This window comes from Carettochelys insculpta, chromosome 3, assembly GCF_033958435.1.
Source record: "Carettochelys insculpta isolate YL-2023 chromosome 3, ASM3395843v1, whole genome shotgun sequence".
Classification (NCBI taxonomy): domain Eukaryota; kingdom Metazoa; phylum Chordata; order Testudines; family Carettochelyidae; genus Carettochelys; species Carettochelys insculpta.
This window is the reverse complement of record NC_134139.1, coordinates 148,305,840-148,450,018: the sequence shown is the minus strand read 5'-3', so window position 1 is coordinate 148,450,018 and position 144,179 is coordinate 148,305,840. Positions and strand designations below refer to the sequence as shown.

Below are 144,179 nucleotides of genomic sequence, written 5' to 3'. Positions count from 1 at the left end.
TCAGTGAGTGCTCTACACACTGAGCTGTGAGATATTCTGATGTGCATCTCCCTCACTGTGTACCACTGAAGTTGTTCCATTGAAATAAGTACATATTAACTGGGCCAAGCAGCAGGCCTGACAGCCACCGAGGCCCCAGGGAAGGCGAGGGGGAAGCCTGGCTCTGAGCCCCCTGAAAGGTGTGGGGCCAAGGGCAGAAGGGATGGGACCTATGACAGTCAGCCCTCAGCCCTGCTCAGCCTGTGGCACTGCCCCCACTCCTGTCACAACCATTTGGGGAGGCGGAGCAGTGCTGTTGCGGCACTTCAAAAGGGGCCCAGAGCTCCAGCCGCAGCCCAAAATACCAGGCCCTGAGGCAACTGCCCCCTTGCCCCCGACCGGTGTCAGCAGGCCTGGGGGTATGAGAATTAAATTCTCTCTACAGCGTACCACATACTGTAGAGTTGGCAGATCCCCATCCAAATCCGTTCTCCTCACCACACAAAGGTGGGGATTTGAACAAAGAATACCCTCATGTCCTAGATGAGTACCCTATGCGCTGGCTAAATGTAATGAGGGGAAGGGCTTTCTCTCCCACCCTCATGTGTTTTGTGTGGAATTATGGCACCTCTGAGCCTGCCATATAAGTTTCCATCTTTCCCTGGTTTGTGCATTATTCTGGGACTAAGGTGGCAGGGAAGCACCCAGGCAGCTAGAGTGAGGCAACAGTACACATTCTCAGAGGCAGGAATGTAGACGCGTACAGAACTTTGACTACAAAAACTTGTGTGTCATGTAAGTTTGGGCACCTATGGGTTTAGGTGGCAGCCAAGCAGAGGTTTTGTGGTGTCAAAAACAAGACTTGGGCACCAAAGTATCTTTGTGGAACCAGGCCTAAGGGATTCTTGTTCTTTAACTGGCATGTGAGTTAGTCACACTGATGGAAACACAGAATAAGCAAAAAAAAAAAACAAAAAAAAAAAACCCTCAACCCTCCACTGACTCAGTGTTTCCCAAAGCCAAACTAGATAACATTTTGGGCTATAAGAATCTATAAGCATATTGGGCTGTTACTTTGTACACATCAGATCAACTGTCTAAAAATCTTTGTTTTAACATTGGTAGCCAAAACAGAAAATCAAGTACACAGTCCCATGCAGTTTCAGAAGACAGCTTCCAGTGCGAGGGAATCATTGCCTACTGTTCCCTGGAGATTCAGGGGGAGGGGACTGAGGACCAAAAAAATATCACACCAAAAACTTCAAAACTCTGCTCTTGATTACATTACTGAAAACCCACTGACTTCTATTTACAGATATGTCAGAAAGCAAAATTCAGCTCAATCTTTGCTCTCTGTTCAAGTTATCACCTGACTTTCACAGGTGCAACCATGTTGACTTCAGATGAAAGTCAGGTTGGTTAAACTTGATATTTACTGCATAATACAATGTAGTTAGACCTCCCTCATCATAACAAATTATTTCAGCTGAGTAAAGTGAGAGAATGGTTTTTACATAAATTCTAAACCTCTGACTGCCAGATATTGGGACTGAGAGACAGCAGATGGATCACTGGAAACTGTCCAGTTTTGTTCACTCATTCTGAAGCATGGCCACTGTCAGAAGACAAGATACAAAATCTGACTCAGTATGGCTGTTCTTATATGGGGCACATTTTTCCATTCTTAAAATATAACAGTTTATTAAAATATTTGCTGCCATCCAAGGCATTTATTAATTACTAAGAGACTAAATTACTTCCTAAAAGCTATTACAGATTCCACTTATTACTGGGGAATTCCATCTGGGTGATATATTGTTTTATTATGAAAAGGTAAGCACTTACTTATAGTGAATGGAAGACATAGAATAAGATTGCTGGCAAATGACACCAAAATGAACAGACTTAAATATACAGGTTTGAACTTGAAATGGTTTCTAAAAGGTGTATTAGGGAAAAACCTAATTTTGCTTTTGCAATTTCAGCAGATGGCAATTTTTGGGAAGAAATAAGCTCCTTATCATAGAGGACAGGATTTTTTTTTCCTGTGTAACTGTATTTCATTTTTCCTAAAATGTGCCATAAAATTGATTAGTGACATGGAAGGACTTATATGTGATAAGATGCTAATAAAATTAGGGACTGTTTAGTTTATAAAGGAGACAAATAAAGGGGACATGCTAGAGCTATATAGAACTTAGAGAAAGCCAGCTCAGCAGAGGGACCTGCTCCACGCATGATACAACAGCAAGATGACTGTTAAAAATGAAAGATAATATGTTTAAAATGGAAAAAAAGTGTATTTCCCAACACCCACGTGCACAAGATACTTTCAGTAGTATGCAGTGAAAACTAAAATATATTAATAGCCATCTCCTAAAAGATTCAAGTCAGTCTGAATTTGGTAGCATCCCTGTGTGTTATATCTCTGTTGACTGTTTATATCTAGAGTTACAATATTTGAATGTTCAAAAAGAGGACATCCCTGAGAGGTAGTATATCTGTATCAGTATTTGCCAACTCACATTGTATTAGTGTACTATATATACTATAATACATTAATACAACATGAGTTGGTAGATATTGATATACACTCCTTTTCAGGGGTGTCCTCTTTTTTGCAAGTTCAGATATGGTGGCCCTATTTATATCTCACATTTGAATGTATCCTCTTGGATATATCATGCAACAACTCTAAAGAACTCTCACTAATTAACTAACTCACAGGAAACTAGCTCATTTGACTCTCTATATTACATTTGAATATATCCCATTGGATACTTCATGCAACATCTCTGAAGAACTCCCACTAATTAACTCATAGAAAACTGGCTGATCTTCATACATTGAGAATCAAGGGATCATTTTTGTGGAGTGTGGGGCATATACCAGGAGAAGTTCTGGTTTATGGCAGGCATGCAGGTCAAGGTTCTTGGGAGAAAAGTTTCACATCTGTTCTCTCTAGCAGCACGGTACTGATTACTGTTCTCTCCATCAGATTAGGAATGAGGAGATATCCCATCAGCAGGCCAGGAAAGAACAAGTGTAAAGAGAGCATGTCAATGGGCAGGCTTCATTTAATTACCTGAAAAGACTCTTCAGTCCACCCATCCCCTTCACGCCATTCTGTTGTACTAAGACCACGCTCAGGTTCTTATCTTTGAATCTGAGGCACCAGAGTTTTTAGCAGGCCCAGCCCTTCACCAGTTTGCAGGGTCACCCCATTACTTCACCCCATGACCTCTTCTTGAAACTGACTGCCAGGAAACAACTCTATAATATACCAGACAAGGAACGTCTGGTGATACACCACTACTAAAACCCCTGCTCATAAGGCAGAGCAGGGGGACTTTAACTTGGTCTCCCACGTCCCAGGAGCATACCCTCATAACAGAGATTAGCTATAACTAGAGCTGGCAGAATTCTTTTCTTCCTCTTCCTTCTTTTTTAGATTTTCACAATATACACTCATCCCTCATTAAACGAGGACTTTATTTACGAGTCCTCACTTAAAGGAGAGACACGTATACTTACCTTTTGTTCACTGGATGAGTGAATGCCCCCCCACTAATACGAGACTTACTGCCTTCCCACAGCTCCAACCCGCTGGAGTCTGACCCCGCCCCCACTGGCCCCACTGCCCCAACCTGCCACAGCCTGACTGCCTGCCAGCCCCACAGACTCCAAACTGCCGCAATTTAAACCCCGTCCCCACTGGCCCTGTGCACCCAAACTGCTGCAACTTAAACCCCCCTGCTGCCCCCGCACACCAAAGCCACTGCTACTAAAGTTCCCCCACCAGCCCCCACACACCCAAACTGTGGCAACTTAACCCCCCCGTCCCCTGCACACCCAAACCGTAGCAACTTAAACACCCCTGCCAGCCCCGCACACCTAAATTACTGCAACTTAACCCCCCACACCTGCCCCACACACCTAAATTGCCCCAATTTAAACCCCCCAGCTGGCCCTGTGCAACCAAACCGCCACAGCCTTAACCCCCCTGCCAGCCCCACACATCTAAACTGCTGCATCCTAACTGCTCTGGCCCTGCAGACCAAAACCATCGCAGCCTTAACACCACCCCCCCCAGCCTGCCCTACAGACCTAACCTGCAGCAGCTTGAACCCTGCTCCCCCACCCAACCCATGTTTTAACCCTCCCTTCCACTCATGTGCCCAAACAGCTCCCAGCCTTTAACCCCCGCCACAATCCTAGGTTCACTTACCTTTCCAAAGCAGTGCCACCTGCTGCCACTCCAAGCACTTGGAACCAACCAGAGACCTTTACACATATTTTAGTAGGAATTTAGTATCCCTCTTACGAGTTTTCGCCTATGAGCAAAAGGTTAGGAACCAATTATGCTCGTATAGCGAGGGATGAGTGTATCGATTTTTAGCGGGAAGATTATTTACTACGTTATTTTTATTTTTACAGTTGTGTGAAATTAAGGAGGGGATAAGGTTGGGATTAGAGTTAGAGCAGTACTGACAGGGAGCTGCATGCAGCTAACAGCATGATCCCAATCTTAGCTCTGGGCCTGATCTTATGGCTTGGCTCTTGGACCTTGACCCCTTCCTCACTCTTGGGCTGATTCCTGGGCTTATGCTTATCAGTGATCCAAGCTGCCACCACAATCACCTAGGCACTCATGCCCTGGAAATTTACACAATCTATTGCACAGGATCCAAGATTATTCTGGACCTAACCTAATAAGACCAAGCACTATATCATGCAGTGTAAAATCAACAAGCACCATACAATGTAGGGTAAAATCTTGCAAGAAAGTGTTTTGGTAGAGAAAACTAGTTGACTAAAAAGATAATGGGAAACTGAAGTAACAGGATAGAGCAGATTTAATGAAGTGATATTGCTTTCCCTTTCGCTGCAAGAACACAAGAATAGAGAGTTTTTGTAATATTCTTAAGCACACATCAGAGAGTGAGATTATAAAATATAATAATAAAAAAACCCAGTGGTTTTCTAGGAAGACATCATTATATTTGCCATTTAATTATACCTCATGCAGGCACTACAACTAAGGATACCAACTGCATTTTAATATCTGACGATTAATGTTACCCACTCTTCTATTTAACAAAGATGCATCAATCTCCTTATTTACTGTATGACAATATCTGCTTGTGGCAGATATCTCTTCTTCATAGCACCAGTGCTGACATCTTGCAGCATCAGAGAAAGATATCATAATTTGAAAGAAAATCTCCATCAGGCCATTTAGCTCCTCTGTCACCTGCCAAATTAATGGAGCACCGTTAGGAAAAGACAATTACCTCCACATCGGATTTAGTGAAACCCATTAATTCTGCATCTCAGTTAAGATTAGAATAAGGTCTCCCCTCACACAGACTCCCTCTTTTCTTGTCATGCCAGAACACTTATTAGTACAAATTAAAGTCTTCCATGTCTTATTAGTATTTGTGTGCCCATTGGTTCATGCATCCTTTATAACATACAAAAGCTTTGCATGAAGGGAAGCCTTGATGTTGCTGCTAATAGTATTAAAAGTAAGAACTTGTCCAGTATTATAACACAAGTAGCAATTTTCCCCCACAAGCTTAAACTTCTGTTCATATCGAAGGCAAAAGTGGTATTTTAACTTCAAAATACATTGACAGTGTATTTACTTAAATCCTGTGCTCTGGATCTTGCATGTACAGGGCTACATAAAAGTAAGGTTTAGTCTGTAAAAACAGGCAATAGCACAAACTTTTGCCATTTATATCTAAGCACCTGTAGTTAAATAAAAGTAATAGGTTAGTTAGTTAAAGCCTGTTAAGCCCGCTGGTATGTAGGGTAACAATGAAGGTCCTCCACTTCATCTGTCTTCGGCCATTTTCTCCAGTGTGTCCCAGCTGTAGTTCATTCCCTTCATCTCTGCCTCAACAGTATGCCACCATGTTGTCTTGGGGCTCCCATGTTTCCATCATCTTTCAGGCGCCCAGTGAAGTGCTAACTTTACAATGGCATCTTCCTCCCTTCTCATCATGTGTCCTTTCCATCTCCAGTGTCTTCTCATGATGATAGTAGTCATGTCCTCCTGGTGGCATCATAGGAGCAGGTCGTGGTTGGAGATTGTCTTCTGCCAAAAGATGCAAAGTATCTTGTGAAGGCTGGTTGTGTGAAAGGATGAGAGCTTGGCAAGGTCACACTGTCATCCTCCAACACTCTGAGCCGTATAGTAGTGTTGATATGACAAATCTCTGGTATAGCTTATGCTTGGTTTGTACACTGTACTGCGTAGATCTCCATGCACTGTTCATACTTCTCAGAACATTTCTGGCTTTGCTTAGTTTGATTTGGATGTCATTCTTGGTGCCTCCATCATGGCAGATGCTGCCGCCTAAGTACGTAAAGCTGTGCTGGGTAAGTCTGCATCATCTGTCTTGATTGGTGCTGGTGAATCTATGTTGAGAGTCATAATCTCTGGCTTCTTTGGCTAATTCTTAGTTCAACCTGACGTCCAAAGGTGCGTAAGCATTGTGTCTTTTCCTGCATGTGTTGATGGGTGTGCGAAAGCAACGCCAGGTTGTCCACAAAGTCAAGGTCTTCCAACGTGGGAAAAAACGGTGTCCATCTGATACCCCTTGACACATCTGCTGTTGTTCTCCACATCACCCAGTTGAGAGCAATGAGCATGTTGGACGGAACATTTCAGAGAAGTTCTAAAAGGACCACCACCTGAACAAGAAGAAGACATCCAGGAAGCTGAGGAAGACCTTGATATTAACATTGATCCATCACTGAAAGAAGAAATCAGTGCAGCCATCAAATCCCTGAAAAACAACAAAGCTCCAGGATTTGACAACCTGAACACAGAGTTGTTTAAAGCAGACCCAGAACTTACAGCCACCATTCTCCAAACACTGTTTACAGCAATTTGGGAAAGACAACACATACCTAAGGACTGGACCAAAGGAGTCATAGTCAAAATTTCCAAGAAAGGAGCACTCAGAGACTGAAACAATTGTTGCGGGATCACCCTTCTATCCATACCCAGCAATATCCTAGCCAAGGTCATCCTTCAGCAGATCTCAGATGCTGTCGACAAGTCTCTGAGCCATGAACAAGCTGGATTTTGCAAGGGAAGGGGATGTATACATCAGATTTTCACCCTGAGAAACATCATAGAGCATTGCACAGAGTGGCAGAGACAGTTGTACATAAACTTTGTTGACTTTTGAGGAGGCTTTTGACAGAGTACACAGAGAAAGCCTTCGGCGCATTCTGAAAGCCTACAGAATCCCTCTACAAGTGGCCTAGTTCATCAAGAACTTTTACACCAACTTCACATGCAGCGTGGGACACTGCGATCTGTCCTTCAAAGTCAAGACTGGGGTCAGACACAGATATGTCATGTTTGCACTACTCTTCAAAAGTGATAGAGTCACTCTAATTTTTTAAAAATCATTAACCCTGATACCATTACAATCTTGTGTTCTCCCTTTGTTCTGAGAATTGCTGAGCTGGTTATTGTAGGTGGGGCTGGCAATGGCAATAAATATTAGCTGAGGAAATGCCAAATAGCTAATATTTTACACCTGTTGAAGTATCTCAATCTTTCATAGTTTTAATTGTTACTAGGCAACATTTATGCCAATATGTATAACAGACAAATTAATTGACTGGCCTTTTGTTTTAACTAATATCTATGCCTTTTGTGTCTAAATAACTTGTCGCTCTCCTGTTAGCTCATCCCACTTCTGCAGGAATAGTCCTGAACAAAGAATACCTTTTTGCCTTTATCAATCTGTTAAATTGTGCTACAAATTCCACTGAATAATAATAAATACTAACCAGTATCTGGAAATTGCTGAACACAGTTATTTCATTTAGAACTTTGTTGTACCTCCATTCTTCCATGGATTCTCCACAGTTACCCAGTTTCTAATGTTTATCTCATCTTGTGGTTCCAGTGTTGACTCTATAATCCACACATCCCACAGCTGTTCTGGTTGGTATTCCTCCTATTTTGTAACTCATACATTCAAAGCATGGCCTATGCTGTCAATTTAACTCCTCAAATTGTTTGTCTTGCAAACATCAACTTGTATTACACATTCTGATTTAACCTCTGAAGACTATCAGAATTTAGAAAAAAACAAAAATGTTTTCCACATTTAAACCTTCGACAACATTTTACACCTGAGCATCTTTTAAAAAAATCTGTTCCCAGTTTTGTAAAACTTAAATTGCTTGTGTACTCCCTACTTTATTAAGACTTTTTCCACTTAAACCAGGTGGGGCCAATTTTACCTGTGATGTGACTGCACTAGTAAAAACAAAACGTTATTTTCTAAACCAAGCTCAGCAAATCTTGCTAGACAGCTGAATAATTACCAGGTTCCCTCACTCGCCTCAGTTCAGACCTTAATTGGGTTACCTAACAAATCAGCAGCTGCGATCAGATTAACTGTGTATTTAGCAACCATTCCTAGCCATTTGAAGAAATATTATCCCCTTCTACGTGGGAGGGGAAAAGTTAATTCAAATATAAGCGAAGCTGATGCTTCAGAAAATCTCAACCATTGTCACAGTAGTGGAGAGTAGTAATGAAAGGAGTGAGGGCTACTAAGCATATAGAGGGCACTCACGAGGGGGACTTAGGTGCTGCTTTGCTGAGCCCAGCTTTTTAACACTCTATACACTAGCGGCATCCAGAATCCCTACACAACATATGTGGTTAGTTAGACGGCTGCAAGTGTGACTTACGGAAGCCAGAAAAATGAGTGGGGAGCCCCTGGCCTAGTCAGTGTGAAATGTCAAGGAGAGCTGCGTGCCCTGAGTCCCACCTCTCAAAGGGAGCTAGGTGCCAATTACTATGAGGGATTCACAGCTATGGTCTCTCTCAGGAGTCAGGCACATTAAACAAAATTTGTCATTTTTCAAGAAAAAAAGGAGGCAGTTCCCCATTATAACTTTAGCCTAGAGTAAAGCACTTGACCAGAATGTGTGACACTCAGGTCATTTTCCCCAGGCTGATTGATATAGGGCAGATATTTGAATTTGGGTCCCACCAGCCAGGAGAGTGGCCCAATGACTGGTTTACGGGGTCTTCTAGTCCAGCTTTTGCTCAATTTCTCCTGCTGAAGTTGTTTAACTGTGTAGAAATGATTAAATATTTGTTGGAGGACAGAGACTGGAACCTGGGTTATCCCTATCTGAGGTATCCTAACTACTGGGCTATATAGAATCATTCTTTCTCCAGCCCAATTCCATTTATAACAGAACAGTTCTAAGAGATGGAGATCCCTTGAAAAGTGCCATCGTGGCTTACCACATTCCTCACACCAAAGCTCCATGGTTTTCTAGTGCCTCTCTGTATCTCTAGAGATTATACCCCCTTTTTCCACTACTTTCAGGCTCAAAGCATGAAAATAGCATATTATGCCCCTCTCTGTATCCCAGAGTGTGTGGCACCACTGAGCCCATAATATTTCATCTCAGGAGATTTTACTTATTGTTAGACAGAAACAAAGGATCTCAGGGTGTTTATCTCAGACATTTAACAGTGCTCCCAAGCTCACCTTTCTTAGGGTGAATCTAGGGTCCTTAAGTATGACCATACTTCCCCAAGCATTCTTATTTTCTAACACCACCTGGGAAACCTTTCTAGAATTCCTTCTTGCATTGCATCAGTTCCTGTGAAAATGGTTATTCATTTTCATGGCTCTAGCATTTTTCATTGGGACTATTACTCAACCTCTGCTAAGATATTCATAAATCTGTACACTCTCCACATGAAAGTCTCCAAAAGACCAGTGGCTATGTATTCTGGACAAGAACCTGGACTACACCATCCTCTTTTCTTACACCAGCTGGGCATTTCAGCCCTTTCCAAATCAAGTTTTCCTTTTACTTTTCAGAGTTCCCTATGGACTCTCTGACCACCTCCATCCTGCTTTATGCTGCTTCCAATGTTTTCCTCATCTTTGTCTCCTCCAATGATCCGTTTATGCTACTGTAGATAGCTGGAAGATGTTCCCACTATCTGAGGCACTGGATTGTCTTAAATTGTCCTTTTCACATTAGCGTTATGTCCAGCTCCACAAAGGAATTTAGACATTTTCACATTTGGCATCAGAATGTCTACTTTTTAGATCCCTGGAAGAAACCATAAGGAACAACACTGTGCTCCATAAAGCCTGAATTAGACAATAAGGTGCCTGATACAATGACTGTGGAAGAAATAGGTGACTGAGAATGTGATCCATGAACCTACTAGCATACTTTGCCGGGAGCCAGCTAAGCTAGCGAAGGGGGGATGATATATAAAGTGATGTGTGCTCAGGCCTGCACCCTCACAAGATGGATGCAAACGTAAAAATGTGACTATCTCTGCTAGCCACCCACAAGCTGAAGGTAGACATATGTGCCTCCCTCCACATCAAGTGCAAGGCATAAGCGCATGCTTAAAAGCACTCTAACTCTAAGGTGGCCCAGGGAAGCATATAGGAGAAAGACCTCCCCCATAACCTTTAGCCTAGGGGTTATGGTATTCACCTGACATATGCAAGACCACCAATTAAATGCCACCATCTGTCCAATAGGAAGGGATTTGTATAGGGAAGCTGCCACTTCTCAGGTGAGTGCTCTAATCACTGACAATATAGTGATTCCCAAGCTCTGAACCAATTAATATTTAACTATTCAATTTAATAGGGACAATTTCAAGAGGAGAGATGTGGGAGAACCAGCTCAGAATATTCCATAGCCCCTGCAGCTTTCGCTTGAGAGGTGGCGGATTTCTAATGCAATCCCTTCCCATTAAGTGGAGGGGGATGTGAATTGGGAGACTCACACATTCCACATGAATACCCTAACTACTGGACTCAAGGACATTAGCTGGCATAAATCAATTTTTGCAATTTAATTATATCAATTTTAAGTTTGAAGATTTGTTTATTTTATAGTCGGAGGAAATTAGGGATGGGAAAAGGTGAGGTTTAGGACAGTGCTCCAGAGAGGACCATCAGGAGATGGTGAGGGAGCCATCTGCAGCCCTGCATGGAAGAGAGGAGCGGAGATGCGACAGTGCAGAGGGCTCCCTACAGTGCTACAGGGCTGCTTACCCCCAGTCCCTGGGTGGGCAAGGAGTGGAGGTTGCGGTTACCAACCACTATTTTTTGTCTTTGATTACAGTGTGTCAGCCAAAATCAATCTTTAGTGACAGTCACTGATTTCAGTTGAATCCTGCCAAGCCTAGATATTAGTGGAATGTCCTTGTCCTCCTTGTTCTATCCACCGCCCCAGAAGTTTTGGGTGAAGTGAGGCAGATTCTGAGTATTCCTATCTAGTCAGATTGCACATCAAGGCTACGTCTACACGTGAAGCCTACATCGAAGTAGCCTATTTCGATGTGGCGACATCGAAATAGGCTATTTCGATGAATAGTGTCTACACATCCTCCAGGGCCGGCAACGTCGATGTTCAACTTCGACGTTGCGCAGCCCAACATCGAAATAGGCGCAGCGAGGGAACATCTACACGCCCAAGTAGCACACATCGAAATAGGGATGCCAGGCACAGCTGCAGACAGGGTCACAGGGTGGACTAGCGCTTCCGGGGCAACAGCTAGCCGCTCCCTTAAAGGGCCCCTCCCAGACACACTCAGCCTGCACAGCACGCAGTCTGAGGAGCCATAGGCACACAGAACCCGGGCGCCGCAGTCATGGACCCCCAGCAGCAGCAGCAGCAGCAGCTAGAGGTCCACCCAGCCCTCCCGGCAGGAGCAGGGCTTGCCCTGCTCTGTGCCATGTGGGAGGCAGCTGAGCACCTCCTTGCCCCAGGGGAGGAGATGCCCCCAGGGCAGCAGGGCTCAACCCCTACCCCTGCAGCACCCCGCCCCACACCCCGCCTCACACTCCAGCGGCTGTGGAGCTACCCCACCAGCACTGACTGGTGGGAGCGGCTGGTGCTTGGGGAGTGGGACGACGACCGCTGGCTCAGGAACTTCAGGATGAGCCGGCAGACATTCCTGGAGCTGTGCCAGTGGCTCACCCCCGCACTCAGGCACCAGGACACCGCCATGCGGCGTGCCCTCACAGTGCAGAAACGGGTCAGCATCGCTATCTGGAAGCTGGCCACTCCAGACAGCTACCGATCCGTGGGCCAGCAGTTTGGTGTCAGCAAGGCCACCGTCGGGGCTGTCTTCATGGAGGTAAGCGAACCCACCTGGGGAGGGCAGGGGAGGGGAGGCCAGGGCAGGGCAGGGCAGGGGGGCCAGGGCAGGGCAGGGGGGACAGAGCAGGGCAGGGCAGGGCAGGGCAGGGCCACGCACACCCTGCTCACCCCTCAGTGGGGCTGTCCCATGTGCTTTCTCTGCAGGTTGTGCGTGCCATCAACGCCATGCTCCTGCACAGGTTCGTGAGGCTGGGGGACCCAGATGCCACCATCGCCGCCTTTGCCACCCTGGGCTTCCCCAACTGCTTCGGGGCTCTGGATGGGACTCACATCCCCATCCACGCCCCGCATCACAGTGGAGGACGATACCTCAATCGAAAGGGCTACCATTCTGTCATCCTCCAGGCCTTGGTGGACAGCCGGGGACGTTTCCAGGACATTTACGTGGGCTGGCCTGGCAGCACCCACGACGCCCGGGTTTTCCGGAACTCGGGCCTGTGCCGCCGGCTGGAGGCGGGGACCTACATCCCCCAGCGGGAGATCCCTCTGGGGGACACCACCATGCCCTTCTGCGTCATCGCAGATGCGGCCTACCCCCTCCGGCCGTGGCTCATGCACCCCTACACGGGCCATCTCTCCGCTAGCCAGGAGCGCTTCAACGACCGCCTGAACCACGCGCGCCAGGTGGTGGAGCGCTCATTTGGCTGCCTGAAGGGACGCTGGAGATGTCTCCTGACCCGCCTGGATGCGGGCCCCAACAACATCCCCCAGATTGTGGGTGCCTGCTGCGCCCTGCACAATTTGGTCGAGAGCAAGGGGGACACCTTTTTCCAGGGCTGGGCTGCGGAGGCCGGCAGGGCAGATGTCCAGCCACCTGCTGCCCCCAGTCGGCAGGTGGACCCTGAGGGGACCTGGGTCCGGGAGGCCCTGCGGGCCCACTTCGATGAACAGGCTGCGGGGTGAACTCTGCCCAGGCCCCCTACTGCCCGCCCCTTCCTCCCCCACACTCCTGCCCCAACGCCCACACCATGGAGCACCCCACCTCCCCCACCTCCCACTTGTCCTGGACAAATGACAGCATGCACTTGTGGCTGAACGTAAACTTTTTTTTTTTCTTTCCGAAACTTTTTTTTTTTTTACGTAAATAAATATGTGAACCACAAACAGAAAACTCACAAACGTTCAACAAACGTTCAACAAAAGCAATATGTACAAAAATAAAACAATACAAAGAAACAACGGTCTCCCATCATAAAAAGAAAACCAGGGACGATAAAGGGGAGAACTATTTACATGGGGGGGACGGGGCAAACGGGGGGCCGAAAAAAAAAGGGTCCAACTATATACAAGGGGGGGGGCCACGTCCTGGGCCCCTCGCCCCTACAGCCCGGCACTGGGCGTGGCCGGCTGGGAGCCCCGCCGCGCTCGCAGCCTGGTCCGTGGCTGGGTGGGAGCGGGCTGGACCGGAAGGTATGGTGGCCGGCGAGTGTCAGGTGGCTCCAGGGGTCCCTCGGCGCGCCAGCCCTCGCCGGTGGGTGGCGGGGCGACGGCGGACGGGACGGCGACGGGCGGAGCAGCTGGTGGTGGGGCTGCAGGAGCAGGCAGGGCGGGCGATGTTTCGGCTGGTGCGGCATGGGGGGCCAGGTAGTCCACCAGGCGATTAAATGTGTCCATGTAGGCCCCCCATGCCTCCTGGCGCCAGGCCAGCACCCGCTCCTGCAGCTGGAGGTGCTGCTCCGTGACCTCCAGCTGCTGACGGTGGATGGCCAGCAGCTGGGGGTCCGTCGCCGTTGGCGGTTGGAGGCACAGGGTCCGCCGTCTAGCCTGCCATGGGGCTGGTCGGTCCTCGGCCAAGGGGCTGTCCTGGAGCGATGGTCCCGGAGGGCTCTCCGGGACGACTGACGCCTCGCCGGCGCTCTCTTCCGGTCCTTCTGATGGTGCGGGTGCAGGACACAGGAGAGGAGGGGGGGAAGAAGAATGGAGACAGGCGTTAGTGTGGGCCCCGAGCCGTGGCCTTTGTCCCCCCCAGCCCTGTGCTGCAGGTTCCCCATCCCCGTCCCCGGGAGATGCTGCTGTGATGGATGGGGTTCAGGGGTCCCCCTGCCCTGCACCCCGTCCCCTGGTGGGAGCGACTCTCACTTCACCCCGCAGGGTCTGAGAGCAGGAGAGGTTTCTTAGGCCACAGATGCCCAGTTTCTGCCAGGAGTGACAGCACCAGCTGTCGGAAGACACAGTCCTTCCAACCCGTCGCGGGGAGAAGACCCCAAGGGGTGCCCCTCGGGGATGCAGCTTTCCCCCTCCTCAGGCTGGCTGCCTTCCAGCTCTCCCTTCCCCTAGCCTCTACCTGTGGCCCCCGCCCTCGCCCCCCAATTCCAAGCCAGCTTGGCTCCTCCCTCCTGTTTGTTCAGGGCAGAGGTGTCACCTGCCAGCTGTAGCCCCAGGATCCTCCTTTGACCCTGGGAGCTATTCCGCTCTTGTGGCTCATATGTATCCTGAGTCTCCCTTTGGCACTCCCCGCACTCCATCACATGCTGCTGCTGCGGGGTGTCCCACCCCCTCCTCCCGGGGGCCCCTCGAGGTTCCGCTCCCCCCGGCCCGGGGATGGGGCATGGCACTGTCATGCGGGGTGGGGGGTGGCAGGGGCTGATGGATGCAGTGCTGTGAGGGCCATGGCCCTGATGTCCTTGGGGCCATGGCCATGTGAGCATGTGGGGGGCCCTGGACACATATCTCTTACCCCCACCCCTCAAGCCCAGGGGTGTCCACCAGAGGGGGGGACCTACCTGTCGGTCCGCTCCCACGGTCCGGAGATCCCCGGGGGGGCGGAGGCCCTGCTGCTGCTCCAGGATGGCAGGAGGAGGATCTGCAGGCTGGATTCTGCGGAGGAGGAGCCCCCCTCCTCCTCCTCCTCCTCCTGCCGCGATGTCCCGGGGGTGGCCTCCGGGGGGGGCCTCCGGGGTGCGGGGCTTGCCTCCGGGGCAGACTCCGTCTGCAGGGCCTGCTGGGGCTCGTCAGCCGAGGTGTCAAGAGTGGCCGGAGGGGAGGAGGTGTGCCAGGAGCTCAGGATGTCCCTGACCTCCCTGTAAAAGGGGCAAGTGACAGGGGCGGCCCCAGATCGTCTGGCCGCATCCCGGGCCGGGGAGTAACCCTGCCGCAGCTCCTTGACCTTACTCCTGACGTGGTCAGGAGTGCGGGCAGGGTGACCCCGGGCAGCCAGGCCGTCGGCCAGCCGAGCAAACGCATCCGCGTTCCGCCTCTTGCTCCCCATTACCTGGAGCACCTCCTCCTCGCTCCAGAGCCCCGGCAGGTCCCGCAGCTCGGCCTCCATCCAGGAGGGGCCCCGCTGCCGCTTCCCAGCCTGGCTGCCCTTCTGGCTGGGCTGGCTGCCCTGGCTCCCCTTGGGGGGGGGGTCCCCTGGGGGCGCTGGGGGGGGCTGCTGGGCAGCCATCGCAGGTCTGTGGGGCTGAGGGTGGTGCAGGCTGGCCACGTGTGCAGGCTGCAGCCTGCACGTTCCCTCAGCTTCCTGCAGAGGAAGGGAGGGGGAGGGGACCTTTAAGGGGCCGCTCCACGCGGCCACCAGTGATCTGAGGGGCTGGAGAGAGCGTCTCTCAACCCCCCAGCTGATGGCCGCCATGGAGGACCCGGCAATTTCGACGTTGCGGTACGCGGATCGTCTACACGGTCCCTACTTCGACGTTGAACGTCGAAGTAGGGCGCTATTCCGATCCCCTCATGAGGTTAGGGACTTCGACGTCTCGCCTCCTAACGTTGAAGTTAACTTCGAAATAGCGCCCGACGCGTGTAGCCGCGACGGGCGCTATTTCGAAGTTAGTGCCGCTACTTCGAAGTAGCGTGCACGTGTAGACACAGCTCAAGTTAGGTAAACAAGTACCTAGTTTAGGAATTGCTCTGGGGCTCGAAATAGGCTTCCAGGCACCTAGAATTTGGCAGCAACATAGTTGGCAAATGTACTTTTACTGTAGAAATGTTATGTTCTGAGGGAGTTTAGGTACCTACAGGCTTAGGCACAAGCTCAGCCAGTTTCAAATATTTGCATTTTTGCAGCTTTCAAACTTCACTCTTTTGTCCTTTTAATCTGCATTTCCATGTACTGGTTTGACTTTTCTGCTGATATAAGACTAGTTCACAACTCTGTGATGCATCAGTTCTGAGCTGCATCAGCTCCCTAATGTACCTCTCCCTGTATTGTATTCTGTATGAAGGACACTACATAAAAATAGATGGAATTACACTGTAGCATCTTTTATTATGGACAGGAAACATAGTTTGTTTCTGTGACTCATTATTGTGTTATTATCCCATTTACTTCCGCTCATTCTTTTATCTTCATTGGCCTTCTTGAAAAGGATAATGGAGGATAGTAAATCCAACTGCCATTTGTGACTTGATTGATGTATAAATCACCACATGAGAAGAATTGACATAACTCATAAATCAAAGCTGTATGAATTATCTGTACCTGTGGAGTATCAATGAACAGCTACAATGTCCCACGACAAGTTGAACTGTGTTTCTCTACATCGGCATTCAATTTAGAGAGAAATACACACTGTTCCTCCTTTATTGAGCTGTTAATTAAACTTCTAGTGTATGTTATTTGGGTATGCATAACAGTACTGCAAAATGAATTTCAATTTATTTCACAACCATGAGACAAGCCTTAGTCCAGTACTCCTTGATTCATTCCAAGAGGCCTTCAGTGGAACTTTGGGTATGTAGTACAACATAAATGCAAGATCAGGTCTTCTATGGCACAGACAGTTCTATATGTAGTAACTTGTTGATGAAGTCTGAATATTAAAATAATCTGGAGAGTCTGTGTGTGTTTTCTGTGGTATTTTCCTCCAATGGGCACAGCATGTTTATACAGTAGGGTCGCAATATTCGCAAGGGTTTGGTGTTGAGAACCCTCACAAATGTTGAATTTCGTGCATATGGAGAAGTGGAAGCTGCTGGAGGCCCCTGCCTGGAGCCCAGGGTGCTGGCGCTCCTGCACCAGAGCTCCAGCAAAGCGGCAGCCACCGGTGCTCCCTGACCCGTAGCCCCGGGAAGCAGCCGCTCACAAATAATTGAATTAGCGAACATTAAGTTCTCAAATGTGCGGACCTTGCTCTAATCAAATCTCAGAGTATTCGTTTCCACATTGAGTAAAATTTCTCTTATGAAATGACAGTTTATTATGACACAGAATAATAAATATGCATCATTTATACAATTATTTACTCTTATGCTAATACCAGTGGAATAAATTTAGAGAAAATGTTTTCACCAGGAAATTAACTTTTAAAATAATTCTAAATTTGGCAGGAAACCTATTCCATTTTTGAAATTGGAACACACCTGTATTCTTAAAGAGCATATAGATTTTAGCAACAGCTGTATTTGTTTGGTAGAACCCTCTTTCGCAGGTGAAGCTGTGGCCCTGAGGATGTTCTTGGGGCTGTTAACACCTTCACAAAAGACAAACCTATGACAGAAATGAACATCAGGATCCACAGTGGTGTTCAGATGTCTTAAATAAGAGATCAGCTTCATGCCATGAATATAACTGACATTGGTCAAATCAATGAGGAAACCCATGTTCTGAACAGTAACTTGCTTAAAGCCAGATCAATAATGAAAATCAGAACTTTGGAATTGAGAACAATGTAAGAAACTACAAAAACTGTACCAATAATTCAAGAGTTGTACAGATACCATCCTGATGTCCTTTGAATCAGTGACTATAGCTCAATGGGTTCAAACACACGGCAGTTTAGGGCAGGGGTCGGCAACCAAAATAGCAAGAACTATTTTTCTCCAGTTCAGTTACAAACCTCAATAATTCAAGAGCTGCAATGCATGTGAATCCAAGACGGTACTTAAATAATGTCAGATCATACTTGTTGTGACACCTGTTTTAAGAACAGTGCATACAAAATGGTTTGTAATATGACATTTACTGCAGGATGTTTCACAAACTTTTTATACATTCTATTTCCTCACACTTCATGTGTGTGTTTGTACCACTTTCTTCAAGACTTTCACTCCCAAACCTTCTCTCTCTGAAGGGTTCTCATCACATATCGTTTGCTATTTAGATACGTGGCCAGGGCCCCTCTTATCCAGGCCACTGCTTTGTTCAGTCTCTCACCTCTTTCCCCCAGGGTCTGGGGTTTGCAACAGGTCCTTGTGTTAGGGAGCCCAGATGCTCCTCCTGGGACTCCCTCCTTCACTGTTCCTGACCTGCAGATCGTATACCTTGCCCTCAACTTTTGTTCTCTGTCTCTCCTGCACCTCTCCAACTTCCTCTTCCGCTCTCTCCTCCCCACACTTTCCAACTGTGGAGCCTTTTAAAGGCCTTCATCAAGCTAGCTGTAGAGTTGGCTGCTCCCAATATGCCTGAGTCAGCTTTCTCCCAGCTGCTACTGATTGCCCTGCTATCTTCTGCTTCTATCTAGCAGGTCTTTTCCTCCTCTTTGGGCTGCCTTTAGCTCACCCTGAATGGGCCCTCTGACCTGACACTGCAACAGATATGAGTTGTTCATTTTTGGGCTTTTCGATGTTACTTGTTTATCAAAAATAATCAGGAGGATTTTTTTTTCTTTTTTAAACTTTGCAATTATAGCATCATGAGCCACAAAGAAGTCCTTAAAGAAATGCATGCAGGTCTGGAGCCGGAGGTTGCAGATCCCTTGTTTAGGGAAACAAATAAGATCATCGTCTACTCCAGGAATGTGGATAAAAAACATTGCATTCATGTGGCAATTTTAATATTTAATTAAGCCAATTACACAAAGACTATGAATCAGTCAATGAAAGGTTTACGAGAGATTGCTTTCAAATGACATTTGTCAAACTAACACTCAGTACGCCTATCCAACAAACAACAAAAAGTCAGCTGAGGAATAAAATGTTTTTTGTTTATTTATGACACAATGTGATAATGGAAGCAAAATGTTACATCATAATGACTACTGGGAGATTTTAATCTAAAAATTGGAAGTAACAGTGATGGCTTGGATAACGTTACGGGCAAGTGTGGCATGAGTCTAGACATGAATCAAAATAGTGAATGATTAACAGAAGTCTGTAGTTTCAACCACCTACTGATAGTTGGAACAATATTCCCTTTTAAAGAAATCCATTTCCCTACGTGACATAGAGCTCCAAAAATTATACAGGTTGGGCCTCCCAGATCCAGCACCCTTAGGACCTGACTGGTAGCAAATGAGGGGATTTGGCAAGCCGGGGAAGGCCCCTTGCCACTGGCGCCCATCCTGCCTGTGCCCTAGTTTGAGACCTCGCCTGGATGCTACCCACTGCAACCCCCTGCTGCCAGCCCTAACTCAGCCCCAACGCTGCTGGCTCCAGCCCCAGATGGTGCTCAGCAGCTGAGGGCCCTGGCTCTGACCCCAGCTGCGGCTCTAGTGCCACTGCCAAGGCTTCCGGCTCTGGCCGTGGCCCTGCTGTCAACACCAAGGGCTCCAGCCACCAACCTGCTGCCAGACTCCAGTCCAGGGTTCTCTGGTCTGGGAACATCCACGGGATGTTGCCAGCTTGGAAAATCATGGGTTTTGGATGTGCAATCTATACTACAAAGAACCAGACTGATCGCCTCTCCACAACTTGGAAGTGCTACAGTTGGCAGATGTATGTTTAGACAGGGGAGCAGACATGGGCAAAGACCGTTTTACTTGAAAATCAAGTAGAAGAAGATAAAGAAGGTTGAAAGACAATGCATCAGTGTGTCATTCAAAGTCAGTCAGCAAGAGTACTTTTCAGCTTGAAGTGAAGAACAAGTTCAGTGTTCTAATGACGTCACCTGAAGAAAACAAAGATATTAATATTCTGTGGTAAACCATGAGGCTGTGTCTACACTACAGCTCCCTTTCAAAAGTGCAGCTTTCGAAACGGAACGTTAAAAGACAGCCTTTCGAAGCGGAGTGTCCACACATGCAAATGGGGACCGAAGGTTCCACCCATCCTTTCAAATGGCCCCTACCGCACTTTCGAAAGACAGCGTCTACACATCTCAGGGCACTTTTTCGAAAGTACACAGGCAGGAATAGCTGCAGGCAGGGTCACATGGGAGATGAGCCCTTCTGGGACCGCTACCTGCTGTCCCTTTAAAGGGCCCCTCACCCCAAGCCTCAGCCTGCACATGCTGAGGGCCAGCTAACTGTCCCCTGGCACGCAGACTGACAGAGAGCAGAGGAGGCACCCCAGGCCCCTATGGACTTCGAGCAGCTCCCCCTTCCTCTTGAGGCTGTGGATGGCGCACTGTCTGCAGTCCTGGCTGCCATGCACCAGCGGCTCCGGGTGGCCACTCTACTAGCCACCCTCCACAAGGCCATCCTCAGGGTGTGATGTCCCCACCTGGTCCCCTGGACCACCTGCCACTTGTGGGGCTTCCCCACAAGGAGCAACTGGTGGGACCAGCAGATGCTGAAGGATGGGGGTGATGACCAGTGGCTACAGAAATTTAGGATGACCAAGGGGACATTCCTGGAGCTGTGCAACTGGCTCACCATCAGCACCATTACAGCTGCCTGAGGCTGGAGCTCCTGCTCCAGAAAAGGGTGGCCATCGCCCTCGGGAAACTGGCCACCCTGGACAGTCACCATCCCTCAGCCACCAGTTCGGGGTGGGCAGGGCCACTATTGGGGCCATCCTTAATGACGTAAGCTATGCCCATGTCATGCCCCTCTACCCACATGCAGGGGCCAGGGGGCACCCACGCAGGTGGTACCGTCGTGGACTGGTGGGACAGCCCCCAATGGGGACGGGATGGGGGCCCCAGGGTGGCCTGCCCTGCAGGGGGCAGGTGTGGGGACAGGGACAGGGACGGGTGGGCACACTGCACCCTGCCCCACACTCATAATCGCATTCCCCCTTCCCCACCATACCCTGCAGGTTGTCCGGGCTATCAACAGGGTACTCCTGCAGCAGATGATCTGCATCAGGGACATGGACGATGCCATCCAAGGGTTCAATGAGTTGGGCTTTGCAAACTGCTTCGGGGCCCTGGACAGCAGGCACATCGCCATCTGGGCCTTGGAGCACAGCAGCGGGGCCTATGTAAACAGCATGGGCTACCACTCCATGGTCCTGCAGGTGCTCGTCGACGCCAACCGTCACTTCACGGACATCTGCATGGGCTGGTCCGGAGGCACCTACAATGCCAGGGTGTTCCAGAACTCGGGGCAGGGCCACCGCATAGCTGAGGGGACCTTCATCCCCCAGCGGGAGCACCATGTCAGCAACACCACAACGCCACCCTGCATCATGGCGGACATGGCCTACCCCTGCAGACCTGGCTCATGAGGCTGTACATGGGACACATGCAGCCTAGACAGGACGTTTTTAACAAGCAGCTGACCTGGGTTCGCAATACTGTCGAGTGGTCATTCAGCCACTTGAAGGGGCACTTCTGATGCCTCCTCCCCAGGCTGGAAGTGGGCCTCTGCCACATCCTGGCAGTGGTCGGGGCCTCCTTCACCCTGCGCAACTTGGTGGAGGGAAAGCAGGAGTCATTTGTGCAGGGATAGGCCGTTGAGGTGGGGTGCAGGTACGAGCAGCTCCCTGCCCTGCTGTGCCACCAGCCCCAGCAAGACGGGACGCGGGTATGGGAGGCCCTGTGCCAGGCCTTCGAGCAGGGACTGCAGTAACACCCCCCTGTACATATACCCCACCACCAATCCCATATATGCACAGGGGGACTCAGGTTAAATCAAACAATAAACTCTTTAATTTCACCTGACAGTGGTCTGTGCCTGTGTCAACTGCAGGAAACTGTATAAGGGGGAGGGGACTATATACAGGTGGGGAACTGCAAAGGGCGGGGCAGGGGGAACTATATACAGGGGTGTTGAGGCCTGTGCAGGTGCCCTCCAACCCCTGGGAGGGCCGAGGGTTGGTGTGGGGGGCTCTACCCATCAACAGGGGTTGAGGGCTGGGATCCCCGTCACCCATGCCTGCCCCTTCCTCCCTGTGTCCGGGGGCCCTGTCGTGGCCGGGCCAGGGTTGGTGGCATGGGGAGGTAGAGGTGCCGCTAGGGCCGGGCCCCTGTGGGCTCCCTGGGGTCATCACGGGGGGGGGAGTGGGGTATGTGTGTGGCCACCTCCTGGCCAGCCCTGGCCAGCAACATGCGGGCCAGCTGTACAAGGCTGTCCAGGGGCAGGTGGGTCAGGGCCAGGGCTGTGGCAGCAAGGTCAGACTCTCCCAGTCACATGTCTCTTTATGCACTAGGACACTGGAGCCCCACACTTACCTGCTCTTCCTCCACCTTCCCTCTGAGCATTTCCTCATAGCCACAAATCACCTGATTCCCAATTCATCCCAACTCCCTCACGCCTCCTACCTCCCTTCCAAGCTGGAACACTGAACAGCTGTTTTGCAGAATTCTAGCTCTGGGAGGGAGGAAGGGAGGAAGAGGAACAAGGAAAGAGTGCAAATCAGGCAATTCGCAGTTCCAAAAGCTCTGGTAGGGAGTGGGAGATATACGAAGCATGGAGCTCCAGTGCACCAGTGTATAAGAAGCATGGGGAAGGAAGCTGGGGGGTCCACAGCAGCAGGTGGGACCCCAATGGTTCACTTGTGACCCACAAGCTGCAGGTGGCCCATCACTGCCCTACACTTTTAAAATATATAATGCCTTACGATACTTCAGGGACACCCTTTAGTTGTAGCTGTACTACATTAAAGAACTGTATGCAGTTGGGTTGCTCAAAACAGCTCAGTGTATAACACGGATGGGGCTATATTAGCATTATCCTGTTTCCCAGAACAAGTGTTCTGTTATGTGTGTGTTTACCCTGTAGGTTCCTTTGAGCTGAGACGGTGGCTGCCTTTGCATTGCATATAGCCACACGCACCATGTAGGCACATACAGCAGCATGTATTGTTTTAATTATTATGTATCTTTCCAATAGAAAATGACAAAAGTTATTCTTTTAAATATGAAAGCTTAGAACGAGGCAGCGTCTCTATGGCACAGGCTGCTGTTGAAACAGGTGCCTCATGAGCTTCTGGGGAGCATAGCAGCTATATGATTCCTTCAGAACTGCAATATGTGTTTCCAATAATTGATGGAGAAAGCATGCATAGTCATGCACACTCTTCCTTATGCCACTTTGGGTGACCAGAGCTCAGGTGAATCAGCAGAAAGCAATCCCTGATCACGACCTGAATTTACAACATAAAAAAGGTCTTTTCACTGTTCCATGTCTGTGATAAACTTGAAACATAAATATTTTTTTCTTGCTCCCACCAAAACCAGAATGTCCCATTTACTGTAAAAATGGGTGCCAGCTGTGCAAATAGTTACAAAAATTTGCAGTATTTTAGACTCCATAACGCTTGTATATTTTTGTATCAAAACAACTGAGCATGACTAAAATACAGAACATGAAGCTACTGCAAATGACTGTACACTGAATATAAAAGTAGAAGATCAAAGTATTTATTAAAACTAAAGTGCAAATTGTGCTTTCGCATTTGTACTAAGATCTCCTTGCATGGATAATTTAATGAAAATCTAATTTAATTGCACTGCCTTTTTGCACCCTCAGCTATATTGTATATGATACTTGGAATCATCTGTCTGAGGAACACCACTACAGCATTTTGGTTCAAGCTTGGTATCATGTCCAGTCAACTACTCAGATTTACTCTCCTTTGTCCCTGTGGCAACTCAAGATAAATGTGAGTTTAGTTCTCTTTTTAAGAAGAGTTTACTCACCCTGTAGAGTTACTGCAGTTCTTCAAGAGGTATGTCCTATGGGTTCATTACTTAGGTGATGCTCTTCTTGAACTCTGGATTAGGGACTTTTCCACTAGCTATGTGTATTTGGCCAGCAAATTTGCCCTGTGCCTTCTTGTGCTGGGAATTGAGGCTATACAGATTGCATGAGTCAACAGCCCTCAGTTCCTTCATGACCTGAATGTCCCACTGAAAGCACTCTGGAGCAGAGGGGAAAGAAATGCAGGGAGCAGAGCACTCAAAGCAGTGTTACTGCACAACATGGCTAACTTCTTCTTTCAGTAATGTCTCTCTGGTTGCTTGAATTCAGGTGACTACCAAGCAGTGTTCCAAGTGTGATGAGGCTGCTTCAGAACTGAGTCAAGAACTAAAGATAGTACTGCAGAATGCAGGGCTGTATTTGATCTGATATCATGGATGAAAACATCTCAAAGTCCCTACATATATCATGCACTGGCATGTTGTTAAGCAATGCTGTGCATGCTGTTGAAAGCACTTGGCCCTGTAGAAGTAGAAGGTCAGAGCACTTCTTCATCTGGGGATATGCAAACAGGACTCCTGCAGAGAGTTGTGTGGCTTTGGGAAAAACACTGGTAGGTGAGTAATTGGTTTCAGTGGAACTCCAAGAGAATCCAAGATAAGCATTTGGAATATAGACATAAAGAAACTTTACTGCTGAAGAGTATTGACAAGGGTGATCTGCCATCCAGGCATGGGTCTCCCCAACTTTACAAAATGATGTGATGGCTACTAAAAAGGCCATATTCCTAGGGGAAGAGCTGGAGTCATGTTGCCCTGTGCATGCCTCTAACAGTGGAGACTGACCAGGGAGCAGTGTCAGCAGCATTCAGGGGTACTTGAAGAGCTATTCTGGCCAATAACTGGTCCTCTAAACTGAAGGAGTTGAACTGCTCCCTATACTCCAGTGGCAGACATACCATAAAGACCATAAACCATTATAGTTTGTGAAATTTTATTTGTCCATGACCATCTGATTGTGATACTAAACAGAAGTGTTCCTGGAAAACAGGCCTTCCATCCAGTCTTTTTTGGAGCTTGTTATGTGCAGAACTATTGTCTGCCCCACTCATATATCATATCCACTTACAGGAGAGTTATGTGGAGGGTGGGAGAACAAGAAATGAGGTGACTGTAATACTTTCCATCCACCCTTTTACATGTTGGAATAGTAGCAAGTATTTGCCACAATCTTAGCTGGTTCAATCAAAGAGAATCTTGTTGATGGGAAATGCCTGGGGGGCAGTATTGGTTGCAGAATATTCAATAACTTGCACTGTAAATCCTTCACCTCTTTAGTGAAATCTGAGAAGAGTCAGGTACCTTTCTGATGGGGTCTTGAAATTGTTGAAAACTGACAGTCATGGAAGGTGACACAGGCATAACCACCTTGTCTGGAGACAAAGAGGAAATGGGTGCTTGAGAGGTGGCACAGCTTGAAGATACTGAATTCATCAGCTCATTTCCGTAATCCTGACTCATACAAGTAGCCCTTATGCATATTAGTAAGGATTGTAGAATTTGATCCAAAATTTTCCACCATTCTTCTCAAAATCCTGATTCAGCACAGCAGTGAGGCATGAAACTAACTTATGCTTATCAGTAGTCTTCTGGAAATAAATGTAATTATCACGTTTAACAAGATGTGCTTAAAGATGCTGCTGAATCAGAACCTACACACACCTGCAAAACCTTAAATTTTCACACTCAGAAAATGGGCAGTAATTCACTATAAACCGGTCATACATGCAAATGGGCATATGGGCATAGTTTTGAAGCAGTTGACAATGTGAACAGATGAACATCATCATATCATTATATATATTAGCACTCTTAACCCATGAGAATAACAAGAAGTTCTGTGGCACCTTATAGATGAACAGATATATTGGAACATAAGCTTTTGTGGGCAAAGACCTGCTTCATCAGATGCATGAGTGGGGTCCAGAGGGTATTTAAAGAGCGGGGTCCTAAAACAAAGAAATTTCAAAACTCAAATGGAGAGAGAAATCTCTGAGCTGCAATTTATTTGCAAATTTGACTCCATCAACCAAGGATTAAACAGAGACTGGGAGTGGCTGGCCCCTTACAAAAGCAGCTTCTCTGCCCTGGGTGTTAACATCTCCACATTAAATTCTGAAAATGGGCCACATCCCCCCTTAGTGATCTGACTTGTTTTTTCCCCTCTCTTGATCTATGCTACTAATAATGGGCCATTTCCACCCTGACTGAAGAGATCTCGTCAGCTCTGGCCCTCCCCTTTACTGGGACTCCACTCTTTAAATACCCTTCTCACCCCCCAGCCCCACTCATGCATCTGATGAAGTGGGTCTTTGCCCATGAAAGCTTATGCTCCAAAATGTCTGTTAGTCTATAAGGTACCACAGGACTTCTTGTTGTTGTCAAAGATACAGACTAACACGGCTATCTCTCTGATACTCCTAAACCATGTTTTCCTCCTTATTTAAATACAATGTGATATTTCTGTAACTATTACTAAATAAACAATTAGATTTGTAATTGTTAGGAATATAATTATCAGTAGGGTTGTGAGCCTTTGCATTCTAATTTTGTAGAAGGCTACAGATACTCAAAAGGGCATTAATAAAAATTGCTTATGAATTTCATTTTCTCCTTAATTCTTGCATGCTCTGTTCTTCTGACCCCTTCCAATTCAATCAACCCTTATTTTTAATGTTCCTCCTAATATAGTTCTGAAAGAAGAAATATAATTACAAAGTATAAACTCTTATTACCTATTTTAATTGTGCCACAAGTGATCTTTGAATGCAACACGTGTTGTAGCAAACAGTGTTTTCTCTTTTGGAAATTACCAACAGACTTTGCACATGGTTGGGAACTTTCTGATGAAAGTTCTTTCCATTGGAAAATGCTGATTTATCGAAAAAGGAATTTTTTTTAAGAGGAAAGGTTCATTATGATGAAAAAATTGGCCTGAGAAAAGTTTCTTGACAAGGATGAAATTTCTGGTGCAGAGTGAGACCTCTCCAAAAAGCCTACACACTAGTGGTTAGATTACCAACCTGGGTTATGGGGGACAAAGATTAAAATCATGTTCTGCCTGACTGAAACCCAACACAAGAATGAAGGTCTCCTGTATCTCAGTCTATTTTGAGGCAGTTCTTTCTCCGATTTTGACCACCAATTCCAATCCTGGACCTGAGAATCCATCCAGAAAAAAGTGTCAAAAGCAACTGGGGTGGGGGATAGCCTTATTCAGAGCAGGGACTCAATCCTGGGTCATCTACATCCCCGTAAGTGCCCAAACCATTTGACCATAACAGGGGTCAGCAATCTTTCCAAGGTGGAGTACTGAAATTTGACCTTGTGGTCTCTATGTATGGGCCGCGTGCTGATGATACTTTTAAAATAACTAATAACCCTACTAACAACAGATTCATTAATAAATTAGGATGCTACCAACTACCCCCAAAATGGTAAGGCTCTGTATTAGCTGGTCTTTTGCTATTCCACAGGCAGAAGGCATTGAACAAGCTTCTGGCTGTATGATAGAGAAGGGGCAGGGCCAAGCTGCCACCTTGCTCGGCGATGAACATCAGCTTATGGCTGAGGATTGCTGACCCCTGGGTTACAGTCTCTGTTTCTCTCTTTTCCCTTCCTCACAATCACTGTTTTCTTTCCACTTTGCATAAATAATTAACAATCAGTTATGTGACAGAGTCTGACTGGAGATCTCACTTAATTTAACTTTTAAAACAAAAAGCAGTCAGGTAGCACTTTAAAGACTAGCAAAATGGTTTATTAGGTGGTCTGAAGAAGTGGGTCTGTCCCATGAAAGCTCACCTAATAAACCATTTTGCTAGTCTTTAAAGTGCTACCTGACTGCTTTTTGTTTTGATAGTGTATAGACTAGCACGGCTTCCTCTTTGTTACAATTTAACTTTTGTTAGGCACATTTCTCAGATCCATATAGGAATTTCTAGTCAAACCAGAGAAAACCCTCCTCTTGTATAGCCAATAGTGGGCAGTCAGATTACTGAGCTAGAAGAGAGGCTACCTAAAACTTTCTGGTGGGAAAGGGATTAGAATCTGAGTCTCTCTTCACCCAGCTGTGCACTGGACTATGGGCTATTCATGGGTACGTACATTTTCTCTCTCTCGTTTCACATCAGAATTGTAACCAAGTTAAAATCCTTAACATTTTTCATGACATGGAATAATTGTTTTCTGGCCAGCCCTATTTTTGAACAATCTTTCGTGCAGCTGCAAGAGGCAATCAGTAAATGCTTATGTAGACTTATAATTATAGCAATTTCCCTGCCCCTCATCACTTGTGCTGTACAACAGTAAACAAAGTGGCACCTTTTCTTCCCAATGGCACTGTTTTTAAATGAACACTCTTAAAGGCACATAGAAATCTTCAACAAAAAAGTAGATTAATGCTTTTAAAAATGTGGAAACTGCCCCTGCCTAATCAAGCACTAGGGTCACTGAGACACTACAATTTATTGAGGGGGAAATGGGAACCAGTGAGGCATTAGGAAAACTTGCCTGACAGAGGCTATCTTTTTAACTACCCCATCATGATTATGCTTCTGTTATAATTACTGCTTATCCCTACAAAGATTTGTATGTTAATGGGTTCCAGCTCATTACTGACTAGCATTTGTCTCAACAGAGCTTACTGTTGACATTTGTCTAAACAACTAGGAGCTGCAGTTAATGGAATCTGATATGCTGAATTAAAAATTTAATACTATTACTCCACTGAGCCATTTTCAAGCTAGGCATTTGTGAATATAAAGTACTGAAGCAATCTTGCTTTATACTAGATTGAGTGGTTGTGAGATATAAGGTATATGCAGCTACATTCAGAATGACATTGGTAGACTAGAATGCAAACAAGAGCAATGAAGGTACAAATAGGAAACAGAAGTGAGAGACAATAAATATGTTTATTTAATTAGCAAATCAAGGTCAGTAATATCTCTAAACCAACCAAAACAACATGCGTTGCTTCCTCCCACATTAGCAAGGGGGAATGGGTAACAAAAAAGAGAGATGAAACAGCACAGAAGTTAAATTTTGGTCTTGTATCAAGCTTTCCTACAGAACATACTAGGAAAATTCTCATACAGGTTGAACCTCTCTAATCGGAACTCTTTCGTCTAGCAACATCTGTAATCTGGAATGATTTTAGTTAGCTGGAACCACTTATCATGGGTATGTCCAAGTTTCCCATGGTCTCATAAAGCTTGTTTACAACCACCAGACCTGGCTCTCAGTGTTCTGTGTTGATAGAAAGCTGTAATTTACACCTAAATGTCTTCTAAAAGCCCAGTAAGCAGTGAAAGTGTTGGTAATGTGCTAGACAATACTGACCCGTGGTCAAGCAAATTCTTTAGTCTGGTACCGGTCAGGTCCTGAGGGAGCCAGATGAGAGAGGTTCAACCTGTGCAAAGAAATTTGGCATGGCTATGAACAGTTGTTTCTTCAGTTCCTGCCTCAGGATTGTTCAGCCAGCTCTACAGTTACCTTCATTCTTGCAGGATAATGTTTTCTGGGTGGAAATAACAAAACATAGCTGACAAAGAATGCATGGAGCTTCCAGAGAGAACATTGGACTAGGTCTTGAGAGACCTGTGTTCAATTCTCAGCTCTGCTACTCATCTGCAGGCTGACTTCTGACAAGTCACATCCTTTCTGTAACTCAGTGTCTTTGTCTGTAAAATGGGGATGATGCAGTTCACCTCCTTTGTGAAGCACTTTGGAGACCTACTGATGAGGAGCTAAGCATGGTTATTTGTGAATTGTGTTCTCTTCCCCCACTTTAAAAAATTTTATTCTGGGTAATATCCACTTTATCAGATTCTGGTGCAGAAATGAGCAAATAGGGTAAATATACAGCAGGGAGTGGGGAAGGAAGAAGGAGGAAAAAAGAAAAAAGAAGATAGGGAGGGAGTCCTCTGTCACTGAAAGGACATCTAGAAACAGTAAATTAAGTTATGTGCGATGGCTAACATTCCTTCAAAGAAGTGGAAATTGTCCTTGCAAATGAATTCCAATTCAGATGTCTTCTTTCGTAATCTGGTTAGCGTTTCTGTGGTATTGTGTGTGGCTGCTAGTATTTTCTTGAGGTTGGGTGGCCGTAAAGAATATTTCTGGCTCATACACCTGCACATCCACAATTGTGATATATGCCATCATGTGCCAGTAGTGCCCCTTTGCCCTGTACATTGGACAAACTGGACAGTTCCTGCCCAAAAGGTTGAATGGCCATAAAATCAGACATCCACAATCAGAATACACATAAACATGTAGGGGAACAATTTAATCTCTCAGGACATATCATTATGGACCTTAAAATAACAGTCTTATTACACAGAGATTTTAACACCAGATTACAAGGGGAGGCATCTGAATTGGAATTCATTTGCAAGTTAGACACATTTAACCAGGGGCTTAACCGAGATCTCAATTATCTTACGCATTACAAGGACAATTTGCTGCTGGTTTAGTGTAGCTTCACCATCCTCCACCCTGCTTGCCTATTTGAGCATGTAAGAAAAGTAGTTCTTAACAGTTCCCACAAACGGTGATACAAAAGGACAGGAGAACTGAATCAGAGAGTGCCTGCCAAGTCCCTCTGTGGGGCACAAAACCAGAAATCCATCAAACAGGTAAACCAAATGTTCACCCTCCTGAGGCCAATCTGATTTTCCAGGGTGGTAGAATTTCTTATTCTCCTCTTCTGAGAGGTTGTGGATACTAAAGCAAAACTGTAAGACACAGAAGAAAAATTGAAGTATCAGTTATTACTGTGTCCATGTGCAGATTTGCATCAGAACAGCCAATAATCTGAGTAAGGAATTTTGGTGCAAGTTTGTTTGTAGAACTGCACTCGAAGAGTGGTGTTTCCTGCCCCCCCCCATTGTTGCTCAGTTTATGTATAAGAGAATCCCTTAAAATAGACCTATGGATCTATGACCCCTCTGTTTTCATAGAAATTGCAAAGCTTTAACTGACTGATGTTAAAATAATTGAGACTGTGAGATCTTGCAATCTGCAGATGGTCCCCTTGACCACATAGAACCCCAGTGAAGTCAAAAGAGCTCTGTGAATCTTGTAAACCGCAGAACTGAAACTGAAGGTCATTATTTTGTAGCTGTGTGTGGTGAACCTCACACTAGCCAAAAAGGGACCCAAGGCCCCCCTCGGGGGACAATTAGCCACAGTCCAGCGCACTAGTGAGGCCTGTCAAGTCTGGGGATGGATGGGTCTTTAAAAAGCGAATCCCCATAGAACGTGGTACTTTGAAGGAACAGAGCTGGAACTCAGATCTTCCCAGCTCCAGAAAACAGGGATTTGACTAGGGAAACCACTTGAGAGCCTTGGCTGCAAACATGCCTCATGAAAGGACAGGATCCATTTCTTTCTTCTTTTTATTTTCTTCTTGGCTCTTCAAAGGGCTTTTGTGGCCTATGGAAGCATCCTAACATTTTTCACTTGGATTATTTTAATTGTCCCCAGTATAAGGAGAGCAGGTAACATGAATAGAACAGTCCTCCAGCTACTGCGAGTAGAGCATGCCTGTTCCCTCCACAACAGTGTATGAAAGATATATAACCTACCACAGTGTGCAAGGAAGGGCAGAATTCAGTATAATATTCCATGCTTGTGGTGACTCTGCAGTACTAGCAGGTTGAGAAGGCAATTAAAATAAAAGAAAAAACCCAAATACCATTTTTCTTACTACATTAAGGATTTTCACTATGCACACTGAATAGTCCAAATCTGTGTTTAAAAATGCCATTTTTAAGCTACTGCTTTTCAGATTATTCCTAATTGATTAAACTGAAATTACAGTGATTTTTCTGAACTACTGTACAAAGAATGTTTCAGTGTCTTGAAGTTTCTCTCATAATTAAAATAATTTTGGTAGATATTTTACTCGGAATGACTCACAGACATTTCAATATGTTTTGTAGTTCTTCACATAATTGCAATTTGTAATTCAATATACCTACATTCTATATATTAGAAAAGGGTCTAACCCTACATTTTGGATCTGAACAACCCCAAACCTTGTGTGTGTGGGAAAGCTGACCCGGCATACAAGTACCTCTTGCTCTCACAATGAGTTGGGCCACAACTGCACGTGAATGCCACTGAATTACTATGTATTTAAAAAAATCTAGTTATGCAATTTGTGGCTTACTCTTGCCTGGAGGATAATAGTACAGCTCTTCCATTTACCATGACAAATAATTCATTTAAAAAATATTTTGTAGATGTGAAATAAAATAGCCATGTCACAAGGCTCTGTCTCACCACAAGAGGTGCCTCCTCCTGGCTGTGTAGGGGGCTTAGCTCTATTTCAGGAGCAATGCCTCCCCTTCTGGTCTCACCACCTGTTGTCTTCTTCTTCACTCCAGGAGGGGCATCTTGCACTTATGACTTGGCCCTCTGGCCAGGTCACTATCTGGTTTCCCCATCAGCATGTACCCTTCCCTCAGGCCAGGCTCCTAAGGTCCTACTCTTCTTTGATACCATCTGCCCTCTCTAATAAGATGGTTGCAGATTTCCTCACTATCACCGTTTGTGTTTCCAGCTTCCTAGCTTTACACTAGGCCAGCCCATACTTGCTTAGATGAACTTCATCTTCCAAAGGTAGTGCATCCAGCCTATTTCCTCATGTGGGCTCAAACACACTAACTGGTCCTTTCTGAGGTTTTTTTATCTCTTTCCTGTTAAAATTCCATAAATGGGAAAACATGCCATATAAAAATTACAGGCTATGGCTATACTACAGTGCTCTGTCAACAGAAATCACTGTCGGAAGAGATTTCCTGACAAAACTTCTGTTGATAGAGTGCAGCCACACACAAAAGCCAGTCAGAAAAGCGCTCTGCTCTGTTGACAGAGTGGCCAGACTGCCCAGCTGCTCTCTAGACAAAACAGGCACCTGGAAGCACAGAAGACAGGGCCACCCATTGTTCAGGGTGCCCTGTCTGTTGAGAGAAAGACCCCCAGAGTGTCCACACAGCTTTTTTTTGTCAACAGAATACGTCAACTGCAGCCTTATGCCTCATGGCTGAGAGGCAGAACGCTGCTGGTGAAAGTGTTGAGTTTTGTCAACCAGCTGTCAACAACACACATTGATTGTGCATGCCCAATAAGTTTTGTTGACAAAACTGGGATTTTGTCGTCAAAACTCGCTAGTGTAACTGTAGCCACATAGTCTTAAAATGCTGGAAACTTCTAGTACTAACATGAGTTGCAGTGCCAACATAGTCACCAAGTGGAAACAAGCATATTCTTTACCTATGCCATTAATAACACTTCGAGTATAAGAGACACAGGACAAATAAAAAATTGATTTTACTGGTCATTACTTACTATGTTTGTTTGCCTCCCAGACTGATCTAAAAAAATCAATGAACTCACTCCACTTTACTTGCAGGCTCTCCCTGCTGCAACATTTCAACTGAAAGCTCTTCAGGAGAATGACTATTTCCAATGCAAATTAAAACCATGTCAGGTTTTATAAAAGCCTGCTCTTACAAAATTTGCTCTAAGGCCTAGTTTTAACTAAAAAGTGTCCTCCAATAAGGGCAAACCTAAAGAGTCTTATTTTTCTGAATTATTACACTTTTCCCAAGGTAACTATTTTACTTTCTTTTGTTCCTACTTACAGCAGTAGTTATTTCCTTTAGCACAGATGATGAACATCAGAGTTGATATAAAGATCAGATCTCTGCTGCTTATCAAAGATTTAAACAAGTGGCATAGATGGAACTTGAATGCATACAGATAACTTTCAGCAGGATAGCCATGTTAGTCTGTTTCAGCAACAATAAGGAATGGTCCTGGAACACCTTAAAGACAAACAAATTCACTGAGCATAAGCTTTTGTGGCCTGGAACCCACTTTGTCAGATGCATGAAAGTTTCCATAGTCTTTCAGGCATAACGCACTTCTGAGCTGCTATCTCTTCTTGATATGTGGAGTTCAGATGATCTATACAATATGAATTCCCAGTCATGCATTCGTGTAGAGTTCCCCCTCACAGAGGAGCCCTCATTTGCCACTTAACTGTTTGAGAACTATGTGAAAGCTGAAGCAAGAGATACACAGACTTTGCAAAAGAATTTCTAAATGAGACATACTCGCCTTAGACAAAGCACAAGAGATATACAGATTTATGGGAAATCAACGAAGACTTGCACACAAGACCATGCTTCACTTTCCTCACCCCTCTTGAGACACTTTTTGAGTCTTAGGCTGTGTCTAGATTGCCAAGAACTGTCAGCAAAAGATATGCAAGTTGCACACATCTTGCCAACAATTCTCTTGGAAGAGGCTTTCCCAACATACGGCCCATCCACACGGGACCAAATGCTGGGAAAACTCCTTCACTGTGGAATGAGTAAGACAGGGATGTTGGCAGAATGCTCCCAATGTTGCAGACTTCTGCTGAGACCCCTCTGGTTTCCGGACAGAAGCCTATAGTCTAGACGTAGCCTCAGTGTCTTCATGCCTCTCTCTGCGCCATCCTCTCCTTTTGCACAGTCTTCTGGTTCTGGTCCAGTTTCTCCTTGCTAGAGAGACACTCCCTTCTAATAGCAGATTCTAATTCCTTTTTCTCTTTAATTCTCCCCCACAGGTTTTTTCATTCACCAGTCCTCTGTGTTTATTACAATACACAAGAGTCATTTGCCAGTCAAAAGTTTTGGGGCCATAGGCTTCACTGCTCAACAAGGACCCTGGATCCAGCCTATGCTGAATAAGGTTATGTCCTTCTTGGACTTGAACAAAACATAAACAGCTCTACAAATGTGTGATCCCCTCAGGACCAAGGCAACTCCTTGCACCCATGTAGCAGACAGCAGGATAACCACAAAATAGGAATAAAATATAAAAATACAGCTATCTCCCACATTCTTCTCAAATACATTGGGAAGACGGGGTCAATCTCAAACAATCAATGGGAAGGAGAATCCTGGGAAGCTGTAATGCAGAGAGACCCACTGGTCTTAGTAGACAGCAAATTAGATGTGAATTTGCAACGTAACTGGACTGCAAAGCACAATTTTGGCTGCATGTGCAAAACATCGTGATGTGGAGAAAGAAGACAACAATCACTAAATAGAGTACAGTGCCAGTGTTCCCAGAGCTGGAACGTTGCACTCAGTTTCAAGCACCACTTTACCAGAAATATGTAACAAACTGGTGCATAGAAAAGCAGAAAAAGTGAAAGGGTGTCTGGCTTTCATGGAAAAAATTCATACGGCTAATAAAGTAAAAAAAATGTAAGATGTGACAATGGACATAAAATAATAATGGGCATGTATTTCTATTTATCAGGACTTCGTAACCGATTAGAATATCGTCTGTACATCTTGTACATGTAGAAGCAAAATATACAGCTGACAGCACTTACAGGGGCACATTCACTTTAGTTCATAGCTTTACTGGAGTTCTTCCAAATGCTCTGCTCTTTGTTTCTGTTATATTTACTCTTGTAGGGCCTTCAATATCCATCTTCCTCCTGAAGCCTGCATTGACTACTAAAGCAAAAATTAGAGGAGAGGCAGGAGGATCACACACAAAGGTAGCCCATGGATGATGGTTCACTTTGAACTGATCATGAGTTTTTAGTGTTTCTCTCTTGTTCTGAAATTACCAACCAGTGTACATGTGTTTATACATTAAACAGGTCCAATCAAACTCACTGCATAATCTATATGAAGGTATCTGCACAAGTAGCAGAAGAAGTTAATGGTGATAGCGATTTTGGATATGGCATTTGCATTCCACATTGTTACTGAGTTCAGCAAAACCCAAGACAGACTAGCTTTCCTTCTTGTTAAAAACTATCACAGCACTTTGAGTGACACTGGATCATTAGCTTAGTAACTGGAGTGTTCTTGGTACCTGCTATCTTTTCCAGCATTATTGGAAACTAATGAATGAGTAAACAAGAAGTGTCAAAAACATTTACTATGATTTACATGACTGGCATGTACTTCTTTACATTGCTTGATGGAATTATTGCCTTAAGTGAGTCCTATGCTATGGTATAAATTTGCATAAACAGATTTTACCTCTTAGTTTGAGGTAAAAATTGTAAATGTCAAACACAATCCCCAAGTTATATTGAAACAGTTCACTTCTTGCAGCTTAGCAAGTCAGTTTTATTTTATACAGTTATTTGGGAGAAAATGTGAAATGGAGTCCTCTGCACAAAAAATATACAGTGTATATGAAAATGTTTATAATTATACCTTAGTTTAAATGACATAAGTTACCATACACCCTATTAAGGATTTTCTTATTATTTTCATGAATGATTTACAGTAGAATCAACCATTAATGTTAACTGAGCTTATGTTCAACAACTCCCCTGTGCATGTACAGGATGAGAACAAACCTCCAGGAGTAGAGTTCAAACCACAATGAGGGTAATTTTAAATAGCACAGCTATAAAGATTGTCAAATCTTTTCATTTTTAAAACAGCCTATCACAAGCCTCTGTTTACAACAATATGAATTGAAAATACTGTCAAACTCTTACTGTTGATTCATTATTAGAACAACTTCAACCAAGATAAGATTTCCTGATATTTAATCAGTCTTCATTATTTCATCATTATCATCATCATCAACAACCATGGGCTCAGAGCCCGTTGGTGTCCGATGCCTCCCACACTATTTCCTTCTATCTTTCCCTGTCCAGTACGGAGTGGCCTAGTTTCTGTGGACTAGTTCTGCACCAATCTACTATATCATCTACTCATTTTCCATGGGGTCTGTCTCTCCTATTTGAGATATCCATTACGCTGAATACCAGTGCCTTGACTTTTTTGCTCATCATTCACTCTGAAGATATGCCCAAATAGCTGTAGCTTCCATTGTATTACCTTCTGTAGTAGGTTCTCTTTCAGCTGTATCTTCTTTATACTTCCTCACTTGTGACCTTGTGTATCCATCCTATTCTCAGTATCTTTCTATACTGCAACTCATATTGAACACCAATATTCTTCTCTTTGAATCTTTCATTATCACCCACGTCTCTCATCTGTGGAACACGCTGCTGAATACGTACATCTTCACGACATGCAACTTCATTCCTAAGCTAATCACTTTGCTTTCCCAGATCTTATTCATTGTCTTCAAACTCACTCTTGCCTTTGCTATTCTAGTCACTATTTCCTTCTTACAGTCTAGATCATCGGTCACATTGCCCCCCAGATATGTGAACTTCTTTATGTTGTCTAGTTCAATACTGTCAACACTGGTCTTCCTTCCTATTCCCTTATCTCCAAATAGCATCATTTTCATTTTCTCTATGTCCATAATCAGTCTGTACTGCTTCCCTTCCTCATTTAGCACCTGCACCATTCTCACTAGCTTCTCTTCATCTTTTCCAATGATAACTATATCATCCACGGACCTCAAGTTGTTAATTATCGTCCCATGCACCAATATCCTGTCTACCTCTTCCTTGATCTTGTTCACTGCTCTCTCTGGCTACGTCTACACGTGCAGCCAACATCGAAATAGCTTATTTCGATGTTGCGACATCGAAATAGTCTATTTCGATGAATAACGTCTACACGTCCTCCAGGGCCGGCAACGTCGATGTTCAACTTCGACGTTGCTCAGCCCAACACCGAAATAGGCGCAGCGAGGGAACGTCTACACGTCAAAGTAGCACACATCGAAATAGGGATGCCAGGCACAGCTGCAGACAGGGTCACAGGGCGGACTCAACAGCAAGCCGCTCCCTTAAAGGGCCCCTCCCAGACACAGTTGCACTAAACAACACAAGATACACAGAGCTGACAACTGGTTGCAGACCCTGTGCCTGCAGCATAGATCCCCAGCTGCCGCAGAAGCAGCCAGAAGCCCTGGGCTAAGGGCTGCTGCCCACGGTGACCATAGAGCCCTGCACGGGCTGGAGAGAGAGCATCTCTCAACCCCCCAGCTGATGGCCGCCATGGAGGACCCAGCAATTTCGACGTTGCGGGACGCGGATCGTCTACACGGTCCCTACTTCGACGTTGAACGTCGAAGTAGGGCGCTATTCCTATCTCCTCATGAGGTTAGCGACTTCGACGTCTCGCCGCCTAACGTCGAAGTTGGTGCCGCTACTTCGAAGTAGCGTGCACGTGTAGACGCAGCTTCTAGGTGCGCAAAGAAGATACTCGCGATATTGGATCTCCTTGTCTCGTACCTCTACTTGTTCTAAACCAACTTCCCAACTCTCCGTACATTTTCACTGCTACCTCCGCATTGTTGTTGATATTTTTCAACAACTGTATCAGTCTGCTATCTGCTCTGTATGACTCCAACACCACTCAGGTCACTTTCTGATCTATACCACCAAATGCCTTCTGAAAATCGACGAAGCAATGGTAGATGTTCTTGTTCTTTCATCAAGGTCTCTCCGCTATCAATCTAATTACCAATATCTGCTGTACAGTACTTCTATCTTTCCTGAATCCCGCTTGCTCATCCCTTAGATGTTCTTCTATCTGCAATCTCAGTCTCTCTATCACTATCAGCAGCAGCACCTTGCCTAGATGACTTATTAGGGCAATCATTCTGTAGGTCTTGCACTCCAACGTGCTTTCTTTCTTCTGTATTGTCACTGGCATGGATCTTGTCCATTCCTTAGGTGCCGTCCCTTCTTTCTATGCTACATTATATATTGCTCCAATCTGTACAAAACACAGTTGGACCCAAGTGTCTCAGAGAAACTGATCAAAGAACTAAAAGAGATATCACCACCAAGTTTTGAGAGTGAGACTGATATTTTGAAGGAGGAAGCATTCTGGCTGCTTTTCATACCTTGCTGCATTTCATTCTATATTGCTGTTCTGCCCTCTCAGAGACATCTCTTCTGATTTTCAACAGTCTCTTCTCTTGGACCAACCTTAGTGTCTCCTGCATAATCCATTTCATATTGATCTTCTTTTTGAGTGTTGCTCTTAATGCATTCCCTATGGCTTCCTCGCCCACTCTCATCACCCCTCTTCATTTCTTGAACTGTGTCTTAGACTTTCTCTTGAGTTTTATCTTAATATTCACAATCACTAGACTGTGGTCCAAGTCCATACCCACTTCTCGGAGAAAAGTTCAGCACTGCTGTACTGATATTGACCATGTTCTTCTTATCAAAATCACATTTACCATGTTCTTTGATTATTTACTCTACTGTAATTCTTTTCTTAGATATTTATGTCCGAAGTTAGCTGCTTCCTGAGTTCAGCATAATTGAATAAGGTCTTGAAAGAACTGATAAGATATGAATAAATAAGAATCCCAGCAATTAATTTATTTCCTTATAAGGAAGATGTCAAATTATCCAGAAGTCCAGAGTTTCCACTCCAGATAAAAGACGTTAAAAACCGTTTTTATTTATTCCTTTCTGTCTAAGGCAATACAATGCAAAAAATGAATTAGCTACTTCAGATACTGGGGCACTTTAAAACTAACACAACTATCAAACAGGACTTGGGATTAAATAATCTTTTTACAGATATGTGATATACTGAATTTGAAAACCTAGTTATTTCGGAACAATAAACAATCTTAAGTCAGTTCACAACTAAAAATTATAACAAATATCCTAGATCGCAATTGTTCACTGGTATCTTTTAAGCAAGAGATATTTTGAGGCTCTAGTATCATCATAAGAATGTAAGAGCTGACCTACTAGATCAGAACAGAGTCAATGTTGCACAGCATTCTGTATCAAGAACAGGCCAACCATGAAGTGGTCTCTCTTGGTCTTTCACTCCTGGCTTCTGGTACAGTATGAGAGCAAAGAATAAAACACTCTTTACATTTTGATAACAAGTGGTAATCCATTAGCTACTGAAAGGGAGAGAGAATGTTTACGAAGCAATTAATTGGTAAAGGAGCATTTCCCTTCTCTCGTGCCAGGATGTAAAACAGACTGGAGCATTAGCCATAACTGCAGTACAAGAAATAAAATAAATGTTTCATTTCATGTGAAAAATACAAAAATAACAAATACCAACAATGACAAGACTGTCAATGACAAGAAGCATCAATTACCACAATTGAAATTATGGCTGTGTCTACACTAGCACAAATCTTTGAAACGGCCATTTCAAAGATTACTAATGGCCTCATTAGCATGCCGCCAGCAACGGCTCTTTGAAATTGCTGCATTTTGCTGCTGCACTGCCCTGCTGATAGGAATAAGGGGACTTTGAAGTTGGCAGGGTCCTTTCAAAAAGGACCCCCATCTGGATAAGCCACATGGCAGTGAACAGCGGCAATTTTGAAGAGCTGCGGCCGGCAGCGTGTTAATGAGGCACTGAATATGCATTTCAGCACCTCATTAGTAATCTCTGAACTGGCCATTTGCATGGCCATTTCCAAGATTTGTGCTAGTGTAGACATAGCTGGATCTGAAATCAATCTACTCTTTTAACAAATGCTGTAGGCCTGCTCCAGTCTGTCTCTGTCATGACTCAGCCCTCTAGACAGCTCACTTTAAAGCCTCACCTTTATGACTTCAGTCAAAGACTTTCACAGAAAGCCCATGAATAATCTTCAAACTATCTTTTTTAATGCCCTTAACAGAACTCAGACTCTCCCTCTAAAAGCAAGCAGGGCCTGTCTATTCAAGTCTTCTGCTTCTTTAGTGGGCTTTCGCCTACCTCAATGTGTGTGCAGGCCTTTTCCCACCAGCCTCTTCCTGGGTTCACTGCATACCTGAGCTTCTCTAAGAGCCTCAGCTCACCCTTTCAGGACAAGTATCAGAGGGGTAGCCAAGTTAGTCTGTATCTTCAAAAATAACAAGAGTCCTGTGGCACCTTATAGACTAAAAGATATTTTGAAGCATAAGCTTTTGTGGGAAAAGACCCTTTCAGGGCACTGAATTTCACCTGCAGCAAATTTGCAGATGACACTAATGAAGAGGGAGAGGTAGATACACTGGAGGATAGGGATGGGGTCCAGTGACCTAGATAAATTGGAGGATTGGGCCAAAAGAAATCTGATGAAGTTCAACAAGGACAAGTGCAGAGTCCTGCATTTGGGTGAAAGAATCCCAAGCATTGTTGCAGCCTGGGGACCAACTGGTTAAGTAGCAGCACAGCAGAAAAGGACCTGGGGATTACAGTCAATGACAGGTTGGATATGAATCCATAGTGTACTCTTGTAGCCAAGAAGGCTTAAGCATATTGGGGCACATTAGGAGGAGCATTTCCACCAGATCTAGTAAGTTATGCCCCTCTATTCAACACTTGTGAGGCCACATCTGGAGTATTGCATTCAGTTCTGGGCCCCCAGTACAGAAAGGATGTGGGTACACTGGAGCAGGTCCAGTGGAGGGCAACAAAAATGATTAGGGGGCCGGAGCACATGACCTATGAGGAGAGGCTGAGGGATGTGTGCTTATTTAGTCTGCAGAAGAGAAGAGTGAGGGGTGATTTGATAGCAGCCTTCAGCTTCCTGAAGGTGGGCTCTAAATACGATGGAGAGAGGATGTTCTCAGTATTGACAGATGGCAAAACAAGGAGCAATGGTCTCAAATTATAGGGGGGAGGCGTAGGTTGGAGATTTGGAAAAACTATTTCATCAGGAGGGTGGTGAAGCACTGGAATACATTAACTTGAGAGGTGGTGGACTCTCCATCCACAGAGGTTTTAAAGTCTTGGCTTGATAAAGTCCTGGCTGGGAGGATTTAGTTAGGGTTGATCCTCCTGCAGGCAGAGGGTTGGACCTGATGACCTTCTGAGGTCCCTTCCAGCCCTAGGATTCTATGACTCACTGGATTCCCCACTGGAGTTCTCCAAGAACACCCAATAAATAGTACAAAGTTAAACCACTTCCATCTATCCCAGACTTGAACTTTAGTTTGTCACAAGGATTCCCAAATACTCCGTTCCTCAACTAAATATCAAGGCTGCCTCCCTCAAGTCTTGCTCTTAATTTCACACCCAGTACAGAAGATAACAAATCACTTTCACCAGGCCAGTCTTACAGGTTAGGAACTCCCAATCTCTTTCTTCCTAATGTGAGCTCTTTCAGTCCTTTTAAGGAAACCCGACTCCTTTCCAGTTTGAACTGCTAACTGATTTGCTTAATACCACTGCAGGAGACAGAATATAGGTTAATTGTTCTTTGAAGTTCCTGATAACTCAGCACCAATGTGGGGTTTATGCCCCATCACAAACATCCACATGTTTTTTTTTAAATAGAATAAAACTATCAGAAGTGGAAAAATACCTGCCATAGGCCACCACTAGTAACCCTAATGGTAAAGCTATAGCGGGAGGTCGGTGATGCTTTGAATAAAGGGCTCTCTAATGCATGCACGTGCACATACACGCGCACATACACACACACACACACAAAAGCAGTAAAGGTCTGTCTCAATTGATGATAAATGTGACAGTTCCTTTTCCTTACTCTCAAATGTCCATCAACTTAACACTCCTACTTCTTTTCGGTAACATGCACTAATTCCATTTTCATTCCCATTCACCAGAAAACATCAGTTCACGCTCAACCTAGTCATAAGCCATAATTTTGCCCTTCCAGGCTCTGACTTAGAAGTGGATGGTCAGGTAGACAGTACTCGTTGGGGAACAAGTCCACTTTCAGCTGAGAGGGTGGAATCTGGCTGGTAAAGTGCCCTAATAGGGTGCGGAAAGGCTGTAGTGTGGCAGGTGTGTGGGATTACTCTCTAGGGATGGGACGGAAAACATGGATCTGTGCTCCTGGCCAGTACAAACTATATAGTTGCTTGCCTGGGTAGGCAAGTGACAAAAGAGAGAACAGGTTCATGGCTACTCAGGGCAATAGCAGAAAATTGTATTCATCATGTCTATTGTGGATGCCACTGGAATGGTCAGTGAAGAAGGATGCAAGGACCTTATTACTCTCAGGGAGATAGCATCTCTTATGGCAGTTGTTTTCACTGTAGCTATACTAGGTGCAACTAGTGGCAACTGCTTTGGCTGCTGTTTCAGAGAGGAGCAAAAATGTTCACTTAAACTTTTGGCTGGCACTTAAAAACAAACAAATATGATCTTCATCCACCATGGATCAGACCATCACTGACAAAGCTCCCCTAAAGATTTGGGGAGAAGCATGCATATGTTCAAAGGAATAGTTTCTTCACGTAAATGAGCATTCTAAAGCTTTAGCAGGTAACATCACTACCCTGAAGTGATTTAGAAGACATTTACTCTCAGTGCTTTCATCCTTTATTGATCATAAACTGTGAGACGAGAATTCTTGTTTATTATCCAACCCAGCAGGCTCGCATGCATTGTGAGGATCTCCCCCCACACAATCTGGATGCTGTAAAAAACCTTATCTTTCATACTTTGTTGTACCCACTACAGAATCAGTGACCCTAGGGCTACTGCAAGTCATTTTTCCAAAGAGAAGTCACTGGATTAATATTTGACAAATATTTTCTGAATGGTTTCCCGTGAAGATAAACCCACAACAAAGTGTTTTTACAAGGAACTATGTCCCAAACTCTGAAAGTTTCATAACAATGACTTGATGATATTCTATTCTCTTGGAACTTAGGTGACAGAGTTAACTCTCTCCTGACCAGAAAGGTCCTACCCAAGATCCTTCTGTAAAAACTCTGCTATGACTCATGCATCAAGCTGGCGTGAGCTATTTTCTAAGCTTATCAAAGAAAAACACACAAATCCAGTATGTCTATTACTGGGAAGACAAAGCTTTGATCAGTGTAGGAGAAAATTTTTCCCATGCTTTCGAACATAACAGCAGCCATACTAGGTCAGACTAAAGGTCCATCTAACCCAATATTATCTGTCTTCCAACAGTGACTAATGTCAGGTGCTGGAGAGATAATGAACCAAACAAGTTATAATTAAACATCGCCCATGCCCATCTTCTGGCAAACAAAGGCTAAGAACAACAGCTCTGTCCATCCTGGCAAAGAGCCACTGATGCACCAATACTCCATGAATTTACCTAATTTTTTAAACAGGGTTAAAATTCTGGCCTTTACAACATTCTATAGCAAACAGTTCCATGGGTTGACTGTGCATTGTGTGAAAATATACTTACTTTTGTTTACATTTTATCCTTCTTGAGACAAGATGCAGCTAGTGGAATTTTTTAAAAGTGAAGTGAAAGATGGCACCTTGAAATGGTATTTGACCAACTGCTAATTCACGGTCTCTGAATGACAGCTTGAAATATTGAGATGACTTGCATGTTCACATTTTTCAATCAACTTTCTTCTACTCCTCACTGCCCTCCCCCCCAGGCTTTTTCACTGAAGCAAAAATACTTTGGAGAAAATAGTATTTCTTGAGAAAACTGATCAACTATTGTTAAAAAGTGGCATCCGATGTATCCTCCTGTCCAGGAAAGGGCTGAAGATTTTTTAAAAAAGTGTACACCAGCTCCCTTTTGCTTCATGATTTTTCTCACTTTTTTATTTTGCCTCTTTTTCCACTATCCTCTATATCAGTGGCACTTTTACTCACATAGGGGGAGGGTCTACACTAGGAACTAACTTCCAAGTTAACTTCAAAATTAAGCACTACATCCAAGTAGCCAGCAGAGAGTCTACACATATTTTCCTAACTTCAAAGTTAACTTAGAAGTAGGGAGCCCAACTTCAAAGTCCCTTCAAAGTCACTACTTCAGAGATAGAGTAGTTCCCTACTTTGAAGCTGAACTTCGAAGTAAGGTGTGTGTAGATGCTCTACTTCAAAACTGCTTACTTTGAAGTAAGAAATTGTGAAGTTATTTTTGTAGAGTAGACACAACCAGGGAGTAAGAAGAATTGATTTAAAAATAAAGCAAGAGAGAGAAAAAAACAAAAAGGAAATAAAAGTAAACCCAGTAAAAAGTAACCACACTAGTGGATGAGTGGCTGACAAGCTTAAATAGATATCTACTGAATTTTATGTAGGCAACTTGTCACTTTGAGTTGAATTATCTGATTTTCTGATGTGAATAGTCATGAATAGCAGTTCATCTGTTTCACACATTGGGTGGCTTTTGTTGAAATTTATTAATATAAAACATGAAAAATGGTGCCCCGTGGTATAACCCAAACCCAAGCTTAATAACTGGAACATAATGTGAGACAATGGTAAAACAAATTACAAGGCAATTTCTTTAGTGACCCCAGCTATGCCTATATAACAGCAGTATTGTACTGTTGCAATACAATATTAATATATTTCAGCAATATAGAAAATACAGTTTGATCATTAAGAATAGTATGTTTCCACATTTAATATTAACATCCTTCCAATGTTGCTCAAGATATGTTTCACTGGGTTTTAGTAACAGATTAAAACAGATTGACATTTATATGAATGAAACTTTGGGATGGGAAGAAACCGTACAAACATTAAAAATAGTTAATTTATAAGTGACTCTCACTAATAGAACACATAATGACAATATTATTTGACCTACTTAAAGTAATAAACTGTAATACTAGTAATTAGCAATAGTAATAGTAACTACTATCCAAATATACCCAAAACTCTGGATCGCTGAAACAACCGTTGGATCCATATTTTGAAGTTCTTCTATGTTTAAGAAGATTCCTATTAAAATATGTAAATATTAAACACTCTATAAGTAAATAAAATTTCTAAAATACAAACAAAACACCTGACTATTTAAATGGGATGTTATTTACCTTAGAATTTTTAGGTTTAAGCAATTATAAAATAAGCTAAATTAATACAAGTGCAACTTCATAACTTCAGCTGAGTTACCTCAGAGTCAGCTTATGCAGTTAATATATATACAATGTTCAGTACAAATGATTAAAGGATAAAAATATACATAAATCAAATGGTGGTTAAATCAGACATAAGACAAATAGTTTTGTAAAGTTGGAGAATACACATGGCCTAGGAAAAAATAATAGTAGTAGGCATTGTGTGCGGTATGGCTGTACTTAGCTCAATCTGTTTTCTTGAAAACGACTATATCTGATTTCCACCACAGCACAGAAATCTTCACTATACACAATTTAACCTTAACATACTGGGCAAGATTTAAGAATAGCACTAAAATAAAACCATGGATGCCAATAGTTGGCTTGTGAGTCTATATTTAAGCATGTAAATAAGTGGTGTGATTGGCAGAAGTGCTGAGTGTACAATGGCTCTCACTGGATGAGCAGCACTTTTGAAAGTCATGCTACTTACTTAAATGCTTAAATATGGACTCATGAGTCCAACTGAAGGCACACTTTTTTTAAAAAAAAATCTTGGACTTAATCTAAAAGTTCATTTTGCTTACTCATTCTACGTATCACATAAAATAGCTTTGCTGCTCAAGTTCCAAACATGTAGATAATGTAGTATACAATATTTTACATAAGAAAAGCCAACATTTATCCACAGTTATAACAAACAGTGGTATTCAAGATATCACTCTTTTCTGCAGAATGGAAAAACAACCACATTATCTTAGATGCTGTTGTGTAGTATAATAACTGAAAATAAATATCTTTCAAGAGTGGTCATATTTGTGCTCTAGTTCTCCACAGCTATAATGAATATACTGGTACAAAGTAATCTGAACTGTTTTAAACAATTTTCATTTCAGATGAGTTTAAAAGAGCACCTAATCTCCACATGTACACAGAAAACAATGGGAATTCATCGGAAAGATGGAGAATAATTTGATCCAAGTTACACAGAAATTTGCTTTTTTCTTCTCCATCATAGTCCAAGCTTGAAATGTTACCTTCTGTTTCAGTCTGAAGAAGCTGTTCCAAAACCATGCAGAGAAAGAAAATATTTTCATAGTGGGTAACATTGTACTTGGCCTCAATCTGGAAAAAAAGAAAAAGCAGTGCATAAGCACATAAAACAAAAATGCTTTTTCAGTCAACCAACTCAGAAAATACTTCAGAGAATATTGTTAAAATTCTTCGCAATGTTTATTTTGATATAATTGAGGATGACTGTAAAATGAGTAACATTTCCCTGCAAAAAATAACCTTTTCGTTATACAAGCCACACTCTAAGAAATTAACTGTATTTTAAAATCCAAAGATTCTCAGCTTCCAAAGAAAACAGTTTAAGAAAGCTTATTTTTTCCATTTAGCCCTAGAAAGACCAAATCATACTGTAATGATAAATAGATGTGCCAGTCTAAATCCATGCACTGATACCTTTATATCACCCTTGAAAACCAAATATATTATAAAGTCAACAATCTTTGCTTAAGCTCTATGATTCCAAATATCATATTATTAAGCACTCATAATTTTACATGAAAAATTAGGTAATTTAGCTGCCATAATAATGCACAATCACATTTTCAATAAAAAATTAAAATAAATGTTACAGAATGGTGAATTTCTGTTTAAAGTACTAGAGTTCTGGGTTCAGCTCCAGTTCTTCCAAATATTTTCTGTGTGATCTCATTCATGTTATATAGAATGGAATTTTCAAAAGCATATAAGTGAATACAGATACCAGTCCCACTGCTTTTAATTGGATTGGTGCTCCAAAATTCCTTTTGTAAAATAGAGACAATAGTTTCTATTGTCACAGTGTTCTGAGAATAAATTTATAAAGGGTTCTGATGCACGCAGATGCTGTGATAATGGAGTCCATGAAACCACCTAGACAGAATACTGCAGTAGGTGTTCACCAATAAAACAAATCTTCTTCAAAGGGGCATGGAAATGACACAGACCAGGAAATATCAATGAGGTGTTGCCATGCACGTGCAGTGCCTCATTAGCATAATGGTAGCCATGCAAATTTCGAAGATGCTAACTTTGAAGTGCTGACAGGCAGTCTAGATGCAGGCACTTTGAAATACATGCCCAACTTTGCAATTCCCTTACTCCCAAGTTGGGCATGTATTAAGAAGTGCCCGTGTCTAGACTGTCTGTCAGCACTTCTAAGTTAGCAGCTTCAAAATTCACAAGGCTGCCATTATGCTCATGAGGCACTGCACATGCATGGTAGTGCCTCATTGATATTCTCTGGTCTGTGTCATTTCCATGCCCCTTTGAAGAAAGGGGCTAGTGTAGACACAGCCTACTTGTTTTTGCATTTACTTTTTTAGCATACCCTTCTAGGTTGCATGTAATGCAATACACAGAGTGATAAGTCTTTACAAAATATCATTTCCTTGAATTTTACCTCTGAAAAATCTACGGTGAGAGAATGATATACATTATATATATATGAAGCTCAATATGTGAAATCTTGTGACCTTAATAACCACAGAATGCTTTCTTTCTTGAGGGACCACTCTCATAGTAAGGCTTTTTCTTCAGCATGAATAATATTTAAATTTTTTTTCCTCTGCTATGGAAAGAGATTAAGTACCTGCTATTCATATTCATCACAAGTTCTTTTAATGCTGATGGTGTTTCCCAAAACACCCATAATAGTTTACTGTAAAAATATATTCATTAGTAAATACACTAAATTCTAGAGCAGGAAACACTAATATTGTTGAGATATTTTATGTAATTTTCAAGAGTGACTAATGATTTTAGGTGGCTCAGTTTGCGTGTCCAACTTACAGGGAATCAATGTCGGTTACCGCTCTTTCAAAAGTCAGACCTTTTTTAGGTGTATCAGATTGGGCACCCAAAAATGAAGTCATCTAAATCAACTTTCACTTTTGAAAATGCAGCCCATAATATACTAGGATAATGTTTTAGTAATTGCATTGTCTATTCTTTTTCAGAACATATTACAATTTTAATGCGCTATACTGGAAATATCAGTTTTATTATATATTATTGTATCACGTTGGCAAACACATTAACATGAGGATACCACTAATTAAATACAAAGGAATAATTATAAACAGATTTATAGGCAGTTTTTCATCATATATTTGAATTCTGTTTCTGCAAGGATTATAAATCCAATCCTGTTCCTATTGCAGTCTGTAGCAAGACTGCCATTGATTAGTAGTGAAGGATAATAACCTAGAAGAGTGATACAGAATTTTTTTTGCCATTTCTCCTAAAAGAATTAGCCACCAACTTGGAAATTACATAAGATATGGCACTCCCAAGCAGAGAAATAGTTGGGTAGTCTCTATAGGGAGAGACGCTACAGACCCTCAGGAGAAGCATTCCAAATTTGTTTAGCTAACTATTACTGCTAATGGCATATAATTAAAAATATGAGCAACCCTAACGAATTAAAACATCTAACAACTCTAAAATGAGAATTCTTTACAGATTTGTAGAGACTAAGGCCAGAAGGAACTACTGTGATAATATAAATTGACCTCCTGCATACAACAAGCCATCAAGATTCTGAAAAAGAATTCCTATTCAATTAATAAATCAAAGGTTTTCCTTGTTCATTTTTATGTGGTAACTTAATCCAAATTAGTGTATTTTCCTATTATGAGAAACTAAAATTACAAAAAAGAAACATTTTCTCTCTCTTATACAGCTATAATCACCAGTCTGGATGACACTGCTTGAAAGCAAAGGCAGAGCGATAAAGTGCTTTTTGGGCAGTGGGGGAGGGCCAGGGGGAGGATACAATTAATAATCAGTACAGATAGTATTAAATGAAAAAATAAAGCCCAGTTCTCTGCCTGTTTATGTTTTGCTATTACTAAACAGAGAAGGAAGTCATCTTTGTTGAATGACATGATATGCCAAGGTGGTGATTTGGTGTTACAAGCATGACAACTTTATCTGATCTACAGTTATTGCCACATGAACATCACAGTTTAGAATTCACTGAGATCCTCCTTCAGATCATTATGTATTAAGAATCTGATATCTGTGCAAAATAACCTGGTGACCCCTAAGTGACCGGCCATGCTCGGGTATGTTAGGGTGATTGGCATGGGCACTTGAACAATGCAGTGAGGTACGTGGGATTGAGGCAGGGTACAGAGACCCTTTTAAAATACTATAAAGAAATATGCCTCAGCACAAAATGGCTACAACATTAACCCCAGGACAAGAACCGAGGAACAGAGTAAATTGGGCAAGTCTAAACCAGTTAGCACTGGGATTTACTGGACTGCATACAGCCTGCATTAACAGCAGTATGTAACTTCAGCAGCATCCACATCCTCTCGGCCTAAATTGAAAAACAGGAAAGACCATGGCCTCTGACCTATCTGTCCAGAGAAGCCAGCTGCGTACTTTAACAAGGACAAAATAAGTATGAGATACAGTTGTGTAAAATGGAAAGGGGGGCTAAGGGGGACTGCAAGCGGAGAGAAGCAGAAGCAACCAGTCTGTGATGCGCCAGGCCTCAGGTGGAGCCAGCAAACAGCAGGATTATAAAGGGGGGCTACAACATAAGGAGGAGGAGGAACTCCTGAATCCTGGAGAGACCGGACGATGTCTGCGACAAGGCCTGATCACCCTTCACCGCTCCTCCTGCCTGCTCATGAGTTAGATAGAGCAGGGTGTGAATACCTAACAGGACCACGAAAATCTGTTAGTAGTATAGCTAGCTGAAGTAACATGATGCAACGGTGCGTCTTATTCCTGTATCTGCTTAACTATGTAAGTATGTGCTCTCAGTAAATGCTCTCAATAACTCTATTTGTATTCTGTCTGTTTGTATCCTATCCTGTGGCAAGTCTGTCTGTGATGTGTTTGTGTTTTAGTTTCATGAGCCTGTAAGGGTCACGTGTAAGGCTGAGGCAAAGATGTCCCAGAAACCCCGAAAGGGCTTTGACCCAACGACCAGGAAGTTCTGAAATCAAGCTGCCTCAGCTGGGAAGCATGATCTGCTGAGCCTCCGTGCTCTACAGGACAGAGTGTTGTTTGTGTCTGTATGTCATACCCTCCTATTAACCCTTAAGTAGTCCCATCCCCTGAAACTCGAAATTCACACTTCTTGGGGATAGGTAACAGCTCTTAGAAACTGGGATAGATAACAGCTAGTGAATTCCACCAACGTGGGCTGTTTTAGATAACTACTAGGAGTTAGAAAAACCCCAGGGGGTGTTTCTCTTTCTTTTGGGTGCAATCCTATTCCTCCTGTTAGTGGTGTGGTGTAAGCCACAGCTATAACTACACCAGTTTCGTAATAGCAGAATCAATCTCAGTGGTGCGGGTCATCACCAAGAAGCAGCCCTCCTTTTCTCCCAGTTCAACACTCTGCTCACCTCCACCCTTATTTAGGACTTGGAGCACAGCTTATTCGCTCCTCAATATCCTCCAGGAGCTGTGTTTTTTACAGCAAAGTTTTAAACTCTTCTTATGGCCAGCCTGTGGAGTTGCCTTTCATTTCGTATCTGGCTGTCAGGAACAACAACAAAAATAAGAGATAACAAAGGCAGCATCCTGCCTAGCAGCAAAGCCTATTTGTAATGTCATGCCTCCATTTATAGGAAAATACAGTAAACTCTTTCCTATCCAGCATTCTATCATCGGAACTCTCAAATAACCAGCATTTTAACTATAAGTAACATTTAGTTGCATTTTCCATATTTGAGTATCCAGCAACCTCCTGTCCCAAGGCTGCCAGATGTGAATGAGTTTACTATATATTTTGGATATGAATATGCATAACTTGAATATGTTGTATGCAAACTGGGGCACCATTGGAGAGCTTTTAATCCCTTGAGTGTGTGTTCTATTTGTGTGCATGTATCATTCTTGTATGTGAAGTTAGAAATAAAAACTATGAACCAATTTACATATCTAGTGAAGGTCATTAGCAGAACTCAGGGAACTTAATGGCTCAGTACTCAAGACAATGATCTGTGAATAGTCTTGTTTCTCCTGTAAGCCTAAACCACGGTTAGTCCTATCAAAACATGGGGCCAATGACCTGATGCTGGAACCCATTTTAACTTTCTACTCATTAAACGGTGGTATTGGAGGTAGGGAGCACGGAAGCTATATACAAAAGATTCCTGCCTTGGATAAAATCCATTTATAGAGAGGGCACCAGACAATAGGAAAGCTGGCAGTTTCAAGACACTAAAGCCGCATCTACACGTGATGCTACTTCGAAGTAGCAGTGCCAACTTCGAAATAGCGCCCGTCACGGCTACACGTGTTGGGCGCTATTTCGAAGTTAACTTCGACGTTAGGCGGCGAGACATCGAAGTCGCTAACCCCATGAGGGGATGGGAATAGCGCCCTACTTCAACGTTCAATGTCAAAGTAGGGAACGTGTAGACGATCCGCGTCCTGCAACATCGAAATAGCGGGGTCCTCCATGGCGGCCATCAGCTGAGGGGTTGAGAGACGCTCTCTCTCCAGCCCCTGTGGGGCTCTATGGTCACCGTGTGCAGCAGCCCTTAGCCCAGGGCTTCTGGCTGCTGCTGCTGCAGCTGGGGATCCATGCTGCATGCACAGGGTCTGCAACTAGTTGTCGGCTCTGTGGATCTTGTGCTGTTTAGTGCAAGTGTGTCTGGGAGGGGCCCTTTAAGGGAGTGGCTTGCTGTTGAGTCCGCCCTGTGACCCTGTCTGCAGCTGTTCCTGGCACCCTTATTTCGATGTGTGCTATTTTGGCGTGTAGACGTTCCCTCGCAGCGCCTATTTCGATGTGGTGCTGCCCAACGTCGAAGTTGAACGTCGACGTTGCCAGCCCTGGAGGACGTGTAGACGCTATTCATCAAAATAGCTTATTTTGATGTCGCTACATCGAAATAAGCTGTTTCGATGTAGCGTGCACGTGTAGACGTAGCCTAAGACACTCCCTGCTTACCACCAAGATGACTGCTGGAAACATCTGAGGCTAAACAGGGGGAAGGATTGAGTCTAAGCCAGGAAGCTACCTAGCTTGTGAGAAAAGATAATTAAAACTATCGTTAGGGTAAGGAATTGTTTCTTAAGAGTACTAAGCTTAGCTGGCATGTTTTGTTTTAGCCTATTAACTTACTGTGATTTGTTTGTTATCACTTGTAACTGCTTAAAGCCTACTTTTTATACTTAATAAAATCACTTTTGTTTATTAAAGAACCCATTGTAAATAATTGTAATGGAAAGGGGATGTCAACAGTAGTGCAAGTATCGGAGGGGTAGCCGTGTTAGTCTGGATCTGTAACAGCAACGAAGGGTCCTGTGGCACCTTATAGACTAACAGAAAAGTTTTGAGCATGAGCTTTCATGAGCACAGACTCACTTCATCAGATGCTCTTGTATCTGATGAAGTGAGTCTGTGCTCACGAAAGCTCATGCTCTAAACTGTTCTGTTAGTCTATAAGGTGCCACAGGACCCTTCGTTGCTGTAACAGTAGTGCAGATATCTCTCTCAGTGAAAATGGGAGTGAACGTGTGCTTGTTCTGTATGAAACTTTTATGAAGAAAGTAAGACCAATTTATCGGGGGTTCTGAATCCATTGGAGCTGTGCACCTTGGTGTGGTGTCAATTCCCTATGAGGGAGCCTTCCCAGAGCTGAGCAACTCAGTGTCTGTATTATGCTGCTGGGGAAGGGTCTGTTACCCCAAATCTCTGCCTTTGCTGTGAGACCCTAGACCTTCTGTCTCAGCTCTACAGAGTGGTGGGGCAACCTAGAGGGGTGATAGGTGGGTTCAGGATTCTGATCAGGTCATCAGATGACAGACCCAAGGGGATCTTTGTGACCCAACCCATCACACACCATTGTTTGTCTCAGTAATATCTTTTCCTGAAGAAATAAATACAATGGTTAAATGAATAAAGTTCCCAGCTAGCTGATTTCTGTAGCTAAAACAATAGCTAGTAGAAAATCAGCTTCATACATGAGAAAATATAGACATGTATTTGGTAATGATTGAAAAATGGTTTTTATTTCTGTCTATTCATATGTTCATATGCATATTACTACAAGCAGATCTCAATCTCTAGTTTCTGAACATTTGGGACACAGCATTTAAAAAGTCAGCAATTAATTTCATTATGGCACAGACTGTATAGAAATGTTTTACTGTGAAATAATACTTCACAGTCACTCATCACTCTTAAAAAATCAGACAAGTGCCTAAATGTGATTGAAGATCTTAAGATTAAGTTCCAGTTTTATGAAAATTGTGATCTAAAGGTTTATTTTTTATATAAGGACAACTGTTTATTCAAGTTCTTTGTAGCAGACACCTATTGATGGCAGTATGCACTCTCCTATAATTAAAAGGTGGTTTATGGCCCTAACTTGCTTTGCTGCTCCCATCCAGGAACCATAATTAAAAATGCAATTTGGACATGTCCACAGAACATACCTCTCATTGGAATCACCTTCTTCCAATTCAAAATTTTTCATCTCACTCACCAACTTTTTTTAGATCTTGATGAACTGGACAAACATCCCCTTATTTTGCTCCCCCCCACAGCAAAATGGGAGAGGGAGATGTTACCACCATGGTGTAACTGAATGTTGTCTTCTACGTATGGCAGCTCAGAGGAAATTTAGTAGAACTGAAACCACAGATTTCTCTCTATGATAAATATTAGCCACAAAAAATATATGAAAAAAGACACAAAGAATGTGAATGAGAATTCAGAAACAGCAAAAGTCCATCTGAAATGCAACAAGACATTTTGAAATAAATACAGTATAACAAAAAAAAAGTTAGATGCTACTTCAAACACTTTTTTAAATATTACAAAAGCTAGAGATCACTGAAGGAGTAAATTAGAATGTTACCAAATACAAAACAAAGTCATAGAGCGTGGCAAAGTATTCAACAGCCAGAATACTGACATTAAGTAAAAATTATCTAGTACCTGTATTCAATGCAGATTAAACTTCTTGATCAGGAATCCCTAAGTAATTTTTCCCAAAATTTTCCTACAGTTCCACGTGAATATTTTCACAGATTTTGATAAGATTTGCCCCTCCCTACTCCAATTACCAGTGCTTGGGGGCTCACAGATAAGCTTTTTTCCAAAATGATACTAGAAGATCCAAAGTGCCCTGGAATGATGTACAGTAAACCCTCGAGATAGGCGCAAATTGTGCGTGTCTTGGATTAACGTGACTGCTGCCCCTGACAAGAGTGGGAAACTGCTCCTGTCAGGGGCAGCACAGACATGAGTCAGGCTGCCATTCCTGACACGAAACTACTGCTGTCGAGGCAGCAGTTGCCAGTCAGGTTGCCATCCCTGACAGGAGCAGCTTCCCCATCTCTGGAGTGGTGGGGACCTGGGAACAAGGCAGCAGCCTGGCTCCCAGCTCCCCTCCACTTGCAGAGCTGGGAAACTGAGTAGGGCAGCTACCCTGGTTAGTTTCCTGGCTCCAAGGAGCGGAAGGGAGCTGGGAGCCAGGCTGCCCCTGGTTTCTGGCTCCCGTCCACTAGCTGGAGCCAGAAAACTGAACAAGGCTGCTGCCCTGCTCAGTTTCCCCTCTCTGCAAGGGGAGGGGAGCCAGGGTGCTTCCTGATTCCCAGCTCCCCGCCACTTGTGGAACCCACAAGAAGCAAGTGTCAGGGAGATGGGAAGCAGCCTGCTCCCTGGTTCCCGGCTCCCTGCCACTCTGGGAGCCAGGAAACAAACGAGTCCTGCTGGGCTGATCAGTTTCCCAGCTCCTGAAAACCCAGGTGAGTCAGAAAACAGGCTGCAGCCGAGACTTTCGTGAAAATTTGAGTTACGTGGGGGTTGCAGAAAACTCGAGAGTTTACTGTATTTTAGCAAGACTACATTGTACGAAGTTTTGGGTAACTGGATGGTGGAGGTAGAAAAGGAGGGACCATTTACCTTTAGGATATGTTCAAACTTTAACCTGTAAATGGATACGTATGTATTCCTGTACCAGAATTTCCTGTTTCACATCTGAACCATGTTCCTGAAGGATAATCTTCAATGCAAAAGCTAGCATGCATGAGGAGTGTATGTGTGTACCTACCTCTGCTGTGGCCTGGCCTCATGCTCTTTCTACAAACCGGTGTGGATGGGGTAAGGAGTAGTTACCAAGTCACAAGTAGTAGCAAACTCTGCTTCAGCACAAGTGGTCACGGTTTGAGAGCAGCCTCCACGTCTCCAGAATGCATACTCAAGCTGTTCAGTGCTATATCTCTGAATCTGAAGTACCTTATGACCCCATTCCTAATTTATTCATGGAATAAATTGATCATGCACCATGGACCATCTCAGCCCATTGATCCACTTCCCCAGACTCATTCCAATACCCAGATTCACTGAGCAACCTCAGGCAGAGAATATTTTGAAATGTTTATCTGTTGGACATTTTGTCTTCTTCACAAATATGGAATTCCTCCCCCATGTAAAAAATTACTCTTGCAGAAACCAGAATGTGCAAGACTGCATCCTGTGCTAGCTTCTTCCATACACTAAAATATTATGACTAAACATATGTTACTTTGGGCTCCTGCAGAACTAGAAATAGGACCTGTGTGATACTGGAAAGGGGAAATTCCCAATAACTTCTAACTGCTAGCCCTGTGAGGATCTGGAATAGTGTTCACATTTTTATGTACAAAATGCTATTGTAGGTTATTTTCAGAGGTTTTATGGCCTGTCATAGTCACAGACTTATTTCAACTATGAGAGAAGAGAAACATGAGCAGAACTACACTGGCACAGAAAGGAATTCTGATAGTCTGGAACAAGAACTGTGTCAGACAAAGCTTGTCAGTATCACCACCTACTTTCAGGTCACATCTGGCAACAGTATACCAAGTGTTTATATATCATTGCAGAACTGTTTTTGTGTGAGTAGGTCCCCCTTGTCTGTATCTCTTCCTTTCCCTCCCCTTGGAGGAAAGTTATTTTCCTATAATGTATTTCAAAACATTTACACAGCTTGTTTCCGTGAGTAAGGGTGATACTTATGGCACACAGGAGACTCCCTTTTGCGGAAACTTCAGATAAGGCATTTCTGTCTGGTCCCAGGAGCAGCTGTCTGGAGCCTGCATCTCTCTGCTTACTTCATGTCTTTTTTCCTCCCTCAACCCTTCCACTTCGCACCTGGGAAAACCCGACAGCCAGGCTACTTATTAAGACCATGTAGCCTGGAAAGTTGTACGTGGACATCTGTCTACTTTTTGTGCACTGCTTTGAGTACAAAAGAAGCTCAAGGTCCAAGAGCCTGGTAAAAAAAAGATTGCTTTAACCCTCATCATTATTGGATCTTTCAGTGCAGTTACTGTCTGGAACCTTTAACTGTTTTGTTTGGCAAAACATTATTTTCTTCTAAAGGCAGTACTGGAAAGAGAACAACATGACCAGCCAAAGACTGCAAACACTTCCACACTGCTACCAGCCCCCATCACAAAGGTGCTGGTAAAACAGTAAATGTAGTTAGGATGGAAGAAAGAAAGATTATGTAACATCTATGGCTAATTAATCTACCTTGCTTTCAAATTACTGAAAAACAAATCTTGCTGTTCTAAATGGATCTTTGATCATTGCCTCTGATGGAGACTCAAAGGTGCTGGAAGGAGGGGTGGCTTGAAGTAGTTTCAATAATGTAGAAGGTTTACAGTTTGATTAAATGGCTCTTGGTATGACCACCGTAAAAATTGTTTCAGCATCCCTAATATGAATAGTTTTATTGTTTACTTATATGTCTGTCCGTTTGTATCTATATCTTGTCTTACAGTTAGATTGTAAGCTTTATGTAGAAGGGTGCATATTTTATTTATAGTGCGCCTAGCACATTGGAGTCTTTGCTTATGACTGGAGCACTAGGTGTTATGGCAATAAAAATAATTTACTTAAGCGTAAAAATATGCCAAATCTACATTTTGGACCAGGTGAATTAAATACGTGAATTAGGAGTAGTTAATGATCAGAGCGGGTCAATAGATTATTTTTCCCAAGTACACAGTGTTTGTTTTAGAAGTTTAAATTATTAAATTTGTACAAAAGTGCCAAGGGAGGTTGTGGAATCTTCATCGCTGGAGATATTTAAGAACAGGTTAGATAGATGTCTATCAGGGATGGTTTAGATAGTAGTTGGTCCTGCCATTGGGGTAGGGGGCTGGACTCAATGGCCTCTCGAGGTCCCTTCCAGTCCTAGTGTTCTATGATTCTATGAAATGGTTTAATAACAGTGATTCAAGCTTGAAAAGCTAAATTGGAGAAAACAATCAAAGCAAGTTAAACACATTGAAAATTTAAATTAAAACATAAGATTCTACAATAGGCCCATTAATAACAGGAAATATATGTCCAACTATTCAGTGAACCAAAATCAGCAAGAGCTGCTCTTAAGAGACTTCTTTTCAAGGATTACTGAAGACAGCATCAAAATCTACCCAATGAAACGAAAGCCAGACTCTATAAAAAGTTTCTGGAGCAAACAGCATCAGTGACTGCCCAGTCATACAAAAGCCGGAAGCTAAATAAAAATTGCCCAGAGCAGTGTTAAAGGGTCCTCAGCCAAGGCTTAGATAAATTTGCCAAAAGCAGCATGAAATGCAATTTGTACAAAAAGCAGATAAGAAGACCAGCAGGAGTCAATGAAAACAGCATGCCATTTCCATGTGTTCAGACATTTGACTAAATTCAGACCAAAAATCCACTTTTGATAATAGCCAATATCTCTCTGTCCTTCATTTCTGACTTATCAAAATTCTTCGTCCTAAACAAATTAGTCTGTCTAACTTTTTCTCCTTTCCTTTCCTGCTAAAAATTGCAATGATGAATTTAGTTCATCTGGAAACTACCATTAGGATAAGTTAGTCAATTTTGTTAAAAACGTGCTTAAGAAGACCTAGCATATTAGAGAACTTTAAGCTAAACTCATAATAAAGATGCCAAAACAAATATAAGGGCTGAGGACTTCTGAGAAATTATTGTGCAGTTTTAGTGCTGCAAAGAGTGGAAACCCAAAATAAGTTTTATGAAGGCAAAGAAATGTCACACTTTGAAAAAAGTCAAACTCAAAATAATCATGATTACAATAGTTGACACCAGTAGTGTATAATGTCTAGAAATGAGATATGGTTTATAAAAAAGAATATTTTAATAAATTGTATTGTCTTCACCTACTTCCATATTCATAATCAGTTCCTTTTTCGTCTAATTTTTTCTGTGACCTGATGCTACTGATAGGTCTCCCAGCCGGTATGGGCAGGCCAGAGATATAAGAATAGCCCTTGCTTTGCTTCACTTGGTCTTCAGGAGGCTCTTGTGAACTAGGGGAATCAGAGGGAGTGTGTAGAGTAAATGAATGGAAATGGGAAAGCGATGTAGAGGGATCCCAGGCTGTGTTTGTGCCACAAAGCAGAACTGACAGCATTTTATGTTCCACTTTTTCATGAACAGCTCTGCTCGGGAGATCCTCACCTTTGGCAGTTGAACCTGTTAACTGCCCAGTGAAGAGACCACTCATGCTATGAGCAGAAGGATCTGAGATGATATGCCAGTGTGTTCAGGGCTCCCATAATATGTGAAACCTTAAGTTGGATAGAGCGCTTCACACAGAAGTCCCATAGACAGATGGGGGATGGAGGATCAAGCTCCTTCCAGGTTATTGATGGAGAATATGGCTGTAGTGTTGTATATCAGTATTTGCACTACCTTTGCTGTGATCTGGGGAAGAAACACTTGGCAAGCTAAGTAGACATGCCCTGACATAATGTGCAGGGAAAACTCTGTCAGGGACCACAGACCCTGAGTCAGCCAAAATGGGCTCCCCAAACTATGTCTGAAGTGTCAGAGACTAGGGGTACTGATGGATGGGGGGAAGCAAAGGGAATATCAACCATTGCCAACTGGGAATCCTTCAATCAGCTGATGAAGACAAAGAGAGGGCTAAAAAAGTGACCATCAAATCCAAGTGGTGTCTATTGTGGGAGTACATGAAGCTAACTACATTGTCAGGCACCCGAAGTGAAGCCTTGCCTACCAGATCACATGTGTGCACACAAGCATACGTCCCAGGAATTTATGGCAAATTTGGGCCTGGGTGGGGTATCATGACCTTGGCTATTGGGTCTGACATAGACAAGAATCAGGTCTAAGGAAGGAAGTCTCTGGCCTGGGCTGATCTTAGCACTCCCCTAATAAACACTATTCTCTGCACTGGAACAATACTGACTTGTGCTGGTTTATCAACAGGCCCAGTACTTGGAAAGGGGCTTGGACCATGCTGATGCTGTTTTTTACGTGAGCCCTTCATCAGTTAATCACTGAGCTACAGGTATACATGAATGCCTTCCAGCTACCCACTGCCATACACTCGTGAAAACCCAGGGGACTTTGACCAGGCCAAAGGGGAGAATGACAAATTCTTAATGAGTTTGGTTTACAATAATTCTAAGGAATGTTCTGTGACTGCATAAGTGGGAAATGTGAAAATAAAAAGTCTTTAAATTCTAGGGCTGCCTACCCTCCTGTGGATCCAGAGAGGAGAAGACGGAGGACAGGGAGACCACGTGAAGTCTCAGTTTCTGTAAATAATTGTTGAGGAAACATAGGTCCAGGATGGGTCAAGAGCACCCATTGGCCTCTGGGATTAGGAGGTATTGGAAGTAAAACACTTTCCTTCTCAAGTGTTGAGGTACTCTCTCCACATCTGCCGTCTGTAGGAAGGATTGTACTTCCTGGGCCAGGACATGCTAATGAGAAGTGTCCCTGAAGACAGATGGGGTGGGAAAAGATGGATGGAGGTATCAAAAGTAAAGGGCATAATTTACAGCTACTGTATTTAGCATCCAGTGGTCCAATGTGATGAGGGACCATACTGGCCTGAAATGGAACAGCTGGACCAAAAGTAAGAAAGAGGTAGGCTCTGAAGTGTGAACTGGTAAAGCACCCTAGGGTACACCTTCAAATGCCTGTATGGGCCCACCAGAGTGCCTATAAGATGCAGGCTGTGAGGCTGAGTTGGATGAATATGGTTGACGGCACTTGTAACTTTCTGCCCTTTCCTTTATAGATGGAGCTGACAAATGGGGCAGTTGTTGAGGCCTGAAGTGCTTCCTTCAAGTGGACGGAGAATAAATACCCAGGAACCTGAGAATGGCCCTTGCATCCTTCAGGCTGTAGAGATTTGTGTCCATCTATTAATGGGTAGAGCCACCTTCCATGGCACTGTTGCAGCCAGAATGTCAGTGAGCCTGTGAGAAAATTTATCAGCTTTAACAAACTTTGGCCCCAGGTCAGCTGCAATCTACTTTAAATATTCCCCATGGGCCCAGGAGTCATCCTAAGGAAACAAGCTGCTTGACCTTGAGACATCCTTGTCTGGACAGGAGGAAGAAAGATCTTATACCGGAGAAGTGGGAGACAATGTCTTTAGCTTCAGTTACATCCATGGGGGCAATGTCCAGTATACTGGTACCTGGGTGTGTACCAGAGTCAGGGTCCAATGCTGAAAGGTGTGAAGGGGGGGGGCAACCTCTCAGAAGCAACTGTGTATGACAAACAAAAAGATGGACCTAGGGATGGAGGAAACCCAAAGAGATTCCAAAATGGCTGTTGCATAAGCCACTGTCACCAGGACAGGTATTGGCACCTTTATGCTTCCATTCAGTTCTGAGGATCTGGGGATCACTGATGAACGAGGGATGGCTTTGTACAGGATATCCGGGTTGGCTTGCCACCAGAAGGTACCAGAGGACCTGGTGCTGGGAAGGAACTCCGCAAAGCACCATACTCTCTTCTGCTTGCAGTTGTCAGAGCTGGTGGTTGTCCCATCTGGGATTGAAGGCACTGGGATTTCATTGGGACTGTGATGGCTTCCCACTGTTGGTGGTCCCATATCAGAATCAACATTATGAGCAGAATCAACAGCACCATCTTATGACCAGTGCTGGAGGAGTGACCCGAAGCAAATCACACTCGGCTGCCTTTCCCTTGCTTGCCTTTCTTTGGCCTACTGTCAGTGCACTGCATTTTATGTATTTCCTCAGCACTGCAGACAGAGAACAGTGCCAGGACGATTGCAGTGCTGGAGGAGTGATTAGCACCAAGGTCAAAGTGCTGTCTTCTGAATCCAAGCAGCTTGGCTTTAATCCAGTCTAAGGCAACGTCTGTACTAGCCTGGAAGATCAATCTGCTTAGGGGTTCAATCTGGAAGAGATGCATAAAATCAGCCCAGCAGGGAGCAGCATCGAACAGGAGAAACTTGGCTGACCTTCTTCAGTGAGGACAGCCAGGTAAATCGACTGCAGATAGTATATAGACTAGCATGGCCTTCCCTCTGTTACTGATTCTAGCTATGCAACTGCCATAGCTAGAATTGCGTATCTGTAACTGACTTTCTTTCCCTATTGTAGACATAGCCTAAAAGTGATTTCTATTCGGATAGCCTTCGGTCTGATCTCTCAGACTTTCTTAAAGTCTTGTCAAATCTGTCAGCAGTCTCTCATGTGAGATTCTCCCTGACACTTCAGACAAGTGATGTGCAGATAGCTCTCAGGAGCATAGGCTTGTCACAGGAGGCACACCTCCTGGAGACCGGGGAATGCTTGACCCTAAGAGCAAAGGGAGCTCCTTGATGATAAGGGAGAAGTTTTTTACTCTATAAAATACTATTATTTACAATATATATACTACAGCTATACAAAGACTAACACACTATGATACAGACAAGAAAATCATAGAGAATGCCTTGCCAAAGCAAGAGGACTTGTTAGAAGTATAATGTACACTGTATAAAAGAGTAAAGAATCTCTATTAGAACTAAGTTTTTATCTACCTTTCTAGATTTAGAATTCTGATTCAAAACATCTGATTGGTGCCAGAAATATATCTTTTTGTTTCCTTGACTTAATAAATAGAATTTTTAGCATGAGAATCAAGTGAATATTACTTTCTCGGACAGTTATTTGATTATCATCAATCCTTAGTTTTTTCCCCTTAATCTTCATATTTTCTTATTTCACCTTATAAAATGAAATATTTACAGAGATTCTCAGGCTGATAGGTAGAGCCAGGGCTTTTCTTCTGGTGGAACACTGCAGAACTGCATTCTGCCACCTTTTTTTCCCAACGCCATTTTAAAAGGTGCCGCCACCGCCGCTCCTCCTCTGGCTCCCTACCTGCAGAGTAAAGAGCAGGACTCAACTTAATTGGCTTCACGGCCAACCAGGCCATTAAACCAATTAAATTGACTCCTTCTGGTTCTAGTATTCTATTCTGTGACTCTATGAAAATTCATGTAAAATCACAAAATAAAATTAGCTATACAATGAAAACAACATAGATTTCAGGCAGCAGTAGATTATAAAGGTTAGGATATTCAAACTGGATACACAAAAAATCCCATGTGACTTTACATAGTTTGCACTTAAAGCATTGTCCTCTTTCTAGGGCTTACAACTGCAAGCCCATTTATGTTTGTTAATTAAGGTGCACTCGATGACAGCAGTATTCCAAAAATGAATGTTGTTTTTTCACAGATTCTCTGCTATCTCATTTCTGATTACCAGGTTGCAGTGCACATTTCTCTTCATATATTCTCTTGGTTTAGGTCTGATTTTGAAAGGAGCCTAAGGGAACTAAGTACCGAAATCCCATCAAAATCCACTGGGTTCCTTTGAAAATCCCAAACTTATTTCTTACCGAAATGGTTTAAAAACTTTTTCTACTGACAAGCTTATTTTAAATGTTATGTAAGGTTCCTCTTCACTGCCATTCAGTAGTAATCACAGGAACTGCTACCCTCTTTCCAATTATGAATCTTTTTTTCTTGCTTACCTTCACCCACTTAAGCTTGCTACACTCAAGTCAATCCTTTCAGACAGCAATTAAACACTAAACCATTTCTGAATTGCTTACTAACATGAAGAATATTGGCCATATGACATCTGAATAATCTGGAGTACACATTCCAAAGTACACAGTTTGATTTGTGAACCACAATGTTTGTGAAAACTTAAGAGTATCTCACATAAATGATGCCTGAATGTTGGATTTGCATTTAGGATTTTGCAAACTGACCAATGCTCCTTTATTGACTACGTGGGTACACTGAAGGCCACATTGTTTTTAATGCCTAGCAAATTTTTGTGTGTATTAGAAAAGAAACCAACAAAACATGTTATAGATTTATATAGGATACAAAGTATCCAATGCTCATGAAAAAGGGTAAAAGAAAAGCAAAGGGTAAAAGCAAATTATTTTCGTTGAAAGGAAGTTGCTAAACTGGCTTGCGTTATGGGGCTATTTACTTCACTGTACATATCCCAGCTGGGGTTGCAGCCTAGGATCCTGGCCTGAAGAACCCTGTGAGGCAGGAGGATCCCAGAGCTTGCTCTTCAACTCAAACTTGAACGTTTACACAGCAGTTAAACAGACCTGCAGCCCAAGCCCTGAGACTTGGGAGTACTCAGAAATGGCAAAGGCAGGCAGTCATGAAAGAATATAGATGTCTGCATATTTGGATGGTAAAGCCATTACTTTCAGTTAAAAGGTAATTGCCGAATAAATTAGCATGCTTCAGGATTTATTATTTACTAATTAACATTTCTTTGCAGAGCAAAGCTGCATTTTTTTATTTTATAGTTTTGTTTGTTTTTTTTCCCAGTTCAGATTTTTCTCTCTGGTCTGGCCTGATATCTTTGCCTCTAATCCTTACGAACAATACTAATATTCACCTGCCAGAAAATCTGAATGATCACTTCCACATTTCAGTGTTTAATGTCATATCCCCAAGCATCCATTTTTTTAAATGTACAAAAACCCTCTAAAACCGTTTTTTTTTTTTTAATCTCAGGTACTAAGGTCCTGATTCTGCTATCCATCCTCACTAGAAGTAGCACTATTGCCTCACAGGGACCACTTACAGGCTCAGATAATTCTTATTTAGCAGAAAGTAACACTAACAGCATACGTAATAGTATTTGACAAGCACTGGAAGCACTTTTGGAAGCAAAGGGAACAAGCATTTTTAAAACTCTATCAAGCCTAACCCATATAAGCAAAGATGCTCTTTCTACAGATATATAAAAGAGACAGACAGAGAGAGAACCATGTAAAGAAGACCACATCTGTGGATTGTATTCTCCCCAAGTCATTAAGCAGAGTAATCAATTACTAATATCCAATATGTAAAACAATGTGAGTTACCTGAAATTCTTAAACCTTCTTAATCAGTATTACTCTTATTTGTAACACAGTTTCCTTGCTATATTGTGAGACATTAAATACAGTAGCAATAATACATTAAGACTTTCACTCTAGATTAGTAATCACCTTGGAAGCATGGTGACCAGAAAACAAAAAAAGTTAACAATACAAATTTAAATCCACATTGTCCTTTTAAAAGACAGCTAAAATATGAGTCACTAAGAAATCTCATTTAGAGAGAAGCATATTTAAAGTGAATATATGAGCTCACTTTTATGTTCCTTTGATAACAGGACTAAGAATTTATAAACCAATCTCCCTTCACTTTATGATGCAAAAATCTCAACTGTCAGATCTGACATTCTATTATGCTATTTGTAAGATGTATGCCTAAAAATCAATACAATTCTTCACAGTAAGTGCTTAAAATACATTTTACAGCAGAAAAGCCAAAATAGTGTAAAACAGGCTGCTAAAATATTTTGTCTCCAAACTAGAGGGAGCCCCTGAAGAATATTCCTAATTGAATAAGCTAATTTGTTTAGGGATGGTTTATTCAATCCAAAGGCAATCTTACAGGAAGAAGCAAAAGGGCCAGGAAACTCTTAAGGTTGATTTCATGGAAATTCTCAATTACAGTACCCTCAGTATGTAGAACTGGTTTGGGCGAGGTGGGGAGAACAGCTCCCCACTCCAGGAAGCACAGAGAGGATGGAAATCCTGTAGAGAGCGAGAGCGAGAGAGAGAGAGAGAGAGAGAGAGAGGTTTGCAGCAGGCTGGACCATCAAGACATTTCTGTTGACCCCACACTCCCAGCAGCATAATTCCCTCTGGAGTGCATTAGTGCTGCTTCATAAACCCCACTGGATACACAAGAATCTGCGTCACCAAGGTGGCGGGGGGAGAAGGAGGGTCTGGGTGCGGGAGGCAGTTCCAGGTTTGGGCAGAGAGTGAGGGTGTGGGAAGGGGTGAAATCTCTGACAGTGTTGGTTGTGATGTGGGACTGGAGATGAGGGGTTTGGGATGCAGGAAAGGGCTCCAGGCTGGGGTTAAAGGGTTTAGAGTGCAGGAGCGGGCTTAGGGCTGAGCCAGAGGGTTGGGGTGCTGGGTGCTTACCTTTCACAGGTTCCATCTGGTGGTGTAGCAGGACTGAGGCAGACTCCCTACCCTGTACCACTCCCAGAAGCTGCTGGCTCATGCTACGCTGCAGCCCCAGGGGATGGGGGTGACGGCTCCATGAATGGCCATGCCTGCAGGCACTGCCCCCTCAGCTCGCTGTGGCTGCAATTTCCACTCAGTGCGAAGTGCAGGGGCACTATCTGCAGGCAAGGGCAGCACGTGACAGAGCTTCAGCCCAGGCTCCTTGTTCACACCAGATAGTGCTAGATTAATGCAGTGGCTTTAGCGTTTGTAGCCAAGGTCCCCAAACTATGACTAGATTTACACGACAGCATTATTGCAAAATAAGCTATTCTGGAAAAGATTTTCTGAAATGGCTTATTTCGAAATAATGTTGCTACACACAAAATGCATTTCAAAATAGCCCTCAGCTATTTCAAAATAGAGCATCTACACACAAATGAGCTGATTTTGAAACAGAGCCATTTTACGCACTGTGGCTTATTTCAAAGTAGGCTCTATTCCTTGTCTACACGACCCCTGTTGATTAGCTCTACCCTGGAGTCAGGGGCAGATCTCTTGACTTCTGACAACTTTTTGCCAGCAGCCTCACACAGGGTTGCAGGATGTAAAATCTGAGCATAAGGACAGAACCAAAGAGAAAAGGTCACTGTTTCTAAGCATGTTGTGCTCTGAAAAGAAGAGCCACATCCTTCACAGAACTAGAAGTATCAGCAAAAAGAAAGGAGGCAGAGGGACCTGGCTTGTCTCCCTCAAGGGCTAGAACCAAATCCAGAGACCCCAACAGGTGTGAAACCAGTCTAAGGGGTTGGAGGCGGGGAGCTGTATTCAGAAGTTGTCTTTTGCTTAACTCTGACTTTTGCACTGTCAGGGAGCTGAGTGGGGTGGGGAGAAGCGAGTATGACTGTGTCTTTGCAAAGAAAGTTGTGTTCCTTGTTTAATGTGATGTAGTTTCCAAGACATAAACTATAATCCAGAGTGCCTGTGGGGACAGACTGTATGAGTGCATAAACCACTGAATTGACTCAGGAAGTTCAGAATGGGCCTCAGGGTGGAGGGAAATTGGGATTTTCAGTTTTCATGCCAAAGATGGGTGTGACATACTAAATCTGAAGAGCTGCCCACCCCTGTCTCCTGCAACACCAGCCTCCAGTGGCTAGCAGAGAAGCTGTTGGCCTGGCCACGCTGTCTTCCCAGCCAGCCCCTGTGGCCAGCTGAGAAGCTGCCTGTTTCTCTGCTAGCCACAGCCTGGCTCCTTTTACCTGGAAAAAGACTCACCTGACTGCGTTCAGAGCTGGACGGGGAACTGCCGCCCTCACACACTGGGAAACATCTGAACTGGCTGCTGGCCAAACAGACAAAGAGCTGATTGCACCAGATGGGAAGAACTGATTGGCTGACATGCCTATAAACAACTAATGGGGATGCTCATGCAGTAGATGAGTGGCTGCCAAAAGCTGACCCATCCCTGGGTGCTGAGCACCCACTACTTTTTTCCTGTGGGTGCTCCAGCCTCAGAGCCCCCATGGAGTCACTGCCTATGTTCAGAACATAACATTGCATGTCAAGTATGTTGAATCTATTTACCTATCACACAAGCAGCACTACTATAAGTGGAAGAGTGGTCATCTCTACCATTTCACAATTTTTATTTTTGGCTTTTTCCACGACATTTCCATATTATAAATAATACCTCAAAATGTGTGTTGTTTGTTATTTGCAAATGGCAACAGTCAAATGTCTCCCACAATTGGGTATTTCTTCAACTTCATCAGAAATGCAAATCAGACAGTACAACAGCAAGACCCTGCCAGGAATCCTTCTGTTGCCTCACAGTGCAACACACCCTTTACATTCCCAGCATGCTCTTGATACAGTTCTTGTTCCTGCCCCAGCTTTGCCTGAACCTGGCTGCAGTTTGCTCAGGCCTTGTGAACGTTCAACACTAACCTTGCTCCAGCCCTACCTCCACATTCTGGCTCCTTGGACTATGACCACCTGGCTTTGATCTTTGGCCTGTATGTGGATTCTGGCTACAGTATTGATTTTGGTTTGTCCAGAGACTCCGGTCTCAGTTCTGACCTTTGGATTGTGGCTGCTGTCAGCACAGTCCCAAATCCACTTGTGGGTTTGGGTGCTACTCTAACTTCTAGGCCTGACTGTGTATGGCCATTGGGGAAGGTGGATTACCCACACTAGGGACCATATCTTCATAGGCAGTGTCCATACTAAAACACTACAGAGGAGCTGATGGAGCAGAACAGCTCTGCCACGGCAGTGTTTAAAATTTATAAACAACCTGAGATATTGTAGTTATGATTTCCACACAGTTAAAGCAGTCCAACTTGAAATCTAACATTATACATGCTTTACTTTACTAGCTAAGAAGGGAGTGCTGGGGCAAAGTTTAAATTAACTAAAAGCACTGGTGAAAGTTTTCTCCTTATTTAAATAAATTGTTTTAGACAACACCAGATGTCTGAGATAAAGACCACATTAATATTTTCATAAGGTTTGATCAGGCATGTGTGTTCACCTTTAAAATTATATAATGTATACAATACAAATAATATTCCTTAAGAGAAAAACGTATCTAAAATAATGAACGTTCTCATTAATAGTTCAGCGCAATTAACCCCACACTTCTAACACCTTTTCAACAGGACTCTCACAACTGTTTTTCCCCATCTATCTTATTACTGTGCTCAGAATGTCTGGTGATCAGCGTTCCCTGTGAGCTGGGCACTAACGTGACTACTCAGGAGAGATTCAAATGCTGCCCAGGTGATTGTCAGAGCAGCCAGAGTAAGGATTTTGTTTCTACCTGCGGTGCACATTCGCACATGCCTCCGCACACCTAACTGATTTTTTTCATTCTACATATGGATGGAAGAAATCTGCACAATAGAAAAGACTAACTGCTAGATGAAGAAAACAAGCTTGCAATGATCAGGAGTTGTAGATCATCACTGATTTCACCTGCAAATCCTTGACCTTTGCAATGTAATATGGCAATTTAACAGCTCTCCCCACGGCACACTCCATGCCCCACTGCCTTGTGGGTTGTCCTGGGAAGGAGCAAGGCTAAGGGAGTAAACCCTGACAGAAAATCCGGAGGGGTGTCCTAAGGCGGTTCTGTGCCAACATCTGGCATTGACCCGGCAACTCCTGCAGCTGAGCTGGTACCAGACGTAGAGGTTATCCTCTCCTTTGGACTAGATCAGTAAAGCCGAGAGGGGAACACTGGCATCTGGGCAGCCCAGGGTCCCAAAAATTGCTCAGGCTCATGCCTGGAGAGGTACTCCAGCATTGCTTAACAGCATTGAACCAACACGGAAGGTAACAGATACCGGTTATAAGCTCTTGACAGATGCAGCAAGGACTGTCACTCTCGTGTGGGCCTTCACAGTCACAGTCGACACTGCAAATGATGGTCCCAAATGGAACTACGAAGGGCGCGATCCATAGTCTATGTAGACTGAAGGATGCTACTACCCCAGGGCACCCAGAACCATAAGCCACTGTGTTACTTATGCACCTTAGGAAGAGAGATTTTACTTGTAATGTAATCTGTTTTGAATGGGTGTCCAATGCTTTACCAGGTCTGGATACTGTATTGTGCCTACTCCTATAGAGGCAAAGCAAAGGGTACCTCATTCTTTTGCAGGGCTTATGCATGCACCCCAGTTTTCTGCCTCAGTGTGTTTTCTCCAGATTTTGTATCTACCCATTCACGTGCTGAGATTCCTCCAGAGAATTTTCTTTCAGGGCTTTTTCTTGAATGTTCTTCCCCTCCCTCCAAAGGTTAACCTGAGCAAAGCAAACTTAACGAAACTTCACCAATGCGATGCGATTGCATTAGGAAACTGCATAGCGTAATTTGGAACATAGGGATTTATTTTTCCAGTACCTTTAAAGAAACTGATAGAACCATTTATGGGTAAAGCATTAATAGCACATTTCATATAAGATAATGCTATCTAATTATGATGTATTTGTGTTCCATTTTTTTTTAGTATTTGCCACTGAATAGGTAGAAGGTGCTAACGGCTGTCTTTCATCTAGAGGTAAATTACAGACTTCCTTAAAGCTTATAGGCATGTCACACAACTTTAATCTGGGAAAAGATAGAAGCCGTTGCCCAAGGCTCTGGATCAGAAAGGGAGACCTGAGCAAACCCTGCCACACAGAGAATAAGAGAGGTTCTCTAGGGATCAATTGTGAATGCAGGGGTTGGCCACTGAATGGTTGGAGTTGCATGTGTGCTGAGTGCAAGTGAGTCTGAGCCCACAGATAACAAAAGAAGCAGTACTGAGCTCAACAAAGCTCCTTGGCACAGACTGTCTGAAAAGGCAGGCTTGGACTCCTGAGCAGCGAAGCTGCCTGCTGTTGTTTGTTCCTGCTGCATTCAGGGAAAGAGAATGTACATTCTTGTGTACATTCTTTGTAAATAAGTGGAATTGCACAAAGGATTAAATCTATTCCTCCTCCTAAAGAAAACAACCCAGCAACCCACCACATATCGACTAACTGCTCAGGCCAAAGGGCAAACTACTTAACCAAACCACTAATGTTGCTATCATTTTTTCTCCTTAGGTTAGGAAGGATATATTTTTGTACTTCATCCACTTGTACGTGTTCTCTCCTATTTTGGCCAAATATCACATTCCATAGCAAAAAAAAAATCCTTTAAAATATGACTAAGCTTTTAATATGGAATCAACACTCTTGCAAACTGCTGGAAGTCAAGTCTCCTATTTATCCACAGAGGAGATAAAATATGAACAATATAAATAGAAGCTTCCCCAAACTGCAAAGTCAATATGCTTCAGACCTGACCCAGAGGAAGCACATTCAGGATGTAGAAAGCAGTTAATTCTCCCAGTCAATTTAGTTCTTGGTCTTTCATCTAAGATTGCAAAGAATGCCGTGGGCATTATGATGCAGACGTCCCTTCCGCCGTAAGCTGTGCACTTGTTTGGCCAATCAGGAGGGATTAAAAGGCCGCCCAGGTTATTAGCAGAGCATCCACAGGTTATTTGTTTCTACAGCTGGTGCACATCTGCATATGTCTCAGTGAACATAAATTTATTCCATGCATGTATGGGAAAAATTAAAGGGGCATTGCATTCATTAAATTTACTTCAAATAGTCCACCAAACAGCCATTAGTTTCAAATATGTTCTGACACTCATGCCAAACATTGATTTCAGTGGGAAACCTGAAGGGGCATAGTGGGAATATATAATTTCATGTAAATTAGATAAGAAAAACCAAGCTGCGCTGCTTTTCTTGTTTAGTTTATGTAAAAGTTCTGCAGGCTGTATGCCTCAAAAGAATAAAAGTTTGAATGTGTGAAGAATCAAATTCTGAATAGAATTTCAGGAATCAACAGAATTAAAATGACTTAGTGGCTTAGCTCAAATCTGTGAAAAATGAAACATTATAAAAACAGAATATTGGATTGCAAATCCTATAAAGTAGAGTATACCATAAAATGGTACATAATAATGCATCTGAAAGATTAAAACATGCCATGAAGCTTAATTTTGGATGCAGTTACTCCTTTTACTACAACATGACACTGACAGAAATATCAATAGATAGGATTCTAATGTCTTTCCTGGGCTTTCTGTAAACTAAAATGGCCTGACTGTAGCAGGGTAAGGTTTCTTCTATAACTTTACTTTGCCATTAACCATTTCAGTATAGATCTTGTACTTCTCTAAAAGAAACTTATAGTTGCTCTCACTTTTTTTCATATCAACACAGTGGTATAGAAAGACAGGACTAACTGAGCTTCATCATAGTGATTTTGAACAACAATGTGCACTAACACAAACAAGCTGCAGTACACAGTCACGCACTACCCTGCTCTTGCAATTCCATGAAGCAACCCACATTTCCTGGGGAGCACAAATTCTCTGCCACCCCTTAGGAATGAGCAAGGTGCAAACCCATACAAGGGCTGGCTACTATTGGAACGATCCTTGTACAACATCACACTAGTTCCAAAGTAAACAAAATTAACTGGAATGGGGATTAAAACTAGAACCTTTCTTCACTAGTGTGTGTGTGTGTGTGTGTGTGTCTGTGTTCTAATAAATGAAGGACCATATTCTGGAAGACATAAACAGTATTAACTCTGAAAAATGGTTATCAGTGTTGGTCAGATCTCCAGCTCTGGTGCAAATTAACTGAGAAAGTTGTGACTAAGCACCTTCAGAATTTGAGATTCTCTGATTTCTTTGACCATGCTCACATAAGTTCAAGTTTTGTATATGGTACAGAAAAGCATGCTGGTGTTGGTGATCTCAATCTAACAATGGATGAACATACAATGTGTTTTGATTGGCTTATTTCTGTTGGCTGTAACTCTTTATTTCTCCTTCCCACGTGCCCCCACTACACTGCATCTCAGAAGGCAGAAATGGATTTTTGCATCCCACCTTGGATGGTGTGCCTACGCACAAGAGCATCCAGACCAGTAATGTCTACCCTGAAACAATTGTGCACTGGGATTCTGATGACAATGAAGATCATGAATATACTAATGAACATCAGAGACCTGGTATTTAAAAGGCAATTTTCATTCAAACCAACATCATGCTCTACATCAACTGCCAGTCACACAAAAAAAGTCTGTATCTTTACAAAGCAAAAAAGCAGTCTTGTAGCATATAAAGACTAACAAAATAATTTATTAGGTGATGAACTTTCATAGGGTAGATCTGAAGTAGTGGGTCTGTCCACAAAAGCTCATCAACTAATAAATTCTCTTGGTAGTTTTAAAGTGTTACATGATTGCTTTTTTTGTTTTGTCATACAAAAAACTGGATCAGAACACAGTAGCTCCCCTACTCTGCAACACCAACTATAGAAAGTCAAACAGTTCCAGACTGTCGCACCCTACGCAATGAAAACCTAATTTACATGACAGGCATGTGCCACTTGCTATCTTCAACAGTGCAACTCATATCTGCAATAAATCAAGTTTTCTTGGCAAGTGGCTGAGAAATGTGGATGTTTCTTCCCTAATAATATCAGGATTTTAACCAGGATGTATAAACAGGATGCTTTTGAGCAGACAAAATGTGTTCAATTCAATGCCTGGAAACTGAAGATACAAAATTCAAATTCAAATCTACCACCAACCCCAAACCTGGGGATCATGGTGGCTAATCAACTGAACATGAGTTCCTAGAGCAATACTGTTGCCAAAAGGTCTTAATGGAAACTATCATCATCAATAACCGTAGGCACAGCACCCGTTGGTGTCTGATGCCTCTCTTGCTATTTCCTTCCATCTTTCCCTGTCCAGTGTGGAGTGCCTTAGTTTCTGTAGACCAGCTCTGCACCAATATATCATATATCCATTCTCTGCGGGGTCTGCCTCTCCTATTCGATTATGCTGAATATCTGGGTCTTAATTTTTCATTTGTTGTTCATTCTGCAAATATGCCCAAATAGTTGTAGCTTCCGTTTTATAACCTTCTGCAGCAGGTTCTCTTATGGCTGTATATTTCTATATATTTCCTAACTGGTAACCTTCCGCATCCATCCTATTCTCAGAATCTTTCTATAACAACTCCTTTCGAACACTAATATTCTTCTTTTTGAATCTTTTGTTATCACCCGTGTCTCACATCTGTACAACATGCTGCTGAATACACACGGTTTCAAGACGCTCAGCTTCATTCCTAAGCTAACTGTTTTGCTTTTCCAGATCTTATCCATCACCTTCAAACTCGCTCTTGCTTTCCATATTCTAGTCGCTACTTCCTTCTTACAGTCTAGATCATACGTTATGTTGCTCCCCACATATGTGAACTTCTCTAATTTTCTAGTTCAATACTATCTACTCTGATCTTCCTTCCTATTTTCTTATCTCCAAATACCATTGGTTTTGTTTTACTGATGTTCATAATCAGTCCATACCACTTTCTTTCTTCATTTAGCACCTGCACCATTTTCACTAGCTTCTCCTCATCTTCCTCAATAATAACTATATCATTCGCAAACCTCAAGTTGTTAATTCTTTTCCCGTGCACAAATATTCCTTCTACCTCTTCCTTGATCTTGTCCATCACTCTCTCCAGACGTGCGATGAAGATATTGTACCTCTACTTGTTCTAAACCGACTTCCCAACTCCCTGCATGTTTTCAACGCTGCCTCCGCATTGTCACTGATATCCTTCAACAACTGTATCAGTCTGCTATCCACTCCATATGACTCCAACACTGTTCAAGTCACTTTCTGATCTATACTGTCAAATGCCTTTTGAAAATCGATGAAACATTCTTGTTTTTTCGTTGAGCTTTCCCCGCTATCAGTCTTAGTGCCAATATCTGCTGTATGGTATGTCTATCTTTTCTGAACCCCGCTTGCTCATCTGCTATATGTTCCCCTATCTGCGATCTTAGTCTCTCCATCAGTATCATCATCAGCACCTTGCCTTAATGACTCGGTAGGGCAATCATTCTGTAGTTCTTGCACTCCAATGCACTTCCTTTCTTGTGTATTGTGTCTAGCACAGATCTTGTCCATTCCTTAGGTGCCTTTCCTTCTTTCCATGCTATATTACATAGTCGGTGTATTTCCTGAATCATGCTTTCTTCACCATATTTGATCATCTCTCCTGTGATCTTATCATTTCCAGGGTTCTTGTTGTTCTTTAGTCGTTTCAATGCTTTTTCTACTTCCTCCTTTGAAATATCAGTCTCACTCTTGATGCTTGGCGGAGATATCTCTTTCAGTTCTTCAATCAGTCTCTCTGAGACACTTGGGTCCAACTGTACTTTGTATAGATCGGTGCAATATCTCCTCCATCGCTGCACAATCTTCTCCCTGTTCATGAGCACTTCTTCATTCTCATCTTTGATCACCATCTGCTTCGGTTGCCATCTCCTATTAATATTCCTAATTGTCTTATACACCTCCCTGGTCTTACATTCGCCGTAATACCTCTCTATAGCTACGTCTACACGTGAATGCTACGTCGAAATAGCTTATTTCGATGTAGTGACATCGAAATAAGCTATTTCGATGAATAACGTCTACACGTTCTCCAGGGCTGGTGCCGTTGACGTTCAACGTCGACGTTGGGCAGCACTACATCGAAGTAGGCGCTGCAGGGGAGCGTCTACACACCAAAGCGGCCCACATCGAAATAAGGGTGCCAGGAACAGCTGCAGACAGGGTCACAGGATGGACTCAACAGCAAGCCACTCCCTTAAAGGGCCCCTCCCAGAAACACTTGCACTAAACAGCACAAGATCCACAGAGCCGACAACTGGTTGCAGACCCTGTGCATGCAACATGGATCCCCAGCTGCAGCAGCAGCAGCCAGAAGCCCTGGGCTAAGGGCTGCTGCATACGGTGACCATAGAGCCCCGCAGGGGCTGGAGAGAGCGTCTCTCAACCCCTCAGCTGATGGCCGCCATGGCGGACCCCGCTATTTCGATGGTGTGGGACACGCATTGGCTACACGTGCCCTACTTCGACGTTCAATGTCAAAATAGGGCACTATTCCCATCTCCTCATGAGGATAGCGACTTCGACGTCTCGCCGCCTTATGTCGATTTCAACTTCGAAATAGCGCTCACCACGTGTAGACGTGGCGGGCGCTACTTCGAAGTTGGCGTAGGTACTTCGAAGTAGCCGGCACGTGTAGACACGGCTTATATCTTCACATTGCTCCTCTAATCATTCCTCCTTATCCTTTCTTGCTGCTTTCCTTACCTTATTGCACTTCACCCTATATTGCTGTTCCACCATTTCGGAAACCTCTCTTCTGATCTTCAGCGCTCTCTTCTCTTGAACCAAATTCAGTGTCTCCTGAGTCATCTACTTCTTACTGATCTTTTCTTCTTCTGGAACAGTCTGCTCAATTGCCTCTTCTATAGCAGTGGCTATCCCTGCGACTCGCTTTTCTAGGTCTTTCTCTGTGGCAATATTCTTAATCTTCTCTTCGAGCTCTGCTCTGTATGTATTCCCTATTTCTCTGTCACATAGTCTCACCACGTCTCGTCTTTTCTTAAACTGCGTCTTACATTTTCTTTTGAGTTTTATCTTGATGTTTGCGATTACTAAACTGTGGTCTGAGTCTATTGCTCCGTGGAAAGTTCAGCACTGCTGTACTGATGTTATTGCATCTTCTCCTTATCAAAATCATATCTATCATATTCTTGGACTTCCTGTCGTTCGATCACCATGTCCTCTTCGTACAGTCCTTTTGTTGGAATCTCGTGTTGCAGATCATCATCTCACGCTCTGTAACAAACTCTAGAAGTTTCTCACCTCGTTCATTTCTTTCTCCATACCCAAGCCTTCCCATGACTCTCTCCCAACCTTCGTTATCTGTTCCAACCTTCACATTCCAATCACCTCCAATGATCAACACATCTTTCTTTGGTATCTCCTCTCCCGTCTTTGTCAAGTCTTTACAGAATAGCCCAATCTCTTCCTCCGTACTATCCGATGTGGGTGCATACACCTGAATGACTGAGATGTTGAACCGTTTTGCTTCAAATCTCACTACCATCATTCTTGCACTCACTGGTTTGTATCCTAATAATGCTCTTCTAGCTGTTTTGCTAAGAAGGAATCTGAATGGAAACTCTGGATGCATAAATACAGGCATCTAGAGAAGGAACAGGAAGGTTATTTTACCTCATTATTTGGTAGCAGAGCATCTACTGCTGGAACACTGTTTCTAGTCACAAACAGTGAAGGGGGGTGTTGGTGAACTGCTGAGGGTTGAGAGAAGATCCATGAGAATGACTGAAATTAGAAAATGTGCCTTACAGTCAGGGTTCCCTCTAAGCTGCGTAGCTTCATAGCTGCCTATCCAGCCTCAAGACCACTTTGCACAGAGCTGCCATGGCCTCCTCTCCACAAGCCATGGCAGCTTGCTGCTGGGGCCAGAGGAGCGCACCTCTCCCCCAACCATGGCAGCTCCTTAGCAGGTAGCTGCCATAGCCATGGGTGAGACACGCTCCCTGACAGCCCTCTCCCACATACTGAACCCATTGTTTTTGATCCCACCCCAGAGCCTAAGTGGGGGAACCACAAAATCTACTAGCCCCAGGGCCCAAAATAGTTAATTAGGCCCTAGGAGGAAGCCCTGAGCCTTGGCACCCCTCTTCCCAATAGGTGCCCAGTGTGTTTTTTTCTGCTTATCAATCACAGGCCACATTTTTCCACCCACAGACTAGCAGAAAAAGGTATAACATGATCCAGTAGATACAAGATGAACCTAGACAAATACAGACTGGAAATACAATGTACTTTTTAGTGGTGAGGGTAATTAGTATCAGAATAATTTACCAAGGTTTGTGGTGAATTCTCCATCACTGACAAAACCAAAATTGAATGTTTTTCTATAAGACATGCTCTAGGATTTACTTTGAGGAGGGAAGACTAGATGATCAGAATAGTCCCTGCCAACCTTGGAATTGATTAGACAAACTGAAAATAAGGGGATTTTAAAAACACAATCAGTGAGGATAATTGCCATTGGAAAAGCTTCCCAAGCTTGTAACAGATTTTTTTCAGTGACTTGAAGTCTTTCTATCAAGTTATGAGGTGTTACTAAAAGATATCCTGTTGTTCAATGACAAATGGTTGGGCCCAATGACATAATTACTGAGCAAAGACATAAGGTCAAGGTTACATTAGGTGGTCAGGGATGGTCATCATGATCCCTTACTCCTTTAAATCTCCAAATCCTGAACTTCAGCAAAATGAAAATGTTGTTTCTTTGGTCCAGTCTTCCCATAATACCATTATTTTAATGCACCTCAAAATAACAGATAAACAGTGAATTATCTTTATGTTGATGCTTTGTAACTCTGTGCTAATCTGTTCCACTTGAGAATGCGGACAGATACAGAAAACTGGATTTTGAAAATGGAACTGGGCATGGGTACTTATCCAAACAGTTTCAGACCTAAACAGAGTTTTGTGAAGATTAGATAAGGAAACATTACTGATACAGTAAACTCTCTCTTAACCAGCATTCTATCATCCGGAACCCTCATACAACCATCAATTTTACCATAAGTAAATTTTAGTTATGTTTTCCACAAGGACAGTATAGTGAAAGTAAATACAAATAAATACAGCACATACAATTTTTTGCAGTGTACAATACAACTGTTGTTGTAAATAAAGTATCCTGTACACATTTGTGTCTGTTTTTTTAATATCCAATCTTGTTTTTCTTTAGTGTTATGCATTGCTGGGTACACCTCTCTATTAGCCAGCATATATGAATATACACCAACCTCCTGGTCCCAGGGCTGCCAGATATGAAAAAGAGTTTACTGCATTTGGCTTTAGAGCTTCTTTATTCATCCCTACTAACTATGTTAAACTTTAAAGATTGTACAAAACTTTATGTAAATGTTGTGGTCCCTCACTCTCAATGGAACACCAAGAGTACTCTGCCTTACTAGTGTCACGTAGCAGCACTCAGCTCGGGTTTCTCTGGCAGTGCCGAAATGCAAGCAAACTACAGTAGGCATCTTCTAGAAGGGACAAACAATTGGTAACATTCTAGAGTCTGGCTCCCTTCCGTGGGATGTAACATCTCCCGGCTAGCACTGCCACCAATTAACAGTCCAGGGTTCTGACCCGACAGCACAAGCAGTTTTTTAGCCCACAGCTTCATGGCTATGGCAGACAATGCTTAACAGTCTAAAAGAGAAGCTCTAGCCCTATAGGTAGAGCAGAGCCAGAAGAAAGCTTTTGGTTATATCTCTTGTATAAGGTGGTAGTTCCCAACCTTTTCAATAACAGGACAATTTTCAATAAGACAAACAATTCCATGACACACCCTTTTTTCCCAACTGAATCCATTTTTTCATAAATGTCACATTTGCTTACATTTAGTATTGTTACAGTCATGGAAAAGAGTAGTGCACACAACAAGCTAAACAAGGACTAAATGTTTTAACGTTTTAAACCACAGAATACACTGTCTTCGACAGCAAGCACAGACACATGTTTAAAATCTGCTCAACACTAGGCCAGAGATGTTAATTTTTTGAGGAACAGCTCAAATTCAGAATTTACTCAATTACTCAGCTGGGGAGATGGGGGGCAGCTCCAGAGAGCAGCCAGTTGGAGCCAGGACGTGGTATTTAAAACACCATCCCAGCTCCAACAGGCTTCCATCCTTCCTCCCTCCCTGCTTGCCACAACAGAGAGGCAGGATGGGTTCCCTGCCAGCCCATTCTGGCTGAGAAGCAGCATTTCAGCTGCCTCCCAGCACGAACAGGATCTTGTGGGGTCGGCATTTCCCCTCACAGTGGCTCTGCAAAGAGCCTCTATTGGGGGAATCTAACCCCAACCCCGTGCCACCTGAAACCTTGCTGCTTGAGCCCCATCTAGTGCAGGGTCACAAATTCTCCTGGTCCCCCATCCCATGGCTCTGCAAAAAGCTACAGCAAGGGGATATTTCAAGGCACACTTGAACGGGGCTTAGCACACCAGCATGCAGCAGTACACCAGTTAAAAAACACTGGCCTGAGGCAGAATACAAGCAAGCACTCTGGGGGCCACTGTCTCAGGACTGGGGCAGACCAAAAGCAACTCACAGGCCTTCTAGCTGCCACGCCAAGGTTAAGGTTGATGGCAGGTGGTGGGGGACCCCAACCTCACCCTACTTACCAGAGTCCCTAAAATGGCAAAAGGTTCTGCCACCAAATCAGCAGAGATCCTTCCAAAATATGCTGACCTATAAACTGAAGTTTGGGCTCCCTATCTCCCACAGTCTGGATTGGGTGGGGGGAGTATGTTCCCATAGTCCAAGAGTCCTCTCTCTCCTTGGGGTACACAGGGGAGAGCAGCCTCAACAACGCCTCTCCAGGGTCAGTCTCCTGAAGGGGCTGGGTGCTGCACAGCACAGGCTCAGCTTTGAAATTCTGCAGCAGGCAGGAAACTTCCATCTCCTTCCGTGTCCTGAGCAACTGAGATTCAAAGCTCTCCCTTTATACTTCATGTCCCATCTCAGAACTTCTGGCCAGCAGGGTGGGCAGGGTGGGTCAAGAGCGCAGTGGTCCATCACTCTCAAGGTTGGCAGAAGGCCACTCCATCTCACTACAATAAGCTAAAATAAAAAGCCATGGCATGAGAGTAGTGGAGTTACAGGTGTTCAGTAAGAAAAATAACATCACAAAAGATTTGCTCCTTTTTGCATAACCAATAGCACAACCCTCTTCAAAACGTATTAGATTAACACACACTGAAAAGTAATAGCCTGTAATGGATTTACTGTGTGATGCAAGTGCTAATTAGATTTAGTATATACATATTGTGATTATTTTGCATTAATATGGTTAGAAAAGATCTTAAGAACTGCTGAGAATGACTAATCTTCTGATATGATATCTGAATGCCATGAAAGAGAAAGTGTTTTATTTTTGCTAAAGAGCATTCCTTACTAAAAAAAGAAATATTTGCATCCTGCCATGCAGAAACAAGGGAACAAAGATATTAAAGATGTGCTAAATTAGAAATCTATGCTACTCATTCTGCCCACATTTATTACTTGTTAGAAGGTAACACTATCTAATAATTTACACTGAAAATACAGATATCAAATACTTTGTAGATGTGTAAATAACTAGTCTTCATTTACAGAGCTTTTAAGTGCATGTGAACAGTCTTTCTGTTCATGCTTTGTTATTTCAGACAGAAATGCTAGAGCTATCAAATGTAAGACAGTTAATGTCACTGTGCTTTCTAAATTTGTTAAGCATGATTAAAACCATTTTATTATCAATAAATTAGCAAGCATGCAAAAGCTCATATTAACTCACCACCTAGGTTTTCAGAATGATTTCAGCTGAATGCTGAAAAGATGTTAAGTAAAATGGGATAGGAAGTCACCATAAATTAAGTCATTAAAAAGATAGGGCTTAAACAAAGTCAAACCCCATCAAATTAAGAAACACAAAGCTGTTTTGCTAGACTCCAGTTGATACCTAATGAATTACTGGTTTTAATAAGGTTAAACACCCATGAGGAATAATAATCAGAGTAGCTAATAAAACGAAGGGCATGGCATCAGAAGCAGTGTAAAAAGTCAAGAGTGATAATTTGTTCTCTTAGTTTACAAACTGTTTTACAAAAGGGAAATTCTGCCCCTGCATCTACAGCTGTTTAAGGTCCTCCAGCAGCAGAACCAGTGCAGTTCAAGCATACACAATGGCAGATGGAAAAATCTGGCAAGGCACAGCAGTGTGCAGACAGTGTACAAGCATGCAATGGATTCCACTGCTGCTGTTTATTCTTTGAAGCCTGTTTAGCTAGTTTAATGATGCATTTCTGGAAACCTTCGTGGAGCACCGCTGGGGGGATGCTTAAAGCTCATCCTTATTGTTTTAGAAGGACAAAATGTGAAACCAAACTAACATCCTTTGACTTGGTGGTGGCCTCCAAAGGATATAACGTTTATGGCCGACTATCCATAAGAGACAGCATAGTAAGGACATAGTATGAAGCTGCTGAATAGCCTTCCCTCCTGATTATGTGGTGATGAGGTTGTCATCCAGCGACGGAAAATCTTCACCAAAGGGGAATAAAAATGAGGGGGGAAAAAAAGCCATGACATTGAGTCAAAGATAGTGCACTAAAGCAAGGGAGGCACAGTGGGTGAGTGCCTCAGACAATGGCACTGAAGTTTCAGGGCAGATGTAAAAGCTTCAATGAAGAACAGGCTCCAAAGCCGCAGGAGTGTTACAAAACACAATACTTCCAGCACTGGTGCTAGAGAGCCAACATATGCTTCAGAAACCACAGGTGCTAATGCAGGCATCAAAGAACAAAAAGCACTCAGGCAGCAAAAGTAGCACTGCAAATAGAGGCAGTGAAGTTCCAAAAGATGTTCCTCAACTAACAAAAAGCAATGAAATGGCACCCGAATCACTGAGATAAGGCACTGAAGCATTAACAAAAACCCGACCAATGGGACTGTAGAGGAAAAACAGGCACATAAATGCTGTGTCTGAAAACTAGCCAAAGGGCCCAAGGCAAAAGACCTCACCAAAATGAAGTAAAACATACAGTACTTGCATCCAATTGGCAAGAAGAGACGTCTACCTGAAAATAACCCGACTGGATTTGAGCAATCCATAGAGGAAAGATGAAGCAGAAAAGATTAGTGACTGCAGAGGATTAATTCCTTCCCAGAGCATGTTCATTGAGTGCTATTTAGCAGAGAGTTACTGCGAAGTTCAAGAAGCAATTCTGACATCCAGCAACAAGTGCACTACTTCCAGTAAGGGAAGTGACAAGTGCACCATCCTGCTATTTTTGTGCACAGTGAGTTCTACCAATCTCACCTGACCAACCTGAAAATGAAAATCTGCCAAGTGGCATCTTCAGAAATATATATATGTCATATATATATATATATATATTTCAGACCAAAGCTGCTGCTTCTCTTTCAGTGAATAACTCCTACCTTTTATCATAAAAAAGGATTAATAGGTGTGCACAATATACTCCTTTGGTATCATTGTTTGTGTATTTACATCAATACTCATCCTATTTGTCTCCTTTTTATTTAATCAGTCCCAATGGTTTCAATCTTAGCTAATAAGGAAGAATTTTGATGCCTCAATTATTTTTTACCCACATCTGAACCCCCCCCCATCTTGCTTCTACTAATTATTTTCTGAGATGTGATAATCATAACAGTCCAAACCTTCCTAACTCAGAATTTCTTATTTTACAAGTATAGCTCATAATCTTAATGATATCTTAATACAACTGCTTTGCATTTAAATAAAGTAGCTCATGATCTGTGTTCTGTAATTGTTAAATGACAATAAATTACATTTATCTTCAGGAACAAGTTCAATCTGTTCTCAAGCGTGAAGCAAAATAATCATATACCACAATTACAGATAAAATTACAATAACTAATAACTTCCTCAGATTTAAATTTACAAGAGTTTACATAAATTTGCTACACTAATTGATGAAAAGCTAACGGCACAAAATTGTATTATGCTTACAGTGATTTTAAATTTAATACAGTTTCACTGAAGTACAATTTATTTTATCTGTTTCAGAACTGTACTTAACAACATACCAAGAAAAGCCAATATTGTATGTGAAACAAGTTTATTAATGCAGATTTATGTTATGATTCAGACAGAGAACAAATTGCAATGGTTTATCTACAAAAATGAGCTTATAATAAAGAACCACCTCATGTAAAGTAGCCTATTAAGATTCTGCACAGACTGTAATTGCTGTTATGGAGCCTGTATAATACTTATGTTTGTAAGCCGTTTTGAATCTCGGTCTTTCTGAAGGCTCCCACTGCATCTCTCTGTTACACTCCTTTGAGAAATTAATCACTAAATGACAGAGATCATGCTGCAGCAACAAAGCTCTTTCTGGTAAAATCTAAATCATACATGTACAATATATTAAGATAAAAGAAATAATAGGTCCTTCCCAAATCCTTGGAAAAGATTTAATTTATGAAAATGCTAAGATGACCACAGTCACCAAACTGAACTTGCTCTTCATATGCACTCTCAGAAATAACTACCTGAATTGTTCACAATTTAGCTTTATTCTAGAAAAATTCTTGTTGCTTAATATTAATTAGTAAATAATCATTAGTGCTGTGCCAAATTTATGACAATGAAAAACACGTCACAGACCATAAAATTTGGTCTTTCCCCATGAACTCTGGTCTTTTGTGTGCTTGTATCCTATCTTACACAAATTTCACTGGGAGATGGGGCAGATAAATCAGTGTTTATCAAATTGTGCATCTTGACCAGTGTTCCCTCTAATTTTTTTCTATCCATGGACATAATAAATTTTATTTGTGCACCAAAACATGTGCCCCACTAGTAGAAATACGTGTTGATGGCTGTGGGAGCTCTCCTAACCAGCTAGGACGCACCTGAATCTCTCCAGGATGGCTGTCCAAGCACCCAGCTTACAGAGAACCCTGGTCCTGACCCAAAAGGGAGTGGTGGGGAGGGTCACTAGGTTATATTTAAGGGGGCTGCACTATTGACACTATTCCTACTGTCTTCAGAGTTAAGTGGCTGGAAAGCAGTGGCTGTGAGCCACATGCCCAACTCTGAAGACAGTGCACTGCCAGAAGCGAAGCAGAAGAAAGGGTAACAATACCATACAATCAAAAACAACAAGTCCAAAATATCTGTTAGTCTGTAAGGTGCCACAGGACTTCTTGTTGTTTTTGAAGATACAGACTAACTTGGCTACCTCTCTGATACTTAATACCATATCATGTCATCCTTACTTCTGCACTGCTGTCTTCAGAGCTGAGAGGCCAAAGAGCAGTGGCTACTGCTGGAGAACCCAGCTCAGCCAGAAACAGCCCAGAAGTAAGGATGACAAAACTACAGCACATCATCCTTATGTCTGTGCAGATGATGGCAGCTGCTCTGCCTTCAGAGCTAGACTCCTGCATAGCAGTGTCTGCTGTTGAGCTCTGAAGACAGAACCGCTACCGTCCCCGGCATAAAAGTAATGAAAAAGCAGTCAAGTAGCACTTTAAAGACTAGCAAAATAGTTTATTAGGTGCAGGATGTGTGTGTCACGTGTGCACTGTACTGAAAACGTACTGATCGCTATACTTATCTACACCCTTCTAGTTTCCATCCTGCACACGTGACTAGATCCATTGTTTACAGTCAAGCTCTTAGGTATAATCGCATTTGGTCTGATCCAACTGACAGAGACCAAAAACTACAAGAACTTTACCAAATATTCATAAACCTGAATTACCCACCAGGAGAAGTAAAAAAACAAATCGACAGGGCCAGACGCATACCCAGAAACCAGCTATTCCAACATCAGCCCCAAAAAGCCAAGAACAGAACACCACTGGTCATCACCTACAGCCCCCAACTCAGACCACTGCAACAAATTATTAAAGACCTACAACCTATCCTTAATCAGGATGCTACACTCCAGAAGGCCCTGGGTGACATGCCTGTTCTCTCCTACAGACAACCTCCCAGCCTCGTGAGGATCCTTACTAACAGCCACAATCTATACCTCAGGAACACCAGTCCTGGAACCTTTCCCTTTAACAAAGCCCGCTGCCAGCTTTGTCCACATATCTTCTCTGGAAATACCATCACTGGACCTAACCAGGCTCCTCACAGAATCACGGGCACTTTCTCATGCTCCTCTACTAACATCATGTATGCCATCATGTGCCAACAATGCCCAGATGCTTTGTATATTGGACAGACTTCTAACTCCCTTAGACAAAGGGTCAACGGGCACAAAACAGACATCAAAACACTCCAGATCCACAAACCAGTTAGTCAACATTTTAATGGAATGGGGCATTCTGTCCATGACATAAAGGTATGTGTGTTACTGAAGAGACATTATCGCTCCGTTTTAGAAAGAGAAGTGGACGAACTGACATTTATATTCAAATTCGGAACACTAACACATGGTTTAAATCGTGATGGGAACTTTCTGAGTCACTATAGGGGCCCGTCTGCATACTTGACTCAATCTAATTCTTGATCTTCCCCCCCACCCCTCCACTCTCTGGTTTGCTCACCTTGATTATCTTTTTCTGATTTGTCCTCCTTGCTTACTGTTTTTGGTTCTCTGTGTCTTAAATATTGAGTCTGTTCTGGTCTGGATATGGTCTGAAGAAGTGGGTCTGTCCCACGAAAGCTCACCTAATAAACTATTTTGCTAGTCTTTAAAGTGCTACTTGACTGCTTTTTGTTTTGATAGTGTATAGACTAGCACGGCTTACTCTCTGTTACTATAAAAGTAAGGGTAGCAGTATCACAGCCCCCTACAAAACCTTGCTATTCCCCACCTGTGCACAACTCCTTTTTGGTCAGAACCACTACGATTACATCATCATGAAATTTCAGATTTAAAAAACTGAAATAATGAAAGTTAGGTTTTTAAAAAAATCCTGTGTGCGTAAAATTGGCCAAAATTACCTCTGAATTTGGTAAGGACCCATAGTCTATGGGGCATCTACTGACAGGAATCTAAGAACCACATATTGGGTGTGTCCACACTAGCAAGTACATTTGAAATCCAGATTGGAAGACTGAGTTCTTTCGAAAGAATCTATGGAGTGTCTACACTGACACGGAGCTCTTTCAAAATTAACTTCGAAAGAACTCCCCCTTCCTTTCAAAGTCGGTCCTCCGTTCCCAGGATGGGAAAAGCACCCTCCGTCGAAAGATTATTTCAAAAAAGAGCAAGTGTAGATGCTCCGCGGCCCACTCTTTTGAAAGAGTGGGTCCTCCATGGCCGCGATCAGGTGGCAAGCAGTGGCGCCACTCACAGCACAAGCGGAGCTCTATGGCTCCAGCATCTGGCCATGTTTCAGGACACAGGCAGCTGAGAGTGTGCAAGCAGCAGGGAGCCCACACTGCTGCCCAAGCTTCCGGCAAGGGCGATGCTCCAGCCCACCTCTTGCCGTGCTCTGCACCATGGCCAGCGCTCCTGACTCCTGCCCACCCCAGGGGCCATCCAGGGACTGGGGAGAGTCCTCCTAGAAGGGGAGCCAGCCCCCCAGGCACCATGCCCCCTCCTGGACTGAACCCGAGCTGCAGGACCTCCTCACCCTCTGAGCAGATGAGGAGGTCCTGCACCAGATGGGAGTCCAGTGCAGGAATGCAGCGGCACTTGAGCACCTTGCTAAGGGCCTCACAGGCCAGGCTCACCCCACCCGGACCCCAGACCAGGTGAGGTCCAAAGTGAAGGAGCTCCAGCAGGCTGGGCTCAGGACATGGCCAGGCAGTCAGGGGCAGTGCCCACCAGCTGCCCCTATTTTAAAGAGCTCGACTGCCTCCTTGGGCCCAAGGAGGCGGGACCCCTGACCATGTTCCTCGACACAGTGAACTCCTTGATGGAGCCGGAGCCGGAGCCGGAGCTGGAGGGCACTGGGACTGAGCGGGAGGACTGCCCCAGACCACCAGCCACCTGCAGGCACCCAGCATGGATCCCAGACACCAGCGATGATGAGGGCTCGAGCGAGGGGGCCCTCATCATTGATGTGCCCACAGGACCATCCAGCCTCGCCCCCTTGGATCGTGCCTTGCCCAAATTCCTAGAGGTACTGTGCAGGCCGGTTGCCCGGGCATGGGGCATGCAGTCCCGCGTGGGGAGGCCATAGCACAACCACAGGGACATCAGCCCCAGGACACAGGCAGGCCAGACGGTCCCACCACCCGAGCACCAGAGGGCCGACGTGTGACACCCAGCACCATGTGGGCCGGACAGCACCATGGACCACCAGGCCATGGAGGGATGGAAGGTGGCAAAGGGGATCTAGTGCTCCTGCAACCCAGAGGGGGAACCCTGGATGTGGCCCCTGCAGGGCCCTCGGGATGAGGTGGGATGGACAGAGAGATTCAAGGAGTCCCTCACTGGGACTAATGACCCATTCCTCTCCTTTTATGTCTCCACAGCTCCAGCAGCCAGCAGCCAGACCAGCCTCCCAAAGGGCCTGGGGAGCCCCACCACAGAGGGTGAGGGGCAGCGGCACAGACCTTGGTCCAGGACAGCATGGGGCTGCCGCCAGTCCCTCCTCCAGCACCACCAGGCCAGGGAGAAGGAGGCCAGGGACACGGCCCACACGGCTGCCCTCAGGGATCTGATAGGCGTCATGCGGGAGTGGCTTGCCATCGAGCAGCAGGCCTGGGGCCAGGTGGCTTCCAACCTGGACGCCCTCACCCAGGCTGTGGTTGGCCACCTGGCCCCTGCCACCACTCCATCGCGAGTCACTCCCGCACACACACACCCTGTTGCCCCCCTCACCATCCCCCACACCCGTTGCCTGTGCATCCCCTCTCCTCTCCTCCCCTCCCTCCCAGCAGTTCCCCCCACCGCCCCAATCCCCCATCCCCCTGCCTCCTCCACAATACCTCTCCCCAAGAAGGCTGACCTTGGGGGGCACTGCTCCCTCCCCAACTCCCCCCAGCCAGCCTCATCTGCCTGGCCTACACCCTGCTGGCCAGGGCTGGCCAGCTACAGGACAAGCCCCAGCCCCCTCCTCCCCCCATGCAAGCCCAGCACAGGCACGGGGACCACGCCTGAGCTGTACCCTTACCTTCCTGTGCCACTGGCCCTGGCCCGGCAGGGTCCCCCCTCACGGGGAGGTAGGGGTGGGCATGGGCAACGGTGCTCCCGGACATCGAGCCCCATGGAGGGGTGGGGACCCCACCCCTGCTGCCCATGCACCCTCCCCCCACACATGTATATAGTTCTCTCCGTTCACTCACCCCTTGTAAATAGTTCTCCCCATCCACCCTACCCCCAACATGCATATAGTTCCCCCTAAAAAATGAGGGACACAGGTTTTTTCAAAGTAAATAGTTTATTTTTATGGTTTACCATGTCCCTCGTGCATGGGTGCTAGTAAGTGTGCGTGTGTGTGCAGGTTGTGGGGTGGTGGGGGCGTACAGGATGGGGAGTCACCGTGGTCCCCACTCAAAGGCCTGGTGCAGTGCCTCCCTTACACGCACCACGGCGTGCTGGGCCTGGTGGCAGGGGGCTGGTTGTACCCACACCCCACCTCGGTGGCCCATCCCTGCATGGAGGGCTCGTGTTTCACCTCCACCAGGTTATGGAGGGTGCAGCAGACCCCAACTACCTGTGGGACGCTGGGGAGGCCCATCTCCAGCCTGGCGTACAGGCATCTAAAACACCCCCTGAGGCAGCCAAACACCCACTCCCCAGTGTTCCGAGTGTGATTCAACCGCTCATTAAAAAGGTCCTTGCTCAGCTGGGTGTGCCTGGTGTATGGCCACACCAGCCAGGCCTGCAGGGGGTAGGCCGCATCCGCCACGATGCAGGGCAGCATTGTAGTGTCCCCGATGGGGGGCTCCCAGCAGGGATGAAGGTCCCCTCAGCCATACGACATCCCAGCCCTGAGTTCCGGATGACCCTCGTGTAGTGCGCGTGGCCAGCCCAGCCCACATAGATGTCCTGCAACTGGCCGTTGGCATCGACCAGGGCCTGCAGGACCACCAAGTGGTAGCCCTTGCGATTCACATAGGCCCCGCGGCTGTGCTCTGGGGCCCTGATGGTGATGTGGGTGCCATCTAGTGCCCCGAAGCAGTTGGGGAAGTCCAGTTTCTAGAATCCCCAGATGGCATCATCCAGTTCCCTGACGCGAACCAGCTGACTCAGCTGACCTTGTTGATCGTCTGGATGACCTGCAGGGCATAGAGGGGCATGCTTGTGGGTGTGGGGTGGGGTGCGGCTTGCCCACCCATGCTCATCCTCGTTCCCATCCCCATCCCCGTCCCTGGGGTGCCCGCACTTCTCCCGATGGTGCCCATTGCCAGGCTGCCCCCTGCATGTAGTATAGGTGCCCATTGCCAGGCTGCCCCCTGCATGTAGTATAGTATGGCACAGCTTACCTCAATGAGGATGGCCCCGATGGTGGTTTTGCACACCCCAAACTGGTGGCCGATGGATCGGTAACTGTCCAGCGGGGGGGGCAGCTTCCATAGGGCAATGGCCACCCTTTTGTGCTGGGGGAGTGCTGGCCTCAGATGTGAGTCCTGGTGCTGGACGACTGGGGCGAGCCAGTGGCACAGCTCCAGGAATGTCCCTTTGGTCATCCTGACATTCTGTAGCCACCGGTTGTCGCTCCAGTCCTCCAGCACCAGCGCGTCCCACCAGTCACTGCTTGATGGAAAGCTCCACAGGCAGTGGATGACCCAGGGGACTGGCTGGGGACGTTGCGCCCTGAGGATGGCATCCAGGAGGGTGCCTATTGTGCTGGCCACCTGGAGCTGCTGCAGCACAGCGGCCAGGACCACGGCCAGGATGCTGGCCACGGCTGCAATGGAGGGGGGATGCTGCTCGGGGTCCATGGGGTATGTAGGTTAGAAATTGTAGGATTAAAGTTAGAATTGCTCAAAGCTATGCTAAATTACTTCTTGCCAAGGAAGTAAAAGTAAATAGTAAGAGAAATTTTTAGTTATATAATAGGCTAAGGAATGACATGGTTGGACCACTATAAAGTATGGATTTGAAAGAAATTAAAGATAATCTAGGTGTGGCTCATAACTAAATGAATGATTTTCCTCAGTTTTTAATACGAATAACATCATGAGACAGGCATAATGGCAGTAAGGCTGACAAAATGAGGGTGCGTCTACACTTGCATTCCTCCTTCGAAAGAGGTATGCAAATGAGGAAAATCAAAAATGCAAATGCACATTGGCACCTCATTTGCATATTCTTATTTTGAAAGAGCTTCCTCTGAGAGAAGAAAACCAGTGTAGATGCTGCTCTTTTGAAAGTAAACCTCATCTTCAAAAGAATCCTTCTTCCCTTTATTTAATGAGAGTTCAAAAAATTAAATGTTGGTAGGAACCTATGAAAACCTGTTTGAGAAAGTAGAATCAGCATTTGCTTGTTATCACTGTGAAATCAGGACCAGCTAAGTCAGTCAGTCATATCATTTAGGACTTGAACTAAAAAGCTGTAAACAAATCTCCCCCACCCAAAGAGCATTTAAAAATAAGGACAAAAACTAAAGTGAGCTGCCTTTATTTGTACTATACGAGTGCCCAAAGCTTCCAAGTAGGATCAGCCAAAAAAAAGTCTGAGTAAGATAGTGTTCTCATTCTGCAAAATCTCAGTATGTGTAACAAACAACAGAGAAGGAGGGAGGGAGTAAAAGAATAATGTTAACATGATTGCAAAGTTACACAGGCTAGTTATGCAAACAGAAATCATCTGTGTTATACACACAAAATTAAAAACTATCAAATATGCCCACTTCCACTCAACACAAAGTTTATTAGTTCGTCATTATCTTACAGCAGTGGTTCCCAAACTTCTTCCAGTTGTGGAACACTTGGACATCACATGCTGTCTCTGGAACACTTTAGATTTTTTACACCATCATACTAACTATGAGGAACACTACCAATGGAAAATGTTTCATAATAACTATTGAATTACTGAACAGTAAATGCAACTCAACCAATAACAATGAAACCAGACATTAACCAAACAAATATAGCAGGGACAACAGATGAAACATCCCAAAATTTATTTTTTCCCTGAGGATGGGGAAGGGACTGCCATTACTCAATTTCAATGGTGGATGCTTTGCCATATCTCATCGAACACCAGTGTTCCGCTGGAACGCAGTTTGGGAACTACTGTCTTAGAGGAATCACAACAGTGCTGGATGTTAAGAAGGAGCCTGAAGGGGAATAAAGCCTTGCATAGCAGTTCCAGGAGAACATTTTATGCCTAATAGCACACATGGAAGACAGCCTGAAACAGATGAACCCATGAAACACATCCAAGGCTCACATCGTTGATAGAGCAGAGGAAGCAAACAGACCATGCCAGGCAAAAACACCTGAGACTTTTCAGTAGTTTTCAGTATTTTAAACCCACAAATGATCTTGAATGATTTCTAGAGTGCAGTCAACAATAATTATGTATATATACATAGAACAGAGAAAAGACAAACTGAAGAGACAGTTCTGGCCACAAATAAATTATGTTTTTATATACAACCTGAAAAAATATAAAAATAATTGTCACTTTTAATAAATGTCACATCTTTCATCTAGAGGCAGAGCAGAAGTTTCACTACAGGCTGGAAAAGTGCACATTATTCTTGAGAGCAATGGTTACCTAATGCTTGAATATAACTGCTGAATGTAAGTATTTAATTACTAAAAGTCCTTAGCAAGGTACTTCTGAAAAGTTGATTGTCCTAAACTAAACACTGCAAGACTCAGCAGACAGCCCTTGATAGGACTGTCATTGCCAAGGGAAGTGCACCTCATACTTTTTGCAATCCTATTTGAGGGCACCCCACTTAAGGTTTCAGATCTCTAGCCATCACCTTTCTCACGGGAAAGTCCCATGATTCTCCCTCTACTCAGGGGATTTATGCTGCAATTCCTCTTGCAATTCATTGTGATCTCCTTTCAAAGTCTGAGGCTATGTATACACTAGAGCATAAAGCCAATTTTAAGGCACTTAGCTCAATTTTACAATGTGACTGTCTTTACTGCAAATACCATGAGGTCAATTGTAAGGGGTGCTAAAGTAGACTCTCTCACCTCGACTCTACAATACGTCATAACATCAAGTTCTAACTTAAAAGGTTGAATGAATGCTAATGTAGAAACAGCCTTATTTAAATAGATTTTATTGGCCACCAGGGGTATCCCACAATGCCCAAAATGTGTCTGTTCTTGCCGCTTTCACTTCTGCTTCTCTCCAGGTGTGCAGGAAGTAGGAAACAGGAAACCCACAATCTGAATTCATTTTCCTTGTGATCAGCATGGTGATCACATCTAGCCATGGAAGAGGGCTCTAGCATCGAGCCATCAAGAAAGCAATGATCTTATTTCCGCTGGTGGTCTAGCCCCTGTCTCCCCACACCTATTGGGCGTTGGCTGTGGGGAACAGAAAGCAGCACAGGATTTAGCAGGAGAGGCCAAGAAACGTATTTTCTGTGCTTCATATTTGTATGCGGCAGCCTCTCCTCCCCCACAGACACCATGCAGCTGGAGGGCTAGCTTCCACCCCACCCCACCACACCACATGGCCAGCCCCCACCCCACCCCACCACGTGCTGGCTGTGCAGAGCGGACCATGCTTCCAGGCATGTTCTGCGCTGAGTGGGGTGAAGGCTTCTGCCCTTCACATTTACTGGGGCTCACCAAGCACCAGGGCCTGGCCCCTGGCAGCAAATATTTTCAGGAGCTGGCCCCTGAGACGCACCGTGCGCCTTGTGGCTGACCTCCCCAGTGGCAAATACTTCTGGGGCTGACCCCCACCCCCAGGTACACAACTGATTGAAAAATGTCAACAGGCTACTGAGGGGCAGGCCCCTCAAAGTCAACACATGCCAGGGGGCTGGCCCTGCAGCAGCAAATATTTTGGGGGCTGCCCCCGCAGGCACACACCTGATCAAAAATGTTTATAGGTTACTTGGGGGCTGGAGTACTGGCCGCCAGGGGCAAATATTTTCAGGGCCTGGCTCCTCAATGGCAGCATGCTCCAGTACTCTCCCTTCCCAAAGCATGTGGCTTGGGGGAGCCACTGTCCCAGCACTGACCTGTTTGATGTGTTTCCACAGGGGGATTTTTTTTCCCCGATATTCTCTAATTTTCCTTATTTCCTGATTTCCTTGAGAATAATATGAAGTTTTTCCAAGTTGCATGGAGCCTGTTTTACACTTGGGAGCATTGGTACATGGTACAGTCAGCTGGGTGCTCCCATAGCTCATTTGGGTGCTTCACTTTTTGAAGCGCATATGTTTGGTGTATTTTCACAGGGGGAAGATTTGTTGAGCGACCTGCTGATATGTTACAGTCAGCTGGGTGCTTGCCATGGTTCAGTCAGCATGGTTCTCCCAGAGCACATTTCTGAAGGGAGCTTCAGCTTGAGAAGCCCACCGGTTAGGTGTTCCTTTACACGGTGAACACTAGTTGAGCAACCTGTTGAAATGGATCAGTCAGGCTGTTTTTTAAAGTCACTGTTAACGCTATTGCTGCAGTAACCCAATCCACCAGAAACCAATGCCCTCTCTGGGATTCCCTACTTTTTGTCTTTCCTTTTGAATATTAAGTCTTTCCCTAGCCCCATGGAGCCATTTTGTTCCACTGTTTTGTGTTCTTTCACTGGGGGGGAAAACCAGCTGAGCGACCTGTTGACATAGCACAGTTAGCTGGGTGCTCCCATGGCTCTTTTCCTAGTTCCATGGAGCCAGTTTGTATTGCTTGGGCATCATGGGCTTCTGCTTCTGAAGCCCACCTGTTTGGTGTGTTTTTCCCCATGGGAAAAGTAGTTGAGCAACCTGTTGACGTGGTACAGTCCTTTTTTCAAGTCACTGTTCTTGAAAAAAAGAGAGAATGAAGCACACTCCCAGCAGTGAATTCTTACAAATGGTGTGTTGTGGGGGGAACGTGTGGGGGGACATAATGCGGACAACTCATACAATTTCTCTCATTGGGGAAAGAGACTTCAGAAAAATGATCATTTGTTTGCAACAGGAGGGAATGAGGGCAATGCATTCTGGGAAGTTGACATCACACACGCACAACAACTTGTGGGGCATTTTTTCCCCTAATACACCAGCAAGAAAACCCAGCATGCCATGGGACTGAGGGAACTGTGGGATAGGTTCCCACAATCCACTGCTGCAACAGTCAAACTTTAGCAATTTAATGGGGATGCACTAGAGTCGACTTCGAGGGCAGGTGCAGAAACTCAACTTTACCCTTATAAAACCCAGTGTTACAAACTCAATTTTAATAAATTCAACTTTATTACATAGTATAGACTGAGCCTGAATGTAATGGAGTATGTGAAATCCTTTGTTTGCCAAGCTTCTCCTGACAGGTATAAGAAGTCTATCCATTTTCCCACCAAGAGATGGGGTGACTCCAGACTTGGGGAGCAGTTGCCAGCAACTGTGACCCAAGGACAGATGGGACCTATGCCAACTGCTGGCACTCGCCACCAGCATCTGTGGACTATGGGTGGACTGGAACTGGGGCCAGCAGCCAAGATCCCTACTGAGGGACTGGAAACTAGGATCCCATGTGACAACGCAACTGGGCCCTTGATGTAAAGCCTGAGAGTGCTGCATCATCCCCAGCATTCCTACGCCCTGTGCCTAATGGCCTCTTGTTTCTTTTATCTCAGTGAAAGCGAATAAAATTGTGCCCTTTTCCAACTTCTGTAACAATTTTACCTTTTGCTAGATTGATTCTGACACATGGTTACACGTACCTGTATTACTAACACTGCCTACTAGTCTCTTAGAAGAAATATCTGGGGTAAATCACAGCTAAATACAGCACAGAACTCAGAGCTAGGACTGGAAGGACGTTCTCTGACCCCAGAAAACGTGTCCCCAACCCACAGTAAGCAGACATCCGGCTAACTCTGTGGGGGGAGGGGATGCTCAAACCTCCCTTCTGCTCCAAGCCCTGCCCTCGCTCCACCCCTTACCCAAGACCCCGCCCCATTCCACCCATCCCTTCTATTCCCTAACTCCTCCCAAGTGAGCCTCCCTGCTCCTCCCACTCTCTCCCTGAACTTGAACACTGGAAATCAGTGGATTGGCGGCACTGAGGAAGCTCTGGGAAGGCAGGGGAGGAAAAGCAGATGAGTAGCGAGAGGAGTTGCTGCCAGACAAGGGATGTTGCTGGATGACAAAATTCTGGTGATGAGAAATACATCCTGCACTAGCTAACTTTTCTCTCTTTGAACAAAAAGGCACTATGCTTGGGTTAATATTATTGACTCAAGTGCCTCTGTACAATTTTATTTGCTTTGTAAGCTTCTTCATAACCTTCACTCATTTTAATTGATTCTTTTCACCCTTTTAAAACACATTTTCCGACATTTCAACTGAACAATGTCTGCCAAAGGAAAAAAATCCCTGGGTTAAACTTAAGACTTTAATATGCAAGTGATGCACAGGCAGCTTCCGAAATTACTGTCTTGCCACAAAAGAACAAATCATGTATAATTTGAAAAGGTTATTAGAGAAGGGTAACACTATATTCCTAGTGATGCAGCTAGAGTACAAAGGAAGCTTTTTGCTGAGGCCGATTCACTGGCTGCAAGAATTAGTTTGTTCTTGTTCACATTTTCAAAAGAACATTGCTCTATGTCTTATTAGGTTGTAATATTTAAGCCACTGTCAGTGTACTCCAGAGCTTTTTATACAGGAATCTTTTCTTCTATTATCTGAACTGAAAGAAAGAAAACAAATACATTTTCAGGGCTAGAGAGTCAAACATTGTGAACAGCTGTTAAGGTTGGGAGGAAAATAATCATGACCAATAGAGAGAATCAATAGATACTGTAACAAAAGGTAGCTGCGTTAGTCTGTATCTTCTAAAACAACAAGAAGTCCTGTGGCACTAACAGATAACAGACTAACAGATATTGTGGAGCATAAGCTTTCATGGGCAAAGACCGGCTTTGTTAGTTGCATCTGACGAAGAGGGTCTTTGCCCATGAAAGCTTATGCTCCAAAATGTCCATTATTCTATAAGGTGCCGCAGGACTTCTTGTTGTTTTTGAAGGTACTGTATGTATTTTGTATTTCAAATATGCTTAAAACTGTAAATACATTAACACATGATCTGAAATTATGGTGTACGCTAAAGCTACATCTACACTACAGATCTTTCGAAAGAAGCTCTTCCTGAAGATCTCTTCCAAAAAATCTTCTTTCGAAAGAGCGTGTCCACACACAAAAAAGCAGATCAAAAGAGTGATCTGCTCTTTCGAAAGAGAGAGTCCACACAGCCCCTGCTCTTTCAAAAGAATGGGCCAGGGATCGAAAATAAAGACTGTTCTTTCAAAAGAAGGGCCATGCGGAGCATCTACACAGGTTTTCTTTCTAAAGAAGCTTTCAAAATGGGGCGTTCCACCTGAAACAGGAAAGGAAGAGTGATTTAAAAAGGAGTGCCACCTTCTTTTGATTTACTTTTGAAAGAACACTTTTTGTGTGTAGATGCTTCATGGGGTCTTTTGAAAAGAGCCCCCTTCTTTGAAAAAAAATCTTTCAAAAGAACTTGCTAGTATTGATGCAGCCTAATATATTTCAAACACAGAACATACTGAAAGTAAATCTTGATTTCCTTTTCTGGTTAACTAATATGCATTTAAAATATACGTCAAAAGAAAATACGTAAAGTGAAGATTAACACTGTAATATTGTAAGGTTGACAGACCCAGATCGATGGCAGAAGGAATTGAACCTGCGAGCATAGGGGCTAAAGCCCTGTGCTCTACCACATGAGATAAAAGCCAACTGGCTCTCAGACAAGGTTGTAGAACAGACACTTCACGCTCCCTAGCATGTGGTTTCAGTGCCTCTGGGTTACATACTTCCCTAAGGCTGAGGTTGCGTGTCCCAAGCTTCCGAGACCTTCCAGAAGGTCATCTTGGATGACCTCCCAAAAATGTAACCCTTCTGCTCGTAGCAGTTGGCAGCAGCCAGAGCCGAGTTCAGTATCTAGGGGTCCTACCTCACACAGAACCGGCTTGAGACCCCACCCAGCAGCCTGGGAAATTCACACACCTCTGGGTGCCTCAGAGATGCAATTCTTCCCCACTCACAAGCACAGATTTTGAGTGTAGAAAATAAACTTTTAACGAAAGAGGCAGAAAAGTCACACAGCATTAGCTTGGGAAAATACTACACCCAGAGTTCATAACCAACCCTCAAGTAACCGTCCGAGCTCAAGTGGATTGAGCAGTGTCATTTGACTCTCAGGCTCACCAGTCTGGCACTGGAAGGGTCCAATTCATACACCCAAACTTTCTCTGCACTTCCCCTTCAAATATAGCTTTTTTCCAGTCTGTGCAGACCCTGACATGTCACCCTGTTGACTTCACTCATTGAGCCTGAGGCAATGCCATCTTTGTGCTGGTCCTGTGGTCCACTTGTTCCTACCAACTGCCCTGCTAACTGCCTACTTCTTCTCTTACCAGCTGCCTTCCAGTCGCTCCTGCTAAATGCTGCTGCTTCTCCTACCAGCCACCTGCCCATCGCTTTGTGGGCTTGGCTTGAGGCAATAATACCCTATGATTTCAGCTTTCAGTGGCTTCTGCTGCCACCCTGTAATTTCAGCTCTCAATCTCAGTATGCACCAGGGTGGATTCTCACATAAAAAGTATACACATTCCAACATCCAGCTTTTAGTTCTATCTTTAAACAGTTGGGGGTTGGACTAGTCAAACCAGGCTTATGGCTATATGGCCAAGGCTTTGTTTGGCCTAAGGCTCCTAGCAAGCTAGGTTAACTAGAAACGCTTCCCCACCCACTGCTTCACAATGCTTAGATGAGGTGAGCCCTGTGCAATCCATGTCTTACACACCAATGATGACCACCCTGTACCCCCACAGCAACTTCAAGAATTGGTGAGACTCCACAATTCTTACCCTAGGTGATAGCATAACTTTACAACATGTTTACAATAGACAAAACCCCATTTCTTTACCTGCTACCCATCAGACTTTGTTTGCAAGGTATTACATACGTACACCTTTGCATTTTCATGTAAATGATCTCTAAAGGACACACTCCTCAAATCCTTTAGCGCTATTGAGCGCCTGCTGGCACATTCCTCACACTATAAATAATAAAGAAGATCAATTTCAATACGGTAAATTTTGTGAGTGTACTGTGATCTTTTTGCTAACTTAAAATACTACTCAACTGTACTCATTTGCTATTGATATTTATAAAGATTCATATATTTACAGCCATGAACACTGTAGCAATTTTTGTATATTGAGAGCCACTACCACTGTAAATACGAGCAGAGAACTACCACATTACAATCAACACTCCACTAGGTCTCAGCTCACATTTCTGCCAGTTTTTCAGGTGTATACTTTATCACACGTTAAAATATAATGCTATTGTATGTATATTATATCTACAAAGTTATAGATATCACTAATTACATGACTACCAAGTTTATGGGAACTGTGAGTATAGGTTCAATTAGCACAGAGAAGCTACTTTAAAGCACAATGTTTACAGGACTCTAAATCATAGAAGTCCTGAAAGCTGAGAGATGTTTTGTCTGCAGCAGAATTGACATTCAGAAGCAAGGTCAGCCATTTCAGATGTTCCCCTCCAACTAATCTATTCCACAGATGAACTATGCAACTGCTTCAAAGAAAAAGGAGTTTTAGCAGGCTAATAACAATAGGCTCCACCTAAAGTTTAAAGCAGCAGATGTTTGCAAATGTACGAGATTTTTATTTCTATGATTTGGTTCAAATCATTACTGTTACTAATCCTATTAATACAATCATTGTATTACAAATTTCCACTTGTGCACTGTTGTAATCTGTTAACTTCAGAGATAAATCAAACCAATTCTGTTCCAAGTTACAGCCCTGAACATCTAGGGCGCATCTACACTTGCATTCCTCTTTTGAAAGATATATGCAAATGAGGCAAATTAAAAATGCAAACTAGGTATAAATTTGTGTATTTGACACCTCATTTGCATATTATAATTTCGAAAGAGCTTCTTTCGAAAGAAGAAAGCCAGCGTAGACGCTGCTGTTTTGAAAGTAAACCCCATCTTCAAAGAATCCTTCTTCCCATTAAATAAAGGGAAGAAGGATTCTTTCGAAGATGGGTTTACTTTCGGAAGACCAGCGTTTACACTGGCTTTCTTCTTTTGACAGAAGCTCTTCTGAAATTATAATATGCAAATGAGGTGCTGAATATGCATATTTATGTCTCATTTGCATGCCTCTTTCGAAAGAGGAATGCAATTGTAGGCACACCCTTAGTAAAATCAATAACAGTGGTATAACTCCACTAAGGACTTGAATTGGGTTAATGGTGCCGTTCTGTTGAATTTAATGGGCTTTGGATAAGATCTTTACAGCAAAACCTCCCCCAGTATCTCTACTAAGCTGTGTCTACGCGTGCACGCTACTTCGAAGTAGCGGCACCAACTTCGAAATAGCGCCCGTCATGGCTACACGTGTTGGGCGCTATTTCGAAGTTAACATCGATGTTAGGCGGTGAGACATCGAAGCCGCTAACCCCATAAGGGGATGGGAATAGCGCCCTACTTCGAAGTTCAACATCGAAGTAGGGACCGTGTAGTCGTTGCGCGTCCCGCAACATCGAAATTGCGGGGTCCTCCATGGTGGCCATCAGCTGAGGGGTTGAGAGACGCTCTCTCCAGCCCCTGAGCTCAATGGTGGCCGCGTGGAGCGGCCCCTTAAAGCTCCCCGCCCCCTCCCTTCCTGTGCAGGAAGCTGAGAGAACGTGCAGGCGGCAGCCCAGACACACGGCCAGCCTGCACGTCCCTCAGCCAGCTAGAGACACCCACCCAGCTGCGATGGCCGCCTGGCAGCCCCCCCAGTGTCCCCAGGGGACCCCCCCCAAGGGAAGCCAGGGCTCACAGCCCAGCAGCCAGGCGGGGAAGCGGCAGCGGGGCCCCTCCTGGACGGAGGCCGAGCTTCGGGACCTGCTGGGGCTCTGGAGCGAGGAGGAGGTGCTCCAGGTAATGGGGAGCAAGACACGGAACGCGGATGCATTCGCTTGGCTGGCCGAGGGCCTGGCCGCCCAGGGTCACCCTGCCCACACTCCGGATCATGTCTGGAGTAAAGTGAAGGAGCTGCGGCACGGTTACGCCCGGGTCCGGGATGCGGCCGGCCGATCTGGGGCCGCCACTGTCAGTTGCCCCTTATACAGGGAGCTCAGGGACATCCTGGGCCCCCGGCACACCTCCTCCCCTCTGGCCACTCTTGACACCTCGGCTGAGGAGCCCCAGCAGGCCCCGGAGGCGGAGTCCGCCCCGGAGGCAAGCCCCGCACCCCGGGGGCCCCCCCAGGAGCCCACCCCCGGGGCACCGGAGCAGGAGGAGAAGGAGGGGGACTCCTCCTCCAGCGACATCGGGCTCCAAATAATGATGCCGTCCCGGAGCTCCATCTGGGTGTCCGCCCCCCGGGTGTCCCCCGACCATGGGTGTGGACCGTCAGGTATGTACCCCCCGGTGCACACCCCTGGGGTTGAGGGGCAGGAGTAATAGATATGACCAGGGCCCTCCACATGCCCAGATGATCATAGCCCCAAGGACAGCAGTGGCATGTCCCTCAGAAGAGTACATCAACCCCTGCCCCCGCCAGCACGACAGTGCCATGCCCCATCCCCGGGGCTGGGGAGAGCGGAACCTCTGGGGTCCCCCGGGGGGAGGGGGTGGGACACCCAGCAGCAGCAGCAGCAGCATGTGATGGAGTGGGGGGAGTGCAAATGCGAGACTCAGGCTAGATATGAGAAACAAGCTGAATAGCTCCCAGTGGCTAAGGATGATCCTGGGGCTACAACTGGCAGGTTACACCTCTGCCCTGAACAAAGAGGAGGGAGGAGCCGAGCTGGCTTTGAATCGGGGGCGGCAGTTAGAGGCTAGGGGAAGGGAGAGCTAGAAGGCAGCCAGCCTGAGGAGGGGGAAAGCTACACCCCAGAGGGGCACCCCTCGGGGTCTTCTCCCCAGGACGGGTTGGAAGGACTGTCTCTGACTGCTGTACTGTCGCTTGTGGGAGAAACTGGGCATCTGTTGCCTAAGAAACCTCTCCTGTCATACTTGCTGAGTGAGAGTCACTCCTGCCAGTGGACGGGGTGCAGAGCAGGGGGACCCCTGAACCCCATCACATCAGCATCTCCCGGGGACGGGGATGGGGAACCTGCAGCACAGGGGTGGGGGGACAAGGGTCACGGCTCGGGGCCCACACTAATGGCTGTCTCCACTCTTTTTCCTCCCCTCCCGTGTTCCGCAGCTGCACCATTGGAAGGACCGGAGAGCGCTGGCGAGGCGTCAGTGGTCCCGGAAGCCCTCTGGGGCCATCACTCCAGGCCAGCCCCTCAGCGGAGGACCGACCGGCCCCACAGGGGGCAAGACGGTGGACCCAGCACCAGCAGCCGCTGGCGACGGACCACCAGCTGCTGGCCCTCCACCGCTGGCAGGTGGAGGTCGCCAAGCAGCGGCTGCGGGTGGAGCAACGCTGCCTCCATCTGCAGGAGCAGGCGCTGGCCTGGCGCCAGGAGGCATGGGGGGCCTACATGCAGACTGTCAACCGCATTGTGGACTACCTGGCCCCCCATGCCGCGCCGGCCGCCGCTGCGCCCACCCTGCCTGCTCCACCCGCTGCTCCAGCCGCCGTGCCGGCCGCCATCGCACTGCCACCCACCACCGAGGTCCATTCCGCCGAGGGGGACCTGGGGCCAGCTGACACTCGCCGGCCATATCTCCCGGTCCGCCCGGTCCCCATCCAGCTCTGGCCAGGGCTGCGGCCGAGGCGGGGATCCCGGCTGCCCACCCGCAGCGCTGGACTGTAGGGACATGGGGCCCAGGACGTGCCCCCCCCTTTGTATATATTCCCCCCACTTTTAAGTTATTTTTTTCTGTAAATAGTTTGTATTTGTGACCCGTTTTCCAATGCTGATCCTTACCCCCCCATGTAAATAGTTCTCCCCTTCCTTGTCTTCCCCTTTCATGTTATCCCTGTTTTTATAATACATACATATATAAGTTAGAATTTCCGTTATAATAAGAGTTCAAAAGATGTTTGATTTGACAAACAACTGTCTGCTTTTATTTTTACAAGAAAAGTGGCGGAGGGTGTGCTCTTGGGTGCTCTGTGGTGTGGGCGTAGGGGCAGGGAGTGTTGTGGAGGATGGGGGGGGCACTGGTGGGCCTGCCAGCATTCACCCCGTGGTCTCGTCGAACTGGGCCCGCAGGGCCTCCCGGACCCGGGTCCCTTCGGGGTCCACCTGGCGACTGGGGGCAGCGGGTGGCTGCACATCGGCCCTGCTGGCCTCCACAGCCTAGCCCTGAAAGAAGGCCTCCCCCTTGCTCGCTACCAGGTTGTGTAGGGCGCTGCACGCACCCACAATCTGGGGGATGTTGGTGGGGCCTGCATCCAGGCGGGTGAGGAGACACCTCCAGAGCCCTTTGAGGCGGCCAAATGAGCGCTCCACCACCTGGCGCGCGTGGTTCAGGTGCTGCTTGAAGCGCTCCTGGCTGGCAGACAGATGGCCCGTGTACGGGTGCATGAGCCAGGGCCGGAGGGGGTATGCCGCATCTGCGATGATGCAGAGGGGCATGGTGGTGTCCCCCACAGGGATCTCCTGCTGGGGGATGTAGGTCCCTGCCTCCAGCCGGCGGCACAGGCCCAAGTTCCGGAATACCCGGGTGTCGTGGGTGCTGCCAGGCCAGCCCACATAAATGTCCTGGAAACGGCCCCGGCTGTCCACCAAGGCCTGGAGGACCACTGAGTGGTAGCCCTTCCTGTTTATGTAGCGTCCTCCACTGTGCTCCGGGGCGCAGATGGGGATGTGAGTCCCATCCAGAGCCCCGAAGCAACTGGAGAAGCCCAGGGTGGCAAAGCCTGCGATGGCGGCATCCGGGTCCCCAAGCCTCACAAGCCTCTGGAGGAGCATGGCGTTGATGGCGCGGACGACCTGCAGGGGAAGCACATGGGAGAGCACCAATGAGGGGTGAGCAGGGTGTGTGTGGCCCTCCCCTGACACCCTGGCCCCCCTCCCCTCCCCTGCCAGGGCCCCCCTCCCCTCCCCTCCCCTGCCCTCCCAGAGCTGCCTCCCCCTCCCCCCATGGGTCATCTTACCTCCATGAGGACAGCCCTGACGGTGGCCTTGCCGACGCCAAACTGCTGGCCCACGGATCGGTAGCTGTCTGGAGGGACCAGCTTCCAGATAGTGATGCTGACCCGTTTCTCCACACTGAGGGCACGCCGCATGGCGGTGTCCTGGTGCCTGAGTGCGGGGGTGAGCCACTGGCATAGCTCCAGAAATGTCTGCCGGCGCATGCGAAAGTTCCTGAGCCAGCAGTCATCGTCCCACTCTCCGAGCACCAGCCGCTCCCACCAGTCGGTGCTTGTGGGGTAGCTCCACAGCCGGTGGCGTATGAGGCGGGGGGGGGTGCTGCAGGGTTGGGGGTTGCGTCCTCCTCCCCTGCGGGCAGCTCCTCCTCTCTGGCAAGGAGGTGCTCAGCTGCCTCCTGCATGGCATGGAGCAGGGCGAGCACTGCTCCTGCAGGGGCGGCTGGGTGGACCTCTGGCTGCTGCTGCTGCTGCTGGGGGTCCATCATGACTGCGTCGCTCGAGGTGTGCATGCCTATGGCTCTGCAGACCGCGTGCTGTGTGGGCTGTGTGTGTCTGGGAGGGGCCCTTTAATGGAGCGGCTAGCTGTTGCGCCGGAAGCGCTAGTCCGCCCTGTGACCCTGTCTGCAGCTATGCCTGGCACCCTTATTTCGATGTGTGCTAGTTTGGCGTGTAGATGTTCCCTCGCAGCACCTATTTCGATGTGGTGCTGCGCAACATCGACGTTGAACGTCGAAATTGCCGGCCCTGGAGGACGTGTAGACGTTACTCATCGAAATAGCCTATTTCGATGTAGTGTGTACATGTAGACGTAGCTCTAGTGATGCACACACAAGGCAACAACCGTCATCTATGCACAATGTTTAAGTATGTATAAGACAATACTATAAAACAATAAAAACTTTAGTTTGATAAGTCAACATCACTGTCTGCACATATAGGTTTTACTTCTCTCTCCCCACAACTAAGGAAGTTGACTATACGGAAAACTATGTGCAATGTTTCTGTCAGTGTTGGAGAGGGTCTGTTTCCTGTACTTATAGATATTTTTAAAAGTATCACATTGGTAAGGAGTGAATATAAAAGTTCAGAAATAAAAGCATGCAAATCACACATCACTATTTTGAAAATTGGAAACACTCTTGACATTTAGATAAGTGGAGTCTATAGATCAGGTCTAGCCAAGGTCTGAACTGAGTTTTAATGAATGACAGACAAATCTCCAGGCCATTAAACCATCACATACAGTTTTGAATATTTATTAACGTTTTCTGCATGGAAAACAGGGGAGCTTAGAAAAAAAATAATAGTGAAGTTTACTATTTACCTAGTACAGTGAACCCTTGATTTAATGGACTAATAGGGGGAAGGAGTGTCTGTTAATGCTGAAAATCTGTTATATCTGAATGGTTGCACTGTATGATAATTCACTGACCTTCCCAGCCCATCAATCACTCCTGTCCCCTGTCTCCCCTTCCTTTTCCCACCTCCAGCCCCATTCTTCCCCTCACACCTCCATTTCCCTCTCCCAATTACCAGGAGAGGAGCTGAATGCTGGCCTGACTCCTTCCGCCTCCTGCAGCTCACAGCGCTGCAGTTCCTCCAGCCCCAGCTCCGAGCAGCCCGTGCAAAGGTAGAGGGTGGCTGCCCCCAGTCTGCCAGCAAGCAGCAGCCTCTGACACCATGGCTGCCGCTCAGCACCATTGCAAGCAGAGGCAGACGGGTGCCAACATGCTCCACGCACACAGGGCTGCAGGAGGAGAGCTCCTGTGCCCTGTCACAGGCCCCCCCGGGCCCAAGTGGCTCCTCTGGCCCCAGTGACCCTTCCAGCCTCAGCAGCCCCAGCAGAGGCTCTAGTGAGCCTCTGACATTTATTTGTTGGGGGTGCACAGGCCGACAGACAACATCCATTATTTCCGAAGTCCGTTATATCAGGGTCCATTAATTTGAAGGTTTACTGTAAGTATATTATACTGACTTCAAGTGATGACCCAATGTGACAAAATATTCCAGCAAAAGTGTTAGGTTAATTTCCACACACGGTCTCCAAAAACATTACATCAATTAAGATTCTTTTCATTTTCTTCAATTTTAAATCAAGTATTTTTAAAGACGTTTCTCAGGCATTCCACTGAAAGTTAGAGTTCTTCACTGACTTCTACAATGGTATCTATCCTGGGACAGGGGAGCAAATTTTTACTGCAAGATTGCTATCACATAATAGTCTTCCCACTATCGCACAGTAAAAATACACCTTTTCCCAACTGCAGGGTGTAGCCTATTTGAATTTATACTGAAAATCAGTCAAAGAATAATCATTTTCTTAATGGAATGCTGGTGAATTAACTACATCACTTCCTCTTTCTTGTAGAAACACTTGTCAGCTCACAATCTCTAATACTCCAGATTAATTTTCTCACATTTATACAGCTTCTCTAGATACCGGTAACTAGCTGGTTTTAATCACAAATAGCCAGGTCTAAAAAGAAAGGAGTCTTTTGGACTATTTGTATAAATGCATGTAGTATAATACAGTCTTTAATTACAAGATCACATACTTACTTTTTCCACAGGGCCCCTGCCTCATTCATTGCGTAAGATATACAGTGTTCAACTGATGAAATACTAATAATGTTTTTATCTAGGTTGTTAAATGAATCCCTATGTACTGCAAGCCTGATCTGAACAAAGAATTCTTAATTTCCCCACTGGCTTTTCTAGGACACTTGTCACCACAGAACCTCAGAGCTTCACAAATATTAATTTATCCTTGCAACATCCTTCGGCAGCGAGAAGGTAGATGTTAGCCTCAGTTTACAGATGGGGATCAGAAGTACAGAGAAAATGAGGGCAAAAACTGTTTATTTATTTGAGTGGCCCATTTGACAAAAGACCTGATTTTTTCAAAATACTTAATATATAGAATTTTACAACTTCAAAGTGCAGCTTCCATTGATTTCAGTTGCCACTGTGATTGATAAACATGTGAAATTCTCCCACCTCAAAAACAAAAAAAACAAACAAAAAAAAACTGAGGCAGTCATCTGGCATGGAACATTTCAATCAAAATGTTTAAAGCTTAGCAATGTTACAGGCATCTGAAAATAGGGCCTTATAATGCAAAAAGTCAGTCTACTTTAATAATACAGTTACATGACAATCAAGTGGAATTTCACAACTCCAGGGCTATTTTTGTTTCCTTAGCAGCTAGCTGAACTAAGTGAGAGAAGCATCCTTAATACCCAGTATACCTATAACCTTACTTTGTTTTTAGCCATCAGCATGCTATTAGCCTCTCAACCTTAAAGCATTTATAAGAAACAGATGCAACACACTATCCCAACTTAGCTTAAAGTGCTTATGGAAATACCATATGGAATACAATAATCCCTCAAAATGCATGATTTCAAGTTGCACTTAACATTAATGCAAGTTAAGTGTAACTCAAAATCCAGCTCCCCCAAGCCCTGGCTCAATCCCCTCACCCCACAGAGCCCTGGTTCAACACTCCCCCCGCAGGCCCAATTTATCTGTACCCTGCACGGCTCTGTCTCAACCCCCTGCAAGGCCGCACAGTCCTAGCTCAAATCCACCCCCCACAGCCCTAATCCACCACAGGCTTAATCCCCCAGCTTCCCTCCTCCCACGGCCCCAAACCACTGACAGGCTTAAACTTCCACAACTGCTCCTCTCCCTGCCAGCCCCAGGACTTACCTTTCAAAAGGAGCTCCAGGTGCTCCTTCCCCGCTTCCCAGGCTGCAGAATGTGCATTCTGTTGGGGAAAAAAAGCTGCCCCCTTGACTTACACAAAATTCAAGTTATGAGAGGGTGTGTGGGAATGCAACCCTCGCATAACTTGCGGGACTGCTGTAGTGTGTCAATGATATCTGATAGAAAAATTGGTGAATGGCTGGCTGCTGGTTATTTGGAAAGAGAAAGCAAACAGTTTCTCTGGCTTTCAATTTCAAGCCTCTCTAGAGATTGTGTAGTAAATGTAAAACATTAGCATTGTGCAATATCTAATGATACAGTCAACTCTACTGCTGGTGCTTTTACGTATTTCAAAGATTTTAGATGAGTAACTTTGCAGTGGAATAAATTAACTTGTTTGCTGGTCTTACATGAATAATTTCAGGGAGGAGCATAGCTGAAAGAATAATTCTCTGTCAGAAGCATTCCCAGCATGGAAGTGGGCAGCTTCTGCTCTACTTGGCTTCAGTCCAGGCCCCTTAACACTTCAGTTGTTGCAAAGTGAGAGAGGTTTGGACTTTCTACTTTTTCAAAACTCTTCCTAGGCCAGAACATGCTCCAATCAACTAAGCGAGTCAAATGCACTGGGCGTATGGTGAAAGTGTTGTCTTGTACCTAGTAGCTCAGACAACTCATCCTTCTGTTTGAGAGACGTTTAAGTTCATTGACTCCACAGACAGAATGCCTGAAAGAAAAAAAATTAGATGTTCCATGGATGTACAATTTTATTTCAAATTCTTGGAGTCTGAGAGGCATAAAGGATTTCCTGCAGTCCATTCATACATCACTCCAGAAAGACGGAATCAAGAACTATGTGAATGCATGACTTTGGGGAGATTGCCTTATAGGAAATTCCATTCATGAAGTACAAGATACTTCAGCTCTGATGATCCTTTTTATAAGAATTATTGTCAGTTTTCCCAATACCAGCATAACATACGCACGTGGGAAAAGTTCTTCACCCTTCACATAGGCTACGTCTACACAAGTCACTGTCAGAAGAGATTTCCTGGCAAAACTTCTGTTGACAGATTGCGTCTACATAACAAAAGCAGATTGGAAGAGCAATCCACTCTGTTAACGGAGAACAGTCAGACTGTGCAGCCCTCTCTCGACAGAACAGCTGACTGGAAGCTCTGCAAACAAGGCTGTCCAGTGAACTGGAAGCCCTGTCTGTTAACAAAAGGGTCCTGGAGCATCTACATGACTGTTTTGTCAACAAAACAACACTGTTGGGAAAGGTGTTATGCCTGCACTGAGAGAGATATAACGCTGCTGGCAGATGTGCTGAGTTTAGTTGACAAAGCACATTTTGAGTGTACATGCTCCATGGTTTTTCCCGAAAAAGCCCAGTTTTGCCAAGCAAAGCCTCTCTGTAGACATAGCCAAGGGGGAAAGCTGTGTTAGGTTGTAGCTTCTCAAGTAACAAGCCATTCTGTAGCAGCTTAAAGACTAACAGCTTTATTACATAAGGAGCTTTTGTGGGTAAAACATACTTCCTTGGATTACTGAAAGGCACCATGAGGCACTTTATAAAACAATTAGAATCCAGGGTTTATATTGCAGGGGCTGGGGAGACAGAAGAAAAGGAAGTACTGATTACCACCAGGACCAGCAGATGAAGCAAATTAAGTTAAGTAAGATGTGTGCTGCTCCTGTGAACATCAAAAGTAGGAAAATTGTCCCTGTAATGCATACGATAATTGAGATCTCTTAAGGCCTAATTTAAATGTGCCAAATTTGCAAATTAATTCCAATTCAGATGTCTCCCTGGCTACATCTACACTAGCCAAAAACTTCGAAATGGCCATGCAAATGGCCATTTCGAAGTTTACTAAGGAAGTGCTGAAATATATATTCAGAGCCTCATTAGCATGCGGGCGGCCACGGCACTTCGAAATTGATGCAGCTTACTGCCGCGCGGCTCTTCCAGAGGGGGGTTCTTTTCGAAAGGACCCCGCCTACTTCGAAGTCCCCTTATTCCTGTCTGCTCATAGAAATAAGGGGACTTCGAAGTAGGCGGGGTCCTTTTGAAAAGGAGCCCCATCTGGACAAGCCGCTCAGCAGTGAGCCACATCAATTTCGAAGTGCCGCGGCCGCCCGCATGCTAATGAGGTGCTGAATATGTATTTCAGCGCTTCATTAGTAAACTTCGAAATGGCCTTTTGCATGGCCATTTTGAAGTTTCTGGCTAGTGTAGACACGGCCCCTCTGTAATCTTGTGGTAAAATCCTTATGTAGAAGAATCGATTTTAAAATCCATTATTGAATGTCCAGGGAGGTTAAAGTGTTGCCTTTTAGGTTCGTGAGTATTCCAATTCCTGATGTGGGCTTTATGTCCATTTATCCTTTGGTAGAGAGACTGTCCATTCTGTCCAATGTACAGTTACTTTTGAGTCTCTCTTTAGCTGAAAGCTGTTATATAAAGCTGGTATTAAGCACATAATTGTTCCTAAGCAAATCAAATGCTGAATTAAGCATGTTCTAAAGGGTGACTTGGATCTTGCTCACAAGGAAAATCTTGTCCACTTGAAGGACTCTGGTCTGATCCCAGGAAGAACACATAGGACAGGGGATGGCCACCCACAGCTCTGGAGCTGCACATGGTTCTTTACAGAGTCGTCTGCAGCTCTGGATGCTGCCGCTGCTGACTCCTCTTGTGGCTCCCTGCCCCACCGGTGCCAAAATGGTAGAACCAAATTTAATTGGTTCAACATCCAGCAGGGTGGCAGGAGGGATCCTGCTGTTAAACCAATCCAATCCAGTTCCACTATCTCACTTGGCCACCAGGGGTAGGCTCCCCACCTTCGGAGCACTCCCATACCCCCTGCCCTGCCCGCACCAGGAGGGCTGGAACCAGCTGCTACTCAGGCAAGGGGCTGTTTTTGGGCTGGATGCATGGGTTCCCCCTGCCCTGGGCTCTCAGCACAACCCTGGCAAACTGGCTCCACACCACCATGCACCATGACACTCTCTATGAGGAGAGGGCCCCTCCATCCTACCAGCTGCAGTAGAACCTGGTGTCAGAGGCCCTCACTCCCTGGGGAGCTCTGCCATGCTGCCCTGCCTGCCATCCAGCCATGCCACTGCATCTGACTTGCTGATAATAAACAAAGCCAGAACCACGGATGGGTTTGTCCTGGTGGCCGGTTTGGGGATCGGGGGTTGGGCCTGAGGCACGTTAAGACTAGGGATGGGAGGGCAGGTTTGAGGCTGAGAGGGGTTAATCCTGGGGATGGGGGGGCACGTTTGCGGGAGGGGGAGTTAAAGCTTGGGGATAGGGTGGGGGATTTGGAGGCTGAGGTGGGTAAAGCCTGGAGATGGCGGGGTGGGTTTGGGGGTCAAGAGAGTATAATCTGGGAACTGATGTGTGTGTGTTTGTGCATGGAGGGTTGATGCAAACATTTCTCCTTCCTGCTTAAAGGCATATCCCCAAGGCACAGCGCTTTCCTCGTCCTCATTTGCTCTCCAATCCAGGGGTGAAAGTAATTTAAACCTTCTAACTGTAACTGGTATAAACCGTTGTGTGTGCACTGTTCTTAAAATAGGAGTTACAAAAAGTGTGGCTTGATGTTGTTTATTAAGGGCTGTCTCATATTGACATGCATTGCGGCTCCTGAAGTATTGATTTTGTAACTGACTTCAGGAAAAAAAAAAAGTCTTCTCTCTATTTTTGTTGCAGACTCCTGAACAGGCAGATCCCCAAAGAAGGGAAAGAAATTGTCCGTTGGTGGTACTCATGCTTACCCTAAAATGGGGATTCTGAGGACAATTTGTTAAAAAATGTACATGAAACTGAACAGAGTAAAAGTAGAGAAAGCAGAAAATTACAGGCAACATCTGCCTTGAAACTGAAGCCTGGCAGTAGTAGCCTCTACCTCTATTAATCAAATACAACCTGGGTATTATTGCACCACGGCAGGTGTCTGTATTTCCCACTGTGATTTCTGCTGCATAGCTAGATCAATGAAAAACGTAGAATTAATAGCACTGTTTCAGTGCTCAGTAGCACATAAACCCAGTGGTCAGAAAAGTAAATCTCAAAACCAATTAAAAGGAGGAGGTCAGGTCATCATGGGTGTAACTGACCCAGAGCTGTTCAAGCCATTCCATATTACTTACAGCCCCCTGTGTAAGGAAAATGGGGTGGCATGACCACATGAACAGGGGCCTCCAACACCTACATATTTTTCAGAGAAAGGACTATTTGTTGGCTCTAAACAGGCTGCAGTTGGCCTTCATGGGTTAGTGACAAGAAGAGTTGCTTGTGGATAGAGTATGTGAATTTTGCTTCCCAAATACTGGCTGCAGAAGGTAAGGCTTACATGTAAAAGAGTAACTATAAACTGAGTAACTATAACTGAGTAACTGAAGAGTAACTGAATCCGGTACTATCCCTGAACCAAACAAATTGGTAGACTATCTCCCCATCTATTAAAAGAAATAGAATCGAGGCTTCTGACACTAAAGAATGTCTGTCTTAAATGTTTACAGAATTAAGTCCTGAATTAGTAGAGAATGCTAAAACCAAAATATAACTAATCATCATCCATTGTATTTGCCCTGTTCATTGTATTGTTCTCTCTTGCCTTCTCTGCAAACTTGAAAATACTATAGCACAATGGAACAACTGCTCATGCAGGCACATATGTGCACTCACCAGGAGGCACTCTATAGAAACAGGGACAATTTATTTTTGTTACATGCTTCATTTGTACCAAGAGAAACTTATATTGTAAATACACATCTTGGAGTTCACTCCTCTAAATGGAATAAGAACAAATTTTTGGCCTGATATAACTTTCAAGCCTCATTGTCTAGGCTGAACTTAGGACAAAAGTCTTCTTAGAACATTATAAAACAGTATGAGCTTAAATATTCCCTCTGCTCAACCCTTTAAAATGTAAACAGGTTTACTAAAGGTTTATTTCTAGTTAATTCTGGAACTCACTCAAGAAAATCTAAAACAGCTTTATCTAATGTTCTGCAATTATATCGTGAAGTAGCAACAGGAATTTATTACTAGATACACATGTAATTCAAAATTGTATATAAATAAGGGAACCTGTAATCAGAAGTGTAGGTTTTATAGCTCAAGCTGTCTACAGATATAATAGGACTTTTGACCAGCTGAGCTCAAGGGATAGCAGATGTCAGAAACTACAGAACATATAGATTAAATTTTCAAACACTGCTCTTCAAGCAAGTGCCAGGAATATGATTATCTTTTTTCTTTCAAAGAAATGGTTACCTGGGTATCATTTTCATGCTATTTTATAACATAGCACCTACATTTACCATATATGAAAGAAATCAGAGACTATTATCCTTTATTTTTCTCCAGTTTGTTTGATTTGTGCCTTTGACAGTGCTCCGTAGGTATGTAGTCAAATTTTTCCAGCTTGTCTGGATTTACTATATTGTATCAGAAAGAGAAACCCTATTGTCAGTAACAAGAAGATATGAATGGAACACCTGGTATGGATTCAGATGTAAGGGCACACCCTGCAATTAATTTACCCCTTTATTTATTTATGTAGTACAGTAGAACATCAAAGCTACACAATGCCCACTCAACTACACATTGGAACTGAAAGTCCACGATCAGGCAGCAGCAAAGACAACAACAAAAATAAAAACACTACCCAATACTATATAGTTCTGTTTTAAACATGAACTGCTAAAAAATTACAGGAAAAACAGCATTTTCTTCTTCACAGTAGTTTCAAAACTCTCCTAAGTCAATACTCAGTTGTAAACTTTGCAAGGAACATTTCAGATAGTTACATGGAACATCCATTCCTGATGTGTTCATAATTCTATGGTTCAACTGTAATTGCATTTCAATTCAACAGTGACCTTTTGAGTGCACATCTGAGCACTTGGATAGGAGTATTTTCAAAAGAATAATTCAAGCTTATAATGTGGTTGTAAATAAATGAGTGTATGTATCATCCTGTATATGTAACAGCTCACTCTGTCCTGATCTGTGCTGATGATGGATTTACAGTACGTAGTTGTCAGGTTTTGTACCAATTTATGATTAATAATTGAGCCTTAATTATGATTCACATTTTCTCAAGCATTGCACAACTGTCAATTGCTCTTCATAATACTCTGGTGAACTAAATAGTGAGAGTTATTCATAACACTATAAACTTTACAGGTGTATAAATATAATGCAGTATGTATAAATGTTCTCTTTTCCTCTGAAGTTTTAGCAGAACTCATTGTGGGACACTTGGCAGGTATAGATGCTATTTATTGTGTGGCATTTTTCCAAACCTTTAGGGAAGAATGGGGATGTGAGTGTATGTGTGAACGTGAGCGAGAAAGAAAATAAGAAATCATTTAATGTAAAAGCAACAACATTTTTGAATGAAAAATGAAATGATCTGACAATCTACTATCTTTCCACAGGATTATGGGATATTTGTTACATGGTTAACAAAGTTGTTATTTATGGGCAACTTGATAATTAGCTGTGCTAAACAACCATAATTAATGCTAGACATAGACATTAATGTGTGAGTAATAAAATGTCAGCCACCCTTCCCATCAAAGTGGAAACATTTAAATAGTTTGTTCATTATCTTAATGAAATATATTTTAAAGAATCAACACAAGTAACAAATAGTCTATTTAAAAAGGAGACACCCATCAAACCCATGTTGTAAATCTATTTGTAACCAGATTGGTTTCACAAAAAGAACTAAGAAAAACCCTTCAATAAAACTGTGCCATGTATTCCCAGTCTTTCTTCTCCTCAGCCCTTCCATACTATTTGCTAATAAATTTCAAAGATACACACCAATAACAAAGTCTTTGAGGTATCTCAGGTTAATGCACCTCTGAGTTAACCATTGACTTCAGGCTGCTGCCATTGCCAGGAGCAAGGAAACTGACCAGCATTACTGCCCTGGTCAGTTTCTAGGCTCTGCAAGCAGAAGGGAGTGGGGAGCCAAGCTGCTGCCTGGTTCCCATCTCCCCTTCACTGGCTTTAGCCAGGAAACTGACCAGGAAACTGCTGCCTTGGTCAGTTTCTCTGCTCCTGTCAGAGTCCACAGCCAAAAGTCAGGCTGCTGCCCCTGAGAGGAGCAGGGAAACTGACCAGGCTCTCAGCTGTCCATCAGGCACAGGAAACAGGAGTGCTGCTAGGCTGGTCAGTTTCCTGGCTCCCCCAAGTTATGTGAATTTTGACTTACACGGAGTTGCACAAGCACACAACCCCCGCTAAGTGAGGGGTCTACTGTATTGGACTCTATAGAATGCTTTAGCAAGAAATATATTAAAATAAACAAAAAAGATTTTAACCATCTTTTAAAAATACAGTTAAAACAGCTAAATGTCACGTTTCCTTTCTTTATTTCAAGGGTAATACAATATGCTCTCTCATATCCAGCAGCCCTGTGACCAGGAAGTTGACAAATATTCAAAAATGTTGTTTAATAGAGAGGTGGCTGCAAGATCCCCAGTAGGGCACCCTGTCGGCCCTGGGACTGGAAGCTGGCTGGGGGCAGAGTCCCGCTGGCAGCTCCAGCCCCAGGGAGCCAGCAGGCTGCCGGTTCAGGGGAACTCCAGTAGCCCTGGGGCCATGAGAATGCCAAGAGCAAGTGGAACTCTGCTGGCGTGCAGGGCAATACTGGGACACAGGGCTCTGCTGGCCTGCAAGACAAGGCCGGTGCATGGGCCAACTCTGGGGCACAGAGTTCTGCCAGTGGCCCCTGGACACGGCGCTCTGCCAGGAAAATACCGGGGCACAGGGTTCTGCAGGAGGCCCGCAAGCACGGGGCTGTGCCGGCACATGGGGGAAACTCCACTGGGGACCAGAGCTCTGACATGGCCAGGAGAATCCCAGAAGCCCTAGGGCTGAGAGCTGGCAACTCCAACCCTGGAACCAGATTGGTTAACCCCCCCGGCAGCTCCAGCCCTGGACTTGGCCAGTCTGGGGAACCCCAATAGCCTGGGGCTGGCAGCCAGAAGGCCTAGCCCACGCCCCATCCAGGAGAACCCAAGGGCGGCACTAGCATGAGCTAGTGCTGGTTATTTAAGAGTTCTGGTTTAATGAATACCAGATAAGAATGAGTTTACTGTAGTAAACAAATCTAGAGATAAAGGGATTTTAACATCTAGCTATCATAGCAAATATTCTAGTTACCACAATTGTACAATATGTCCTTTTCTGAAACACTTACTGGCATTGATTATTCAATGCCAATAAGGGTTTCAAAATCTAACCCTGCCAGTAATGTTAATGTTGTGCCTGCTTAAACACTAGGCTGGCAGGAAAAAATGTATCTTTTTTCATATTACTCTTCTCAAAACTTAAACAGGATATTCTCTAAGTCACAGTGACATCCACCAAAACCATGGAAGAAGCAGTGCTTTCTTTTCTCTAGTACATTTCTTTTTGTAAAGACGCACAGATACTCGGTGACCAAAAAGATTACAAGGGGTATTACAGTGATCCACAACAGGCATATTAAGCAAAAAGAGAATGATTGTCTGGTTTGGTAGATTTACAATAGATGCTATGCAAAATTCAATGTACAGGGGACAGAATTCTGTCTTGTCTTCATTCAGCTATTCATCACATAGAGCAGGGGTTCTCAAATTTGATTGTACTGCGACCCTCTCCCTACAACAAAAATTACTGAATAACTGCAGGAGAAGTGGACGGAAACTTGAACCCATCCGAGCCCCGTCGTCCCAGTTGGGGGCAATGATGAGTCTGACGGCAGGGGAACCAAAGCCAAAGCTCAAGGGCTTCAGACAGGCGGCCCATAAACTGAGCCCTGTTGCCCTAAGGCTTCAGCTTCTGCCCCAGGCAGTATAGTTTACGCTTCAGCACCAGGCCCCAGCAAGTCAGAGACAGCCCTGGCAACCTCATTACAATGCGACTGTGACCCATTTTGGTGTTGTCACCCACAGTCTGAGAACCACTGATAGAGGAATTACTGAGATGATGGAAGCAGCACTCATAGGAGAAAAAAAAAAGGAAGTCATCAACTCAGGCAGTGTAAAAGTAAAGCCTGAAAGCAGCATCTAGCTAGATGTAACCACATTCCCTTCCCCTGTTGCCAGAAATACATTTACTGTAGTTTATAATCATGGTACAGCGCACCCTCTAGCCAGAATTTTTCCTGATTTTTCAAATCATACCTAAAATACAGGCACAAAGTTTCCTCATAAATACAAATCCATTTGTCTGTTAAGATACAGTACATTCTGATGTTTATAACGATGGCTCTCTTCCCCTACAACCACTTATTGTCTTGTGAATGAGATGATTTACCAACATTGAACTCTTCCAGATAATAATTCTCTAGTCAACAGTAATAAAAAGATCGCTTCCCTCTTCATGAAATCAATAGCTCTGTGCCTTCCATTTGCAAAAGCACCTGTGTTTTGTGAGAATGTGTCATCTTCCTTTTTGCCCAATACCTAAGTGTAGCCAAAGCAATGTTACTTCGCAGATGCTTACAAATCCTTTAAACTCCTCTTTCCTAACTAGATCCTATAATACAGTAAACTCTTTTGTATCTGGAATTCTATCATCTGGAACTCTCTAATAACCAGCATTTTAATCAGGAATAAATGTTAGCTAGGTTTTCCATAAATACAGTACAGTGAAAGTAAATACAAAATAAATACAACAATTACAGTATAAGCTTACAGGGCACAATACTATTGTGCTTGGTAAATAAAGCACACTGCATATATTTGTTTTTTAATTGCTAATCTTGTTTTTCTTTAGTCTTATGCATGGATAGGTATAGCTCTCCATTACCCAGAATATTTGAAAATCCAGTGACTTCCTGGTCCTGAGGCTGCTGGACACGAAAGAGTTTACTGTACTGTCAGGGCAAGCTGAGTAATTGTATAACGCATTTACGGCCCACTCCCTGTTTGTCTGTTGGTATGCCACATTATTTTGCATATATCTCACAGTCTGAGCTGGAATTGCATTAGTAGCAAATCTAGATCCCTACTCTGCAAGGCTTATGGCACTTATGACTAGTATTAAGTTTTGACTGAAGAGAGGCAGAGTTTCAAATAAGAACCCTTCCTCTGCTATGGGTGATGGCAGGGTACATGTTGTAAGGTATTCTGTCCTTTTAAGTATAACCTGAAACCTCCAGTCAACCTCTGCAGAAAGGGTTATAGCTAAACAGGAAAAACAAGCTGAACAAGAAAAGAGAATGATACACAAACCACCCTATGAGTTTCAGGACTCAGAATACTAGTCTGCCTTGGGCCTTCGAAACTTTTTTCTGACTTTAAATTTGGTTTCTGTGACAAAGCTTTGTTGTAAAGCCCTTATGAGCTTCCCCAAGCAGACACAAAGGAAAGGGTGACAACCTGCCTGCCTATTACAACAATAAAAACCAGACTTTCTAATGGTTGGAGTCAGTTTGGAGACCTCCTTAAATGGGATTAAATGGAGACCTCCTTAAATGGAGACCTTAAATGGAGACCTCCTTAAATGGGATTGTCGTACAGTTGTCATCTCTAAACTTCTCTCTTGTAATCTCAGGATGACTGTGCAACCAACTCTTACCTCAAATTTACTTGTCTGCTGGTACACCCAAACCTTTATTCTTTGCAATCAAAGTGCCTGCATTTTCTTCTGTCTGTGCCTGGGACACCCTTCAAGCAATACATTGTGACAAAAGAGGTACACCTGCTTCAACGTCCATGGTCCTTTGGAGAACCCAGTAATTCTGTGCAAGCTCTCTTTTACTCTCTCCTCAAATGGCAGCCAATGCAAATCACTACACATTTTGTTGCCCTTTGCTGTGAATGGCCCTTGTGGGATCAACTTATTACAAAACAAAAAAGCAGTCATGGAGCACTTTAAAGACTAACAAAATGACTTACTACATGATGAGCTTTTGTGGGACGGTCCAAAAAAATTTGCTCTAAAAACTGACAAATCAAGTACATGGACCTCTGGACTATATAGATGTCAGTCTGTACTGGAAATGCTATTGATATGATGAAGTGGGTCTGCTCCACGAAAGCTCATCATCTAATAAATCATTTTGTTAGTTTTAAAAGGGCTACATGACTGCTTTTTTTTTTTTGTTAGAATGCAGACTAACACGGCTACCTCTCTGTTACTTATTACAAAAGTTCTCCAACTACAATCCAGAATTCCTCAGTATGACCCAAACAGTCCATTCAGTCTTTCAAGGCCCAACAACAGCTATCCAATCTCTCACCATGCTCTGGCTCTCCAATACAGCACTGAGGTCTCTCACCATGCTCTCCACCCTGTTTTGTACAGAGGTCTATCTCCAGCTCTTTCCAAGAAATAGCAGTGAGCTGAGAGCTCTGATCATGCTCCAGCCTTCAGCCTCCTCTCACATGGCTCTCTGGCTAGGTAGGTTTATAGGTGACCACCTCTCCAATGACAGACTCCTCATATTCTGCTTTCAGAAGCCTAATCTGCCTCAACTTCTCCATTAGGCAACTCATACCGTTTCCTCCCTGAACCTCATAACTTATTTTTCCCCTGGTCTTTACAACATGCTCTGGCAAGGAGTTCAACAGGCTGACTGTGTGTTGCATGAAGAAGTGCTTCCTTTTGTTTGCTTTAAACCTGTTACCTATTAATTTCGTTTGGTGACCCTTAGTTCTTGTGTTATGGGAGGAAGTAAATAACTCTTCCTGATTCATTTTCTGCACTCCAGTCATGATTTTTTAGACCTCTATTATATCCCCCTTAGTCTCCTCTTTTCTAAGATGAAAAGCCACAGTCTGTTTAATTTCTCCTCATATGGCAGTCAATCCAAACCACTGCACATTTTTGTTGCCTTTTACAGACATTTTTGCTATGCCAAGATATCTGTTTTGAGATGAGGTAACCACATCTGTACACAATATTCAAGGTGTGGTGTACCATGGATTTATATAGATGCAATAAGATATTCTCTCTCTCTTTTTAAATGATTCCTATCACTATTCTTCTTGAAGTATCCATTTAATCCATCCCATTTTGGGCAGGACAACTCTGTATTTTGGGTAGCAGGAAGGTATCCCATTTTATTTTAACAAAGGGGATAATTACTGCATATCTGCAAGTAACAATAGTGAGGCCAGGGAGGCACTCACCTGGGGTGCCGGGTGCCATTCCGGGTGCCGGAGGAGTTCCTGTCACCCATGTCCATGCCCCCCGGCTGCTGCTTCCTCCAGGACCCCACCAGCGAGGCTGCTCCAAGTCATGGAGCTGTGCAGCAGGAACTGGTGGGGGAGAGGAGCAGGGCTGGGCCAGGGGCAAGCAGTTGAAGTGCCACAGCCCAAGCCCCATGCTAGCTCGGAGCCTGTGCTGGGCAGCCACGTGCTGCCCAGCTGTGTGCTGGCCCCGTCCCCCAGAAGCAGTTCACAGGAGTGGCCTGGCCTCCCATGAAGCTGCGGGGATCCTGGGAGCAGGGGAGCGAGATGCCATGCAGAGCTGCCCAGCGCAGCCACAGGGCAGATGAAGTTACAGCCAGGAGCCTCTATGGGCCTTGCAAAGGGGTCAGCAACCTGCAGCTCCAAAGTCACATGAGGCTCTTTAAGGAGTCACAGCTCTGGAGGTTACTGCCACTTAAACAAAGCTTGAAGTTAAAACTGGATTTAGTTTCCTGGCTCCTGCAAGTGGTAGGGTGGTAGACCAACCCAGCAGGGTGGCGCAGCTGTTCCCCGGCTTCACCCCAGTTGGGGGAGCTGGAGGGTGAGCTGACTGGTGCAGTGGCGGAGCTGCTCCCTGGCTTCCCCAGCTGGGGGAATGGGGAGGGGAGGGGGGCAGGCAGACCAGCATAGTGGCACAGCTGCTCCCCAGCTTCCCCCAGCTGACAGAGCTGGGGGCTGGAGAAGGCAGGTGGAGCGCTGCACTGCCTGACTGGCTCTTAGTTGCTTTGTTCCTGGGGATTCCCCTGGCCAAGGCAGCTCCTTGGGGTTAGAGCCGGGGTGGAGGGCTGTGCTCCGGCCAGCTTCCAGCCCCCGTTGCTACCGGGGATTCCCCCTGGCCAGGTAGCTCCCTGTAGGCGGAGCTGGTGGCAGAGATGTGCTCTGGCCAGCCCCCAGCCTCTGTTGCTGCCGGGAACTGCAGGAGCATGTGTTCATGTATACATGTGAACGAAGTGCATCTAGGGTTTCCCTTTAACATTCACTTGCTGATTTCAATTTGCATTAATCCAAGTAACATGTAAGTCGAAATCATGTGAATCAGGGTTTTACTGTAATCCACTAAGAAATGACTGAGCAGAGGCTGGGAAAAAGGATGGTTTTGAGAGGATGCAAGTCAGGAAAAATTTAAAAGCTGTTTACTGATATATAAGGATCTGAGTTGTTTTTATTTAATACATTAAAATATGCAGAGATGTAGTATACAATGTTAGGCAAACCTTCATTATACATTCCTCTTTCATTTGTGATCTCTAAGACCAGAAGACTTAATTATTGGGGCGGGGGGGGGGTTCTAAAAGAACAGTCTTGCAATTTCAGGTAATTATTTCCTCTTTCTGATTTCATTTGATTTGATCTATTCTCTTATGCCGAATCTCCTTTTTAAGTCAGTAAAATTCAAGTTCAACCTACAGCTTTGAAAAAGATGTGAGATGTGGAGACATAGGCTTAGCCCAACTGACACAGGTTCATTCTTGATAGATCTTTCGGAATTCTTGAGTCAAAACCCTTCGCACTCTGTAAACCTGGATGAATCGTAGCTAAGATTCAGATTCTGATTTTTTTTATTTTGTTTTGTTTAAACAGGATTGCCTGTTGGATCCTGATCCTGTAACATGTCTTCAGAATGCAATTATATTTTTGACAAACGAAGCAGAATCTGGCTATTTGTCAGTTAGTGACATTTGAATCAGAGTTTCATCTTTCTGCTAATTGTAATTTATAAAAGATCTTAATCACAAATTTTACACACATTTTCAAATTATCCTATTTTTACTTTATGTCAAATAGTTTACATCCTGTTAATTATTTTAATCTATTTCTGAACTATTATACTTTTTTGTTAAACAATATTTCCCAAAATACTTACTGAGCAGGAAAAATATAGTTGTGTTTGTAAGTGAAAACAGGAACATTTTATTGAAACATAGATAATTATGCATACTCAAAGATATTTTGTAATCAGTTTTTAGAATCAGAAATTATACAGACAATGTACAAAATATATAAATTCATTTTGAAAATAACATTTTTAATGCCTAAGTAAACAATTAATTTTAGCTGAATATGGCACTATCAAAACAAAAGGCTGATATCATTTTTCTTTACAATTCCTGTTTAATAAGAAAGCACGGAAATTACCCTACACTTTATTCTACTGGCTATTATGAAGAAAATTATTTATCAATTTTAGTATCAACTCTTCTATATTTACAAATAAATTCAGTAGCGTAATATTCTCAAACCACATCATGGCTTTACAGAACACCACTAACAGTGCTTGCCTGTGGAAAAAATACCTCTTACCTTTTACACAGTTAAAAAGTATAATTTAAAGTTATAAACCATGGCATATTAACTTCTCCCTATGTTTACCATCAGCAAGATACACAATTCATAAAAATTGTATCAATCTCTTAATCAAATTTAGGATTCCTTCCAAATAAGTCTTACATACAACACAGAATATCAACATATAAAAATGACATGTAACTATCATAAGAACACAGAAAAATCCTTTCATCAACATGGAGCATAATGATTCATTCAATATGCTTGATAAATGCTGTGTCGGCATTAGTGACAGCAACATGCTAAAATAATGGGCAGATAATCTTGCAAAATTACAAAAATGGATTTAATTATGTTAGACTACATTAATGCTATTTAAATTTAATTGTCATTAAATATTTCTATTCTAAAATGAAATGTATAGATATTTATTCATTTTCTTAGACACTATCAAGAATGACAGGACAAGCTGTACCTATCTGGTCCAGCACCTTTGGGACCTGAATGGTCCTAACTCAGGAAATCTGTCAGACCAGTGGAGGTCAGTACTGGCCCCCTCTGCTCCAGCTGGCTGCAAGTTCCTCTCAATGCAGTTGGCCTTGACTGAGTGAGCACTGGGTGACCACTCATGGGAAGAGTCTGCCAGGTCCTGCCTCCAAGCTGCCAGCCTACGCTCCAGACCTCCATTCATAGGACTTCACAGCTACTCAGCCTCTTTCCCTAAGCTTCTTCAATTCCCTCCCGGAGATCTGAGTGCTGCAAAGGAGCTATTTTCAGCTCTCCAGAAGGTTGGAAAGAGCTGCTGTGTGTGGGACCTGTCTTTGCCCTGTGAGTGCTCCTGCCCAGGAGAACCCATGGAGATGCTGGACTACAGTTGTTGCCAGACTATGGAAGTCCACACTACAAAGGTCCAACCTGTACGTCACCAGTGAAATGCAGGAAAATCTTGCCTCTTCTTTTTCCTTTCATTCAAATCTTGCTGATCCTTATGCAAAACGTTAGCAGTTTAGTTTGGAAACATTAGTTCTTTGTGAACTCATGTTGGTTATTACCTACCTTTTTCGAGTAGACAAAATTCATGTTTCACATTTTACCATAATTACATCATAAGTAGTTGAACAAAATTATCACTCAAACCCAGCATAACGAAACAAGCACCGCAATTAAGGTTGGGATATTTTGAACTTCTACATGATGTGGAACTCTCTTAGCATATTTATATATATAAAACTTTAAGGAGCCATACTCTAAGATGGGGCAAGCAAGATATGGCCTGCAGGCTGAATCCAGCCCACAAACCCTACTCATCTGGCCTCCACCTGTGCTCTGGAGGGCAGGCTTCCCACACTGCCCCCAGGAAAATCTCTCAGCTACCACTGGCCAGAAAAAAGCCAGTGGGAGCTGAGTGATTTTCCTGGGAGTGAGAGTAGTGGAGCTGCAAAATTGGGCTACTATTGGCTGGTTTCTGGACAACAGGAGATGAGAAATTTTGCTCGGGTGGGGCAGTACAGAAAAACTCCCCAGCAGCACAGAGAGCCACATGGGGTGGTCTAGGGCTGCCAGCAAGCCTGGAAGTTTGCCTGAGAATGCTGCTGGTGAGGAGCTGCTCAGATAAGCATCTCCCAGCCAGATCCTACCTCTGGAACAGCCCCTTCACCTCCTCCACCTCTTCTCCAGGCCCTAAACCTCTCCTGAACAAAAAACCCTTGCCTCAGGTCACCACCCAAATCCTCTGTACTCTCCTCCCTGCTGCACTAGGTCACAACTCTTTCAGACCCTGCATTCATTCCTACACCCTTTCCCAGGCCAGAATCCTCTCCTTCACCACACCCTCTCCTGGGCCTTGTATCCCAATACCTTGCCCTATGTAACAACCCCCTCCTTCACCAAAACTCCCTCTCAGATCCCCTCCCACTTTCTCCTGCACCTCATTCCCTTATCACAATCTCCCTCCTGGAGCCAACTTCCATAGAAAAGTGCAGCCCTTAATCACTTCCCAAAATCTTGGAAAGGACTCTCCATCAAAACTCATTGTCTATCCCTGCTCTAAGAGGAGTTTAGGGATCACTAATACAATGGTAAATACAATCTGTTTTTGCATACAACTACAATAATGTCCTCAGGATCTAGTGGATTTCCCTGTTGATCACACGAAGTGTGTTCAGCAGATACTAATGGAGAAAAAATTACACTGGAGGAAAAATTACTTGAAAAATTATGTTCACCCCCGAATCCAAACACTGTATTTCAAAATACAGATAGCACAAGAAATCTTCAACCAATTTCCTAAAACATTAGCCCTACTCAAGCCACAACTTCCATTCCATTCTGCTCTCCATAACTCATTTATTGCAATAATCTAATCTTGCAGTAACAAGGGAAGGAAGAAAGACATTTCTCCTGGTAGAAATATTTGCATAGATAAATAATCAAGGCAAAAGCCACCTTTGAAAAGAAAGAATGTAGCCTTCTTGTCAGTACCAAATCATGATAAGCACACCTGACAACCATATCTACTGAGGTATGTCACGAATTCCCCAGGTTGCACATCTGCATTCCCAACATTCAGGGATACTGACAACTGTTACTATCTCCTTCAGTTGCATAATTTCAGTCTTGTATTAACTACCTGGTCTACATCTAGGTAAATTTCTTCACAGTTCAGGGCTATAATTTCTGTTACCTACTTATAAAAGTGCTCCATGGCACCAGCAAGGATTGAAAATAGAGATGAAATTCAGAATTAACATTCTGAAGTTTCCTCAAGCAATTCTTTCTCAGTAATCCCCATAAACCCTGTGCATACATTTCACAGAAAGGATAAAACGATGGAATCTATGGGACAATATACAAGAATAACCACGGATTAAAAAATTGCCTTTTGGGATTTCCCATAAAGAAAGCTGCTCAAGAACAAACCAATTAGCTTTAGTAAGGTCAGCAAACACATAATATCTTGTGCTCAACTGTACAAAAAGCATAGATCTAGAAAAGAATGCCTGAACTCCACGGATTACTAGGAAAAGATCAACCACACTCACTACCAGTGCAGTTGATCATGATATAGTTTTCAAACAGATCAGAGGTCTCTCATCTGCTTATTTTTATTTCTTAAGATATGTTGAGACCTGGCCCTAGTTTGGAAACTATTTCAATCTGCTACTCTTTCATTTAAAAAATTGCACACTATTGTGTAGAATAAAAATTTTCAAAAATATCTGGAAGCTTGGTAGAAAAAAAAAGTTCAAATCTGAAAGCCAACCAATACCATATATTTTTATTTTAAATTAAAGAACTGAAACAGAGCTCTAGTATTTTGAAAGGTACCATTTAAATATGCATTATGGTTTACTTAGCTTCAAGATAACATAACATTTTCAACAGAACAGTACCTGTTGGGCTTGCTGCAACTCATCAGCAAAATGATTTACTTCAGATAACAGTAGAGATATTACAGGCTTTCTTAACACATTGCACCTTCCCAGCAAAACAAGGGTGTGTGATACGGAATACTGCACCTGAAACTGAATAAAAGTATCTTTTCAACATACGTGCAAATTTCCAAGTTCTCCACAAACACACTTCTAAATTTATATACATTTATATAAAGGAAAAATGAAGACAAAGTCAAAACTTACTTCTGACCGCTAAAAATGACATTAGTTAAAATATTGTGTGACAGTTCCTATGTTAAAAAAAGCACTCACAGATTAGATAGGACAGACATATAGGAAGAGGAAAGACATATACACATACAGAGTGATAGTTTACAACCAGCGTATCTGAGTGACTTGATTGTTTGGTTTGCGTATCATTTTCAGAGGTTGTTTAGTTTTCATTTTATGATATATGCAACCCATTCTATATCATAGGCTGTTGAGGAAGGGCATTAACTAAACAGAACACCACAAGAATGGAATGGGGACAGTGAGGGGAAGGAGGCAACAATGGTGGGGGAAGAAAGAAGGAAGGATGGAATGAAGAGATGGAAGAGAGTAGGAGACAGAAACTGCTGATCATGCCTGTTGACTTTCCACCTGGCTTCAGGCAGGAGTCCTCTCTCCTGAACCCACATGAGCCGTGTCTACACGTGCACGCTACTTCGAAGTAGCAGCACTAACTTCGAAATAGCGCCCGTCACGGCTACACGTGTCGGGCGCTATTTCGAAGTTAACATCGACGTTAGGCGGCGAGACATCGAAGCCGCTAACCCCATGAGGGGATGGGAATAGCGCCCTACTTCAACGTTCAACGTCGAAGTAGGGACCGTGTAGTCGTTGCGCGTCCCGCAACATTGAAATTGCAGGGTCCTCCATGGCGGCCATCAGCTGAGGGGTTGAGTGACGCTCTCTCTCCAGCCCCTGCGGGACTCTATGGTCATCGTGTGCAGCAGCCCTTAGCCCAGGGCTTCTGGCTGCTGCTGCCGCAGCTGGGGATCCATGCTGCATGCACAGGGTCTGCAACCAGTTGTCGGCTCTGTGGATCTTGTGTTGTTTAGTGCAACTGTGTCTGGGAGGGGCCCTTTAAGGGAGCGGCTTGCTGTTGAGTCCGCCCTGTGACCCTGTCTGCAGTTGTGCCTGGCACCTTTATTTCGATGTGTGCTACTTTGGCGTGTAGACGTTCCCTCGCTGCGCCTATTTCGATGACGTGCTGCGCAACGTCGAAGTTGAACATCGACGTTGCCAGCCCTGGAGGACGTGTAGACGTTATTCATCGAAATAGCCTATTTCGATGTCGCTACCTCGAAATAAGCTATTTCGATGTAGGCTTCACATGTAGACGTAGCCATGGTGGCACAGACTGGCAGAAAGTTGCGTGGGTGCTATGGTCCCAGAGGAGTGGGGTGAAGGCTCCCCTGCACAATTTTAGCACTTTATGTAACTCATATTTAGTTACCGCGTTAAGACAGTTTAACAAAATAAGTCTTTGAAATTAAAAACAAAATTGTGGCCAAACTGATTACAGGTTTAACTCCTTTGTCTTTAATGGAATTATACTAGGAATGAATTTGACTTAATCTCTATTTACAGTCCATTGAAAATTCTGTCTAAGCTTGGTCCTATTGCTCTTTGAACCTCAGGTATCTTTCTTTTTAAACACAACAGGCAGATAAGATTTCAGATTATTAAATGCATAAGTATCTATATAAACTTTCGACTGTCAAGGCTGTATAGCTCAAAAGCTTGTCTATCTAACCGACAGCAGTTGGTTCAATAAAAGATATTACCTCACACACCTTGCCTCTCTAATATTCTAGGTCTGGCTTGGCTACAAGCACAACACATGTATACATTTTCATCTACTATACATAGTGGCTTTTAATTAAAAAAATCTTGACAACGTGCTCATATTTTAATACAGGTTGGACCTCTCTAGTCTGGCACCCTTGGGACCTGATTGGTGCCAAACCAGAGAACTTGCCAAATCACACAATGTCAGTATTGTCTAACAGCATTGCCAACATTTACACTCACTATTGGGCTCTTAAAAGACACTAAAAGGCTCTTAAATTAGAGCTAAATAACAGCACAGAACATGGAGAGCCAGGACTGCTGGCTGTGAACAAACTTTATGGGGCCACGGAAAACTTGGCCACACCTATGACAAGTGGACATCTGGTTAGCTAAAATCATGCCAGACCACGAATACTGCCAGATCAGAGAGAGCCGGACTAGAGAGGTTCAACCTGTACAGTAATTAAACATACAAGCAGAAAGTGATGCCATGTACTGTGCTATGAAACATCTCTCAAAATCTTCATTTCCTGGTACACTGCCAGAAGAACTCCTTTGATGGAATTAGTATGTGTATATACATATGAGGAAAAACAAGTTAACATAAACAGGTCAGTGATAAAAGTCTAATGATACCGAAGGCCTATTCAGAGTCCTCAAGGACGAATCTTCAGTATCTTTCAGGTAACATCTATTGCAAATAAATAAGTCATTGTAACTGAAATAACAAAGAAAATTTCTGACTAATAAAAAGGTTGTATTTCCCCATATATGGTTCTAAGAATAATTAAAAGGTATTAGCTAATGAACAGTATCTCGCCAGCCACCTGAACTAAACAGCCTTCTTTCCCAGCCCACCTATACTTGCAATGAAGCAATCAGTCAGGTATGTAAAAATTGGCATAGGGCTAAACTGACCACTTTACCATTTTCAGGCATAACACATACCAGTCAACTTGCTTGTCTAAAACCATTAGTAATGTTGGTAGCACTGAAAGAAGATTCTCACAAATCTATAATGCTAACAGTTTACATACACTAAAATGTGATTTTGCAAGATTACAGCTACATCATGAAAAAGTCTAGCTTTGTCCTGCATATGCAACTACATTCTCAACAAGTTGCTCCTACACGCAAGCATGCAGCAACTGTAAATCTAAACAAGGGAAGCAGATAGGAATAGCCATATACTTAATGCTCCAGTTCTGTTTTTGATAGTTTTATGTATACTTGAAATTTTAAAAAATTGATAGAGTCTCATCTATATATTTCCAGAGCTAAGAAAACCTGGTTGTCAAAATACAGGAGTATTTCAATGTGATGAACATCAGAGTTACAAACTGACCAGTCAACCACATACGTAATTTGGACCAAGAAATATGCAATCAAGCAAGAGAAGCATGCAATCAAAGCAGCAGCAAAACCAAGAAAAAAAAAAGCAACTACAGGACTGTACAACTACCAAACTACATTAAAGACAAAGCACTAGAAAAGTATTCAGGGAAAGCAGCTTTTTCTCTTCTGCATAGTGTATTACATCAATGTTCAGTTGCAAGATTCTGAGTGAACCACCATATTTTGTTCAGCATTACAAATATTTTAAAGATATGAACAAGCTCCATTCTCATGATATTGTGAACTCTGAGGTTCTACTGTATGCAAAACTCATTCAGAGATACAGAAAGAATATCTCTTCTGCTGTCACTAGAAACCAAACAAAGTATCATCATTAATGTCATGACGGTATGAAATATGCTGTAAGTGTTCTCTAACATAATTCATTTTCACATACAGCAAAACAGAACACTATCAACATAAAATTCACATGAGGAAAAAGTAACTAAACCTCCAAACAATTAAAATTACTTGGAACTTTATCATAATATTAAGAGGTAGAGCATATAAAACTAACACTATTATCCTGAAAGTTTACATTTGTCAAATATAAAGCATGTATGGAGTTAATTCCAACTAGCCTTCAGAGTTTTACAGTTGTCGTAAAATAATATCACATATCTCAACTCTTTCAGGATTTCCCACCACACCATAATATTATTTTACACACACACACACACACTCTCTCTCTCTCTCTCTCTAAATGGGTAAAATAGGCAGCAAGTAACCATTATTTTTTCAACTCTTCCAATGCAGCGGTATACACACAGAAGATATTTTTAAAAAACAGCCTGCACACATCCCTAACTATAAACAGTACCACCATAAGATGAACAGCTAAACAGAACTCCATGCAGAGATAGATGGGAGAATACAGAAAGCTAACATAATTTCCATTAGTGAGATTGTCTGTGTAATTGTAATTTGAGGTCATATGCACCTTGCTCTTATCTGTCCTTAAACCAGGAAATAGTGATATGGCGCATTTCTAGCTAGGTAGGCATCCTTCAGTCTGCATAGACTATGGATCGCGCCCTTTAAAGTTTCAATTGAGGACTTCATTTACAGCGTCTATTGTGACTATGAAGACCCACACGAGAGTGACAGTCCTTGCTGCATCTCTTGCAGATGTAGTGGGTGCCTGGCAAGTCCTTATTGTGCTTTCTGTGCGCTCGCTTCTCCTCTGCTAGCTGTCTGATCTTCATCTCGCCCTTCTGAAGGCATTTCTACAAGATGTCATTCACAGGGCTATGGTTGCTCTTTGCAGGAGTAATTTAGATAACTACAGGTCTGAAAGATTTTCTGGTATATCCACTAATTATATAACTGAAGCAGCACATGTGATGTGTGTGCATCACTCTGCCTTCTAGGCAGCCTGCATGATTCCTGTAGATTGAGATGAAGTTAAGAGAATTGCAGGCCCCATTAGAGGTCTAGGGAATGCCACTAACAAACACGTGTCATACTTTTAGCATGAAAGTAATTTTTACTGACTTTGTTCCCTTTTTTTTTTGCATTAAGGTTCGATACACATTTTTAAAATTCTACAGCTTTGCTAGTATAACCTCGAGCATATTAGTGAAATAAATTGCCTTTGGCAGTCAGGAATACCAAACCATCATAATTTCCAGCAATAAAAAGTCACTTTCTGTATTATTTACACACCATGTTCTTTCAAACAAGCAACAAAATAATCCAGCCTTCAGGCTGGGCACATGGAATGTAAGGACCATGACTCCAGGCCTTACAGAAGACCTACTGAGCATTAGTAACCCCCGGAAGACAGCAATCATTAACAACAAGATGAGAAGACTGAGGATGGACATCGTGGCCCTCCAGGAAACAAGGCTATCGTTCTCTGGATGTCTAAGGGAGAAGGACTTTTCCTTTTTCTGGCATGGGAAGCCTGCAGAAGAGACCAGGGAACATGGTGTTGGCTTCGCAGTCAGAAACAGCCTAGTTGGCTCAGTCATACCACCAAATGTGGGAACTGAGAGAATGCTGAGAATCCAGCTTCAAACACCAGTGGGCATGGTCAACATCTTCAGCGTCTATGCGCCTACTTTAACTTCTGCCCAGGAAGTTAAGGACATGTTCTATGATGAACTTAGCATCGCCATCAGTGAGGTACCTTCCCATGAGCCGCTATTCATCCTTTGCGACTTCAACGTCAGAGTTGGCTGCGACCACCACAGCTGGCCATCCTGTCTGAGACAGTTTGGAACAGGGAAGATGAATGAAAACAGACAATGCCTCCTTGAACTCTGCTCCCAACATGACCTCTGCGTAACCAATACCTTCTTCAACGTCAAACCCCAGCACAAAGTTTCATGGTAACACCCAAGATCAAAACATTGGCACCAGCTTGACCTCGTCCTCACCAAACGCAGCCGTTAAGGTAATGTCAGGGTGACACGTAGCTACCACAGCGCAGACTGTGACACTGACCACTTGCTCGTGTGTAGTAAGGTGCACATCCAGCCACGAAGATTCTTTCACTCCAAAACGGAAGGGAGGCCACACATTGACACTGGCAAGACTCATGACCCTTCAAAAGTATGTGAGTTTGTCCAAGCACTTGAAGAGGCCTTGCCCCACCCGGACGACACCGATATCAGCAAGAGATGGGAACCACTACAGGATGCTATCTATAATACTGTGATATCTACCTTTGGGAAGAAGACAGTCAAATCTGCTGGTTGGTTTAAAGCCCACACTGAAGTGCTGGCACCCCGATTGAGAAGAAGGGACAGGCACTGGCTGCATACAGGTCCTCTCCCAGTGAGGTGAACCTACAGGTGCTCCGGTCTGCTCGGAGTCAAGTGCAGCAGGTTGCTCGGCGGTGTGCCAACAATTACTGGCTCCAACTCTGCTCCAAGATTCAGCAGGCTGTGGACACTGGTAACATGCGAGGAATGTATGATGGGATCAAGCAGGTCATCAGTCCATCACAAAGAAAGACTGCTCCTCTTAAGTCGGCCACAGGCGAGGTCTTGAAGGACAGAACCAAGCAGATGGAACGCTGGGTGGAACACTACTTACAGTTGTATGCCAGAGAGACCATAGTTACAGAGGGAGCCCTGAATACCATCGAGCCTCTGCCCACCATGACTGAATTGATGCTGAGCCCACCTTGGAAGAACTCAGCGACACGCTAAAAGCACTCTCTTCTGGAAAAGCCCCAGGGAAAGATGGTATTCCCTCAGAAATCTTCAAATGCACCAGCGGTACCCTAGTTTCAGAGCTGCATGGAATACTTTGCCAATGCTGGAGAGAAGGCAGCGTACCGCAAGGTATGAGGGATGCTAACATCGTTACTGTCTACAAGAACAAGGGTGACAAAAGCAATTGTAACAACTATTGCGGCATCTCCCTTCTCAGTACCGTGGGGAAGCTATTTGCACGTGTTGTTCTGAAGAGGCTCAATGTTCTTGCGGAGAGAGTCTACCCTGAGTCTCAGTGTGGGTTCAGAGCTGAATGGTCCACCATAGACATGGTCTTCTCTGTTAGGCAACTACAAGAAAAGTGCAGAAAGCAGAACAAACCTCTGTATATTGCCTTCAATCGACCTGACCGAGGCATTTGACCTTGTCAGCAGAAAAGGTCTGTTCGCAATTCTGGCTAAGATTGGCTGCCCCCCAACTCTTCTCAGGATTATTAGGGCCTTCCGTGAAGGCATGAAGGGGACCATCGCATACGACAGATCCACATCTGAACCCTTTGAGACTCTCAGCGGAGTGAAGCAGGGGTGCGTGCTGGCTCTAACACTGTTCGGCACCTTCTTTGCAGTTTGGCTCAAATATGTCTTCAGAACTGCTACAGAGGGCATCTCTCTCCGCATGAGAACGGATGGCAACCTCTTCAAACTATCGAGGCTTAGAGCGAAGACCAGGATGCTTATGAAGCGTCTAAGGAAGTTCCTTTTTGATGACGATGCAGCTATTGCTGATCACACTCAGCAGGAACTGCAGTCACTCATAACTCACTTTGCTGCTGCATGCATGGAATTTGGCCTCACAATCAGCTTAAAGAAGACGCAGGTGATGGGCCAAAATGTGGGTAACAAGCCATCTATCAGCGTGCTAGATTACGAACTGGAAGTCGTCCATGAGTTCGTGTACCTAGGCTCGACGATCTCAGACAACTTGTCACTTGACAGCGAGATCAACAAACGCATTGGAAAAGCTGCCACAATGTTCTCCAGGCTGACGAAGAGAGCATGGGATAACAATAAGCTCACTGTACACACCAAGGTGCAGGTCTACACAGCCTGTGTTTTGAGCACAACACATTCCACATGCGCTGCCTTAGGCGCATACTCGGTATCTCATGGCAGGACAAGGTCCCCAATAGCGCAGTGCTTGAGAGGGCAGGCACCACCTCCATGTTCATCCTTCTCAAACAGAGGCGTATGCGCTGGCTGGGCCATGTCTCACGCATGACGGATGGCCGAATACCGAAGGACCTCCTCTTCGGCGAACTGGCGTCTAGAAAGAGGCCAAAAGGGCAAATTAAATTGTGCTACTAGGACACTTGCAAGTGTGACCTCAGCGCTCTATCAGTGTGAACACCTGGCATTCGCTCGCCTCAAACAGGCATGCCTGGAAACAGGGAGTGAAGGAAGCTCTTGCTATGTATGAAACTACCTTGGTGAAGGAAGCAGAAGACAGGAGAGCCCTCAGAAAGATCCATGCCCGTGATACCAGAGCGACATCTGCCTACTGCTGCTCACAGTGCGGAAAGGACTGCCACTCCCGGATTGGATTGCACAGCCACAGAAGATGCTGCTCGAATCAGTCCAACTGGGGTGCAAACCCACGATCCCTCGGGATCGAAGGATACCTGCCTACCTGTTCTTTCAGCCCAGCAAATATTTTTGGAGTGAAAATATATATACAAAAACATTTTAAAAAATCTTTGTGCCAAAATGTGTAGACACCTCAAATACTAACCAGCATTTAATTTCCATCACTAATACAAGATTCCTAACTACTTTGCTTTACATAATTTGTCATTGCCAATACTGTATTCACTGAATAGCTCAGTGGTTTGAGCACTGGCCTGCTAAACCTGCAGTTGTGAGCTCAATCCTTGAGGAGGCCATTTCAGGATTGGGGCAAATAGATGCAAGGGATGGTGCTTGGCCCTGCCAAGAGGGCAGAGGACTAGACTAGATGACCTCCTGAGGTCCCTTCCAGTTCTAGGAAATGTGTATGTTTCACTAAAGTGGCCACTTTCACAGTAAAGTTTCAACTAAAAATCTTGTCATGATCCTCTGATCCATTAAGCTGGCTTTGTGCTAGTGGTCCAATGCAAAGCAGACAAATCAAAAGTGACTGGTCAAAGGAGGATTCCCCACAATGAAGGGAAGAGACACTATAGTAATTTTCCTGTCCCATCTCTTTCCCAGTCCCTGGTGCAGCTCTTGTGGCTGGGTAAAGTCATGCATAGTTGTTGCATGCCTATGACCTCCCACCACTGGCAGCTTCAAGGTGTAAAGCAGCACATTAAAGCATGAACAGTAATTACAAAGAAAAGCTGCATATGAATCTGTGTGATAATTTCTTTATATGATATTTGATAAAGTTAGTCAAAGCAGAGGTAATGTAATCATTTTACAGGATTCAGGTCTAACTTCACTGAACTACATAACTAGTTTATGAAGTCCTGCTTTATGAATGTTATTTTCTTAATAGCTTTCACAAATAACAGCTTTTTGTATTGTGGCACTTAACACAAATAGCTGTTGTATTCAGCAAGTAGCAGCAAATGTTCTGTGAGAAAAATCTGCAATCACTGGTGCAAGGAAAAATAAACAAACTGACTACCATGGATTTTTAGTACGTGCATGTCCCAGTGCACACTCGCTGGAAATATCTGCCTTAACAGTATCGTTAGGCTGTGTCACACAGCCAAGTTATCTAGAAGTAACAGCAGTTATTTCAAAATAATTTGGCGATGTGTAAAAGGCACAAATGCTATTTTGAAATAAATTCAAAATAAGGGGTGTATTATTTTGATTCTGGTAAACCTCACTTCCTGAGAAATAACACCTCTTTCAAAATAGGCCACCATGGGCTCCAGTGGCACTACAGGTTGAACCTCTCTAATCCAGAACTCTCTCATCTGGCAAACTCTGTAATCCAGCACGGTTTTGGTTAGCCAGACAACCACTTATCATGGGTGTGGCCAAGTTTCCTGTGGTCCCATAAAATTTTTAACAACCACCTGTCCTGGCTCTCAGTGTTTTGTGCTGTTATTCAGCTGTAATTTACTCCTAAATGTCTTCTAAGCAGTGGAATTGTTGGTCATGGGCCAGAAAATGTTGACCTCATGTCACCCAACTAATTCTCTCAACTGAGACTGGCCAGGTCCCAAGGGTGCCAGATGAGAGGAGTTCAACCTGCATTTCAAAATTGCACTAGGGACTCGGAAATACTATTTCAAAATAGCTGAGTGCTATTTCACAATTCATTTTGGCTGCATCTGTACCGTACTGCCCTTCCAGAAGGAGCATGCTAATGAGCAAAGGGGAATATTCAAATGAGACAAATTTAAATACCTCATGCCTTATTTGCATATTCCCATGAGATCTCACTTCAGGAAGAACCTTTTCCAGAAGGAAAAGCAGCCATGTAGATGGGGTTCCTTCAGAAGGACCTCCCCCCCGACACTTCTGGAAGACCCCTTATTCCTTAAATGTTTGTACAGTCATACCCCGAGATACACCCATTTGGGTTACGAGAATTCAACTTTACGAGGAGTTTCATTTAATACCCCTACTTTGGCTTACAAGGCATTTCGTCGCATTTACAAGGACCGATTTCTATTTGCGTGCCTTGGGAGCAGCTGAGCACCACAAGATGAGAGCCACCATGAGGTCATCTTTGCAGTTGTGGATGTGATATACTTTGATTTCAGCAAGGCTTTTGATATGGTCTCCCACAACATTCTTGTCCATAAGTTAAGGAAATATGGATTGGATCCTTGGACAATAAGATGGATAGAAAGCTGGCTTGACAGTCAGGCCCAACGGGTAGCGGTCAATGGCTCAATATCTGGATGGCAGTCGGTTTCAAGCAGAGTGCCGCAAGGCTCGGTTCTGGGGCCGGTGGTATTCAATATCTTTATTAATGACCTGGATGAGGGACTGGATCGCACTCTCAGCAAGTTTCCAGATGACACAAAACTAGAGGGAGAGGTAGATGCATTGGAGGGTAGAGAGAGAATCCAGAGTGACCTGGATAAATTGGAGAACTGGGCCAAAAGAAATCGAATGCGGTTCAATAAGGAGAAGTGTAGAGTCCTGCACCTCGGGCGGAAGAATCCCAAGCATTGTTACAGGCTGGGAACTGACTGGCTCAGCAGCAGTACGATGGAAAGGGACCTAGGGGTTATGGTGGATGAAAGGCTGGATATGAGTAAAGAGTGTGCCCTTGTAGCCAAGAAGGCTAATGGCATACTAGGGGGCATTAGGTGGAACATTTCAAGCAGATCTAGAGAAACAGTTATTCCCCTCTATTTGGCACTGTTGAGGCCACATGTTGAATACTGTGTCCAGTTTTGGGCCCCCCAATATAAAAAGGATGTGAATTTGCTAGAGCAGGTTCAGCGGAGGGCAACAAAAATCATTAAGGGTCTGGACCACAAGACCTATGAGGACAGGCTGAGGGATTTGGGCTTGTTTAGTTTACAGAAGAGAAGACTTAGGGGTGATTTCATAGCAGCATTCAACTTACTGAAGGGGAGCTCTAAAGAGGTGAGTGAGAAACTGTTCTCAGTGGTGTCGAATGCCAGAAAAAGGAGTAATGGTCTGAAGTTGAAGAGGGAAAGGTGTAGGCTAGATATGAGAAAAAACTACTTCACCAGGAGGGTGGTGAAACATTGTAATGCATTGCCTAGATAGGTGGTGGATTCTCCATCCCTGGAGGTTTTTAAGTCCCAACTGGACAAGATCCTGGCTGGGATGACTTGGTGGGGGTTGATCCTGCTTGAAGCAGGGAGCTGGACCAGATGACCTCCTGAGGTCCCTTCCAGCCCTATGATTCTGTGATTCTGTATAATTGGTGTGTGTTGCATTGAGTTCTCCTCTTAGAGTACTTGTGGTTTGATAGTTTATAGCAGTGATAATCTCATGCATCATGCCCCCTAAAATGAAGAAAGTGCTTAAAAAAAAAAAACTAAGTAAGGAGCTAGAAAAGCCAAAAAAAGACAGAAAAGACATACCTTTAAGTGTAAAATTGGATGTGATAAAGCGTATTGATGAAGAACAGCGTAACAAAGATGTGATGCAGGCACTCCATTTATCTTCGTCTACTGTGCGTACTATGTAAATGCAAAAGGAAAAAAAAATTGAAAACTGCTGAGACTGCTGTTGGTGGTGCAAGTTTAACAATGTTGTCTTTGAGCAGGCACCCCATTATGCAAAAACCTGAGAAACCTTTTTCTGCAATGGATAGAGGATTCGGTGAAATGCCACTTGACTCTTAGCTTTCTTCCAATAAGAGAAAAGGCACTATCATTGTTCGAGCGATTGAAGGCAGAGGCAATTGAGGAGGGTGATGAGACAGCCAAGGATTTGAACTTTAAAGGCAGTAATGGATGGTTCAACTGCTGCAGGAAGAGGGGACTATTGCATAGCCTCAAGGTTACAGGTGAGGCAGTATCTGCTGATCTTGCAGCAGGCAGTGCTTTTCCTGAAAAGCTGAAGAAAATTATCCAAGGCGGCGGCTACACTAACAAGCAGATTTTCCACATGGACGAGACTGGTTTGTTTTGGAAGCGAATGATGTCTCATACCTACATCTCCAAAGACAAAAAGCAAGCCAAAGGACATAAAGCCTCTAAAGACAGGTTAATGTTGTTGCTTGGTGGCAACAGTGATGGTGACATAAAGCTCAAACCTTTGCTCGTATACCATTCAGAAAATCCAGGGGCTTTGAAAGGTATCAATAAGATAAGCCTTCCAGTGATTTGGCATTCAAATAGAAGTGCATGGGTGACCCAACAAGTATTTCTAGACTACGTACAGAGTTACTTTTGTCCTTTCGTCGAAAAATGTTGCACAGAAAATAGTAGTAGTAGTAGCAGCATCCTTCAGTCTACGTAGACTATGGATTGCGCCCTTCATAGTTCCGTTTGGCATCCTCATTTGCAGCGTCGGCTGTGACGCTGTGAAGACTCACACGAGAGTGACAGTCCTTGCTGCATCTGTTGCATATGTAATGGGTGTCTGGCAGGTCCTTGCTGTGCTTTCTGCGGGCTCGCTTCTCCTTTGCTAGCTGTCTGATCCTCAACTCACCCTTCTGAAGGCCCTTGTACAGTTCCTGCCTCCATCTGCTGCGATCGTCTGCCAACTCCTCCCAGCTGTCTGGCTTGATGTCTACTTCCCTGAGGTCTCTCTTGCAAACATCTTTGTAGCGCAGCTAGGGGCATCCGGGGGGTCTTTTGCCAGAGGATAGCTCACCATACAGGATGTCTTTTGGGATCCTTCCATCATTCATCCTGTGGACATGGCCAAGCCAGCGGAGCCTCCGCTGCCTGAGGAGCGTGTGCATAGTTGGGATTCCAGCTTGCTCAAGGACAGCGGTGTTCGACACTCTGTCCTTCCATGATATTCCAAGGATGTGCCTGAGGCAGCGCAAGTGGAAGACGTTCAGCCTCTTTTCCTGGCGGGCGTACAGGGTCCAAGTCTCGCTGCCGTAAAGGAAGGTGCTGAGGATGCAGGCTCCGTAGACTTGCATTTTGGTGTGAGTGTACAGCTTGTTGTTATTCCACTCTCTCACCGAGTCTGGACAGAGTTGTGGCTGCTTTACTGATGTTCCTATTTAGCTCAGTCTCAAGGACAGGGTGTCAGTGATGGTGGACCCAAGGTAAACGAACTCGTGGACTACCTCTAACATATAGCTGTCAATGCTGATTGATGGAGAATCTGCAACATCCTGAGCAAGTACATTTGTCTTCTTTAGGCTGACGGAGAGCCCAAAGTCCTTGCATGCTTTGGAGAACCGATCCAGCAGCTTCTGAAGCTGGTCTTCTGTGTGTGACACGACAGCAGCGTCATCTGCGAACAGCATCTCTCTCATGAGGACTTCCCACACCTTAGATTTAGCTTTCAGCCTTGCAAGATTAAACAGTTTCCCGTTAGATCTTGTGGGCAAAAAGATGTCCTCTGTTGAAGATCCAAAGGCATGTTTAAGGAGGAGTGCAAAGAAGATCCCGAACAATGTCGGAGTAGGGACGCATCCTTGTTTGACGCCGCTCCTGATGTTGAAAGCATCCGATAATGTGCCATCGTACTGGACGGTTCCTCTCATGTCTTCATGGAAAGACTGGATCATCTTGAGTAACCGTGGCGGACAACCTATCTTGTGGAGCAGTTTGACCAGTCCATCCCTGCGGACCAAGTCGAAGGCCTTGGTCAGGTCGATAAAGGCAATATAGAGTAGCTTCCTCTGCTCCCTGCTTTTCTCCTGCAGCTGCCTCAGAGAGAAGACCATGTTGACAGTGGAACTCTCTGCGCGGAATCCGCACTGTGATTCAGGATACAGCCTCTCAGCAATCTTCTGGAGTCTGCCGGGGATGACGCGAGCGAACAGTTTACCAGTGATGCTTAGGAGGGAGATTCCACGGTAATTGTTGCGGTCACTTCTGTCTCCTTTGTTCTTATACAAGGTTATGATGTTAGCGTCGCGCATGTCCTGTGGAACCTCTCCCTCTCTCCAGCACAGGCACAGTAGCTCATGTCGGGGTTCCAGGAGAGTGTCTGTGGCACACTTGATTACCTCTGGTGGTATACCATCCTGGCCTGGGGCCTTTCCTACTGCAATGCTGTCAATGGCTTTCTTCAGTTCATCCACAGTTGGTGCCTGATCCAGTTCATCCATTACTGGTAGGAGTTCGACGGCATCGAGGGCTGAGTCGACCATAATGTTCTCGCATGAGTACAGCTCGGAGTAGTGCTCAACCCAGTGCTCCATCCGTTTGGCTTTGTCAGTGATAACATCACCAGATTTGGACTTCAGAGGTGCCATCTTGTTCTGGGTGGGTCCTAATGCCTTCTTGATGCTCTCATACATTCCCCTGAGGTTACCAAAGTCAGCACTGGTCTGGATACTGCTGCATAGCTCGAGCCAGTAGTTGCTGGCACAGCGCCTGGCCATCTACTGTACTGTTTTTCTGGCTGCTCTGAGCACTTGCAGGGTATTCTGGCTCAGTGAACGTTTGTACTACAGGAACGCAGCGCACTTTTTTTCGATGGCTGGAATCATCTCATTGGAGTTAGCTTCAAGCCAGTCATTTGTGTTTCCAGCTCTTCTTCCAAACACCGACAAGGCCGTGTTGTACATTGTATCCCTCAGGTGCTGCCATCTGGATGTCAAATCGGCACCCCCAGGGTTGCTGCACAGATTCTCCTCGAGGGTCTCTCTGAACTTTTCAGCTCTCTCTGAGTTAGCCATCTTTCTGGCATCGATGCGGGGCCTTCCAGTTGGTTTAGAGCGGTGCAGCTTCTTGGGAATCACCTTGAGTTTGGAGCAAACTAATGAGTGAGCTGTATCGCAGTCAGCACTATGATAGCTGCGTGTCAGAAGGACGTTTTTGAGGTTATCACGTCTAGCGATGACCACATCTAGTTGATGCCAGTGTTTTGAGCGTGGGTGTCTCCATGACACTCTGTGCTGTGGCTTGGTTTGGAAAAATGTGTTTGTGATGCACAGATTGTGGTATGTGCAAAGTTCGAGAAGATGCTGACCATTTTCATTCATTTTTCCCACACCGAAGTGGCCTAAGAAGGAAGGCCATGAGTCACGATCGGCTCCAACTCTTGCATTGAAGTCACCCAAAATGTACAGTTGTTCGTGAGCATGTATTTGCGCTATGGCAGCACTAAGCACGTCATAAAACTTGTCTTTTACTTCCGGTGCGGCGTACAGGGTTGGGGCGTAAGCGCTGATCAGGTGGACAGGACCGGCGTGAGTTTAAAGTATGACCTGAAGGAGTCTTTCTGATCCACCCTTGACTAATTCCACCATTTGCAGAAGGGTGTTTCTGATGGCAAAGCCAACACCATGCTCCCTGGGTTCTTCTCGGGCTTTACCCAGCCAGAAAAAGGTGTAGTCCTTTTCGAGATCCTGAATCTGCGAGACATGTCTCTTGCAGAGCAGCAATGTCAACTTGGAGCCTCTTCAGTTCCTCATCGATGACAGCGGTCTTTCGGATGTCGCTGATGTCCTGAAGATCTTCAGTCTGACCTGTCAGCATGGTCCGCACATTCCAGCAAGCAAGCTTAAAACTTTGATGGTTTCCTTTTCTTGTTGATTTTCTTATTGGTTTGCCTGGTGCTCAGCTTTAAGGTCACTTGTCAGGTTTGGGAACCTTAAGCCTCACGCACCCAGTGAGGCAGGTGAACTGTAGCGGGACAGTACCCTATTGGCTGGGGGCTGCCCAGCTTGAGGCGGGTGGTGACTGTCCAGAGAGATGCGACGATCTCTCCCACCATCAGAGATCTATGCCAATCGAGCAAGAGCTTATAACTGGTATCTGTTACCTCCCATGTTGGTTCAACGCTGTTAGCGATGCTGGAGTACCTCTCCAGGCATGAGCTTGGGCGATTATTGGGACCCTGGGCTGCCCAGATGCCAGTGTTCCCCTCTCGGCTTTACTGATCTAGTCCAAAGGAGAGGATAACCTCTACGTCTGGTACCAGCTCAGCTGCAGGAGTTGCTGGGTCAATGCCAGAAGTTGGCACAGAACCGCCTTAGGACTCCCCTCCGGATTTTCTGTCAGGGTTTACTCCCTTGGCCATTCAGCACCAATTATTGATTACAGTAGCAATGTTCAGGATGTATTTTTGCCTCCAAACACAACATTTTTGCTACAGCCGATGGACCAAGGTGTCACTGCTACATTTAAGGCTTACTATATGCAGGGTGATGAAGTATCTCGTTGACAGTTTGGACATGAGTGACAAGGTGACAGTCAGGGAATTATGGAAAAATTACAACATAAAAATGGCCACTGAATATATAACAACTGCTTGGGACAAAGTGACAGTGAACACTATGAAAGCTGTTTGGAAAAAACTTCTTCCTGAGGCTGTGCACGAAATTCAAGGTTTTGAATCCATGAAGAAGACGATCTGTGATGACACTGTACAGCCAGAAGCAAAAGCAGGTTTTGACGAGGTCAACACTGAAGATGTGCAAGATGTGTTGGAATCTCACTCTGGAGACCTGATGGATGACAAGCTAATTCAACAAGAAGAGCATTTGAAGGAGGAGACTGAACGTTTGAAAGAAGGGAAATTCGACAAAGAGGAAGAACCAGGAAAAGAATTTGTCATGAATCAGTTGCACAATTTGTTCTTCATTATCGATAGTGCTTGTGCTTTGGTGGGCGAAAGCAATGGCAATTTTGGAAGAGCTCAGAAAGCTAAAATTCTCATGAGAGAATCAACTGAATGTTACAAACAACTGTATGATAGAAAGATGCAAGAAGGCAAGCAGACAAGTATTTTATTGTTTTTCCATCCAGCCACCCCTGCTGCTGCTGCTGCTGCTTCCGAGCCTCAACCTTCAGCCTCTGGCATCTCTCATCCTCCCATTGCAATAGAAGAGGAAGAAGATGATGACATTGACAATCCAGAAATTATGGAGCGTGAAGAACTCAGCCACTCTTTGTCCTCCTCACCTTTGCCTTCATTTTCTACTTCATTCACACCAATGCCACCATCATCAACCAATGAACAACAGGGACTCTCCTCACAGTCTCCCTCACCTCATCTTCTTGCCTTTCCACACGATGTCAACTTGTTTGCCGAGTGTGATATCATTTGCATTGTTTTTATTGATTTATTGTGTCTTTACTATTCTGTTCTTTTTTGCATTAAAGGTTGAATTACATAAACATTGAGTATCATATGTATGTTTTGTTTGTGAGCGTAGTCTTAAGTGTATGGTGCGTAATAGCTACGAAAGAGCTTAATGAGATCAGGTAAACAGCCATATTATAGAGTAATTAATGAAGGGAAAATGCCTTGTTAGGTTGTGTTATGATAACTAATGTTAACTATTGAAGTAATTGTGTTCATTTTAATGGGATCTGGTGTTGTTTTAGCATAAATGGGTGTAAATTTTGGGGCTCGGGAACACATACAATTTTTTCCCATTGAAATTAATGGTAATTACTTTTTCAACTTATGAGAATTTGCCCTAAGAGGGGTTTTTCAGGAACGAATTACTCTCGTAAGGTGGGGGAAGACTACAGTAGTCTGGAACAGGCACGTGACCTGACATGGGTTATTTGACCAAAGCCCCTTTTTTCTGCAGTGCCAGTGGGCCCATCCACTTTGACCATTTCTTAGTCACAGAGGAAGGGGAACAATGCCATGTGGATTCTGGAGCTGGTGGTACAATGAGTGCTAAGGTGCTAAGCTTGGAGTCTGATCAAGAGGGCTCCAAAGCAGGATGAAGTTCATACTTCATAAGAATGGCCCTCAAGCAGATATTCTGCTCCTTCTGAGTTGCAGGATGAAAATTTTTACAGAGCCTGCACTCCTCTCTTCCTGTGGGACTCCTCCAAACATTTTAAACAGCTCATGTGATGGTCAATAAAGGGCACTGGTCAGCTGCACAATGAACATAGATTAAAGAGTGAGGCATGTCCCTCAATGAGGAAAAGTCCCAGCCAGAACTCAAAGGCTATGTATACATTGGCAGATGGAAAGCGTTAGCAATTGTTGTGCTACTCACAGAGTGCTGCAGAAAAACAGCTGTTCTGTATCACTACTTTTCTCCTTGTGACTGTGGAGTACATCCACATTAGCATCACTTGCACAACAGACAGCAAGGCACTGTGGCAGATCTCCCATTATGTAATAGGCTGCAGGATGCTTCTGGAAGCTTTTGCAATGCTGTATGAGGCAGTCAGCATCATATGATGCAGGTATCCCAATCCCATTGCTCCACGATCATCGTACTTCTTTGATAGCTGCTTTTTAACTGAAGTCCAGAGGGGTGAGGGAGGATAGAGAGAGACAAGAAACAAGCCGTCCTGAGGCAGGGGAAACACCAACATCACACACATTCCTGCCATCCTCCCGCCCCCACACCCTTCCGCAGGCTCCATTCTTGGACCTGTTCTGTGCACTTGTGTGTGCACATGTGCATGTGTGTATGCACACACAGTGGGCACAGGAGTCTTTTCAGCAGTACTATTCCTAGCCTGTGGTGATCTGTTAGTCTTTAAAGTGCTACATTTCTGCGGCTTTGTTTCGTTGGAGTACAGACTAACACGGCTACCTCTGTTACTTTTTCTAGCCAGTTATTCTCTATTTTCTATGTATCTATTTGATTGTTCATCCCTGAGTGCAGAACTTTACACTTAATCAAATTTTATATTCCCAATTTCAAACCAATCTTCCAGTTCTCCAATTTGTGGTAATTTCCAATTTTAATACTGTCCTCCAAAGTGAAGTGCAACCCCTCCCAGAGAGATGTTATTCACAAATTTTATAAGCATAATCTCTGTGCCATTATCCAAGTCACGAATGAAATACTGAATGTTAACTGATTGAAATTAGACCCCTGCAGGACCACACACGCTATATCCTCCCACTTTGACAGTAAACCAAGAGAATGTTTGTTCTCCCCAAACACTTGTACAAACCTTAGCATAATTTTATCTAAGTCACATTTCCCTATTGTACTTCTGAGACAGTATTGGCAAGACTCTGTCAAAAGACTTAATACAATCAAGATATATGTCCTGTTTTCCCCCATCCACTAGGCCAGTAACTCTGCCAAAGGAGGAATTTGGGTTGGCCAGGCATGATTCGCTGTTAAATTAATATCGGCTACTACTTATCACTCTGTTATCATCTAGGGATTAACTAACTGTTGGTAAATTTGTTCTGATAGCTCTCCAAGGCTATGTCTAGATCAGAGCAATCCGTCAACTGAAGTTTTTGTTGGAAGGTATGTTTGCCAGACAGCAAAGAGGATCGTTCTGTTGATCTGCTCCGTCCACAGAGAGCAGCTAGACAGCCTGACCGCTCTCTCAACAAAACAGCCACCCAGAACAGTCAGACAGGGTCACGTGGCCAGCAATCCCTTCTGTGAATCCCAGTGAGATGCGCCCTTAAAGAACCCCTCTCAGATGCCCATTCCCTGACCATGCCGAGGTGC

General features: G+C 44.3%; 1 long non-coding RNA gene across 1 annotated transcript; it reads right to left on the bottom strand.

Annotated features, from left to right (window-relative positions):
- Positions 1 to 44,936: 44,936 nt before the first annotated feature.
- LOC142010516 (uncharacterized) lies at positions 44,937 to 107,109 on the bottom strand. The gene is made up of 3 exons (XR_012644824.1): positions 106,868 to 107,109; positions 79,652 to 80,090; positions 44,937 to 46,739 (listed from the first exon to the last, which is right to left on the bottom strand). It is a non-coding gene; the product is annotated as an uncharacterized LOC142010516 (long non-coding RNA).
- Between the last annotated feature and the right edge of the window lie 37,070 nt (positions 107,110 to 144,179).